General features: G+C 39.2%; 1 protein-coding gene across 3 annotated transcripts; it reads right to left on the reverse strand.

Moving 5' to 3' along the window:
• Nucleotides 1–2,917: 2,917 nt before the first annotated feature.
• ADGRL4 (adhesion G protein-coupled receptor L4) lies at nt 2,918–79,804 on the reverse strand. Of its 3 annotated transcripts, XM_056356097.1 has the most exons (17): nt 79,697–79,804; nt 79,175–79,235; nt 77,521–77,670; nt 39,760–39,912; nt 33,260–33,415; nt 32,665–32,735; nt 30,733–30,906; nt 30,458–30,641; nt 28,105–28,221; nt 26,811–27,004; nt 25,384–25,554; nt 23,658–23,861; nt 22,435–22,655; nt 22,281–22,347; nt 6,886–6,977; nt 5,102–5,270; nt 2,918–4,587 (listed from the first exon to the last, which is right to left on the reverse strand). In XM_056356097.1, exons 2-17 carry the CDS (start codon nt 79,194–79,196, stop codon nt 4,525–4,527), a joined length of 2,208 nt encoding a protein of 735 aa, XP_056212072.1. In that variant the 5' UTR covers nt 79,197–79,235; nt 79,697–79,804; the 3' UTR covers nt 2,918–4,524. The 3 variants fall into 3 exon arrangements, with proteins under 3 accessions (XP_056212072.1, XP_056212071.1, XP_056212073.1); XM_056356096.1 differs by lacking the exon at nt 79,697–79,804 and having other exon boundaries at nt 79,175–79,668; XM_056356098.1 differs by lacking the exons at nt 33,260–33,415; nt 79,697–79,804 and having other exon boundaries at nt 79,175–79,669.
• Between the last annotated feature and the right edge of the window lie 64,375 nt (nt 79,805–144,179).

Raw genomic sequence — 144,179 nt, forward strand, 5'->3', positions numbered from 1 at the left:
AATATGCTAGTTCCTTGGGAATTCAAAAGAGTAAATACAATAAAATTTGAGTACTTACCAGCAAGAGAAGAAAAAACAGCTGTAAAACAATGCCTGTAGAAGTAAAGCTTCTGCCAAATTTAAAGGGATAGCTCCAGGAAAAGAATTCTGGGAAAAGTGCAACCCTGCATTGGGAAGATGTAAAAATAAGGCCTCTAAAAATAAATAAATAAATAAATAAAAATAAATAAAAAGTCTTGTTATCCTAAATAGAATCGGGTAAAAGTCATGTTTCTCTTTCATGATCATTTCTGTATGCTTTTTAGGGTTTTTTTTGTTGTTGTTTTGTTCCAGTTTGAAACAAAATAGTACCTTCTCAGCAGTCAGTTTTATTGCTACTTTTTGTCATGTGGGTTTTTTTTCACACTTGCTGTTCTTTTCACCCAGCAGGATTGCTGCTGTCAATTGTGCTGTGTAACAGTAAAGTTGACGGAATTACGGTACTTTCTGTTAGTCACATCTTTGTGGCTTGTTTTGAAGCAGCAGTTTCAGGATCTCCAGGTCCCGCGTGTGGCCATGTATCTGACTCCTGGCAAAGTCTGGATATTGCACCTCTCTTGGTTCTCCGTAGGGCTTGTTGGGAAGGGTTGTCATGGAGATAGAGAGTCTGAAAAAGGCAGTACAGTCTTTCACGTGGCTGCAGTCTATATGGACAGGCTGCCCACAGCAATGGCCATGAAAGCTGGGCTGGCAGGGAGCCAGGCAACTTGTGAAAATGCTTTAGCACATTTGCACTTGACATTTTGGTTGTGTTTAAATGGAGTATCGGTGCATTGATGACCGGCTGTTTTCAAGTCTGCATTCATCTTAAAGGCTTAATTTTCTTTAAAAATAGCTATAGGGGATGACTTTGGTGAGGTAGCATCTTCAATTCTGTAATCTCACAGCACAGTAATGCTGCGTGTCCTGAATGTATGTGAACAAAGTGAAAAGAGTAACAGAGGCTGGAGCAGGTTGTTTGCCGGGAGGACTCCTCCCACTAGCTCTTTTCCCAAAGGAAAGGAAGCGTTAACTTTCTTCAGGGGTAAAGTTTTGGCTCTTTTATCTCATCTGTGCAGGTTTCAGAAAAGGAGGTAGGACTTCTGTGACTAACTGGCACCTGGCAAGAGTGTGATTCTGAACGGGGCTTTAAGAGATTATCATGACAAAGATATAAAAAAGTGGTATTAATTGTGAGAAAAGTGATGCTGGAGGTGTAAAAAGCTGGAGGAATCAGCCCTGCAAATATCTGTTTATTCTGCCTAACCTCACCATGTGTGACATTACTTTATACAGCTGATCAATAAGATGCACAAGTTTGCAAATTCCTACCTTTGGGGTACCACCATGTTCTGAGTTGAAGGACTGTGACAACTGGAGAGTGGAGGAAAGTCTGAAATAGGTTTGAACAGTATTCAATGCCTACCTGTCTCATTCCAGTAGGTGAAGAGCACAAACGATCTGTTCATCAGCCCAGCTCTGTCAGACTGAGCCTCCCAAAGGCTGTAATGATAATTAACTCCTAAATGTTGTGGTTTCTTTGAAATACACTTCCAATTCTTTGAGGAAATAATTATTTCAGAATAAACCAGTCTTTCTTAATCCAGACCTTGTTTATTATATTCTGAAGCACACCTTGAAATGCAACACTGAACACAAATTTCTCTTTGATTGGTTTAATGGAAACAATTTCTCTCTTCAGCAAGCACTTGCTTTCAGAGCGAAACCTTAACATTCTACTTTTTATCTGTCTTGTCAATCATTGCTTTATTATTTTTTTTCCTCTTGGCCCCACCTGGAGATGTCATATACCTCTCAAAAGCATGTAATCTGAATAGACGCCAAACAAAGTTTTTAGTTTTCAAACCAGTCAAGTAGTTACCAGTTGATCTGACAAATATGTCACACAAATTTATTTTTGGAGGAACAGTTTGTTCAGCTGATGCACGGCACTTGAGTGCAAGTTTGCTTAACAAAATCATAACTAATGGCCAACTGTTATATTTCTGATTTGATATTTTATTTCATAGACTTATAGAACAATTCAGGCTGGAAGGGACCTCAGAGGGTCATCTCATCTACCTTCCTACTCAAAGCAGAGTCATGTATGAGAGCAGGGTTCTGGGGGCTTTATTCAGTCTTAAAAATCAAAGATTTTATCACAACCGCAAAACCTTTCTGGGCAACCATTTCCAGTCCTTGACTATCCTCACGGTGAAAAGGTTTTTCCTCATATCTGGCTGAAACCTCTCTTTTTTTCAGTTTATGCCCATTGTCTCTAATCCTCCCTTTCTGCTGGGTTGGGGCTTGTGTTACTAAGGGCTGCGACAAATAAACCCTTTTATTTCTTGTCACTATTTCTGCATGAATTAGGGAGGACAATTACAATATCCTTCAGGCTCTAAGGCAAAGAATCTAAACAAAATTTTTCTGCTCCTTATGTGCTGTATTAAAAGATGAAAACTCATCCTTGCATGTAAGGAAAACAGAGTTTCAATGAAGATCTGACCCAGAGACTGGAGAGCACAGTTTTCCTATAAAAGATGTTCTTTCATTAAAGAGACTATTGTAACCTAAACACTTTATGATGTATTTTCTTTCCAAGGAACATTTTCAATCTCACTGAGCATGCTGAAGTCATTATATAGTTACTAGACATGCTGCTTTGTCCAGACAGACTTACTATAGGTTACATTTCTGCAGGAGATTAAAAATGATGAATTAGTAGATACCCTTCTAGAAATACTCTTTTAAGTAATATGTATCTGCATCTTCCCAAACCTGGAAGAACATATACAACAGCAAAGGAAATACAGCAAATAATTCAGGGAAAATAATATATAACCATGAGAACTTTGTTACCACTGTATTTATTTAAATGAAGGGAAACGTCCAAATGTGAATGCTAAGCACTTCAGTTTATTCACATATTTTACATTTAAAGGACCAACAGAAATAATTTTTTTTGCCCTCCGAAGAAATGACTCCTCTTGTGGTTTCAAAAATTTTGACAGAGGCATGGAATATACTTAATGAAGCATGTCACTGCAGTGCATACAATGAAAGCCTTGTGTATATGGAAAAAAGATAAAAACCAAACAAATTTGAGAATTACCAAAAAAGGTTTCCTTCAATATAAATAAAATTCAGACTAGTGCTTTATTTTAACAGACAACACAACAGTGGGATTTATTAACAACTACATATTTACAGTGCCTCACTGGTAAAAACACTGGGCTTCATCTGAGATCCTAGACACTTCCTGAGAAGGCAACGTGGACTGAGGATTGCTCAGCACTTCACATGTGCTAGGTGCTAAAAGAGTGAAATTAAAACATACTTTAAAAATAAGTAATATGGCAAAGGTGGAACTGCTGATGCATGCTGTTTGTGCCCTGGTCTAGCAAAACTTGGACCTCAAGTACTCCCTTTGATTTCAGTAGATCTCTGTATGCTCCTAAGGTTAAACACAGGATAAGTATTTCAAAACCAGGAGCCTCAGAGGAAGGCAGCTGCTTGACTCAAAGATCCTGAGTAGAGAAAGCTGCTGTAATTACAATTTTACATGGTATGGAGGCACATGACCTTGAATTTAAATCTGTATTCTTCTGCATGGGTGATTTCTACCACTTCACTTTTAGTTTGATCCTATGAAGTCTGGATTCCAAATATCTGTACCAAGTGACAAACTTGTGAAAGCATCTTCTTCCCACAGCCTCCAAAATCATAGTGCCAGTTTAGCAGATCTCAGTCTTTTTGGCAGTTAAATAAAGCAAGAACCAGGTCTTTTTCAAAGTACTCACAAAATAATCTTTCACTTATAAAATGTCTGTCCCACCATTCTTGTATCAGATCTGACCTCAGCTCTTCAGATCTAAACAGTTCTTTAAAAGTTATAAAAATAAAGAATTGATTAATATACAAATATATATTTCAGAATGATAAGAGAATAATATTAAACAAATTCCTCTTTTAATCTACTTTAAATTAAAAGAAATGTTTTCAAAAGTCTGGGCTGAAGCAGATCTTTATCTATTGACTCTTTAATGGAACCCATTCCCTGCAGATGGCCACATACAACTTAATGTAAGAAGCTCATTACTACAAAAAGACAGTGAACATGCTTCCACTAGCAAAGCAATTCATAAAATCTGCTGTGCCACTTGGTTTTTGGTATCTTGCTATCAAGAACTGCAGATATTTCTAATATTAGAAACAAAACTTAAGTCATGAAAAGTCTTGAGCTTCTTTCCCTGGTCTTCATTAATATTTGTTTTGCAAAAATCCAGTTTGTTTTGTATACTGTTTGTATACAGCATAATATAAATGCTCTGCATGAATGCACTCGTATGTACAAAACCAGTCAATAATTCAGTTAAGAGATATGCCTGCTCACTAGCTCATTTCATACTTTCACAATACCAGATTTTTCTGTAATATCCATAACAACATCATCTGGGTTGCTGCCTTCTTCCACTGAGATGCTCATGCATGTTTTCCTTCCATTTATCTCAAGCATCCGAAACAGCAAGGAACATTTTTGAACAACCTATAATACTCTTCCTGAATCTGAAACAAAAATAATTGAATGCAAATATGAAATAGATTTATTAATAGGTCTATATGTCTTCAAACTCATTTTGTACTGCTCCTGTCACTAGATGTTCTAAGGTGAGGCTTCTTTTGAGTTTAGGACAGACTACTGAATAAAATATCATTTCAGGATCATGTGTGTGAATCCTGCTGCTAACTGGAAAAACTGGAGGGGTTTTATTGCACACATGTTATTTCATGTGAAATAATAGTGATGCTGCAACCAGTTTTACAATTTTTTTTAAAAAAAATTCCAGGTTTCATACATTGGGTTTAGACCTGGGAGGACATACATGAGAAGGTAAAAATTGGACAGAGATTCTGACTCCACTGAAGGCAGCAGCAAAATTTCCCCTCTTCCTTCCTCTCCCCCATCAATGGCACAAGGTTTTCCTCCCTTGCCCTAATAAACGTTTGCACCACAACTCCACTTTAGGGCTGGGCAGACAAGACTGCCTGAGTTGATTCCCACAAGGAATGGGACACTTACCTTCCTAGACAACACACAAAGAAATATGAAAATGAACATCCCCTGGAATGCATTGAAGATTGTAAAAAGATATGCAGTAACCACGGATCCCTGGACGACATGGAGGACCCCAAAGATCCAGGTAGCCCCAAGGAGGAACAGGAGAGCAAGAGCACCTCGCGCACAGGATCTAGACAGGAAGGCAACAACGTGAACATGTGGGCATGTGCTATTCTCCTTCCCTCACCGCTTTGGATGACAGATGCTGCCTAGGCAATTTTTTCGCAGCTGCGAAGGCTGAGAAGTGCAAATGCATGGGCTGCTCTTTAGGGTGTGCTGTAGCACTGTGGCATGAATAAACTCACATAATCACTGCAGAAGAGCAAAGGAGTAAAACTGGAGGGCCTTAAAACACTGGCTTCAGATATGTTTTCTCTGGTGTACTGCAGCACCGTATGATTTGATTTAAATCTACTGTTAGTGTAATTCCCCAAGGAAAAACATATGTCTGTTATGAAGCATTCCCCCACTTTTCCTCCTCCCCCTTATCTTCCTCAAAAAATAACCCAGAAAAATGTACAGTATGCTCTTAGGTCAGTACATGTGCATGACATCAAAGGGTTCCCAGGCTGCCTCTCAGGTTCACTGCAGAAGACGGTGCCAGTTGTAAAACTGGGCTTTCTTTGTTTCATTCTTCCTCTTTTTTTTTTTTTTTTTTTTTTTTTTAATAAAAATTGTTTTTAGAACACAAATACTCTCAAATAATTCAAATAATTCCTGGGTCAGGATATTGATGCCTTAAAATTATAGGAACTGATTGGCTATGATTTTTTTCCCCTCAACGTGTAGAGCCCTGCTCACAGACTTGAGCAAATTACAGCATGTTGTCTTGGAAATAAAGCCACTGATTACTTTCTTATTCATTCTCAGCCCAGTCATTGCAGGACTTCTTTTGAACAACAGACATTTTTAGCACTGTTCCTCTGAAAATGAATAATTTTCAACTTCATTAAAACCAGGTCACCACATGAAGCTATGAAGGGTGAAGAATAAGAGAAAGTAATCAATCAAACAATTGCTAAATTCTAACTATAAATCTAGTGCATTGCATTGAAACTGCAGGAGTGTTCCTAAGCAACACAAACAGTAAGTTGTTTTCAATGTTCCCTGTAGTACACTTCAGCTTTTCCTGCACAAACGGTTTTCAAGGTCCCTATAAATCAGTTTTAAAGAGAGTGAGTTGATGGAAAAATCATAGCAGCATGCAAAGTAAAAATACTGGAGTGAATCCCCCCATGCCCCCCAACACCACAAAAGCACCATGTCCTACTGTAAACATTTTACAAATAACATGAATGTCTTGGTTCTCTTATCACTGAATTACCTGTTACCTCAAGGCAAGTATTTTGATCCCAGTTCAGGCATAAGTTATGAAATCTGGTTTGGCTTGCATAGAGGTTGTGGAAAGTACTTAAGAAAAAAGGACAATTCCTTCTTTAAGCTTGCCATCAGCCTTTACCCTCTGGTTGATATGGGCCACTTGTATTCCTCGTACACCTCTCACACAACCCCAGTGTTACTGTGCAAGATATTGCTCAATCGAAGTAAAGATTGCAAAATCTACCTCCAAATCTATGAGGGATTAACAGGAAACCCCCCCCCCAAAACAATTGAACTTTCTTTTTCTACAAATCTTCCAGAAGATTAAACTGTTATTTATGAATACTGAATTTCATCTCTGGCTGTATTTAAACTTAGTATTTAAACTTAGAGAAGGCAGAAGTTGTATTAAATGGCAAACTTACCTTATATTTTCATAACAACTCACTTCTGGTTTTAACATTGCAGTGTGTCTAAATACTTTATAAATAATCACTCCGAAAGCCAACAAATTAACCTGGGGGGAGCGAAGAAAGGAACTTTTAGTTCAGACCAGGATGATTTTGTATTTCAGTAACTCTTACACATTTAAATTAAACAGATCAGATAAAGTTGCTGTGTATTTGAAGCCTACAGAATCCAGTGCCGGGAGGAGAAAAACCCACCCTGTTCTGATCCACTTCTATTAAAAAAATGTGAGCCTTGTAATAAACATTGATCAAACAGGGCTGTAACTCTACCTTATCTCAACAGTATCACTGCCAACAGTCTGCAAATGTTTATTGATTTTATTGGTAAATCTCTTCAATTTCCTGCTGAGATTTTTTTTCCCTAAGTAGAGATATATAAGAAGAGAAGAAGAAAAAAAGAAAAGGAAAGAGAAAAGAAAATCAAATAAAAGCAAATAAAAGCAAAAGAGAGAAAAGAAAAGAAAAGAAAAGAAAAGAAAAGAAAAGAAAAGAAAAGAAAAGAAAAGAAAAGAAAAGAAAAGAAAAGAAAAGAAAAGAAAAGAAAAGAAAAGAAAAGAAAGGAAAAGAAAAGAAAAGAAAAAAGAAAAGGAAAGGAAAGAGAGAAGAAAAGAAAAGAAAAGAGAAAAAAGAAAAAAGAGGGAAGAAAATAGAAGAAAAGAAGGGAAAAAAAAGAAAAGAAAAGAAAAAAAATGGGAAAAACCAAAAAAGCCACCCCCCTCCCCTTTTCTATTTTACAGTATTGTGTAGATCTTGACAAAATGTATGTCTTTTGTTGTTGAATAACACTAATAACATCATATGTTCTGAGGTCTTTGGGCTGGGAAAACTTTCAAGTGGCACAAAAAACTTTGAGGCTTACTCAAAAATACTTTTACAAAAAATAGCTTTGGTTCAAATACTCCCTGCTTTGTATTCTTTCTTATATTTTATGTTTGTTTTATAAGTGAATAATTTCAGTATGTTTTTTTTTCCTGCCTTCTTTATAATGGCATTGTTTTATTTTAGTTTGAAACAGAAAAAAGCAACTAAAAGAAACAGTTTTGTAAATGATGCTCAATTATTGTTCTGAACCTCTGTTTGCTCAGCTAGGCTTTGCTGATCTTTCATTTAAATTTATACTGCATTCCTTTAACAATGTGGATGAGTTTGCTTTCTTGCTTTTTTAAAAAAAAGTATTTTGCTTTGCAGCATTTAACATCAGAATCTATTAAAAAGGTTGGTAAATGAACCACATTTTAGCTGGATGTCATCCAGATACTATTTGTAGATCCTTGGTTGTAATCCCTTGGTTAGTTCCTGTGGGCTTCCAGCTATAGACTGAATAGAATTAATGTCTTCCCCAACTTGTTTCTCCAGAAAGACTCTGGTGTTTTCCTCTCCCCTTCTTTTTCTTAAAAATAATAATAATAATAAAAAAAAAATCCTCTGAAATGGAAAATACTCCGAAATGGAAACAAAAGGCTGCTGGAGGAGCACAGCATCACTTTAAAACCAATCACTTTCATTTGTTAACACTTGTTATGTATGTCCTTAGAACATTTTTGTTGTGTCAAGGGGGGGGGAGTATCTGATATTAAATGCAGGCTTTGCTTTAATTAGCTGCACGCTCATACTTTAATACAGCATAATGTATGTACAATTTGATAAGACAGGAGATAGAGCTGATTAGCAGTTTAGGGAATTAATCCTTCACTGAATACCTTGTACTTGCGCTGATCGTGAGAGCTATTCTGAAGCTCCTTATATTTAAAATTGTAATCTATAATATCTCCTAAACCAGCAATTTTTTCAAAGTTAATTATAAGTCAGTCAGCAGTTGTGGGTAATTATATGCAGACTTACTTTTATCTTATATTTGTTGGTGAATAATATATCAAATAACTTAGTGCACACACTGTAATCTGCATAACCCACCTAATGTGTTTATTAGTCTGAAAAAGGTAGGGAAATGTGATCAAAGTACCATGAGCATGGAGAAAACACACTGCTACTTCTTCAGAAACTGCTATCAAGATTGCCACACAAACTGCGCCACCAACCTTCCTTTCTGCCAGCCCGTCACCAAGATCACTCATGTCAATGAGAGCCTTCCTGTTGCCATTAACAGGCTCTGTAAGAAGCTCTGTGGGCCACCCCCCCTTATCGTTTGGCCACAGAAAGCACCTGCAGAGCTGCAGAGGTTTTGCTGAGCAAGGGTGGGGTGGGTAATGGGCAGATGTGGGGCCTTGCAGCCCTGGACTCCATTTCTCTTTGTCCCAGGGGGGCTCCTTTACACAAATATTATTTACGCTGTCTGTTGCACAGGATAATAGGATTTGGCCCTCTGCATTAAAGTAATACCCATTAACCATGGTCTTTTCATTCATCAATCCATTCTAATGGGAATAATCTGTACATATCGGGGGAGCGGGAGAGGTTAACACCGGCTTCTCGGAGTCAGCTGCCAGAACACAATTATTGTACAATACGTCTCAGGTAGCCTTGCAGGAGGTAGTATTACAGGGTAATGAGGGTGAGCTTAACTTCTGAAATACCCGGTCATTTCCAAGATTTATTAAAGTCTTAAGTCAGTTTTTACCCCATTTTGAAGCATCCCATTAATAAAACATATATATAGTGAAGTCCATAGACTGCCTTTACACGGTGTTCAGTTCTCAAAATACTAGTTTTTGGGCAACATAGTGGGTCTTTTTGATTTTTTTTTTCTTTCCAACCTAAGTTAGAGGCCTTTGGAACTGCATTTAGTCCTTTGGGGGAAGAAATAGGTAACAAAAGTAGTTATAACTATCCTGGACACAGAAATGCAGCAAAACTTGAGGGAAAACCATAACATGAACTCACAGGTAAATCCAGGGGAAAAAAACTAGCTAATGTTAATAATGTGTCAAGTGTGGCCTTTAGAGAAAACAGGTAATCCAACGATATCCTAAATTTAACATAATCTGCTTTAACCCAATGCTCTGTATGTTCTTTGCTATGGACATACCAGTAGCCTCAGCTGTTTCTGGGAAATGTAAAGTATGTTCATGTCGGACAGTCGCACCGAGTGGGGATACTGAGTCGTTTGACTGAGTAGGACTAAAGAGGAAACAGCTGTTATATAACTGGTGTCCCCAAAGAGCCATGTGTATTTCAACAAATGGGATGGGAAGTCAAATCACCCACAATCCCTGGTCAAAGATACAGCCCTTAAGACATTTGAATTTGTATCAAAAACTGAGCTTCAAATGAGCAGAAGTGTGGTAGGCTGTAAAAGTAATCCAGACTGTAAAGAGGCACAAGGAATCCTGGATCCCCAAATCTTCCGGCTGGGACAAACTGAGGGAGTTTTGGATGAGGGACACCAAAACATCTAAAACCAGTTTCTACTATACAGCCAAATATTGTGTTTTATACTTACTTTGGTTATAAGCGTGTGTTTTCATTTTCCTAATTAAAGCCCAATCTTCAAATCTTGTTGAATAAACCTTTGATGACGTTATAATTAAGGCTGCCTTAAGGTGACAGGCAAGGTGGATGAGAACGGAAAGGCAAACATAAGGCACTGTCTCCGGAGAGGCGGCAGGCTGGAGGGGAGCGGGATGTGCAGGCGGCTGTGAAACCCGGCTCGGGATGGGCTGTGCACAGGCCTGGGGAGGGCCAGCCTGGGACCGCCGCTGCCGCGTGCCGGCTTTCGGGAGGGGTTACCTGGAGAGCGGGCAGAGCTACTCCGCAGCTTTGGGCAAACCCAAAGTGCGAAATGGTGCGGCGTGGCCACAGTTTTATCAAGTGAATAATGACATTACAGTGTGACACGGCAAGTTCTTCTGCCTTTGCTTTCAGTGTTATTACATGGCTGAGCAGTCAGAGAAACCGCTGCATGTCCTGAGAGGGGCTTCTCAGCAAGTCTAATGGGAGAAAGGGGAATTACATTGATTCCAAGCCCAGAACTGAATTATTTTCTTCTATTTTTTATTTTTTTTTTATTTTTAAATATATATAACAAACCACCCCAAACTGCCGTTGGGCAGACAGTGCACTTAGTCCTTACTATTTCACAAAGGAACCCCCTGACTTTCTCCCTGGAAGCCTAATTCTGTGAGGTGCTGAGCATCCTCAGCCCTCCCTCCCCCAGAGATTCAGTGGGGTTTCACTCAACATGCTCAGGTGCACTACAGGGGTAATTTTAATAATTAATCTATTCCCCCTTTTTTTTTTTTTTTCTTTTAAGTGGTTAATCAAAGACAAGGGCTGATATAGGAACAGCCTCCACTCATAGAATCTTCAGGGAATCATTTCTCCTTAAGGATATGTGTGAAAGTATTTTTTAGCTTTTTTAAATTCTAGAAATGTTGTGGTATATTTATGAACAAATAGTAGGAAACTTAAAATATATTTATGGGAAGTAGACATTAAATAAGGACAATTATTAGGATCCCATGAAATCAAGATTCTGTAGATATGGGCAACTACATTTATGTATCTGTATAACCCAGGATATCCTCCAAGGAGCCACAAATCTGAACAAGCTAGGTTTTATTGTACACCCATGACTGAGTTTAAAGGGAGGATGGTAAGTGTTTGGTACATCTCTCTTGCGGAGGTCACCTATGTGAAGGGTCACAAGGATTTAGGACTTTGGAGTGACTTCTAGCCCTGTTAAACCAATGGCAGAACTCCTGTTAAACGGTGAAACTCCCATTGCCTCCACTGTTGTCAGGGCTTTATCTCTACACATCACAGAGAGTGACAGTCTCAAGGGATTCACGGGCAACAGTGAACGCTGCTGTGGGTTTCACTCTGCAGATTAGCACTTGCGCGTATCTTGGATGCACACTGTGGTATAGAGCAGGATAGTGTCATTTTTTGGCAGCTGTGTTCTGGGGATCTCCATGGTACAGTTCCCATGTTCACAGCTGTGATGTGGGTGGGTCAGATACAACTGGCACACAAGGATGAGTTCAGAGCTGTCTGGAGTGGTACAAGTCCTAGGATCAGATCTGACCCACAACCACAGCACCGGACTTGATAATTTTCTCTTGTAAAGAAATTTGCAGGAGAGAAAAAGCAATTGCAAATTCAAAGAAATTCCCTGGTGCTTTCCTAATCATCTTGTCAACAATAAGGAGGTTTTGCTGAAGGAGTTAACCTGGGGAGCTCTGTTCAGTCAATCACATGTATTTTAGGACGGGATGGGGAAAATTGTCTGTGGTTTTAACCAACCTCCATCTAGAGGTAGGATGGCTCTGTAAATCTGTTTGCAGATTTGCATCCCTCCCTCTGTCTCAGTACTGCCACAGCTAACTGGATGGTGTACTTCTGCACAGGCTTCTGTAACGAAGGAAAGCCACCCAACGGTGGGCATGGCTAGAACTGCTTTGGCTTCTACTCCTCACAGTTCTGGGACCACGATGCAGAATTCCACCCATCCATAGTTTGTACAACGAAATAATAGAGTTGTATGTATATCAAGACTTAGTAACATTTATGCTGCTCTTTTTCCTGAGATAAGGATCCAGAAGAGCATTGAGAAACAATGTCATCTAGTGTCTAAGCAAATTACAATCTTCTCTGTTGATTACTAATTGTATTTTGCAAACTAAGAAATAATATAAAAATGAGCATGTAGGCCCCAAAATACTAAATGTTCCAAGCTGTTTGAATTCTGCTAATAGCACATTGCTTAGCAACTGCTATATTTAAAATAGGTCCTTAATTCCACTGTTTAATGTGCGTATTTTACATATTGGAAGAGTAACATAATATTCTGTCCTCAAGTAAATATGATGTTAGTGCTTCACACTGCATGAAACTCTCTCTGTGTAGGTACAGAATGGTAGTTATTTTTAGTTGAGCACTGAATGGTATGAAATACACAAAATTTAATAAAGCATGCAAAACATCTGCCTGCAAATAAAAATATTTGCACTCATGTTGAAGAGTTGTAGTTTCTTTTATAATTAATTACAATTAAATTGTAAGATACTGAGTGAAGTGATATATCATCATTTTGCCCCATCAAGGAAGCTGACAGCTGTCAAATTTGGCAGCTAAGAAATCTTTTTCTTCCTCCCTCCCTCCCTCCCTTTTTTAAGCAAGACAAAAGAGCACTTGAAAGCTCAGAGGGAAATGGCCCATCTTTCATGGCGGTAGCTCAGTTAGCACCTAGACATCTGGTAAAATGAAACAGATTAGGGCGAGAGGCATTCAAGAAAATTTTGTCCAACATGTTTTTTCTGAAAAACGTCAGTTCATTAGCACTAAAAGACATTCACTGTTTTAGACTATCCTTTCACCAGGAAAGGCTTTCTGACTAGGATAGCTTTTCTGATTAAAACCAGAAAGGACACTCCTGAACAATGAAAATCCCTGTGGACAGGGCATTCATCCAGGATGCTGGAGACACTGGCACAATTTTCTGTTGTACTTAATATTCAGACTAGGCTATGACCCCTAGTTTCTCCAGCCTCTGTACCAGCTATTCACTGCTATTGTTCCGTCAGCGCTGCTGGATCTATTCCATACCATATAAATAATTAAATATTCACCGGAGCAGGGAGACCTGGATCTCCCTCATCGCCCTGTTCCTCATCCTGGACTATCTAAAGACAGTTCTTTTTTTAACGGTGGAGTAATTGTTTAATACAAGACTGAGTTTTTGAGGCTATTTCCAATACACATGTATTTATAGAATGAAAAAGGAATTGGTGATTTCATATATGATATCCTTGTGTAAAAGCTACACTCCTGCCTTTCAAAAGTTATTAAAACACTTTAAATACCAGTCTTTTAAGGCTCTCTAGTGTTACAAAGAAGAGAAGCTATAAGAAAGAGGCAGCTAATTCTAAAGATTCAGACATACTAGTTCTGATTCAGTCTGAGCACTTTACATTCAAACTTCAAAAACGAAACCCCCAAATCATTCCCTTTTCCTTTCTTAGTCTCTGTCTCAATAATTGATGAAACCATCTATATGCTGATGTCAGATCTCACAAAAAAGAATGAGAAAATTTCTCCTGCTGCTCTCTTAGGCATATACTTGAATTTTTTACATATATCATGCTGAATTTGGCTCTTTCAAAAAATGTCTGAAGTTCAGAGCTGCTGTATCTGTATCAGTCTTTACAATGACCCTCATTATGAGTCTTTGAATTAATGAGCTTGTGATGGTCTGAATCCTGCCACAGAGAGCAATACATTTCTGTCTTTCTGGCTGTATGGCTAATGGCTGGGTAAAATGGCAACATTCAGTGGGTCATCGTTGCTTCAGTCAGGGGAGAGCAGAATTAAGCTATTAACAATACAACAGTTTAAGCTACAAAATGAAAATGTATGCCATATTAATTGCATAAATTGGACACAAGCTGGCAGTCAAACAGTCTGGGTTTGTCTCCTGACTGAATTATCTCATTATCATGTCCCCAGTGAATATACCTTCTCAAACACTTTAGGTATACAACAGCAGTCGTATCTAGGAATAGAAAATGTAATAAAAACATTTAATAAAAACCCCCTTTAGGCCATATTTAGGGGAAATATTTTCAATAATGTAGGATTAGAATTTTATGACTCTAAGATTTAAATAATTTCACTTGTTTTAAGAGTTAAAACATAGCTAAATGAGTTTATTTCAAACCCTGTCTCAGGAAATACATAATTTTCACAAAGGTTGCTCTTTATCTATGCATACTTCAAAGCTGTTCTTTTACATACCTCAAGCTGTAGATTTAGACTCAATTAAATGTTGCCTTTATATTTTTAGAACACTCATAGCAAGCTGTAAATAAATAAATAAATGGGGCTTCTATAATTTTCATCAAACACCTTCTGAGACTTCTGGATTCAGTGTTGTTTCTTATTGGATTGCAAAGCTAAACACATACTGACCTAAATATTTTTATTTAACCTCAGTTCTGCAGTCAAGAGCAGGAGGGATGAACCAGTAGAGCTGTATCTGACCTCAGCCATAAATGTTAGCCCAGCTAGAGCCAGTGGTAGGACTGGGGTCTATCTTGCTTGCAGTGTAATTAATTACTAGATTTACTCTTCTCCTTTTCCAAGAAGCTTTTGAGAAGGTGTATTTACTTGGTGCTAATGACATAAATCAGGCTGTTTAATGAACTGATTCCAGGTGCATCAAAGACTTCAGACTACACGTTACACCTCTGCCACAGTTTCTTTGCATAAATGCAAACCTGTCTTAGGCTATATCTGGAGCCTCATGCAGGAGCCTTGCAGAAGTATTTTTACCTGGCAAAGAGAAGTGAAGTAGTTGTATTTTATCTTTTAGCACAACTAGCTTCACTGAGATACCAGGAATGAGGCAGCATCAGGAGCACAATTGAGATGTCAAGTCTGACAACAGGCTATATTTGCCATTTCGGAGGTGTGAATAGTTGGCAGAAAAGCTGTCCATGCCTTCCACAGTTTGCCAAATCCTCTACATGATTTGGCCCTTTGATTTTTAGAAATATTCACGATTCTGCTGCGGCTGTAGTGACAAAATTCCATGCTGTCGTTTATGATCCTACCCAAATCCACAAAAAGCTCTTTCAATGACCAAGTGAGATTTCCAAACAGAGTATTCACATGCAATTACTACTGTGAATTTAAATTTGCTTCTCTAAATGCCTGCCAGCGATGAATCAAAGGGGCAGTGGAATAGTGGAAGAAATGTGATTTGAGTGAGAAAATATGTAGTGTGGATGTAGTCATTATGTAATTACTAAGAAAGTCCAAAAGACATCATTGGTTTATGTTAATTATCCAAAGCAAACCTACAGCGTCCTTTCAATGAACAATTTTGGGTAAGCACATGTGTTTATAGAAATTGTGCTTATAGCAAGGCAGTGTAAAGAATGACCAAGATAATATTAAGCAATTAGAAAAAAACCAAACCAACAACCAACCACAAACAAACCAAACGAGGACTGATTCAGTTGTGTGGCTTTCCTGAAAAAAATTCCATTGAAGCTTAGCATACATGGATCCATTTAACCAGTGGGCAGAGTTTATCTTGCTAGAAAAGGAGGAGGATGCCTGGGACATTAACTGCACTGAGTTATGGGTCATCTCAGGAAATCTGCACACCCAGCTGGCACCTGCGGGTGCTTTTCCCATTCCCCTTGGCATCTAGCTGTACTCCCTCACCTGCTGTTCCTTGTTGCCTCATGCTTGATGACAGAGAACACACCTGACTTTTCAAGTCTAATGTCCTATCAGTGAATCTGAGAGAGAACTTTTTCACGTGTTTTTTCTTATAACACTACTAGCTAAGTTGATATTTTTTAAAAACCAGTTTTATATGGAATATCCTTCAAGGATCTTTGAGCCTTATATGATTAATTTGTTCCCGTGCAAAAACTTTAAAGTAAGTAATTCTCATGTTGTAGACTAACAGCCGCAGCCTCTTTTTCCAAGTATTTCCAGGGGCTTTAGAACAGGCATTTTAAAGACAGAGGGAAGGAAGGAAAAAAACTGAATTTCACCTGAAAGCCCTGGTCTTGCTGAGAAACTGCATCCATTGGGTATGGCAGTATAGAAGCTGTGGCTTGGAAATTAAAGCCGGTCCTGTCTGCTGAACAGGGCATGTACTTTCCAACTCAGTGATTATTTAGCACAGCAGGTATTGTTGTCGCTGAACAACACTGCAGTTTGAACTAATCTGTTTCAACCAAAGTTGCAGACTCAGTCTTTAACGCCACTATATAATTAATTGTCTCCACTTTATCCACAATGGCATAAGAAATGCAACAGAGACACGTTTAACTGAAGCCACAGAGGGGCTAATGAAAAAGGGACTATTATTCTTCCATAAAGAATAATAAAGCCATTGCTAGTCCCTGTAGGAAATTTATTTCTACTAAAAAGGCAGACTGAGGAACAAGCATAGGTATAAGAAAAGTTTAAAACAGCTATTTTCTGAAAAACGTACAGTAAACTGTACAGAGTATATTTTTCTCATCTAAGAAACATAAGTAGGCATTTATCACAAATAACCTCTTAGAAAAACCCCACAGAGTTTACCAATGCATAAATATTCACTGAAAAATGTGAGATGGTGGTATAGTTTGTTGTGATGGAGGTTAGAGGTCAAACCACTTTTCAATAGAAATCCTTAGAATATCAAGAAATATCAAGAGTAACGAACATGAGCTGCTTCACTCATGTGAAGAACAGAAATAATAATGTGAAGAAGCCCGAAGAGGCAATGTACTTGATTACACCAGTGTGGGTTTTTTTTTAAGTGGGAGAAATGGACTATAAGATCATGCTCAATATTGAAGTCTGGGAAAATGTAAAAATTAAAACTCTTGATATATTTACTTTTCTACAAGAAAGATGTTCAGTTTGAATGGCCTAGATTAAATACATGAAATTTGTGAGTATATGGGAAAACAGCAGAGTAATGGATTTGCCAGGAAATTTTTCTGCATTGATTGCAGCAGTATTACTAATCCTGAATCAACCTAAATGTACAGAACTGAATAAGTATTAAAGCTGTCCAATAAGATTTGATGAATGCACTATTCCATTAATTTTACCTTTTTTGTTGAATAAATTATTTGACAAATAATGGTAAAATTCATCAAATAAATTATCTGATGAATGTATTTTTTAAGTAATCGACTGGCTCTAATGAATATGCAGGCAGTTCCTTAATGAAAAGCATTACTCTACTGTTAGCCTGCTTTCATCACTCATATGTCACTTTTTTTTTTGTATTTTGCAACTGCAATTTGTATATTTTATTCATTTACCCATTCATTTATACATGGGAAGTTCAAAACAGTATGGTTAATCAATCACTGCATTTCTTAGAATATTTTTACTTTACGGTTGATTATTCATTACATTTATTACATACAGGAATGCTTAATAAAAAGAACTTGGCTTTCCTGAGGACACCTCTCCCAAGTTCCAAGCCAAGTTTACAAGAATGCTCTGAAAATTGCAGGGTCCATTTATAAGCCATTTCTGCAGTTGCAAACACAATTGCGAATTGTTTCAAGAAACTGGAGCTTGAAACCAAGCCAGACACCTTCAAGGTCCCTGAAAACACACATTAGAGGAGTAAAACAAGGAAGAATGCACAGGAGCCACCTCCTCACTGCATAGCACAAGGATGTTTGGATAAAATCCACCGAGAGGATTAATTGGATGATGTTCAATTTTGGAATTGTTCCAGCCTCAAAGAGCAAGTCTGTATTTTGTTATTACAGAGGTGACCTCAACAAATGATACTAATAGGTTTATACTGTTAAATGGGAAATTGCACCTGTTAATGTTGCAACATGTCACACTTCTGAGTCTTGGTTCATCACAGAGGTATGCCAGTTTATTGTGACAGTGACAGCAGGTGCAAGAGTCAAGCCTGCATGACTGTCAATACTGCAGAAGTGCAAATCATGTTATCATGGGTGACTTTGAACTTGCTGCATGAAGCTCAGCTGAACAGATTTGATGGGAGAAAGCTGTGGGAGAGAGGTATATTAGAAGGGTTGCCTATAACTGCACTTGGAGTAGCAGTGATTCTTTTCCAAGTTTTCCTTTTAATGGCTAGTAGACTTTCATTAGTATGGTGTTAATAGTTTTTGCCCAACTTTTCCAAATGATGTAATTTCTGCTGCCAGCTGGACAACAAATATATGGCTGTCCCTCACAATAGCTACAAGTGGGGGGAATTACGCTGTGTCCAAAGAATTTAAAAGGTGATGTTCCCAAAAACTTCAGCAATGCAGTATAAAGTCCTTACATAGGTCTGCTTCCACTCAACACAGAGCAGGCTGTCATTCCAGAGGTTGGGAAAGCCATGCAGAAGTCCTCCACAATGGGAAGGAGCTTTTTATTGGCTGACATTACATGCTTATCAAAATTGCAGCCACATTAACCTGCAGACAAATGGTTATTTCCTTTCTACACACTTCTTCTTACAGTGAGATTGTTATTGTAAGAGTGTTTTACAAAAGAAAAGAAAATGTCCTAGGGATTATTTTTTTTTTTCATTTTCATACCTTTTATCTCTGGAGCTTATATTTGTATTTGCCTTAATCAGGAATGGATTGTGGTGTTTCGAAATATTTGTCCCTTAAAGCTTCTGATAAACTCACTTCTCTATTAAAAAGTTTAAATACTTGTTATAAATAATTTCTCCATACTTGTATGCTTTGATCTAATCTACTGCATAGTTTTAGCTAAAATGGTTGTGGTTCTAAAGATTACAAGTATTAGGAGAAAGAAATAAGTTGTAAAAATTATCTTCAGCTTGCAGCTTGCTTTACAAAGGTTTTAAATGCACTTTCTTTGCTAAATTTATCTAAAGAGTTTCTGACCCACTCTTTTTCATGTACAGTCACCAATCTAATAATAATAATATAATAACAATAACAACTTTTAGATGGGATCAATAAGGCCATTGCTTTGCACTTAAGAACTCTAATAGAACCTTAATAAGCAAACACTTTCAGAGGTAGTGTTTCTAGGCTTAGGCAATCAGAGGAGAACTTAGTTTGTACTCCAGATAAATGCTTGAGCTCCCTATGCTTCAATATTACTGCAGATTTAAAGTCCAAGGATGTGTTTGAAACAACGTACCCTGAGACAGAAAATCCATTGGTACAGAACCAATCCTGTTCTTCAGTGTTTACGTGGTTTCTCAAAGCCATATTACAGTATAATCCAAGGCACAAATCTCCTGGGTCCCCATTCACAGAAACTAGAAGCACTATTTGGTACATGACCGTTTGTGCTGACAAGGATTTTAAGGCTTTTGTGCAAGAATCAGATTTGTGGTGAGCAGCTCTGCAGCAGCTTGATATCCAAACTCTCCAGGCTATCATGAAAAACCTTCAAACTCAATGCCATTAGTAGATGAACCTTGGGATTAAAGGTAAACTTGAAGCTGCCAGATTTTGCAGCTTTCTATATGGCGGTTGCGCTGCCCTATCTAGTTATCCCAGAATAAAATTAACATTTCCTTTTCAGAGTCCTTAATTAGTAATATTTATTTTCTTTCATTAGGTGTAGGCAGAATGGAAATCTTGGAAAAAGATTGGCTTCTGTAATTAAAAGGACTTCCTAAGTGGCACTACTTTGGAAGGAGTTTAATCTTTGTTATGGTGGTGCCCATGCATATATGTGCCCAACAGGAAGACTGGGCAATGGAAACAGAATTACCACCACCAACATGCCTTCCACTGAGCAGACATCCAACATCAATGTCATCTTCCAGAATCAGTGCCTATTTTCATAAGGTTTTCCAAATTTTCCTTAGACAATAACCTGGGTAGAGTGCAAGCAAATTACCTAGCTCCCTGCACTCTTTGAAAACATCCCTCTTGCATTCCAGGCTTCAATTTGCTATCACCTCATCAAAACAAGCTGTCCAAACACCTTGAAAAACACACAGCAGACAAAGCAGCTTGCTGAAAGTGAGTTGCCTTTCCTCCCAGGTCCAGTAGTGCATGATTATGAAGAGAAAATAATATAAGACAATAAAGGCACGCTAATACTGTGAAAACATGTTATCACCAAATACTTCCATAACACACAAAAAATAACAAAACAATCACAGGGCTATTTGCTGTCCAGCTACAGCTCCTTTCTGTGGCTTCCTTAGGCAAGGAAGCGGGATTAAAAAAAGAAACTGGATGCTATTGCGTTGGTGCATAGGGCCCATATCAACTGCTATCAACTCCCCTATTTTCTTTTAATTTGCAGGGGTTGCTGGAAGATCTGGAGTGTCAAAAAACAGCTACAACCCTCAGAGCCCAGCTTGCAGGATTTGCCTCTGTGGCCCGCTAGACTTGTATCAAAGCCACTACAGACCTGCTCTGCCTCTGTACTTTGTACCTAAAATCCCGCATTAGGCACAGCTCAGCTGGAGCTGAAAACAAGGTTACAGATGCATAAATTTGGGGCATTTTGTATATTTTGATAATGCAGTTTTCCTGTGCTAACAGTGCAGTGATACATCACTGCTCATAAATCTTCACCTGAAGGCAGATGAGGAATAGGAATGAGAGCAGCAACAAAAAAATCCCAGCCCTGCTAACTTCATGGAAGAAAGAGATAAGGTCCAAAGAGGAAATAGGAAATTGTCAACATAAACCTAGAAGCTGTAAGAATTTCCTAGTAAAGGATGGTCTCACCCCATGATTTGGTTTCACTGTAGTAATCTTTTGGCTCTCAGGACCATCTGACCCCAGGCACATGGATCCAAGGAGTGTTACGGTGCCATGCCATTCTCAGAGTCTACTGTGCTCACCAGGAGGGTGAGATGGGGTGATCACTCTGCAGTTGCATCTAGCATGTTGTTCCCAGCCTATCCCCAATCTACAGTAGGAATTTGGGGTGGAATTTGACCAGAATGATACCTGATACCTTATTCAGCTTGGAAATGGCTAATGCATTGAAATAAAACTGTTTTACTATCATCCTGTGTGTGTTAGGCACTGCCACTTCTTTTTTACAAATCCTCATGTTTGTCACCAAATGGCTTAAAAAGCAACAAAGGGTTATAACTGACTCGACCGTAGATGTCACGAGGCCTCACCATTGCACCTTCTCCTCCTGTTAGCTCCAGCTATTGCCAGATCACTGTCAACCCACTCATACACAATAATACCCCATTACAGTTGGAATGGTTTGTTAAACTTTATAGCACTTAGAAATGCTCCCGAGGCACCAAAAATGTCTCGATTCAGAATTGAACATATAATACCTGCCAAATTTGCAGGTTTGAAACCACTTCCAATAAGAATTAAAAAGGCCCTCTTCACAGCTGAAATAGGGCTATCAATACTTGACTTGTCTGCCCATGTGAAATAGCGGGTTCTTTTCTCTGACGTCGCAATTTAGTTTAAAATAGCTATGATGATGACAGGGTACATGTGAGTGATAAAACCATAAAGATGACAGTCTAATCTTACAAAGATGACCGATCACTGATAAAAGATTAAGTCACACAACATTTGAAAAACCAGATTATCTGTCTGCTAGGATAGTGTCTGTGTACACCTCCTGCTGAGCCATGCTGAGATGCCAACGACGTAACAAAGATGCTACTTCTTAAAAACCAGAAATGCTTCACAGACTTTTTCAAACCATTGGGATAAAAGCAAGAAAGCAAGTAAGAAAAAAGGCTGTGATCTTATACTGAGCTTTTCTTGTCAAACATTCATTTTTCAGGCTAGCAAAGTATTTAGATGTACAGCATATAAATAATTTAGAGACACTATAAAAAGGTCTAAATTAGCCAATTCTGCCCTATAATTAGCACTCGCAGCAATGCTGGCAATGGGTGGGTGATTATTAAACACCTTTTATTATCGGTTTTATGTAGTACTATAAAAAATGAAAATTATACTTACAAGAATTATTAGACATGCTGGTCCTATAAAACTCCATATAAAGTTATTCTTTGTGCTGAGCCAACATCTGAAAAGTAAACAGCAGAAAACTCCTTGAAATGTGCAATTGTGACTATTGCAACCTTATGATTTGAACACAGAAACAGTGACTTACACTTCCGTGGTGCCATAGTACTTGTATCCCAGTGCAGCGGAGATTCCAACAACCACAGCTGGACTGACGTAGCCAAAGACATAGAAATTCTTGTGCAAGAAACCCTTGTTGTAGATGACGCCCACAACTATAAGGTAGAGGTGAATACCTTCAATGCACATCCATGCAAAAGCAGCTAGAAGGAAATAATGGAGTAATCCAGCAGTAATTGAACAGAAGAGCTAGAAATCCAATCAGAGAAAGCAAGAGTCATAATTTGATTAATATGTCTCTGTTAATATAACAACATATGCACAGCAACCTAGGAACTAAAGTGGTGGTCCAGCAGCCCAGTTGTAATGCTGAGTGACAAGAACTTGGCCTGCACCCACAAGCATACTTGTTCATTAGTGTTTTGTGTAGCCACTGGTAAAATAAAGAGACTACATTCAACTGTTAAAATTGGTGCACGGTCTCCCAGAAAAACTGTATGAACAAATTGACAAAGTTGGTGTCATAGTTACAGCTGAGTAGCCTATATGCTTTCCTGATCTAAACAAAGTTCGTTTTTATGATTTTGATAACAAGTTAATTAGGCATCACAAGGAATTATTTCTGAAATAAACTTTTGTTAATACAAAGCATTTGTAAAATGATGTTTCTCAATCAATCAATACTGGAGTGCTACTTCAGGGATAGCAGCTCATATTTTTTCAAGTAATTTTAAATCTGATTCAGCTACTTATAGTAGGGGTATTTTGATAATTTATGCATAACCTAATTTCCTAAAATTAATCTGAGATGCAAAAATCAACAGCCCAGCTTGTATGAGAAGCAACAGGGACAGGTCAAGACCTCACATGTAGAGCGGGAAGGGGTCCTCCAGCCAGCAGTGCAGTATCTTAAATGCCAGCTTGGGACTGCAGCCCAGCCTGGCTTTTAGGGGAGACTGTCACCCGGACAGCCACCAGCGTGGCTTTGTGCAGCACCCAAACACATGTGAAAAGTAAAAATGCTAACCACATTGGGACCAAAGTCTCAGCCAAGGTGACAAAGTTCAAATGAAACCCATGGAGCAAAGTCAATACACACCAGCTCAGATGAAGACCCTGCTTCTTTAAAATGACCATTTGGTATCTCCTGTCACTAGACTGGGAAGTCAACGTCACTAGAATATTCATGCTGATGCATCTTATACTGTATATTTACAACACAAAATCAAGGTACAAGTGACAGCTACCCACCTTATTGTTGTTCATGTTAATTCCAATCAGAAAAATCAGTTCTGCCAGGAAAAGGCTGCAGCAGAGGTTTTTGTGAATTGTCGTTCTAGTGCTCTGAATTTCACTGAAGAACCAGAATGTAAAAATGCACATGGAGAGGCAAATCAACGAAATAATTATTCCTAGCTGAGTGATTCTTGTAAGAATGTTATAATTTGTAACACCCTGGGGGAAAATTATAATATAATATTTAAAAGAATAGCTTTGCACCTTCTCAAGAAAGACTTTATTCTATAATACAGTTCTTTTCGTCTTTTCTACAAAATATTAATCAAAACGGTTTGTAGAGTTTCACTGCAAATGTACACTTTGGATAATCCAAAAAGTATTGTTTTTTTGTGAGACAGATGTAATTCTAGGGGAAATTAGTAATGAGCTGTATATATTCCTGCTCCGGCATTTTCTGATATTTCTTAACAAAACTTTTTTTATTAACATCAGTGTCTCCTAATATGATTTTAAAAATCAGATCATTTTAGTGAATGACAAATACACTGGCAGTAGGACATATATTAATATGACATGAACATTTTCTAATATAAAAGGACTTATCACAGCAGTGACTTAGATAAGCAAAATTGAATAACCGTCTGACTAAATTTGCAACATGATCAAAACTAGACTCTGAAATAACGATCACTTCAAACAGATGCTATTGCAGATATGTAACATGACCATTCTCCGAAAGAACACAGGCTATTTTAATATTGGATGAGAATATGTTCTGTATAGGAATACACTTTACATTTGCTGCTTGATATTTGCACAAAACATCTCTGAAATACATGACTGTGCATCAGCATAAAGATAGTATTCAGCTGACCATAAAATGCATCTAAGTATTATTTTTTGTAAATAAAGGACCAGAGATTATTCTCCTCCCAGCCTTCTTTTCAAAATAACTGTGTAAGTACCTGCAAAGGTTTTAAATTTGAACTGAAGACTTAGAATGCTATTTAGCAACCAGGAAACAGTCTCTATCAGCATGAAATTCACAGTGTGAGAGAAATCTCTCAATACAGTATATTCATGCTAATGTTCTGCTTGCTGTCAGTCCTGATACCTTATAAAGCTGCCTCCTGAGGCAGGACCTGAGCTCCTGCAGATCCCCACATAGACCCCAGAAATCTATGGGGCCTCTTAATATAAGAAGGACATAAATTGAGTGGTCATTCTCACTCACAATTTTGTGCTGGTCATGAGTGTCCATGGTTAATAGTCATAAACTTCAAATTGATTATGCTGTTTCAAACTCTCAGGAGAGAATTTAAAACAGATGTTTAGATGCCAAGGTTAGACAAATGGGTGGCAAATTTTTGTGAGAGAGAAATCCAGGGCCATATGGTTACTGACCACCAATGAATGCCAGTTAAATCTCACAGCAGTCTTAAAGTGGGATTTAAAATTAAAAGCAATGCACCAAAAATAAGCATAACAGACTGTGTATTTGGAACAAGATACTTTGCTGCATCACTGCTCTGTAATACTGCAGAAAGGACATAAGGAAATTCAGACACATATGGGAGGAATTTTGTTTGCTCTGTGCACAATAAATTGTGTGTTTGTTGAACAAAAACAAGAGGCAACCTAAAGGGGGAAAAGCACATAAGTTGCACTGGAATAAAAACATAAGACATGGAGAGAGGAGAAAGCGTCAGGTAAAACACTACATTAAAATAGCACTTACAACAGAGCCACCTGAGGACATCAAAACAGCAAAATGAGTCAGATGATTACATTTGCATGAGATATGAGTGGAGTTGGAATGTGTCAGCTCACAGCCTTCTGTAGCCCAGTTGCCATTCATTGTGTCTGCTGAGTAGTTCCAAAATGCACATTTAATATCTTTATCCGCAGTCTGGAACAGAAACAAGATGTTTTACCGATGGCAAAAGGCAGGATATTTCCCATCAAGAGACCTTTCTTATGTTAGCCAGCACAATTCATTAAAAATTGCTTGTTACCCTTGGAAGGTTGTGAAACTAAAAGCACATTCTGCAAGGCCTATTCCAAGCAATTAAAACATGACTGGGGATGGAAGCATTTTATCCACATAGCTTACACCCCACCAAACATGTAGTCTAATCAGATTACTGAACGCTTCTGGCACTTGCAAAGGTGTTGGAATTTTTACCTACTGAAAACATTGTTATATATATACCCCTGCACCTGCTGAACATGGACTAAACCCCAAGGTTACAGCCACATTGCTTGTCCTGCTCATTTTCCCTTCCAAATGAGTAGCTCAAAAACGGAGACGTACTCTGTGCATTTTACAAAGAAATCTGGGATAAAGCCAGGGTCGTATCACACCTGCTGTATCAGGTGTGACGACAGCGATCGTTAAGACCATTAGTATTATTTATTACACTTAATGCTTACTAACACTAGTCAAAGATAAGGTCCCCACTGTACTATAGGTTGTATAAAAATATGCAAATTTATGTAAAGGTGATCTCTAGCTCAAGTATTAGAAGGCAAATAACAAATTTAAAAGCTGCATAACAAAGGTTAACACCTTGTCCCACTGCCCACCTCCCTACAGAGTAACTCTCTTGTTATGTTTCTGATAATACTTTGTGCCATGTAAGGTGTTTCTTCACATACAAGTCAGCAAAACCTAGGTAATATTGGAAGTAAAACTTAGTTTTTAATAAATGTGTTTAGATTTCAGAAATAACAAAAATTGCAGGTTCTGCTATTACCTCCTAGCTCCAGGATAACTTTTTGTGTTAACTGTGAAGCATTTCTTCACTTCTTTTAGGGTGCATGCTTAACCATCTCATAAAATTTCAGAAAAAACCCGCCTACTAAAACAGAAGAGTCAAGATCTTGTAATAATCTCTGGTTCAGGCATCTACATTTTATCCATACTATAATCCAGCAAAGATGGTATTTTTGCTCTTGCTTTAGTCCCATAGCAATATTCAGCTGTATCATATTTAGTTAATTGCACTTAGGATGTCACATTTGAGATCAATCTTATTAGAGAAATAAATGACAAACATCAGCAAACAACAGAATTATGTCTCAGTATATCACTGCAGGTATGGTTACATCGCATAAAATGATTAGCTATTTTTATGTTTTATTTGATAATAAAAAACCCCTTACCTTGGCATACTTTAAGGTAAATGTTATTTTCTCGAGCTCATAGAGTGTAGGTGGATTTGAGCTAATTGCAACAGCTATAACTGATGAGCTTACTGTCTGTCTCTGCTCTGAAGTATCTTTCGAGGAGCGGTTTTTAGGCGATGAAAGCAAAGAACCAATATTGCTATACCGCAGAAAGACAACTGCAACAGTGCCTATCAATCAAACAGACCATGTTTAGTAGTTTGTGCGGTTTTTTATAGAAGAACAAAATTGAAGACATTAAGGAAACAATAAACAATAGACATTATTACGGCTATTGCATAAAATATGCAAAACAGATGGAATCTTTGTGGAATACTTATAAAAATGTTTTAGAGACAATGAAATATAGCTTTATTTAAAACAACATAACTGCCATTAGAAATAAAAATGTGTGTTCGCATTGGAAATTCTAATTAGGTACATGAATATATATTTTTTTCTAGAGTAATATATGCTTGCTGCTGCTCTGCAATTGGCTACACATGTGGTGTTAGGTCTCATAAACTCAAAAGGCTCAGACCTGAACTAAATCCTAGGCCTCTCTGAAGCATCTGGGGGGCTTTGACTTCCATTACAGTGGAGCCAGGATGGAAGACACGTAGGGAGAAAGAAAGCAAAAGGTATTTCTGGACACAGTGCTGATCTGAAGGAAACGTCATGATTTTTCTCCCTGAGATAAACCACATGTTTAGCTACTGATAGGTGGTGAGATCCAGACTAGCTGGAAGACTAACATTTAAAAAATCTTTTCTATATTTATTAGGTTAATTGATTTAATTCCAGACCTGTTTAAACACGTTTATTTATTTTTAGTGGTGACAGTAGTTGTAAGCCATTTCTGAAGCACTCTGAGGTCCAAGCCAAGATCTGGGACTCGCCGGTTTTAGAACTGAACAATACATGTCCTTGCTCCAGTGAGTTACTCCCTAAACAGAGAAGATGCACCCATTTTTGGAGGAGTAACATGGAGTTTAAGGGGCCGGTCCAAAGTCACACAGCAGGTCTATGGCTGAGAAAAGGATAAAGCTCTGGTCCCAACATCCAGTGTTAAAACTCATTGGATACTCACTGCACCACTGGAAAAGTTAGAAATATTAGTCTCGAGACTATAAAGGAGTAGGAGATATGGTGAAAAAATACCTTGACTCCTCTGTAGTCAGCAGGGCTGAAGCTCAGCCTTGGCAAACTGCGTATCTGGTTATTTACTAGTGGGTACAAGTCCATGCAACATGTTTATTAACCCACCTACTCTCTAACCTTTGCTTCTTACCATTATGGTGAGATTCCTCTCTCTTCTTTGGAGAGATCTTTATGTAATCTCCCCCCGTGTATACATGAGGGTGAATGTGTTTCATGTGGTGTGAATCAAAAGCGAAAACCTTGAGTGCTGCAAAAGAAGAAAAATACTGTACAAATCACAGCTCCATTACAGTCTACCATAATTTACAGTTGGTTTAATAAATGTGCTATTGGATTGCATAATTACCATGAATTTAAAGAATATATCATTGTGCCAAATATTTCAAGAAAAATGCCATTAATATAACACGTTTGCTTAAACCTCTATGTTTTGTTATTTTCATGCATACATTTTGCTCTCATACTTTTTACTCTTTCCATGAAAAATATGGTCTTTTATTTACCTCGCATTAAATTAGGCACTGGAAAGAACAATGTAGGTTTACTTTAGGAAGAGCTATTGCTTTATTAAAAATGTGTTTCTGAAAGGGACCACAAATCACAATTATAAAAAGCAAAGCATAAAGTTCTCTACTGAACAGTAACATTTGATAAAAGCCAATTTTTGAAAAGTATATATTTTATAGTTATCTATCCATGCTACAAAATGCACATTGCACCATGAAATAATGATGTGTCTTGTCAAAAAGCAAACAAACAAGCATCACCCCTCAGGACAAAAACTACATTAGAGGACATTGAGCTCTTTACTTGCTTCATTATAGTGCTGCGTTTCAATCACCCAGGATGGGAACAAAAAAAAATAAAAATCAATCAGGTCTTTTTTAAAAAACAAACCAAAACAACAACAACCAAATCTAAAACTTGACTGTTGGAGGAATATCACTAAGCTAGACCATCTGCATTGCTTATAGCACAGCACACAAAAATAATATGAGCTATTCAACAGACCAGCTGTCAGAAAATGTTTGTCAGGACGTAAGACATAGTTTTCTGTGGCTACAGCTTTGAAAAGCTTGCAGTTCAAGAGCTTGCACCATAAATAACAGTGAGGAGAGAGGGGTAATGCTGTAGGTCTTGTCCCAAAATAGATGTGTGGGGCACATATGAGCCCTGTGGAAGATATATTTATGCTGAAAAACCATAAAAAAAATACAGTGTTTGGGTCCGATTTGGAAAAGAGCTCATACAGTTTCACATTTCAGAACAAAAGCGAGCAAAAAAATCATTGACCTTTCACCATGGAAATTCCTCCCAGTTCTCTGTATCACCTTTTTTTGTCACCTTGGTCTGATTGACATCTACCCTGCCACTGGAGGCTGCACATGAATCCTCTCTTCTCGACTTTCATGGCCTCAGCTCTGCCGCCACGAGAGCCTCTGCTTTCAGTGCTAGTGATGGGCAAATGGGGGCTTTATAGCCAGCTCTGTATCTGCTGCAGAGCCAGAGGTGCTCTGCACTAACATAAACCTGCTTCTATAGAGTTCATGTCATGGAAAATATCTGTCCCTATTTTTTCATCACTCTGGATAATTTAGTTTCAGAAAAGTGAGGGAAGAACAGGTGGTTTGACCTGCCTTGGAACTAAAGGAGGAATCTTTCTTATCAAGTCATCTTTTAAAATGGTAAACCAGTAAAAGGCACTGAAGGACTGTACTGAATCTGAAATAAGAAATCAGGTCACATACAGGTTGGGTACATTCAGAAAAATAAAGATGAAAGAGTGGCCATTGCCAAAGGAATGAGCAATGCTGTATTAGGATTTTCAAAAGCAGCTCATATTAGCCTTATTCTAGTCCCATTGAAGGAGTGGTAAAGCTGTTATTACCACAGAAAGATCAGAAGAAGTTGGTGTGAAGACACCTGCATGAAGGGAGAAGGTAGGAGAGCAAAATGCTGCAGTTGAGACTGACCAATCAATTCTCCTCCTCTGAAATTCCTCTTAAAATGAGAAATTTCTTTGAAAAGAAAGCCACTTAAGATCAGACTCACTAGATATAACCCTTATTCCAAGTTCATTTACAACACCTTCACTGAACCAAAAAGAGTGAAAAATCCATATAGAGCAAATCCAAATTTCATTCCACTGTTTTTTTTTATGCATATAAGATGCATGGGATAATTTTGTGCATATAAGTTGAATCTGGATTCACTGTGACAATGTGACTATAAGGAGAGATTGAAAGAGAATCTGAAAGGACAACTTCCTACAGCCTCTTGTTTTTTCCGGGCTCTGGGCTCAAACATTCAATCTTTGAAAATTAGGATACCTACACCGAAAGTCAGATGCTAGTTATGAAACTCACAAGTTAACACCTGTGTTTTTCACATAACACCGTTTCTAATCTTCATAATTGTGCTGAAAAACTCCTCAGTGTAATCCATATCTAGAGTATACCTTAGATTAATTTTCTTTATCCTACCTATATCACTCGCATTAACATCTAGCTGTGTTGTCTTTTTGAAGTTCTGCGACATGAGAAGCGTCGCTTGTTCTGCAGTATGAAGCAGCTTAGTCAGGCTCGGTCTTTGGTTATCTACAGGAAGCTCTTCCCAGACTGTAATTTTGTCTTTTTGTAAAAAATTGTTCACAGTGTTAACCAAAACCTGTAAATAAAAAAGTATTTTTAAGTGGAAGAGTCATACGTATTTGTAAAATAAGAAATAACCCCCCAACTTTAAGGCTTGATTCACTCACGTTAATGGTTGTATTAAGAAGTTCTTCATTATCAGAAGTAGAGTAACGCATGGTATCCAACGATGAATAGGATAGTGCTTCAACATATGAAATCACATCTACAGGTAAAAGCGGTCCCAAAGTATTTTTATTAATTTCTTGCAGCATCTCCAAGGGTGTTTTTAAATGATTAATCTGAAAAATACAAGAACTCGCATCTTTATGAAAGTAAAGACACATTTCTGCAAGTGAAAGTATCTCCAATGCAAATGATTGATTTCTGTGAATTAACATAGGGGCTTTTAAGGTGTGTGTGTGCATAAAATGAGGCACTATTTAAATCAGCAGGTTGACCTATAAAGTAATGGTGTTAAGCATGTCTGGTATAACGCCAACAATCAACTATGATTAAAAAACCAGTGTCATGTGCTATCATTACACATTGGTGGTTTTTTGGGTTTGTTTGCTGTTTTTTTTTCTCACAACCGCAGCTCAGTTTTATTTATCCTAGTGCTCCAAAATGAGCTGGTAAATGTTCTGCAAAAATAATTAAATATCAGTCATATGGTTACTCCGTTGACTCTTGTTAAATTTTAGCTGAAGAGGTGGGAACAGATGGGCAGTATTTGTATATTTTGTGGTTGTTTTTTTACAAATGTAGATTATAAAGCATGTAGTTTAGTGGAACTGTACTGCCTGTTTCACCTTCACTGCTTCATCTTATGAACTGCTAAATACACTTAAAACCCACTTAGTTTAAAAAAATAATAAGCTAAAAATGGTGAGATGAAGATCAAGCTTGCATGTTTTGGTCTCATGGCTGAATAGGAAAAGAATTCTTACTTCACGATACTGATATCTAATGAGATTTTATCCATCGACCTCCCCTTGACAACTGATTCTGTAAGATCCATAGTCTCTGCTGCTGAACAGTTTTTATGCAGCTTGCTTCGTCTTTGCAGCTGAATAGAACTAGAAAACAGGCTAAAAACTAGGCTAAAATCTATACCACTTTTATTTACATAAAATTGAAGTATTTTGAATTATTAGTTTGATTTAAGTTTAGTATGACTTTATATTACCAAAAATTCTCACTCTAAGATCCTGCTGTGGCCTTTACCATGTTTTTGCATGTAAATGTGGTAAGCATGTATTATATTTAAAATAATGTATTACATTGCAGGTTAACATAGAAAGCATGTTAATACAATGTATATCTTACACTAGGTTAATAAAAACCTTTAAACTAATATATTTCTGAGTCTCATAAGTTTGGCAAACTGCTTAATATAAAATGCAAACATATACAATTTGTTTTAATTTATTTATGCTTATGTTTCATTTATCCTTTTAAATTAGACAGTACTATCGCTGTAGACTAATGAATAGTGAATTCATTAATATTTTTTCAATTTGCTTCAGGAATCTCTGCTTCTGGTGAAAAAAAATCTGGAGTCCGGAGTCTTTGAGTCTATAAATTCTGTACCACTTTACATACTATGCTTTGAGAAGTAAATACACTAGCGTACTAGGATGTTATTGCTCCATTTTCTATTTTGTCACTTGTTGACATTACTTTTGTAAGCTATCTTGCTGCCTTTCACTCTGAACAAGCAAATAATTGCACATCAGTAAATGCAGCAGTGTGTAACTTCAGAAATTACAGGAACAGCTGAGTGATTACCACACTTCTGAATTTTTCATGCATCATGACTCCCTTTGCTGGAAACAGAACACACTGATTCCCAGCAAGTTATTATCATGATTTGAACATACAATCCAGTTCAAATAATTTGAAATTATTAAAAAGACTTCTGTAAACATGCTTAAGTTCAATTGTATGCTCGAAGCATTCGTTAAAAGCTCCTTAAGAACCATTATAATCGAAATAACAGTTTCAAACAGAAACAATTACAGGATTTGGAAATTAATCTATAAACCAATGCTACTTACTCCAGCTAAAGTTCTATTAATATGTTCAGTTATACAGTCTTTGTATAACTCACACTTGGCCTTCAGATTTTCTGTAGAAATAAAAAAGAAACTAATTATATATTGCAGTTTAATCAATATTCAATATATACTCATTGTAAGAGCTCTTGTCAAAGTAATTCCCAAACCACCAGCATTCTGAATTTATGCACATAAGACACATGACTCCATTCTCAAACTTCCAACTACTAAGACTTTGTTTTGGCCAAAGTTACAGCACCGGATTGGACTCTGAGCTTTTGTTTTACTCAGGTAGTGACTTTGGCCCCTTTCCTTGGGACGTTTACAGGTGAGGTTAAGAGACAGCTCAAATTTACAGAGAGGAGTACACATCTGACAACTATGAGGCAGTAACCATTATTTTGAATGGATTTCATCACACTGATTTGCAAAATACATGTACAAAATGATTATATTCTCAGGAAATGTAGATGCCACTGCCTTGCCTCTCTTTCGTGTCGTGCTGATTAATCTAACCAAAGATAAAGAGGCACTGGTGAGTTTCTCAGAAGATGTAGCTCTATAATAACACATAAACCTTTATAATATCATGTACCTTGGCAGGAAGTGCCATCATTTGGCTTAAACTGCAATTTTCCTGTGGATGGTTGATAACCTTCCTTACAGGAGCAGTTAAACCCTCCATCCACGTTTTCACATTTTGCATGATCTCCACAGGCAACAGCTCCTTCATTGCTGCACTCATCTAAATCTGCAAATATCATGAGAAATTGAATTTTTTATTAAGTATTTACAGACTAACACCTTTCTGCTTTGTTGATAATGGCCCTGCACACTGCAAGCAGTTCCATAGTAAAATTCCATGGAATAACAAAAAGCAAAACCTAAAAAGGCAAAGTTAATGGCAAAGCACCTGCCAATTATAATACTTGGGGATTAGAAGGATAAATCTTAATTGATCATACTTTTATACCACCACTTTTATTACTACATAATACTGCATTGTTCATGTTTTAAAACCATGAGTGTAAATATTAATTCTATCATAACAAAATGCTTGGCATGATGCAAATCATCTGAAACCTATTTTCCAGAGATTAGACTAAATAGATTTTCTCAGCCTTATGATTCAGTTAGACAAGAGAAAGAAAACTGCAGCTGTTTCTTTTAAGTCACGGCTTTAAAAAGATGCTGCAAAAGATCACTCTATCCATCTCGTTATAAGATTTAAGCTCTGTGCCCTTTAAGGTGCTTGGCATGCCTTTTTTAAAACCCAGATTTAAATTGCCTTTGCCTAAAATGGCTTTTGTGCTTCTAAATAATTTGCCATTAGGCAGACAGGTTCAGTAACTGGGTGGGGCATGGTCTAATAGTAAAACTGTTGGATTCCGGTAAGGGAATCCATGAATCGATCAATTTAGTAGAGCTGGGTACTAACTCCCTGGCTGAAGTAGAGATTATTTTGCATTATTTGGTTGGCTGAGGATAAAGATCAAATAACTCAACAGAGAAAGTAAACTGGGAACAATACCAAATAATTCTGAAGAATGAAGTAATGGACTGTGAAGTGCTGCGCTGGAAAGGAGAAAAAAGTGAACAGCTTTGGGACAGGTATAGCTGATGAAAAGAGTTGAAAAATGAAGTATTGATACATGAGTAGATTTAAAGGAACAGCCTGAGAACTGAACTGAAGGAAAGTAAAGGTGGAGCAGGGAAGGGATGAACCAGAGAGGATGGCAAACCTAAGTTAAGAACTGGCACGACACTGAATTTGGGAAAGAAATTAAGATATTGGTGAAAGGAGAACTGATTAACTGGTTAGTGGAGGAGAACTACACCTGAGCTGATAGGAGACCTTTGTGCAGCCAGATGGGTGTTAAGAACAGGCGGACAGAAAGCAGCTGTAGGGGGCTGGAAATGACTATTGGTATATGGAAACTACTTTTGCACTTTTATTTTGATATGAGATTGTTAGTGAGTTTCAAAAAAAGAGTGGAACAAAAATGAGCAATAATATACATGAAATAAGGTTGCTAAAAAAATGGAAATTGTGGAAAATTGGAAAAATGTACTGCATACTGTGGATACATCTGGGGAATACAGAAAGATGTCTGAAGGATACCTAGGAGCCATCTGCCTATTTGGACAGCATTTTTGGTAACTTCATAGAACTTTCTTTACTAATGGCAAGAAAGCCTCCATAAATAATTAGCTGAATGGGTTTTTCTGTTGAGTTGGGTTTTTTTTGTTGTTGTTTTTTTTTTTTTTGTTGGCTTTTTTTCTTTAATACAGGGAAACTGTAAAATGCATTTAAACTTTTAATGGAGTACCCCAACAGTTTCTGCATTCACATGATCGTTGCTGTTCTGTGCATAATTCCCCAGCTTATAATCCTAGAGGTCTCCCTGGGTTTCAAGAAGATGGTTGAGGTCCCATCTCACCTTCTTCCCCCTATTTTCCTCGCTGAGCAGTGGATCTAATTTGCACCTGAAATGCTGTGTTTTAAGCCTGAGGTTCAGAAGCTGCCATTGAAAAGCCATTCAGAGTGGGCACAGTGCAGATGGGAAGGAGAGATGGGGCTGGAGGTGCGTTGCCCACCCCCCACCCCCCCAGCACAACCACCTCTGCTCTTCAGGGAGAACCGCCAAGGAGGTTGTATGTTTGAATGGGCTGGTACAAACACTGAAGTTTGAAGTACAAGGTTAAATTATAATCATCTGCGTTAGCGCAATAGTTTGTTCCCATATTTAATGCCCCAAACTGCAAATGTTTCTCTTTAATGAACCGAGTTTTGCATTATCTGTATTTGTGTTGCTTCTGTGACCTCAGTATTCATAGTCATGGAGCTAACCACGTTATACTTCAATGAATCTGGCAAAAGTGAAGAAAAGGGGGGGAAAAAGCAAGATATAGTGCTACTCATAATTAAATGCTGTCATTTAAAGACATAAGGCTAAAGTTCTTACTCTTGCCATTTAAATAACCTCTCACATCAGGACATTATAAAGCTTATTTTGAAACAAGTGGGTGCCTGCCAGTGCCCTGTTGTGTGACTCTGTGGAAGACAGAAAAACTTTGAATGAACTGAAGTGGCAAGAGTGAAAACCGTGATAATAACAGTTCGCATATGAGGAACACCCATCAACCTTATACCAAAGATTTCTTTGGCCTTGTCAGCTACATGGAGAAGGACACGTACATCTTAACAAGGTACTCGACATATAATGCAGTGCTAACACACCAGCAAATGACAACAAGCTTTGCTAAAACTTAGAATGACTTACAAATAAGTATTTGAATACTTTCCAGACGACCATTGCTAAGTATCAGGTTTCCATGTGATTTACTGATGCAAATATTTCAAAATTATGATATTTTGCTTTTCATGAACCTTTAGTTAGGTATATCAATTACTTGTCATTATTGGGCAGTCACACAAATTATGCTTCCCTTTGTAATTATGTCAGATATTAAGTGTAATGGAGATTTTAATGAGAACTCAGGATTATCAAAAACAACAGCAGAAACTCCAGCACCAAGGCACATCTCTGGCAAAAGGATGGCTATTTAAAGTCTGATAGAGACACCCTGTCGAGTATATGCAAATAGACTTTCTGCAGTTGAGTTGTCCATATGGAATGAATCCATATCACACTTATCTAATTTACTGTTTCCTGGAGAAAAAAAATCTCCTGGATGACAAAATTAAAAGGCAATATGCCTGATCTTGCAAGCTACTAATCAGTTTCGTATCCCTTTTAAATCAATGAGATTGTCAGGGGTAGCCAACAATTTGTGACAGTTACAAGAATACTGCTTTTAAGTTTCTGCTTTGAAATACTGTGTGCAGTAGCTGTAGGTTTTTGTTTCTTTATATTTTGTAGTTATGCCTTTTTAACCAAATATGCAATTGTTGGACCACACAAGGACAACAGCTTGTCAGTGCTTTCAGCAATCCAATTTTACTTTAGCTTTGGGGCGAGGATCTCAAACTGTCCTCCTTGATCTACTATGGGAGCGGGACTGGGCTGCCAAGGCTTGCGAGAGCAATCTTCACAGACAACATTCCTGAGCAAAGGTTGAAGAACAGCAGCTTTTTAAACAGAAAAGCATTTGGCGCAGCTCTGCAAAAAGCCCTAGCTTTTTAGTAAATATTCAAAACAAATCCCGGAGCTGAACTTTGAAGCTTTTATAATAGCTCCGATCAGAAAAATATCACCAATACCACTTAGGCTAGTGTGAAAATAGATTTATAACCTTTTATTTTATTTCTGTGCTTTGTCACTCCTCATTTACTGCAGCAGGCAAGGAAATTCCAATTAAATTAAAAGTACTGAGAACAGTTATTATGTTCATTCTTGCCAATTACTGGATTGTACCTACATCGCTTTGATTCTTCACCAGTCAGTCAAGACAGCTTGATGTCTACATTATACCTTCTGCTTATTAGTAGCTTGCAAGTGATTGAAAAGTCCAGTTGCAAAGGACTAGATGTTCCCTCCCCGTGTCTCCATACTGCGGAAGGCAGCAGCATACACAAAGTAGAAATGAAAAAGCCTACGAATGCCACAGGTAAAAGAGAAGTCAGCAATGTGGCATAATGCTGTATCCCATCCACTGTACAGCTCCTCTGTCACAGAAAAAGGTGTGATGAAGAATGGGTGCCATCCCAGTGCTCACAGAAATACCTGAAGAAAACTAACAGCATGTTCCTGGAAAAGGCAGAGTGGCACGGATGTCACTTTCATTTTACAGATGGCCATTTTCACATTTTTACTCTGTTGACTGGGATGAAAAAAAATAGGTTTATATTTCACCTTTTTATCTGCAGCCAAACATTCAATAAAATGTGAAGTCTAAGGAAAAAGCATGGCTTTTACACAGTAAATAGATTTTAATAACTCGTATTCAGGACAGCAGAAAAATATCATCTTCAGAAATATCACATCTCTGCATTCCTCTTTTTCTTCTCCATTTCCTTTCTCCTTCTCTTTCTCTCTCTCTCCCTTCCTATCCTCCAGTTCCTCCTCAAGCTGCATGTTTCATTGTCACCTCTTCACCAAATCTGCCTGATAACATGGGTGCAATAATGCTGACCTTCAACTTAAAACTCAACATTCTCGTTGGATTAAGGGTGAACTGACGGTTCCCGAAGCCATTGTCCGAAGTTTTGTTTTGATCCACTACTTTAAGAGTTATAATCACTTTGTATACAGAAGTTTAGTGTAGTGTCCGAAGAGGGGAGGTACACGCATGCACATGCACATGGACTTCACACACACATGCGGTGCTGTACCATGCTCGCACCATTGGGAACTCCAGACAGATTTGATGGCATAAACAAATAGGTTGCTTACTGCCATACTCTCCAAAATGCAATCATTATCATTATTATTAAAGTTACTGCCATATGAACTACACACCTACCTTAAAAAGAAAACTTAAGACTTTGCAGAATTTGAAAATATTTGGGGGCCCTATAAACTTGGGTAGGATGGATACTTGGTAGCTCTGTCCTCCGGTTTGTCCTGGGTAACTTGCACTGAATTAACGATAACTTTGGTGTTTGCTTCCGCTGTGTGTGGTATGCCCTGAATACAGTACTGTCAGCTGCTCGTGTGCAACTTGTATCTACTACTTGTAGCAGCAGATCCATTGGGTACAAAATATCCTATTATGGTTTCCCTAACAGATAAAGTAGAAAATTAATTGTGGATCAAAAGGTTGTCTTTAGGACTCTCTGCTTGGTAAAGTAATTGGTACACTTGTTTAATGAGAAAAGGTGCCCACAGGTAAATTTTTATTTCAGTGTGAGTTTTGGAAGCTCTCAGCTCCTCCCATATGGATTTGAAAAATGAAGGAAAGTGGTAAACTAACCCCCAATAGAGGATAAAAAAAGATCAGTTTGCCCAGTAAAGAAAAGAGGGCAAAAGGAAAAAAGAAAAAGAAAAGGAAATTAGCAAGCTAAGTGATACAAGAACAGTCAGAGAAATAACTTTGAAGACAAAACTTCTGAAGCTGAGGAAATGTCATAATGTAAAAATCAAAGCCTGGACCAGAAACCGTGAGAATATTTACAGCTCAATGTGCTAACAGTCTCAATCCCAGCTAATTTAAGAACGATTCATAGCAGCTGGATAAAGCAGAGCTCTTTTAGATGGATGTGAGCAATGGGCAAGAAATGTTGATTAGATCACTTTCTGGCTTAATATGCAGCCATTCTGTTGATATTAAGAGCAGTAAGAGGAGAGGTTGTCAGCACTCGCAAGCTCACAGGAGACATATCTGGAATGAGACACAGTCAGCATAAAGGTGTAAAGGGCAATAGATTTATTTCTCATTTTCCCATTCCCTGAGGACCGTTGCAACATACAGAGAAAATTACCAGGAGTTTGAAAAAAGAGGAACAGTTACAGTTCTTCCATTCAAGCGAAATCCTAAAGGATTGCATAGCTGTTCAGAAATAACATTTTTCCCTGTAACTTTTCCTCCACTCTAATCTTAAACATGTTCCATCCAGCTGCTACAGGAACAGAGGCTGATGGATGGCACAGGAGGTAGGATAACTACTGGTCTTCCTCATTGCTTTTGATCAGACTTGAAAAATTACCCAAAATATCCCAACTAAAGCCCCCAAACAAAAGGTATTTGGAGCATAGTAGGTCAAATGTATAGGGGATTTTGTTGTGCCAGAACGATGTGAATGCAGAATACTTTGTCAATCTCCTTTGTTTTAAGAATATGACCGCCTTGCTCACAGATCAGTGAAGCAATGTCATGAATAGGTGGATTGGGGATTTCTGCGTTATCTTAACTATATATTCATTGTCTAAAACTGTGACACATGGAATAAAAATATTGCAAGCAGAGTCAAGATTGAAGTGCTACCGAAAGCAATGGCAGCAGCTGTGTTATGAGTGAGAAGTGTGGGCCTGAACTGGAGTATTAAGTCTGTACCAGTCCAAATTGTGGGAATTTTATATCCGTACTCCAGACTTTAAATCTGTAAGCTTTTGGCTAGGCTTTCTGTAATTAACAGAAGCAATAAGAGAAGAGTGACAATGTAAAGCTAGTTGGCAGACATTAATAACTTACCCACGCAGGAGGTTCCATCATTAGGTACAAAAGTTTGTTGACCATTGCTGGATTTGAAGCCAGGCATACACATGCAGAAATAACTTCCCACCGTGTTTGTGCAATTGGCATGCTCTCCACAAGGCTGAGTAGCATTTTCACATTCATTATCGTCTGTCAAAACATAAATTACAGAGAAATATATTTGCATTTGCCGATTGAAGAAAACAGTAAAGTAAAAGCTTAGTTTGGCCTCTGCTATTTTATTTATATGTTTTGAATGCTGAGCTGGCACTCTTGGTGTTTGTCTATATAGTTTTCCCATTGCCAAGGATGTAATCAGGTGTTCAGCATCACTCTCCTGCCCTCATCCTGTGTGAGTCAACAAATGAGAAAACCAGCAGGATACTGAAGTGAATAGTTTAATTGGATATTCACTTGGAATAAAGGATTGAGACAAGTGCATGTTCTGCTATGGTAGTATTTGATAACATTTTTGCTACCCTCCAAAAAAAAAAAAAAAAAAATGCAGGCTGAGAGTCACCCTGAGGATGCATCTGGGAATTTTAGAATCAGAAAACAGCTCAAAAAGGATGTGAAGAAGTCAGCCACTTCATTTCCTAACACTAAAGCAGGATCAATATAGCTCAACTGACAGGTTTTTTTTCCTGTCCTGCTTTTGAAGACCTTCTGCGGTATTTCTTAGCAGTCCCAGACAACAAACTTATGGTTTGTTCTACTGACTGACTGAGTCTCCAAGTATATTGTTTTTTCTTAGTTATCCCGAAGATCTTACCAAACAGATGAGCAAGACACATGGCTTGTTCTTTACCTCTTAGCAATTGCTGTGCAAGTTACCATTTTTGTACCTGCAAATTCACATGATCAGTTTTACAGAGCTAATCCCATGCCTCCAATGATACATGAAAAAGGAACTATTCGTAGAGTTTTAAAACTACTTCACCTCTGCAGAGCCTCTGTGTGTGCTGTCGTTGTGAGCATGGGGATCCGGCTAGCTTGATCAAAGGTCAAATGAAATCATAAACTCATGCTTTGAACTGTACAGATGATCATCTGCAATGACTCAATAAAACTGTTTGCAGAATCTTCCGAGGTCCCTGTTGTCTATTAAATAATTTTCAGACCAAAACTTTCAAAAACTTCCTTATCCAGACATTCTGATTATCAAACTGAGAATGACACTCACAATACTGATAATTCCAACTTTGAAAATAGTCCATTTCTCCCAAAGCACCCCAAAAGTCTGAAATAAACAAATCAGTGAAACTCTCCCAAAGAAGACGACACTCTGAGTGGCGTTCTCTATTTTCTACATCGTGAGAAAGGAAAAGAATTAACAGCTTCCAGAGTCTACTGGGATTTTGTTCCTGTTCTCAGGCAAAAGGTACTCATAACATGATGAATGACAGGAAAGAATTCTAACTGGGAGAGAAATAACAATTTATTGCAGAAGATGAATGATTAAGGTGTGAGACAGGGAGAAGAAATATGATTTCAGAAAAGACGCACAAGGGTGAGTTTTAGAAAGGTGCTTCTGCTTCCTGAATGGTCAGTGTTCTCATAAGGTGTTTACAGAGATAGGTTACGGATAAGTAAAGTGTCATGTAAGCTAGGACAGTGGCAAGATTAAAGTACACCAAGAGCCGTACTGTTGTAGGAATCCATTTCTGCAATATAACTTAGTCACAACCCCCAGCGCAACACTGGATCAGGACACTTTTCAGATTTGAAGTCTGACGTGATTTTGAATCTTAGTTGACTCAGAGATGCAAATACCAAATCAGAACTGCAGCTTTGCTCAGGGGAATTGAGGTCAACAGTAGCAAATGGATTACACTCATTATAACTAAAATTGAATGTAATTTAATGAGGTATCTAAGTACAAAAGCACTTTTCCAACACACATCAACAATATTTATTCTACAGCTTTGGTATTCATGAGAATACAGCAGAGAAGGTGTACGGTTTGGATCTGAAAGAATGCTAAAGTAAAACCAAATTAGTTTAAGTGGCATTTTGATGGGAAGGAAAAAATGTGGTGTTGATCCAAGTTCAAAAGCAAGGCATGAGAATATGAAAAATCCTGTTTGGCATGCGGCATTGCAGAGACCAGGCCCCAGACACTTTACAAATCTTGGTAACAAGGTCCACTTTTTCAAATATCATTTGCGTGTGTCTGTCTGGCAATTTAGCAATCCCAGTTTGCTGTGGGACCGTGGCATCTCATGACACACACACACAAAAAAAAAAACCCAACCCCAAAAAAGTGGACTACCCTATTAAATGCCAACTAAGCTTGGTCTTGGGAAGGTATTATAGATCCTAGAAAACAAATATGTGCTGACTTCGGAAAGCTCATGGATAATAGACATGGAAGGTGAGCAGCAGAAGGACACTGATGACTGCAGGACTTCATTCAAAGTAGAGCAATAACAGAGCTAAGGAGAGCAAAGCTACAGGCTACATGCAAGAACATTTCTTTTAGATTTGTTTTCTAGGATTTCAACTATAGTCTTTCAAATCCAGAAATATTACCTTTTTCAGGTGATCCAAAGGGTTTATAAGCAATATTAAAATGACTTATGCAGTGGTCATCAAAAATTCTTCACAATTACGCCTAATTAACTTTACTGGATTATTGGTGTTTTTTCTCAGTACTTAGTATGTCTCCAAGAGTTTTAATGGGGGCTATGTTGCCTTAACAGCCTTGCCTATCGAGGGTGCCTTTTGGATAATTTCAGAAACGTTTAGAACATTAAAGAAGAATAGCAGTAACTTACACTGCAAACACAGGATTGAATATTTTGAAGAGTTAAATTCATAGGGAGCTTTCTTTTCACTGTTCCCTTGGTCTAATGTAATATTGAGCAGACCATGCTGGGGGATAATTTACTGGACCACATCCTGCTTCCATTGAAATTAATGGAATAAAAGTCACTGACGTAAGCAGGCCCAGGGTGGTGCTCGCTGTGGAAAACTATTAGGTTAATGGGAAAGGCAAGTGAGGAAGACGTTTTCTAGAAAAAAAAGAAGAGTTTCATATACAGTCTATGTAGATGTGTTTAATCTGCCTAATTTCAAACAAAATATTTACAAGATCAACAATGATGGCAAAAATAACTTTGAGTTCTTTGTATAAACATCTTGATTTTTTTCTTAAAACAGCAGTTCAATATGAAGCCCAGGGACTTAAAGTAATTTTCCAAATTTTATGTGATTTATAGTATTACTACATTTGTGATTTTAAGGACATCAGGACAAAACAACAGTATTTATAGATAGAAAAATATTTTGAGGGTTTGGGGGGTTTCTTTAAGAAAATTTTCTGTCTATACAGAGAGGAGACTTTAAATGACAGCAAGCATATAAACCACCTGCTTTGTTGCTACCTAATTTAATTACGGCATGTGCATTCACTGCTGGCACAGATCTCCATTGAACATGCAGGCAGTATTTCAGGAATGCGCATTCCTTTAAAGATTTTTTTTTTCTTTTTTTCCCAGTAACCTATGAAAAAATTGGAGACTTTCAGAGACAAGATTGGCCAAATGACAAGGTTAATTATTGTGAATAAGTAGTAATGCTGTATTCAAGTCAGTTTGATACACAAGGTATTTCCTCAGTAGCTGAACTGCCTTGGGAAACAACGGTGGAGGCAGGGAGGCAGGGTGTTAGGGTGTTGGTGGGCTTTTTTTTGGGAGGGGGGTGTTTATTTGGGATTTTTACATGGCAGTTCCATGATATTTGGACTGCTTTATAATCTTATCATTTAAAAACACAGTATAAGGAAGGTTATAGTTTCCTAGGAAATTTGTGTTAGATAACCCAAAGACGGGTGGGTACAGTAATGTGTATATATGTGTACCTGAATATTGGGAGGATGCTTACATGACACAGGTGCAAAATAAAACCAATTCGCCATTTTACCTTAAAAACGCAGCTCCTATGTATTTTACTGTACATCAATGTAATTATGGTTAGACGGAATCAGCTACTAGCTGTGTGTAATTGTATCTCTACTAGTCTCTTGAAAATGTATAAGAATCTTCAGAAGAAAAAAAATCTGAAAAGCTGATATACCTGTTTAAACTCAATTTTGAACTGAGGATGGTAATTCTGTGTTGAAACTGCTTGTGTTCATTAATAAGAGAATACCATTGCTTTAGGATTGAATAGCCTCACTAACAAGTTTGGGCATTGATGGAAATCTTCCGCTGTCAGAGGGCTATAGATTGCATCCAGTGTTTGAACAATATCTCTTTTACATCAGGTAATATTGTTCATTAATTAAATGTATAGGAATTTTGTTTAGCATTGATAAAATACATTTTTATAAAGAGCATTCATTTCATTTAGAAAACTTCAAACAGGAATACAAAATTGAACAATAATTTGGGGGTTTTAGGGCCATGATGCAGTTGGAACCTGGAGGAATCTGATAAGATTTTAGAAAAAAAGGATAGAGGAAATTTCTTCTATTATATTCCATATCCTTTCTAAAGTGCAAGTTTTACCCTGTCATATATCCTGTTTTAATACTGGGTGGTTATCAAGTTATAACCTGTGATAGGAAAACACTAGGGCAACTGCAGCTGCAAAATGACATAATTTGTTATTATTGTGACAAGCATGAGAAAACAACGCTTTGAATTATAAATTTTAGATATAAGATTTTGGTAATGCTTTTTATATATTTTACAAGAAAAATCCACTGTCGTAAGACTTTCCCTCATGACATTTATCAGAACAGCTTTGAGGTATTTCTGTTGCACTGGGCATATCTCCGTGATAGACTTTTTGATGATATGGTGACATACAATATGAAGAATTAGTTTTGAGGTGAAACATGTCATATTGATTCACAATCACACAGAAGCTTCTTTTCTTCTTTTTGTAAATTTTGAAGTAAACTGCTTCTCCCTTCACTTTGAGTAACAAACAAGCAAGGTTAAAATCACCCAAGTTAAACAGAATGTTTTGTGCGTTTGCAGTCCTCACCAATCCATGCAAAATGGGAGTGTTGTAGAAGTAAACCTTTGTATTATATAGTATATTCTGGGCTCTCTGGCATTGAATTACGTTTATATCAGTCAGGCTGATGGTCTTTATTAATTGGTAAGTAAACTGACTGGAAAACTAACCATGTTGAACTTTCAGTTTGGTCACTGGTGATGGCCACCTGTGGCGAGCTGGCCCATGGCTGCAGGAGTTTACCGCCTGGAAACCCACCACATGGAAAGCCTGCCCTGGAGCTGCATGGCCCTTGACTTCCATGCTCCTGGCTCTTCTGCTAAAAAGCTGGAATTCCCAAAGTCTTGGATCAAAATCTGCCAGTTAGACCTACACCTCCCAAGGCTTTCTGCTGGAGCCTTGCTACAGGCAGAGCACTCAAGGCTCTTGCTCCTCTGTTTCTTTGGCAGGGGCTGCAGTCCTGGCTCCCACACCGGGTAATCCATGCTGGGGCCAGGGTGCTTTGTGGGCTCTGACCTGGACAGCGAGCCAGGCTGGCCAGAGAGCCAAGGGGCTTCTCAGAGCAGCAGCAACCTGGCTGTTGGAGGTGAACTCTTTTGACACCTTGACATTCCAGAGAAGGATTTTAATAAATTAAGAACTCCTGACCAGAGCTTGAGTTGATAACTGTTCCCAAAAGCCATGCCTGAAGAGGCATAGGCATGATGGTGGGATTTTCATAAGTGTAACAAATACTTGATGTTACTAAGGTCCATGACCAGCTCATACTGAGGCCATCACTGGATACTACAATACATTCACATTGTAGTCCGTGCTCTCCACAGATGACACAAAAAGCAGCAATTAAAACATTCACAATTAATTTTACCCCAATCCAGGCCCTTTGAAGCCAAGGTCAGAGGCCTCTGGGGCATAGCTGTCTATCAAAACCAGCAGTGCAGGGCTGGGGACCAGGACTGGACACAGTAGTCTGAGGAGTGGACAGCACTGGCTGGGAAGGCAACGCAGCCGGAGCGGCTGGGGAATACGTTGATTCATTGCATCCGGCTGTTCTTTTTCGACAGCCGCCTCTGCTGCCAAAGCTGCTACAGAGCCCCCGGGGGAAACTAAAACTACCCTTCCCGAGTGTAACCCTCGTGGGAGAACACTACTTGAAGTGCCTCACTTAACCCCTCAAAAGCAAGGAAATGAAAGGCTTCCTGTAAAACAAATTCCAGCGCTACTCACCCCGCTGTGCTTAGCTTGTCTGGAGGTCTCAGAACAGTGGGTGATCTTACATACATTACTTCTGTGCTGCAGGACTGCGCATCTACACCATCAGAGCCCGAGCTAAGAGCAGCGATACCATTAACAACCTTGCCTTTCCTTCCGTGTGATGTGTTTCCATTAATGGTAATTTAACACAATTTGTTTATGATTCTCCAAAGATTCAGCATTCGAGTTTGGTCTAAATCAGCATGAAAGAGCAGATGCTTTGAAAAACCACTTGAGACTGTAGAACTGGGCTGGAAATCTCATTTAAATATGCATTGCTTTCGTAATGGGCCTGATTCATCTCTGTCCTGCACTGGGCAGGGGACTATACAGTTGCTGCATAGGAAACCTTGCCACTGCAAGCTCTGTCATGTTAAAATTTCATAACTCTGCCTCCAAGAGCTTTTCATAATGCTTTCTTGGGATGTTTTTGTAGCTTGGCAGGAATTTTTGAGCAGTTTGAACTTGATGGCTCTGCAGCTAGCTGGACTCTCAAAAGTCCTTAGTTCAGCAAGCAAATGTTTTCTCTCACATCATGGGCCAAGTGTATGTGCAGAAACAATTTCAGATCACCTTTTCATTCATGTCTGGCTGAACTAAAAGACCTCACAACAAAAAAATCCCTTAGTCTCAGTTTAAGGAACAGAGCAGAACAGTCTAAAAGAAGGAAAGGCATGTTCCTACATACTCAAAACACCGTCAGGTTGAGTTTCAGAGAATGGACAAGGTTCGGAGAGGTTAATATATTATCTAAACTGCTTCCCTCACCTCTTGCTGATATTTTCAGACATTACAAATTAAACATGAAAAGCATTTATTATTGGGTAAGTGACAGCGATGAAATTGTCTTTTGTTTAGCACACAGAACAACCTGCCTTTTCAACACTTGTGAAGTATCAAAAGAAGAAAATCTGTAATTTGTGATCACTTATATGTGAAGAATAAGAGAATAAGGGGGCAGAGGGTGGGGTAGGGGGGAAATCTTTAAAAGTGCTAGTCCTTGACTGGAAACAAACCATTTACCCAGACAAGCATCTGCAGGAATTTGAGATTAAAAAGGAACAGGGTAATTAAATTAGTGAAATAGAGGGAAAAGGGGTAATAAATAGCTGTTGAGTGGCCCTGTCCCACTTTTCCCCAGTACTACTTCCCCTCCTACTCTGGAGAGGAGGGGTCTACATGCATCTCAGAAAGCGGCAATGTGCCCCCACTTTTCCCCCAGTGGAGAACCCAGAGCTGCACTGACCAGTGGAGGCTCAAGCAAGAAACGAGAGCTCTGCAGCTGCAAGTGGGGAGCTTCAGTTTGGGTGTCCAAATCCCAAAGTAGTTATCTATTGTCTGGCTGACACCCCTTTCCTGACCAGGTCACAAGGGGCAGACCTGTGAATGCTATGAACATTCACCCCTTCTGTTACAAGCAAAACTCATAGCTGGCCAGGCATCCCCTGCTGATGTGGGGAGTGGGGTTTCAGGGTACTTGTCAGGGGTGCAGGTGAAGAGCGTAACCCACATCACAGCTCAGGCACCAGGGACCGGGAGCTGCCACTCACTGTTCAGGGAAGCAGACCGTGACCTCCTTGCACCTAGAGCATGCCACGGTTCCCTTTGTGCCTTCCTCCCAGGAACGTGGCATTAATTCACCAGCTGAGCACCTGGCCTGATGAGCTGTTAAAAAAGCAAAGCTGAAGGAGACAGACTGTAGCCAAGTAACTTCAGAGACAATAAAATGGAAAAAAAAATCCAGGTTGGAGGTTGTCTACTGGAGTTCTTGGACTGGCTTTGGAGGTGAGGAGTGACGACTGGATGAATTCTCTGGAAAACTGAACTACAGACACTGAATAGAAGGGAATAAAACAATAACCCCATTTTCAGTCCCAGTCACACAGAGCTCTGGTCAGCCATACCATGAACTCAAGCAACCCAAGTCTCCCATCTGACAGGATGCGAACGAGTGAGACGTCACCACTGAAATCTAAACATTTTGGTCCCAAGCAAGAGATAAGACAGAAGGAAAACAGCTTAGCAAAGCACTTGATTAAGGGGAAAGAAAAACTTCCAGGCAGCACTTTTCCAAATTTCAAAACAAAAAAAAGAAAGATATTTATTAAGAAAACACAGCCGGGAAATGCATCACCACTTTACAGCTTATATATGAAAACCACTGTGGCGCCAGCGTGGTATGGGTAAGCAAGATGTGAAGAAGGAGGTGAGAGACAGCACAGCCTGAATGAGCCAGAGGAACATTACGCATTATCTGATGAGATCTATTAAACTTGCTACAAGCATGCAGCAAAGGCTGTGATAAGATACAGTGCTGTTCTCTGTCAGGCTGCGGGTTTAACCTTTAATCTCAAAGGACTAAGTCCTGGGGCCTTGAACACCATGTGGCAGCAGCAGCGCTGCATTCCCACTGTGCCGGGGAGCTGGAAGCACCAAGATGCTCACGGAGGGTCCTCACTGTGCTGCTCTGGGAGCAATCCGCAGGGCACAGCTGGTGGTTTCAAACATTTCATGCCGGTGACACTGTGAGGCATGCGAGTTCATTGCACAGGTGGCACGTGGTGGTGGGCACAACTGAGAAAGTACATGGAGCTCTGTAATGATCTATAAAGTAACTCTCCAGGCACAGAGCTAGCGATATATTAAAGGCACTTGTAGTTGGCGTTGATTGGAATCGTTGATTGTCCTTGTGTTTAAGGTTGTTCACGTTATACATTGGGGAGCCAGAAGTTAAGATCCAGTTGCTGAATTCCTCCCTAGAGCGGGCAAACAGGTATGTTTGAACTAAAGGACAAGCTCAGGTTCATCTCTAACTCTGAAGAAGGTTTTCCCCCAGCTGACCTGCTCTGCCTGCTCTGTTACCCCTTCTTGTGGCAGGACTCTTTCTGTGTTTATTTCCAAGAGAACAGAACAACATGCTCATGTTTGCTTCAAGCGTGTGAAAAGTCTGTTTCCATAAAGAAGCCTGACCTCAAACTCACTAATATCCAAGGAATAGCTCCCATTAACCTACATCTTTGCTTTTATAGAAGCAAAGGGGCAAAACCTGCTGAGAGCAGAAGTGAGGAATGAAGGCCACGTCAGCCTTCCTTTGCTCACCCACGCAGATCTCATTACCGAGACACAACCTCAACATCCTGGCAGACACCCTGTGCCAAGCTTACCGCTCAAGGATTAGACAGAATGTAATTGAAACACATCATCAATTTCTTGGTTTGCCTTCTTCGAAAACATGGGATTCAAACAAGGTGAAATGCAGTTGAGTGGGAATACGCTGATTTCAAACTGCCAGCAGTGTGCAGGTGTCAAATGTTTTTCTGAATGCTACCAGCAAAAGGGTTATAGAAACTTCCTTGTTATTATATTACACCATTCCCAATCCAGCTTTCACTTTTCTTGCTAACTTGCTTGTTTTCACTGAAACTCATCCTCTAACCAAGACATAAAACAGGACAAGCACAATCAGAATATTTTTGCTTAAAGTAAAGCGCGCAGCACAGCAGTCCCTCACTGGGAGGGCTTTGCCAGTGGATAACTATGCCCCCTGCCGAACTGAATGGGCAACCAAAGTAGAAGTTCTGCTTCAGTACTGCAACTGGAATTGTATTTAAAAAACAAAAACCACACAAACCCCAAACAACCTATAGCCAGACAATATCTGCATTGTAATTTCTTGCAGACTCCCATTGCGTTTTCCATTTACTCTAACACTGGCATAGAATCAGGACCATGAAAGTAAATGTATCAGAATGTGAGGCTGAAATCTTGATTACATTGTTTAACCCTTTCTTCAGCTTGATTTATTTATGCTGCGTATGCATATCCCTCCAACACTCCAGTAGCCACTGTATAATAGCATTCAGGAAAGTAAGACTCAAAGTTATTGTTCAGTTCCCAATGCACCTGGTCCTTGTTATTTCCAACACTAATTTCTGAAAACTGTTTGCAGAACTTTCTGAACCAAAATACATAAACTCAGCATGGCACGTTCTGGTATTCATCTAAATCCAAACTTTCTTTTGCATATTACATCAGAATCTGTAAACTCTTCCTGTAGAGGAAACAGTTCTCTAGTAGCTGCAAAGAGATTGCATGCTACCGTGCACCAGATCTTGGGATCCATCTGAGCTGCATCCAACAGATGTTAAATGCACCTAAAGACAGGCAGTATAACCATAGAATCATTCTGTCTGTATCTAATCCCCAGCAGCTGCTAGATGGATGCCTCCTACAGCCAGTTACACAGGAGTCATTGCTCAGAGGTCGTGATCCCTCTGGCTTCTTCAGTGATGCCCCACCTGATGGCAAGTGAAACACAAGCCTGGAAGTCAGGATGAACACAAGTTCCTACATCTCACATTTCCAGACTACCTCCCTAGCCCTGGGGAGATAAACTCTGTCAGCTTACATTTACCACTTTAGCAGCATTTTTGGAAGGGAAAAAAACCCACCCTGGAACTCTATTGAAAAGGTTTTTGCTAAATAATGATATAACATGATTAAGGGCTTTAGTAAGAAGTCTTTATTTGGGCAACAAGGACAGATCTGTATGTAGAAGGGACAACAGGGCTCACCAGTGTTTAACTAGAAGTTGCTCCTCATGCTTTTGAATCTGCAACTTAAAAATAGTTGATACATTATGAAGTGCAGGTGTCACGGTACTACATTATCTTCAGTAAATTTTGTCCTTTGAAAAATAATTCCCTGTAACATATCTGAAATAGTATTAAAAACGTGTCCTGCTTTTGGCTTTGAGATCTGTAATATGTTCTATTTAGGATTTAAAAAGCAGAATACAATAAAAGATGCAATAAAATTGCTTTGAGAAGTGATAGCTCAAATAACATGGAAGGCCATAAAACAAAGGCTACAGAAGCTATTTTTTTTCCCATTGTGGAACAGTATTCATTGATTTCTGAAACCACAGGCCAATTATGCTTACAGTGGACAAAGTACTTTAGGGAGTCTAGTCTGGGCATCAGAGACATTGAGTTTATGATGTACTTCTGTCAAACTCCTGTTACAGTACTCCGGAGTAGCTTGATGAAATCTGATTGCCAGTACTACTCAGGAGATGACCTAATGCTAGGTCATTAGAAGAAAACAACACAAATAGAAAAAGAATTTTTCTTTAAATCTATTATTTGCTTATTTTTAAAGTCAATACTGTTTCATTCTTGTAAAAAATTACATGTGAACTCAAGCATCTTCTGCAGTGGCCCACGTAGCTTTCATGTGGCTTGGTGACTGTGTTTTTTATATTATCTCTGTTTGTAAGTTATCCCATTTAAATGCTCTGGAATTCAATATCTTCACTACTGGATAACAGAGTAATTCACAAAAGAAAATAATTTCAATCTATAAGTGAGAAAAGCCATTAATTACTGGAAAACATCCAGTCTCCAAACCTGAAGCTATCAAATATGGCCTGGCAAGGAGGAGGCAATTAGACTGAGGAATTCTACCCAGAGGGAAAAGATGCCAGCATTACTTCAGCTAGACTAATGACTTCAACAATAACCACTGAAGTATTTCAAGCTACTGTCAATGCTGTAAGTATTTAACTCCATGGTGAAAATATCTTAACTACTGACAGTGATATTTTCAGAGATTGACCCCAGCAGTTCATTTCTGATAACAAAAGTCACTATTAAAACATAGAGGGTTTGCTGTGTCACCCATCCCCTGCTCCTCTTTTTCCTCTGATGTGAATTAAAGCAAAATGTAATAATGCAAGTAGAATTAGAGGTTATAAAACTCAGGAGGAGTTAGGTCTACGATACTAGTCAGGCTCAGTTAAAGGGCTGCAAATTTTTTTTGTAATCGTAGTAATTTTCTCATATAATAGCCAAATATAATCGTTGTGGAATTTGCTCATTTGAAAAGCATATAGCTCTCCTCCTTTCTGAACCATCCTCCTCCAAACACCAGACTGCCCTAAAGGCTGGGCCAGATTTTCTTTTTCATCAGTCCCTCCCGAACCCTACAGCTTTGAAGCGATGAAGCCTATAGTCTCCTCACACCACATGGTCTTGATAACTTTTTCTGGACCTTTCTTTCTTAGGTATACAATCTGGAAAACTTGAGCTCCATGTCAAATGGCAGAATGAGTTAACCTTCTCAGGATCCTTAATGAAATTCAAATGTGAGGGAAGTATACAGCATGCTAATTCGATCTATAGCGACTTTTCCCTTGCACCAACAACTCTGCTCTTCAATAGTTATCACACACTAGGTTGCAATAGCCTGTGTATTCATAATCACTGCTGTCTACATAACTGTGTCATTTTCTAGTGAGGGTGTTTATTCTTAGATACAGGGGCTAGAGACTTTGTCTCCAAGATACAAAACACTTAGTAGACAAAAATATAAAAGTTCCATTAAAAACATATCTACAGTTTGGACAGATGTAATAGTTATAACAGGGAATAATGTTGAAACGTGGCACAAGTCAGAACTGAAAAGACTTTCAAGTTTGCCTACCATAATACAACCTGCCACAAAGTGTTATTATGTACATTTTATGCCTGGGAGTACTGACAGGCGAGAGGGTATAGATACGTTGTATGAATGCCGTGTATCTTTCGGCAACCACAGATATGCCTGTGTGCCACAACGGAGGGCTGCACGGAGCTCAGAGACTGGGCATATTGCAAGCAGCAATGCTATGTTAGTGCTGCTCTCTAGCCAGGCTAATTAGCTCTTTAAACACAGTCTCTATTAGCCTGGACATAGCACTGTGCTGTACAGCCACGCTGCTTGCTCCTGCTCAGTTTAGTTTATCCATAACTACGCTTTGTCAGCTCAGCAGACACTTGGAGACAAAGTCCCAATTACAGAACACAGAGAAAACACTGCTGCCACTGATTAAAGCGAGGGGTATAATTTACATACCAAGGCAGCAGAAGCGACAGAAAAGGAGGATTGTCATAAGGTACGGAATAAATACATGTAAAACATAACAGATTTCCACAGATTGCCATGCTGGGGATCTGTCAGAGAGGGAGGCACTGCGGAAACCTGCACTGGTATTTTTGTAAGTACTGCTCGGCTGCAAATGCTAAAAACTTGTTTCCCCAGTAAATCACTGGGAAAGCTTCCCTTCATTTGTTGAAATAAACTTCTCAACGTAAGTGCTTAAACCTAAGTTCAAGCAAACATAATCAAGATAAACATCTTGATTATCAAAGAGACTGAACTTGCAGAAGCATTGGGTAGATTTTTACAGCATGTTAAGTATCCCTGAAAATTGGGTCGTTTATGAGAGTGCTGCAAGCTTCTTTTCTGAGTGCTGGACAAGAAACTGGCTTAGCAAAAAGCAACAGTAATTATTTTAAATCCATGAACTATTACATCATGTATCAAGTGTATTGTTCATTTAAAAAAAAAAAGTCATTGCCTTTTGTCCTCTGCACGCATGTCTGGAGGTACCAGCACAGGCAGTTCTGTAGGGTATCTTTAGTTTTGCTTCAAAAGTTTCAACTCTGAAGATCCCAGAATAGTTTCCTGGGAAAGGTATTCTGTGCTTGGATTTGTTGCAAACCTTATGTTGCAGTAAACATTACACTTTTCTTTTGTTTATTCAGTCAAGTGGAGTAGGTTTACATCTGAAATCTAAACACAGACTATGCACAGAGAAAAGCAGTGTTTGAAAGACATTTATTTTCAAATAGTGAAGCTGTTAAATATGAAAATAGTGGATTAGAGCTTAAATTCCTACTCCAGCTGCCTTGGCTCCAAATTAAGCACCTTAAGCTCAACCTCCAGGATCTCCTCCAGAGACCCACTGAAAGATCTGGGATAAGGAACAGCTGGAGCCAAGGAAAAGGGCATGCTGGGGATGGGACAGCAGTATACACTGTTCAAAAAGGGTAACACTGTGCTTTGGAAAGGCTGACATTTTACAGAGGGCTGTCTATTATTCAGAGGAGGGCTTTACCAGCCCTCAAATCCACCCAGGAATTTGAGTAAGGAAAGGACATTCCCTTCCTCTTAACTGGCGACATTTGTGCTACCTCTTTTAGAAGCAAGTGGCAGACTCACCCTGTGAGTTAAGGCCCAGGAAAGAAGGAAAAAATGTTTTCTAAGCAGGTTCACTTTTAGGCCATTAAACTGCAGGATAATGATGGGTTTCTTGAGGAGCAACAGATTTCTTTAGAACTTCATTTGGTGCCTGTTTTAGCCAAAGGCTGCACTGTTGCATTATGTTTAAACATACCCTACTCTGACAAGCCACTGATGTCTTTCAAGTCTTCTCATCTTTATTGCAGTCAGTACTTTGATCTCAATGCCAGAAAAGGTCGACACAAGAACTTCAGAATTAGACTTGTTTACATCCAACATAAAATACAAATAAATGAATGTGGCAAGGACATCCCAGGCAGATTAAATAAGGCGACATTTTCCTAGTTCTACTTCAAATGTTTTTGCTTTTGCCAACCATTGTGCGAGCGATGGCATCATCAAATCCAATGAAATTCACTTATTGAAGCGCTTTCCCCCTCAAAATGTTTCATCAATCATAGCCCAGAAGGGCTCTGTCATAGGATAATTGCAACTTGGCATACCAACAAAGAGCATCCAAACGTCCTCAGCTTCCTTATCTGTACAATGGGCAGGGATGACAGCCATTTTATTAGCTGAGATATTGTTACCCCCATCAGATAAAATAGTGTGTTCTTTTGCTTTGATGTTTTCTGTCACCATAGCAGAGCTGTTGTTTTCAACTGCATGTTTAAAGAATGGCTGTGGGGGCAGCTTATGTTCCTTCACAGTAACGCTGCCTACAAACATCTCACAGAAAGAGGCAAGGAGCGTACTAATTGCACGTTATCAGAAAGAAATGGGAAAAGCAGATAGGTTGCTGCTGCAGTTACTTCTAGTCAAGACATAAATGTAGAGTCAACTCTTGTCTACATTTGTTTCCTTGAGGAAGAAAAGATGACTGGACAGTGAATTCCCTCTGAACAGATGTCCAATTGAGAAGCCACCCAAAAATTATTTCAGCCATCCCTGTTCTCCTGCCTCCACATATAGTATATTTAGCAGATTAAAATAACATTTGGGGTAACTGCTTATATTTAATGCTTCTCCACAATAGCTACCACTATTATAGCACTCGGAAATACATATCTTACTTCCACATGCTTGGTTAGATCATGCAGACTTTGAAGGCTTACAAAAAATCTGTCATGCAGAGCAATATGCAAACCCATTTAATTTTCTATTTAAATCCTTCCTGACAGAGTAGACTTTTCTTGAATTTCTAAACAGCAAGCCTGTTAACCAAACTCCGAAGGTGGAAAAGTCTGCTTGTCGACACCAGGCTTATCTCACTGTACTATCACTTGGGCAATAATTATATGAAGTGCTGTAGACACAATTTAATAATTCAACATTTGCCAGCTGCTGCTGAAGACTTCCCATCTATACTGAGCACGGAGAAGGGCTGTGGACTCTCCAATGGACTGCATGACAAATACTGTCCACATCTTTTATGTCAGCAGTGCTCTAGCACACAGATTTCTGCTGAGGGTTGTTGTTGGGATGGTAATAGCACAATTAGAAATCATCAGCCCAGCAGGAAATCTCGTCTCTGGTGGCTACTCAGCAAGAAGTTGCCCCTGATAACAAAGGGCAAAGTAGGCAAGTGTAAACTGTTCCAACAGATACAGGCATCTCTGTTGACCTTCATAGTTCTACACATACAATATGCCTCTAGAGAGTCAAAAGGCATTTTCATTGGTGCTGAATCCAAGATCCCTGACGTAACACGCACACACACACATTCCTGCCCAAGTAATTCCCAGATGCAAAAGGTGGGTTCTGCCACATTTTCCCAGCTCTATGTTGCTTTCTTCTCCTGCAAAGCAGATCCTGCTCCTTCCTTTACACAGTATTCTCCTTTCCTGATTTCTCACCTCCATCCACGTTCCTGAAGCCACCTCCACAGGTGGAGGTTGTGAACTGGATGCATCCTTGAAGATGTGACCTTGAGAGACTTACAGGTTTCATTTTCATTTATTGACTTTGCTGAAGAGTGTGAGTGGAAGCCTGGGGAATCATTTAACCTGCCTTTGTATCAGTTCCCCATCTACAAAATCCTTTCTTTTACCTTGTCTGTTTTGATTTAACCAAAACAGACTCAAACTCTTGAAGGTCACAAGTGCTTCAATAGCAATACGAACTCATTTGGCACCTTGATCTTGTTTGGGTAAGCTTAAGCCAGATAATGAATCCTAAGAAATGAAACAAACTGAAGCTTCCTTTCAAGCACTGCTCTCCAGAATGTTTTTATTTAGAGTGAAGGACGGCGCAAGAATAAGTTGCATACTTAGAAAGGTACCCTGTTTCCCCACTAGGAAGCAGACCCAAGAGGGAAATTCTGTCAAGGATTCAAGTGGTCGGGAAATTTAGCCTTGAATATCCTTCTGATACTGCAGAGAAGTTACGTGCTGCACATACTTTTTCCAAGCCCTGTGCAGTTGTTTCTGCTGCTGAGCACTGGAGGTGGTCTGGAGACACAGAGGGGAGGCACTGCAGCCCAGACAGCGATGCCCTCCTTGCACTAGCTGAGTAACACAACTCTGTCAAGCAGACCAAACCCTTCCCTAAACCAAAGTTTCTTCTCCTGGAGAAAAAAAAAAATAGCATGGAATTTAAGATAAAAATTGTGGCCAAAGAAAACTGTTGTGATAGCCTATTTTGAGCAGAATTGCTTGATATTTTAAAGCATCAATGGGCACCTCAAGGCTACAGTGCTCAGTGCTTTGGAAGTGCCTTCAATATACAAAATGAATACTTTTATAATATTCAGTATTGTTTTACTTCAACCTTTAACTCCTGAAGTCACATTAACAACTCCAATACTCAAAGGTTATACAACACAAAACCAAACCCAAGCATCAAACTTCTAGTAATAGAAAACGTCTATTTTACATAAAAGAAAATCACATATTTTCATGTTTTCAGTTCCCTGGTTTGCAGGGTACATGCATACATGATATCAGATTCACAGATATTTAACTTGGCAAGAAAGCTTCTGCAAATCCAGCGGTCCTACCATTTCTCTCATGAAATTCTTTGGTTTTCCAATTTTGCATATACACCCTGGGTATACCATATATCAGATTCCTTGAAAATTAATAAAATATTAAGAAATACATAACTGTGGTACCTCATTTTCTTGACACATTTTTAAAATCCTCCTTACAAAAATATGACAGATAAGGCAACAATAAAGAGAACAGAGACTAGCAAATAGTTACTGAGAAAGTCAAGGGCAGAGAATTACTCATTTCATTATCTGTACATATTCCTTCAAACAGCAGCTGCTGCCACACTTCAGACCTACAGCTCTGTCTAACACCTATTGAAAGACTTAACTCATGCCTGTCTACCTGCTTCACAGAGGGAGTAACTATGTAAGGGTCCCACTTTGCTGTCTTTACTTAAAAACATGGAAGCACTTACCCTTACCTGCATTTTTTTCTCTCTTTTTTTTTTTTTTCTTCTCTTTCTGCTGCTTATTGCCATGATGTCTGCCTAAATCCTGAAGCAGGCTGTCAGTGGAAATCTCAGTGCTGTTTCCACTTCCTTCCCTTTTAATAGCTAGTTCAAGAAAGAGGTAGTAAATTGGCATCTGGAGTATTGGGGCCCAGGAAACTACTCAGCTGCAATTGAAATCTGGTGTGTGTCAGGTGTGACGAGTTCTGGGAAAAAAAAATCATGAACTTCCATAAACAAACCGCAACTGCCAGAATTACAGCACTGTGATGAACGGGGCTCTTCAATGAACAGAGTGCTCCTTGGTCACTGATAAAGGATTATTCATTTATCTAATAATTAAACCCTTCGATAACGAAATATTTTTTTAAGAGGAGGAGGAGAAAAAACAGCAACAAGTACTTTGCTTGAGCAGATGTAAAACTGACACATCTGCCTCCCTCGATACTAGCAAATTGGCTCTTTCAATATGTTTCATTTGTTCTCCTGCCAATTGCTGATCTCTTGTCAATTTACTCTCAAACTTGGAAGAAAATTAAATGGTTTGATGACATACTGGTTTCTGTATTTTATCTTTGAAATGCAAAATATATATTTCAATGATCTTAGAAATGTCTCACATCTTTGAAATCTTTGCAATTGTAAGGTGTTGGGCTTGATCCCCATCTGGAACATAAGGGCATAACTCTATCTAACTAAATTAAGCTAGGCAGTTTATCACAGCTGGTGATCTTGTCCATAGTTTTTCTGCAGATTAACACAGAACATGTCATACACTTATTTAGAAATATGCAGTGTGAAAGGGGGTGACCCCCTATATGCTTTAGGCATGCTTGAAAATGCCTGTACTAGATGATTGCCTAAAAATGCTTCCTAATAGCCTTAAATACTTAAAATGAAATGACGGAACTGTCATCACAGCAAATCACACAAGGAAAGAAAAATGATAGCAGCATTAACTGCATCAGCCACCTGCTCTACAAAGGTGATTAAAATGATGGAAACAGTATGTTGGCTATGCCATACATGCAGGCTAAAACCCCCAGCAGGTCCAATATTCTATGCTACTAGTTGTAATTTATATGCCTATAATTTATACTATACTATAATTTATACAACATTTATCAAAATGCCAGCTGGAAAAGACGGGCTGCTGAATGGGGTACTCTTAATTCCTTGCTCTGTGGCTACTTACTCCTTTAGTCACAACTTGACAAAAGGATTTTGGCACCAAAACCAGGACCTTGACAAATGCCTGTGTTGTGCTCCTTGATATGCTCAGGACTGCCTTGACCCTGCCACTGAGAAGCAGCCTAGTCCCTATTTTTTAGCGATGCCTCAATTCCACTGGGAAATGTTTGCCAAGGGAATGAGGGTCTATAAACATAGTGTGCCTAATGCACCTGGGGGAACCTGTGCTGCACTCAGTGCAGCTGAAGTCACTTTTATTCAAACACGGGAAGAAGAAAAGCAGAAAGAGAAGGAGGTAGTGGCAATGTCCTTTTCATAGGCAGGGTTTTAGCACATGGGAGTTTAAAGGCAGCCCTAAACAAACCTGCTCTCTTCTGGTCCTGACAGCACCCTAATGATGGAGCCTCAGGCAGTGCCTGAGCAGGAACACCCCCCACCCCTCCCACTGAAGCTGCTCCCATTGGCAAAAGCAATTCAATGCCCCAAGCCCATGAGTGCATCGCTCCAGCCGGGAAGGTAATGCCTTCATGCTCGAGTCTTGATTTCAAGTTCCTGCCCTAGGGATGCCTAATGTATTTTATCCAAGAATTGTTTAAGTAAAATAATCTGTCATATAAATGAATGGAAAGAGGCTTATTTTCAGAGCCACTGCCGCTACGGATGGCCAATATAGATGATGGTGCTTACATTTGGGCATTCTTGACTGAAAACAATGGCTTCCCTCTCTTTATGCTAAGTTTACCCATCTGTAAAGCAGACACATTACAGTTTACCTAACTCAGAGAAATGGGATAATACAACTTTGGCAAAAGAAAGGCTCCATCACATTGCTTTACTAGACATAAAAAGGTAATATGAATATATGATTTTAAATCAACATTAAGATAGTGTAGACTCCGGGACATTTCTGATATTGCTTTGGCTGGATAATGTAATTCATTTTCTAACAGGCCTCTTGCTGTGCTTGATATTCCACAGAGCCAGCCTGTGTTACAAGATGTACATAGCTAATCTGCTGAGAAAAGAAATCATAAACAACACTTTATACTGCATTATTTTATTCATGAGAACATTATTCCAATCGGTACAATCTTGAAGTATGGGTTGGATCCTGGGATCATATAGCCATGCTGACATACCCCAAGTTAGTCCGCTTTAAGCATTCTTTAATTCCAGAGCAGGAAAGTAGTGCAAAATGCTTAAGGCTGTCATATCTGGTTTAAAACTTCCTTATACATTTTTTTTTCTTTCTTCTTTCGTTTTTGCATAGTTGTATAAGGAAAAATCTCATTCTGCTATTACCCATACCTTCCTAAGTGAGTAGTCTGAGCAGGGTATTAAGTGCATTAGCAGCTAGTTTCCAGGGTGGACGTGACAGCCTCTGCCTCTGCCCAGCGCAGCATGTTTGGCTTTGGGGAGCACCCAGAGCAGGCACTCAGCACTGCAAGGAACAGGGACCCCTTCAGCAAGTTTATGTTGTTTTTTTTTTCCAGGAGCTGGACTGAAATTTTTGTAGTATGTACAAAGTATCCACAGATTCCATACAAGTCAGCCATCACATATTTTCAGGAGCATTGTTTTCACAGGATAATCCATAGTGATATACAAAATGAAACCTGTTATCTCTTGGATGAATGCATTTTAATGTCCAAGGATAAGCATGGGTAAGCGACACAAAGAAGACTGAAGATTTGCAGAGCAGTGACAAGAACTGGCAGAAAAGAAAACTAGTTTCTTTAGAAGTGGCTTCTCAGGGGTCATGTCCCACTATAAGTTAACTGTACAAATCCCCACTTGTGCAGTATATAGAAATTAGTACTAAACCTTCATTAGACACTATAACTAGAAATTATTTGAGAGGTAGATCCCAAGGTCGTGCAGACATTGACCAGAAGATTGTTCCAGATCAGATGCTGAGAGCTGTCTCCCATGACAGTCCTGGATACTAAGCCACTGTTAAATGTCTGTCTTGTCACAGATTTATTCTGTATGTGCTTAAAACTGAACCATGTCACATATTTGGCAGGAAGTGTAATCCCTCCACAAAGAGGATTTGATCCTTGGTGTGATCCTGCTGTTCTCAGGCAGGAATAGCTCTTGGTAAAGCCCGTGCAAGGTCTGTCTGTGTATTTCCGTTTTGAGTAAGCAACAAGCCCCAAACATGCGGTTACGAGAGCAAAAGCTCCTTTCCCCAGTTATCCGCATGGCCCAGATGGCACGAGAAGAGATGGACTGCAGATACAAACCACACAGTGCACAGACATGATGCCTACATCTGAACCGGTACAGAGAAACCGCATTTTTTTTTTAAATTGCTTTCCAAAGTCCCAAGTGGCAGGTGATGCAAACAGCAGCACAAGAACCGCTGTGAAAGAGAGCAAGGCATGGCTCCTGGTTTGGAAAGCACCAGACAAAAGCACTGAATGAATGACCGCTCGAGGATCCTCCCCTAGAGCCCACAGCTTCAGAATTCCCCTGTCAAATTGACTCCCAGTTTTGAGACTCTCTCTGACTTCCCCTTCTCCTTTCTTCTCTTCAGACCATCGTGGCAGTCCTCCTCCCTCACCTAACAACCATGCCATGCCTTTCTGTCCTTTCTCTCTGACTACATCGCCTAGCTTTAGCCAGTCCTATCTCTCTGCCATTCCTTGTGCTCTGGTGGTACTCCTCCCATGTGACACCCCGTTGCTGAAAGGTACACATGGGGGATGCCCTGCTCCCTTTGCTTCAAAACCCCTGATGTGAATCTTGGCCATGGCTGAAAGTCTTCCAAGAAAAAAGGGAAGAGTGGCAGGGTGAGCCTGCAGTTATCTTCTGGTCTGATTGCTCTCAATCTCTTCTAAAATAATGGAATAAATAATATCAGCGTAAAAATCATCTGGAACAACAAGGGAACCATGACCAATAAATAGTTTGTATTTTCAAAGAACCGATCATGCCAGACAAATGTAATTTCTTCTTCCCCATTTTCTGGGTTAGCGTACAGAAGGAACAGAGTGGCTGCAATATATCTGGGCTGTAGTATAGCATTTGATACAGTGGCTCACAAAATCTTATTAGAAAAATAATTTATAATGTCTTGGATAAGAGTGCTGTCATGTGGATTGAAAACTGGCTGAAGGAATGTAAACAAAGGATAATGAGTCATGACAAACAGCACTGCACTGAACTGTGAAGAGGCATCCAGTTGGGTTGCCACAGGAGTTGGTGTTAAGCCCAGTTTTATTTTACATATTTATTAATGCTCCGGAAAAAGAGATGAGCAGCCTGAGAATTAAATTCACAGATGATACTAAATTACTAGATGTTGCTAATACCAATCAAGACAGAGATAATATATCGAGGGAAAGCAGAAAGAACGGGGGCGGGAAGAGGCAGTGACCAGCTTTACCTATACAAATATGGGAGGGAGGGTTTTCTGTCCCAACTGATAATAATGGGAGCCCACAGACAGACCAGCCAAAAGCAGTTTGCATCTGGGCTGTCAAAGGCTGGTGCAGAGAAATAAAACCAAAATCAGCTAGGAGATAATTATTAATTATAACATTTCTCCAAAAGATCCCAGAGAAGGTTTCATTCTCATTTCTTAGTCTCACTAAATTTCAACATTTGGGGTTTTCTAAGGTTTTGTCTAGTTGCATGCTATAGATTGGTATATAGCAATGTAATACACAGTCATTTGTCTTTACACCACTATGTTATGTCGCTTTTCTAAGGAGAAATCAGTGGTAAAAACCTTGCCATTTTCTTTGCATACCTTGTTTACTTATACTATTAACATGAAGAGAACTGATGTAGTAAAAACAGACACAGAGGTAATAAACTCTTTCAGGAATTTCACTCTCTACAAGCAACTCGACCCACCCAAATCGAATCTGCTTAGTGATGTAAAAGAAAAACAAAACAAAACTCTAGCTATTTGCAGCAGCTGCCTAATAGATCCCACATTACATAATGAAAAAAAAGAATTTTTTCCCCAAGCACTATGTTCTGTGTGCTGTGGAAAAACCTGTGAAATTATTCCGTTGTCCTAATCTATATCAGTTACACTATGTGCAGAATGCTTAAGTACAACATATTTTTATTTATTTCTAATTTGTTTACAAACCACATTTATTTGATGTATTTCTAAAACTTGTGAATTAAGGTTTTGGACATTTTGTATAGATAAAAGGAATTCAGATAGTTTCAGTACCTTTTAAATGTACATAGACAATGTAAGCTATATACATGTGTGTATTTATAAGGAATATTTCCCTACTACTCTATAGCTCAAAGAGTAGAAAAATGTAAATAGACTCTAGGTCTAACCAGACTCTCCAGCTCAAGTAAAATTTTGCCTCAATTCACTCAAAATGAAGTGACACAAAATAGTTAGGAACATTTAACATAAAAATGTTTCTGAATACTTGCAGCAAACAAGACATTCTACAAGACCTGTAACTGCTGAGAACTGGCTTCCTATGATTTTTCATCTTTTTTTTGGATTTGTGCTGGAAACAGTGTTGATAACACAGAGATGTTTTAGATACTGCTGAGCGGTGCTTACACAGCGTCAAGGGCTTTTCAGCTTCTCACCCCACCCCACCAGCGAGCAGGCTGGGGGGGCACAACAAGCTGGGAGGGGACACAGCTGGGACAGCTGACCCCAACTCACCAAAGGGATATTCCATACCATATGATGTCGTACTCAGCATATAAAGATGGGGGAGGAAGAAGGGGGGGATGTTTGAAGTGGTAGTGTTTGTCTTCCCAAGTAACTGTTGCGCATGACGGAGCCCAGCTTCCCTGGCGATGGCTGAGCACCTGCCTGCCCATGGGAAACAGTGAATGAATTCCTTGGTTTGCTTTGCTCGTGTGCATGGCTTTTGCTTTACCTCTTCAACTGTCTTTATCTCAACCCATGAGTTTTCTGAGTTTTACTTTTCTGATTCTCTCCTTCATCCCAACCTGGGGGGAGTGAGTGAGCAGCTGTGTGGGTTTCAGTTGCCATCTGGGGTTAAACTTTAACACATCAGCTAAAATAAAGCCACTTGTTAAAGAACTCATTATTCCCTGTTATCATTCCTGGCTGGTAAAGACTGATATGGAAAACTGGAGAAAAATCAACCTGAGAGTGGTGCGCAGAGAGGTGCCTTCAGGTTGCTTCAAGTTATGACAGGGGACGACCTCAGCAAAGGAGTGAAAACCACATCTGGCCCCAAGTACAAATCCTGAATGCCCGAGGATCTGATTTCAGGCACAGCATGGCACAGAGTGCAGTCCATCCATGACTGCCGTAAGAGATGAAATGAATCAGCCTCTTGAAATATCGGTCATTGTCAGTGGCCACTGTTTTTTTCATATAAGTATTGCCAAAGAGACTACTAAGGGAGCAAGGTTAAAAATTTCCAGGAGGAGTTTGGTTGTAGTAGTATCCAAGTAAATATAAATTTTGGGTTTGTACAGTGCTATTACTTGCATGACATAAACCAGTAGTGTGTGGATGCTTTACTTTTTAAGGGAATGCTACATCTCATAAAATTCTTAGGACTGGCCAGGGAAAGATGCCCAGGCCTGAATTTCATTTGATGAAAACTGGTGCAGTTACTTTAAATTTAGAGAATGCCTTTCAAAAAGATGATAAAAAGTCATTTCCATGGGTTCCATTATAATTTTCTCTTTCGTCTCAAGAATTGAACACATCTTTTCTGTGGAATATTTGCAGAGACTTCCTCCCACCGAAATTTGTGCAGAAGTTAAACCCAAATTTGCCTGGAAAAGTTATGTTGAGCTTGTTTCTGGCAGCAATCTGGCAGCAGCTTTATATCTGCACAGCATGGTGATTATCTCACAAATTCACAATACTTTATAATTCCGAACCATACTATTTTCCATAGAGGCAATATCCTCGGTGCTAGTCTGAATGCTCTGAATGTTAAGTGTCTGGCTCTGGCTAGATTCTCTACATTTTCTGTCCGTGAACACGTAGCACATGGCCCTTGATTACTACTTTTAAATTGATCTGTGTCTGCTATGAAAATATATTGCTTCATAAAAGTCTTTCAGAGTATCAGCTTCCAAATTAATGATTTTTCTCTCAAGCTCTGACTTTGAGAGCTTACAGTACGGAATCGTGCAGTCCAGCTACTTGAATCAAATTGAAATCCATCCATCTACAATTCAGATCCAAATTCTTTCAGTGCTGTTGGCTCATTGCTACGTAAAGAGCAGCTGTTGTCCCGTTAAAGTGACTGTAAATAATTCTAACTTCAAGCTTCAAAATTCACCCTGCTTCACCAGGGACCACTTAATCCCCAGGATGTTCCTGGGTTTGGTCTTCAGGTGGTGGGAGGTACATCAGTCTGCAGTAATGGATAGCCCTGTGCTGCTTTACACCCGGTGAGGAACTGGCCCAGGGTAGAGTCAGTGCACAGGAGCGCGGTGCTGCCTGCTCTGGCTGGGTATGGGGGCATGCGGGGTCATTACGCCTGGCCAGAAACCCTGACTGGTTGTGCTAATCGCGCAGGGCGCTTGCACCCATATACTACAGGCGAGGAGGTGAAAAACGCTAGGGTTTCTTTCTCACTCTGTGACCACCTCTCATTTTTTCATCCCCAATAAGCCTGTTAGTGTCCTTTTTGGGAGGTTGCAATCCATTCTGTAACACAAACAGTACCACACCAGGGAAAGACTTGTTTACAGCGGAGATTCAGTAAAGTGTCTAAAGGAAGAATTTTCCAATGAAAAGAGATGGGCCCTAACCAAGAAGGAAGGTACTTGTTGTTAAAGCAACTATATCAGAATAGCAGATGAATCATGATGTGATAGCACTATTTGAAAGGATGTTTTGAATGGAGCTGTCAGCAAGTATTTTAATAGCAAGTCTTCAATTTCTGCTTTATGGGGTTTTTAACCACCAAGAAGAAAACATAAGTAACAAGGAGGGATTCAGGAATTGTTTAGTGTTTGCCTGTTCAAAGAAAGAAAAAGAGCCCTCCACATGCATTGCAGCTAAATTACCGTTATGGTGGTTTTTTCCTCCATTTGCAGATGTTAAACACTCTAATAATGCAAAGTCCTTATGATTTTCTAAATCTTCTCAATAAGGAGGATATTATCTACTTATTTAATTACTGAATCTCCAACAGCAAGGAGCTGCTACCACCAGCAGCTCCAGCTCATTCACATAGCTCCCCTCCCTAATTAAAGGGTCTTTGCAGTTAAAAATAAAGTAATAAATCAATCAAAAGCCCAAACCGCCAACAGATGATGGGGGGGGAAAAAAAAAAAAAAGCACTTCAGGGACAGATTTTCAATTGCTCAGCACCCACAACTGGGATTATTCTTTTGAAACAACTCAGTCCTCCTTTAGGCACCTAGGATAGAGCCAGGCAGTTCAAAAGTGCTCAACATATATTTCTGTGGAAAATCCACCCCTAACTGTGGCTTTGTGTCCTACAGCCATTGTGGCTTGCAAAAGTCAATCATAAGTCACCTCCCTGTTGGAGGAAAGTCATCAGCATCACCCCTTCTGCAGGGAACTGTAATAAAATACATTACTGTACTCATCCGTGCTCTTGACATTGCTTAGTGCAACAAGAACAGAGCAGCAGGTATATCAAGAGACTATTTCTACCACGCTGCCAGTGAAAGCAGCAATAGCCCTGCACTTGGATTTCTGTTGCAGACTCAAACCCGTATGACCGTATTGCAGCACAGACCCCTTACTCGTTTGAATATCCAGCTCAGATTTGCATGCTGCTGTCTGCACGGCATTCCTTGAGCGTAATGTGCCATTGTCAGGTTAAAGGTTTTCTGAATGTTTGTCAGTCTAAGACCAAACCTTGAGTAAAAATTCAAAAGTGCTTTACAGCTAATAAAAGCTGCAATAGGTTTCTCTGGAAACAGAGAATACAGCCCAGAAGCCTTCTAGCACATCCCTTCCCTCCAACAAGAAGCATTTTGTGGTATTAGCATACTACCTGTTTATTCAAGAGGTTGTAGAAAAAGTTCAGTTAACAGTTCTCTTCTTTGCAGCCCACAGCTGTATAAATATTATCCCAGCCTCTCCTTTGACATCTGTCTAAGCCTCAGACCTCACGTGCGAAATGATACAAATAGAGCTGAACAATTCTGTAGCCCACCACTGTGTCCTGACACACCTAGGACTGAATATCTAGCCTCTCCTGTAAGAGCAGTGACGCTGTATGATGCACCCCTGAAGCGACCTCGTTTTCTAAAGACAGCTTTACTAGGAATTTCCTAAATTTTAACCATGGAGCTGAGTATGATGAAAGCTTTGTGGAATCAATGTACCAAGATTTGCATCACAAGCCTAAAAAAGCAGCCAGATCACAGCCCTGCATCATTTACAACTGCTACCCCACATAGTTTCTATTTTGATTGGCCCAGATGTAAAGTTGTGTTAAGTTTTAGAAACTTCTCATCTCTGCTTTCAAGTCAAATCACTTCTGAAGGCTATTTGCCTTTCCCATTTTCTCTGTGGTAGTTAAGGAGATGAAATTCTTTCTGTATGCACCAGATATCCCTTACACAATGGGACAGAAATATTGATGTTTTTATATTGCACAGTGGGTTGTATTTATGAATTGATGCATGCTTCATCATTGCTCTAAATAATGAAATGTTTTGGATAGGTACAAAGGGCCCAAACCTGTTTGTCTGAGTACCTCCAGCTTCCACTGATCTTCCTTCTGAACTTCTTACAGGCTGATTTTGAAATGGTAGAGCTTCCTCAGGCTCAGTGCTACCCAGCAAAATGATTTATTCAAGACAAAAAGTAAGGCAAAGCATCTGCTGTAACATGATTTTTGACCTATTCCTTTCCCACCACCACAAAGAGCTAACGCATGCAAGGCTCAGAGCTCCTATTTAGGCCCTCAGAGCTTAACTGAACTCCTCTTTCAGTTCATACCAACATCCTGTGGAGTTTCTCTGACATTTTTTTTCAGGGCCTCTGATGTTACCGAGATCAGTGATGAAGACCTTCATGTAATGCAGAGATCACTGCTGCAATAACTCCCTGCCTCCCTGACACTCCTGTCACCAGCTGTGATCCAGGGCTGTGCTGCTCAGCCCATTTGAACCTGGGGGATACCCAGAAACCATTACAACATTAGGAGGGCAGTAAGGGTCACTGTACCCACTCCCAGCCCGGGATCGAACATGAAAAGGTAGGACAACAGCCGTGGGAACGGACCTGCAGCTCCGCTGCATGGATGGGGCAGGAGAGGAGCAGCGGTCTCCTGGTGTGGGATGAATTCACCTAGTGTTCCTTCGGAAATTTCTGAGAATGAAAACTGCAATACCTCAGCCTAATTTCACATTCTTTAAAACTGAGATTCAGACACTTTGCCACAAATAAATATTAAATATATAAACATGCAAGTCACCATCTATGCTTATGTTCTCTCTCACTGTAACTTATGTAGATTGCTGCCTATGTGCATAGCTTTCATTACAAATAAAACATAAAAGCCAATGCATATCCTGAAGAGCTATTTTTCTTTATTGCAACATTATTACATGAAGCCTACTAACATAAACAGAGATTGGACTTGGCTGTTTTTGAACAAATAACCATTTATTGTCAAGGCTTTTCAGGAGCTTTCATTTTCCTTTTTGAAAAACATGATCCTATGCCAACCTAGTAAATGTGTAACATTAAGTAATAAGCAAAATAATAGGACACCCTGCCACACTGGTTTATAGACAACTTTAGGCTGTCACAGTTGTACAAGTCTAAGTTAAGACAGAAACCCGGTTAAGTAAAGCAGACGTATTAAATCAAAACCCCACCAGCGGAGTCCCTTGGGGCATAGCTGCTTTTCCTAAATGCTAGAGCCGGCCTTTCAAGAGCGAAGATGCACAGGAATAACAATCCCAAGGGGCACAGCAGCTCGTGCGCTGCTCTCGCCTCCCCGCCACTGGAACAGCAGGCAGGAGAGCACAGCCAGAGAGCCTTTTGCCTTTTCCCTGTATCATCTCCGGGCACAGAGACAAAGAGCAGAGGCCAGAGCTGTCTCAGCCCTCAACGAGCAGCCACACTTGCAGTGGGCAGATGAAAGGAGACTCCTTGTGCCACCACCACACAGACCTGCCTGCTCGCTCCCTCCACTGCCTGGCAGCAGGTGAAGCTCCGGGCCCTGGTACTCGGTGACTGTTAATTCCACCAGAAGTCTCCATTTTGGAGTTATTGCGAATCTCTTAAACTCTGCCTGAAGTAATCACACAACAGCCTATCCATTAGACAATGAACAGAGATTATTCAGCTTCCTTGTACCCCAGCAAAACAGCAGCTTCCTTCCTGCCAGCGATTGTGGTTGTGATTAACAGCGCAGTTCAAGGTGAAAGAAGAATGCGGTTCCAGGCGTGTAGGGCTTCCTTTAACCTCAGCAAAACACAGTGCCAGATATTTCAATTAGTGTGTACCAAGGTCACAAAATCAATTTCTTATCGCCAAAACCCACACATACTGTAAATTTCATTTTCAAGCCATAATCTCTAAATTAAATCTGTGTACCTAAAAAATATACAGTGCAAAACTGCAGTCCTTCAGCCCCCTCCTCCTGCAGCCCAGCAGCATTTTCACAAACATCACCTGGCTTTGTGCTCTATATTTAGAGCACAATGTTTGGTTAGATTCTAATCTTCTTGGAGGACGTCATTATCTCTTTCTTTGGCAAATAGAGGCCCAAAGTGTCAATTACCTTCTTAAACTCTTTCATACACACAGGGCTGAGCGGGGTTTGATATTCTGTCCGCCAACAGCTCAGTCGGCAATTTTTCACAGTCATACACAGAAAAAACTGTGCACCAGCATATCATCCTAGATAAATTACACATTTCAAATGAGGTTACAGACAACCTCACCACTCCTGGTCAGTTTATTCTGGAAGAGGAAAACAAACAAACACGCAAACAAACAAAAAGGAAAATTGCTGTTGTGCTTCGTCCTCTTTAGGACAAAGAGAACACTTCTACTATCAAACTCTATGAGTTACTAAACAAAGACAAAAGTAAAATGAGTATGCCAGATGGGTGGGATATTATATGTAAATCAATGTAGCTATGCAGAAAGTACATCGTTGTCTCTTATGTGTGTAATTCCTTATGATACATCCTTTGTTACGTGGGTAACGCTACCCTCACAGCCCCAAAGGCAGCTGCAGGATCTGATGGCTGCAGTGGACTCTGCCCCATGCAGGTAGATGGTGCACGTACAGAAGATGTCTCAAGGAAGCGGAATTTATGAAAGCAAATTCTTTCCAATAAATCCCGGTCTTTTCTTAACAAAAGCTAATTTCAACTGTACAACCACAGAATGAATATAACTGACAATTCTGAGATTGCTTTCCATTTTTTCATAGGAAAGGTTGCTTTTTAGTCACATGCCTACTTATAGGCATTTATAGGTGTGTGTATATATATATATATATATATATGGACTATATAGGTCCTGTGTACATTTAATATACATGTATGAGTATACATGTTCTGGAAGTATCTTCCACCCTTTTACTTCAAACCAGCAAGTGAGAAGGATGTATTGTTACTGTTGGACCTTTTGGGACCACTTCAGATGCTGGAGATACAGGAAGTGAATCATACCTCTGGTAAACACAAAGTAAGCAGGCTCTGAAATAATGTTTAAAGCTCCTTAAATGAATTTTCCCACATCCTCTGAACATGTACTATATTGATTGATTCTTAGTACCATAAAACCGGATGAAAAGAGTATTTTCTCAAGAAAGGAAATTAGCATTATTTGGCAAGGGTTAAAACACATTTTGAAGTAAACAAAAAAGAAACCATCCATGTGCAGCTGATCAGCTAGAAAGTTTGGGTACATTCTTGAGACAAATAACTCTTTTCTACCACATCATTTACACACGTTTTTAAAACTCTCTTTTAGATGCAAAAGGACTAATTTAAAAGAGAGACTGGATATGATTACAGATGTAACAAGAGGAAGTTTGTTTCTTCCTGGCCCATTAAAAAAAAAAAATGCATTACTATATTTTAGTCATGCTCAAAGTACCGTTTCAAGAAAATGTAAACAAAAACTGGAAAAAAAGGATAGAGTTGATTTTTTTTTTTTTTTTGGCTCAGATCTGTGACTATAACGAATCTATCATGAGCTTGGTCCAAGGCTTGATAAAGTCAGGGTCAGTCTTACAAACGGTTATAGTGGGGTGTATCTCTGTCCCAGATGAACTGTGTTTTCTGGCACTAGGAAGGAGAGCTAACGCTCTGAAGATTCCTCTTTATCTCATTCAAGTGAGAAACTGGCAGGGAGTTTTTCATATGAGTGAGAAAACTGGACGTGGCACTTTGAATGCATGAAACAATTTGAGTCTAAATTTTATGGACTCAGCCATTTCCAGAGGTAAGACAATTGGAGTAAGACAGCCTCCACCATGTCTTATTCAGCAGGATTGTACTGTTACTTCAAACATCCTGCACTGTTTTCCATCTGACTAATGTTCACATGCATCACCAGGCACTGTTGTAACACACCACTATCCCCTTTCACATTCCGGATTTGCTCTTAAAAGCCTCAACCAAATTATATTTTCAATAGTAGCTAGTTACAGTAAGCAATTTCAGTTATAAAAAGTAAAGTCAACTCTACAAAAACTGTCTTGTCTAACAGTGTTAGCCGAGGGTATGACTATTTTCAGGAACATAAACATAGCTCTGTCTTTCGCTACTGGAAGGCAACCATGCAACAGCTGGTTAGTCCCCAGCAGTCTACATGCATCACAGCCATCAAACCCTTCCCAAATTCACAGAAAAGTGTAACATCTTGCACATGAAAAGGCAAAAGCCATACATAAAGCCACAGGTCCCCAAATAGCCAGGAACATGCTATGTTAACGTGTACATTAACACCAACACTGTCCCAGGCAAGCGGACTGTCATGCACCAGAATATCAAATCCTCCCGGCTAATCTGTCCAGAAATTTCAATGTGGGATCAAGTGTGACCTCAGCTGGGTCACACTGCACAGCTCAGCAGTCAATTTCTGCACTTCAAAAAAGGTGAAAAACTCTCAACTACATTATGACTGATGAAGACATGGAAGGGAAGAAAACTTTCAATGTCCTGGAGAGGGACCCTGAAGGCATGGGCTTAATTAAATATGATGCCTATATATGCAACAAACAGGATGGTGCCTCCAAACTCTTCTTGGGATCACCAAAAAGCCAGACACTTAAACACTGAGTAGGAATTCTGAATTTGAAGATGGCTTCTGCCCTTTCACACAGATTGTGCTCTGGTTTTACCATGGTCCACCCTGAAACTGTGTAAAAGATCCAGCAGAATTTGGCGGCAAGGGAGGAGAGATTGGGAGACACAGGAAAAGGTGGAGAAAAGGGTACAGGAGAGTGAGAGATGAGCCCAGAGGCTATGAGGAGCATGTCAAAAGGGCTGGGAATCGGTGGTCTGCTTTGGCCTCCCTTGTAGCACATCCCAAGTTTTCCAAGCTGTCACCCACTGTGTTGAGCTCTGTTATTTGTGTTTGGCTAAGGCATATCTTTCTCCTGCTGTGCTATGCTAGAGCAGCTGCAATTTGCCTTTTTATAGCTTGTGGTAACTGATAGCAGTGAAATGAATTTAGGAAGTGTGTGGATTGGATCTTCCGTATCAGTGATTTCAGACTATTCAGTAAACACAGAAGTAACATCCAGTGATGTATGCCTGCTGGTAAACAAAACAAAAAAAAACCCACCCAAAAAACAAAACCCAAAACAAAAAAATCTCTTCTGGTGAACTGGCATTGGGATTAGGTAATTTTCTATTGAAGGACACTTCTGGATAGAATGAAATGATTATACACAGTGGTTTTACAGGATCATGCTAATTTGAAAGTTAAGAATTCCGTTGGAACTGTACAGCAATTGGGTGCTGCAGAATGGCAACGGTGACACCAGTGAATCAGAAGAAATTCAGTGACTGCAATAAAGGTTGATGGTGGGACACAGTGACATCACCTTAGAGCAAGGAGCTGATGTCCCACAGGAAAGCTCCTTTTTACAGCTGGCAAAAGCCAGAGAGTTCATCATATGACCCTTAGTAAAACAAGAAAATATGTTTGTGTTCAGATATTGAGTGGGTTTTCAATTTGATTCAGCTGAGTTTACACAAATTGATCTGTGTTCTAACAGGGATTCTGTATTTTGATATGAAATACCACTTTGCACTGATGTATTTCTTGCCTCTGGAAAATGGTAAATCCTCCTCTACTGGTCTTCAGAAAAAGATCCAGTGTCTTGTTTCAGTACAAAGTTTCCCTGATAGCATAAGTCCATGATCACTATTTCTGGAAGAGCTGTAACTATTTTACAAGTAAGACTGATTAATTTTGCAAAATAATTTGCAAGTGACATTTACAAGGGAATATTGTGCAGGGATATCTGGGAGGGATATTGTGTTCAGACTTTTCCTGCTTGCCTGCCTACCCTCCTGGAACAAACAGCACTGCTTCATTTTCCTTCCGTATTTTACAAAGTTAAAGTAAACACTGTGATCACACTGTTTACTTTAATTTCCTGCAGTGTGCCAGCAAAGCAGCAAATTGGCAGTCAGCAATCAAGAAGCAGCCAGTATTGAAACAGCAGAGCTGCTTAGGAAAGCATCGATGATGCCAACTCATTTTTCCCTCTGTTTTAAAAATAAAATATTGGCATCTATGAAGTTTTACTTCCACCCTAATCTTCTCTAAAGGATCCAAAATTTTGTTTGTTTCCTGTAATTTTCTTTTGGAAGAAAGCTGGGATTATGAGCAACACTTAATTTATATGGCTGACTTTCTATGCAAAGAAATGGATTTACAGAAGTGGCGAATGTATGCTATTTATCTGTAAAAACATGCATGGCATTTTTGCACAAGAGGAAGATAACTTGTCTATGAATCAGTCTTATCTGGACATATTTTTATTTTTATGCCAAGAGCTCTAGCTGTGCTACTTCAATTAGGTGTATGATAATGTGAAGCTAAAGCCTCGTGCATTACATTCAAAAGACACATCTGCCCAAGAACTGAGCCCTAAAAGGCACGTAGTTATATTTTCAGAGGCCATTCCCTCTCATCTAATACTACATAAAGCAAGGAATATAAATACAAAAGAAGAAGTAAGAAGAATGGGATAGTGTTTTGTACCTCAGAGGTGTAAAACTTGACAAGGTGACTCATTTATAGCTTTCTGGAAGATACCGTACAGAAGGAATTTATTGCTATGTAAGATATAATTCCAATATACAAAAGACGCCAGATCCTACAATCAGTTATTCTCCTGACTATGTGCATTTCTGCACATATTCTTCCTGAAGACAATGAGATTATGAAGAGGATTAGCTTTTTGTTAGACTGGCCAAAGTATGCCTTTGGAAAGTCCAAAACATGACCTAATTTAAAGTGGTTGAAATCTTGTGGGAAAAATCGTAAGGGGATAATTATTTTAAAAGCCATGACTTTGACACCAGGAAATTAAATTCATATATATATGTCTTTATCTATACACAGCAAATCCAATAATCTTGAGCTCTCTGCAGTCACTTAGCCAGCTGGCAAAGGGAGCAAAGTAAAAACTAACAAACCCCATTCCTAAGGTATGCTGACATCAGTGATTCATGATTCATCAATAATGGCGCTAGGAAATAAATGTAACAGGGCATTATTGCCTTTTGCAGCACAGTAAACTCAAGGGAAAATGTCTAAGTGTATCACACTGAAAACACAGCTTGCAAAGAAAGAACTTTTACTAGTATTTAAGGGGTATTACAAGCAAGTGAAAGACAAACAAATGTAAACTTTTTAAAAACAGTGAGAATGTACGTATAAATAAAAAGGGACAGTTTTCCAGCTATACAGCCTTAAGAGGACTAACGTAAAATCTGGTGGGTTTTGTTCAACATTTTTACAAGGAGAAAGAATCTGAATTGCTTGTTCCAGAATAAACCCTCAAAATGACAACTGTTCTGGTTTAATTGTCTACCAGGATAAGTGCAGTGAAGAAGTTGGTTCATTGCTATGCACAATTACTAATGTTGTTGACAGTAATTATGACTCTTGCAACCTACTTAACTAACTAAAAGGGCAAATCTGTAAATACAATGTACCATATATGCTCTTTAGAAAATGCCTGTATTAGCACATAAAATTCATGATCTCCTTTGAAGGTGACTGGACTATCTTTGTTAAAGCCTAAGATTATTAACTGAAGAAAAATGTGTAGCTGTCTCTAGAACAGCAGATACACTAGCTGCTTTCACCACGCAGAACAGCAAGATCTAATACATCATTAAAGAACTGAGGTTTTGGTTTACATTTTTGGAGCTTTAAACTATTCATGGTAGGGTTTAGCCTATATTTCTAATCCTCTTTAGAACCTACCCATTTAAAATTCAGGTTACTTGTTTACGCTGTTAGGGGACTCCTGCACAATATTAATAATACACCGTGTAACATGCTGCCCTAGAGAAACATCAACTCTCTTGCAGGGGCAACAGCCCCACAGTGCTGATACAAGCTTTGCTGCTTAGCTGGAGGGTAAGTGACTTTGGGGGCTATTGAGGTATTTTACTGGAGAAAACAGTGGTCTCCTGACATGAGCCTTGCTTCAAACCTTTTCCACTTAACTGCAAAGCATCACAAATACCTCTAGTAGCTGGTTTGCCTGGACTGACATCGGAAATATTATTTTAAAGGCCGAGTTTCCAAACACTTCATATAATTCCTAATAAACAATTAATTGTTTCACAAGATTTGTGAATATGTATTTCACTGTATTGAATTTTCTTTAAATGCTCAATAAATGTTTTTATGAATTTTGAATCTGGATTTCCCTAAGAAAATACAGGCAAAAGAGAAAGTAAGAAAAAGATACTGTATGAGAAAAAAGGACAAGGAAAGTAAGGTAAATCCATCCTCACACAAATGGACGTTATAACACCATCATTGATACATATAAAGTGGATGGATTTAAGAAGGACAGCAATGTCAGTAAAGAACAACAGTTGTCTTTACTGCAAGTTTAATTGATGATTCATAAGCACAACTTTCTAGAAAAGTACAGACAATGTAGTGGATACCAGTTCATGGAAGATAAGTAAATGCTGGTTTGATTTGTGTGAGGCATTATTGCTAAAAATTGACTTGTTTTGTTTCTTCCTCTGCATTGTTCACAAGCACAGGCCCTTGACTCTGTAAACATAATGTGCACTTAACTTTCAAATCAACCAGCTTGCTCATGGTAGTAAAATTGAATTAGTGCAAATACAATACTAGTGCGGTGAAGGCCATTCTGCCTTATTTTCTTTTGACCAGCTCAACAGACAAATAATGATTGACCTATATTCAGGGCAAGGTTGGCATTAAATTCAAGGAATATGTTTAGTGACGATGTGACACATGATGCAAAGAGGAGGCTGAGAGAACAGGATTTGTTCAGGCTTCAGAAGAGAAGTCAAAGGGGAGATCATATTGCTGTCTACAGCTACCTAATGTGGGTGGTGTGTGTGTCACAGAGCTTTACAGAGGAGAAGAAGCAAAACTGTTATTAAAAATGTACAGTGGTAAGTGCATGTGAGAGGCAAAAGTTAACATAACTCTGCAACTAGATATCAGAAAAAAAATTTTCAAAGTTACGGTAGTTAAACACTGCGACAGGGGCCCAGAAAGGTGTGTGGTCTTCATCTTTGGAGATAATCAAAACTTGGCTTGACAAGGCCCTGGGCAACCTTCTTTAAATTGCGCCTACTCTGAGAGGGGAGATGGACCAGATGACCACCAGAGGTCTCTTCCAATCTAAATTATTATATGATTTTTATGATTCCTTATTGTTCATTAGTTTAGCCAGCTGTATTTCTCTCTAAGCATTCCCACCTTTAAAAAGGTAGGCAGTTTTCTTAGGAAAAAAGTCTTTGCATTCTAAATTTTCCTAAAACAAGTGCACTTCCAAGTGCACCGTGGCAAATGAGCTATAAAAATCCAAACTAAACGTCGGTCGCTCATCTGTGCTCACACCAAACTGAAGCGCCTCTGTTGCTGCTAAATTTCCCAAGATGCATGAAACACAAAAGCTGACCAAACAGATGGTTAATATTTATAACTACTTCTCAGGACACTGAAAACTGACAAGATTCATAGCAATTTCAGCCTGCCTGCAGCTGGACATAGCTATATGTATCGAGAGAAATAAGTACCAGAGCTATTAACAGTGGAGGACAACTCAAAAATGAAGGTAGGGAATATATCCTTTTCTTTGGATGGAAGATAGAAGTATCCAGAGGCAGACCCATCTGTAGAATTTCTGGCATATTTCCCTTGCAAGCAGCTGTAGTGGAGAAATTAACATTGGCCTCACATGCAGGCACGTCTCTGTGGCACATACACCTCCTCAGTCTTCTAGAGTAGCCCAGGAGCTGTGTTTGATCATGATCAGCTGCTGAGAAGAGTGGCCTAGTGCTATGCATGTGTGTGTGAGATGTGGGGGCTGTAAAGCAGCAGCCATGCCAACTCCAAGCTTCAGAAGTCCTGAGTCACAAGGGAAATTGCTGAAGCTAAATCAGAGGAGATACATCAGCATGCCTCATGGAAAAGGAAAGCTGGAAAACAGGTCATACTCAACTGAGATGCACAGTATGTTATATTAAAATAGTAGGCTGAGAGTAGCTTGTAAGATTTCTCAGAAACTGAAATTTTTTTTGGCTTTGAAAGCATGCCAGTGTAAGGTGTTGTGATGTGAAGTTTAATCCTTGAGCTAATAGACTCTCGAGTAAGTTTTTCGAGTGAACACATAAAAGCAATGCATATAGGTAAAATCTGTTTACCGTAACAGAACGTTATGCCATTTCCCGTATATCCTTGGGAGCAATAGCAACCTGTTGTTCCACCCTGAACTTCACACCGGGCATCTTTGTGGCACGTCATGTTGCAGCTTGCAGAAGTGCATCCATAGTCCAGCAGACTGGAAATCAGAACTGACACAAAGGAAAACCAAACTTGTTTCTTTATCTGAAGAACTCCATTCCGAGCTCTAAAATCAGATCTGGGAACAAGGTATCCACAAAATTGGTGTATTCCAGTAAACTTAACATCATCACAGATTCAGTTATATTGCAGGGGCAGGACCAAAAACTACAGGTACTTCTTTGGTAAAACTACCCACATGCTAGAAATAGCAGACACTGTAGATTAAGAACTTGTATATGTGCTCAATCAGTATAAAATTGGTAACCAGCGCAGAAGTTACTCAGTGATCTGAGGAAAACATTTGAAAGGCTTTCAAGGCTCTCTAGTACTTTCCAGGAAAGCACAGACATTTATTTGCACTCTGAATTATATATTGAGTGTAATCCAAACTGCCCTACACAGATCAAGTGAAAATACCAAAGAGGGTTCCCCTGAAGAGAGGTTTTATTTTTACAAGCACTTCCACACTTGTGTAGCTAACACATATGCATGGTCTGCGAGAATAAAATGAAATGTCTCAATATTTACAGCATTATGACATTACGGTTTAAAAACTTAATAAAATTATTTAATCTCTTAAAATACTATTTCGGTATTATGGAAGCATTGTCTTCTTTTTTCCATCTACTGGATGATTCCTAAATGGTGTAACTACTTTCCCATTGTATGAATGCATATGCTTTTCAACACAAAGAAAAAAGAAATCACTCCCTTTGAGAAAACTCACAGCTCACTGAATAATTATACACACCCTCTAACCGGTTAGAAATGAGGCAGTTAACTCGGAAGGGAAAGTATGTTTTTTACTTTGTACTTTATTAATTGTTAGCAGGACATAGTGAGGGTTGCAGAAAGCAAAGAGCCTTTTAGCTGTTGTCTTCTCCTGCAGTTCTGCTTTTCCCTACCCAAATATTGTTTTGGATATTCACTATCCTAGTGTCATAAGTACAAATTTCATTGCTTCAGGAAATCTCACTGAAGCATTGTTTTCTTGGACAAATTAAAATTTCACAAAAAATTCAAAAGCTTGAAAATTCCACATAATTTTCTAACAATTATATATAATGCAAATCAGTTTGGATATCACCAAGTTTCATCTTTTCCCTCTGTTTTTGAGAGAGGAGACCATCTTCCAGAGTTTAAAACAGAAACCTGTGTGATTCTGTTACTGTTTTACTGTCCACAGCATGCGAAATCTAAAAACCTCCCAAGCAGATGGAGAGAGAGAAAAAACCCAAACCAAACCAAACCCATGGTAACCCGTGATGTTTCTGGTTTTTACAGAACAACACCCACAGTGAGATAAAGACTGGCATTTGTGGGATTTGGTTTTGGGATGATGTTAACCATGCAATTACCGAATCCAGTAGCAGCTCTGATCAAAGATACGGGGACTTTCAGACCCGTGTACCCACAGCTTTCCACCACCTCCAACACACTCATTTCTCCTTACCAGACCCCCACTCCCTTCCCACCTGTTACTCGCTCCCTGAGTGCGTAGCTTTCACCTACCTAGGAATGGAAGCAGTTTCATTGGTGATGCTCTTGCTGTGCAGTGCCTGGTGCAGAGTCCCTGTGTCACAGAAAAAACCTCCCTGCCTTAAAATGTAGGATCATGTGCAAAACGCGCACACATGCCTACCAGGAAAGCAACGTCCTGGTGCAGGCGCAGACCTGACACTGCCCTCAGTCCAAACTCCACGTTTCCAAAAGCTCCTGAGACTCACAGGCAGGACAGGAGGAGTCAGGAGAGGCTGAGGAACTCGTCTTCTGGCGAGTAGGGAATAAATGAGAAAGTAAAAGAGAAGCAGGAGCCTGGGTCTTGCAGAGTATATCAGAGGTGACGCAGGGGTGATTGGGTTAGAGAAGCACGGGTTAAAGGAGCTGCTTGGGACTGCAGCCTTCTGGCAGAAGGAGTAAAGGAGCAGCAGAATGGTGGAGCAGATCAGGGAGGGTGAGGAAGAGGCGGAGTGGATTAGTAACTAGCTCAGGGTTTAAAAGCTCGGAGGTAACGGTCTACATGCTTCCTTCCACCTTTTCCTGGTGAGCTGAGTATATGTGAGCTCCAAGACCTGTTGTTTGGGAGACAGTCTTGGATGACTGCAGTCCTTTCTACTGCTTTCTTCGATTTTGAGATATAGCCTTACTGCAGCCAAGCAGTGTTGCTTTAAAGATAAAGGCCTGTGAGGAGGTACAGGAAATCCACTGAACTCCACTTTGAGAGGAAAACAAAGATGTATAGGCAGGGAGGCAAAAGGCAGGAAGGCAATTGTATGGCCAGGAATCTCAAAAGCCAAAGGAGCTGAAGTTTCTATGAGGCTGTGGGACTAAAATAGTGGGTGTTGTGTAATAGGACATAATCAGTATAGCCAATTTGGTAAAGCATTTGGCATGTCTTTGTGTTACACATGAGAATGGTTCTATCCTTGTTATAGCATCCTAATTGATGAGAGTTCAGCATGTACTTATATTATGCATGGACATGGCAATAGTTTCTCTAATCTTGTTACGGATGTTGCGCATACCATCATTTCCCAGCTTCTTGGAAATGACGACTCACATATTGAAGCACTGTAAAACTGAAGCACAGATGTATGCCTGTCTTTATAGATGGAAGCCGAGGGACATGCAAAAGCAGCCGTGCTACTAGAAAAGTGGAGAATCTCTAAACTAAGTAAAATGGACATGAGGCTGTAGAATACCATCGTGATAAAGCAGCTTAAGTCTGACTAGAAAGTTTTGAGGTTCAGACATTGGTAAGGAACTGATCAGAAAGCATCAGCCTGCTTTTAGGAATTGTCTGTGGATGTGGCAACATTTTTTCTAAACTTCTTAGGAACTATTTGCTTACTGTCACTTTCCAGCTTCATGGTCACTGCTGGCTGCAGTTCAATGGGTTAAACTCTACTCAGGCCAGAGAGGTGTGAGGCATGTAGAAATAGCACGTAGATGTCTGGCTGGCACAAAGTACTTCTGTAGCACCTTGGCAGAGGGAGCGGAAGCTTCAGTAACCGGATGTTAATTTTCGATGAACTGCAGAATAATGAACAAAGGGTCCAGGTGTCGGAAGACTGTTTTTCTCCTGTTTGGTTTTGTGAGGGGGGGAGCACTTAAAGGGGAAGAGAGGAAGGGACTAAGAGTTAGTTTGTTTTGTTAAGTTTTCCCATAATCTAATGCTCGGAGACACAGGAACAGAAAGTAAGATGAACTGAGGGAAGCTTTGATCTGTATGTCCTGTCCTTCATGCTGACATGCACTGAATTGTAAGCTTGCCTTGTCTGAACTAACACAGATCCTGCTGCTAAATTTCAGTGCACTAATAAGGTCTGGGTTAGTAAAGCATATAATACAGAAGATATATCTTACTGTCTTGTGTCTTTTTAGTCCCCAAAATCAAGCTAAGAGATGTTTAATAGTAAGCAAGTGGAGAGAGCAAGAAGCTACAACCTAAAATTCAGGTCTTAAGAGCTGAAAATGTACTTTTGAAAAGTCAGAGATGTAAATTTGTATTTCATTTAGGCATCAGCTTTCTGCAAGGCATGTTCAGGTAGACTGGTTGAAGAGCAATTTCATGAATCATAGCGATGGTAAATTTGTAGTAAAATGTTAATTCCTTTTCTGATTCAAGGCTTAAGTACACAGGTGGAATTGTGAATGACTCAGAAAAAAACCCATAATCTCACTATAAGAAGACAAATGTCTCCTTTCCTTTTTGCTAGAAAAGTACATGATAACTTTCTTTTTAGTAGCCAATGGTTCAAACTTATCAAGGGGACTATGCCGATCACATCCTGGTACTTTCCATCTGGAATGGTATTGATGAACTGCAGGTATAGTGGACAACACCAAAAGCATAGGTGTAGTTGGTGAATGGTTTACATTGTGGCCAGAAATGGATGAGGAGAGCGCACATAAAAGAAGAAAGATGTGGAAGAACAGAGCAAGGACAGAAGAAGGAAGGTTAGGTCAAGAGGAACTCTGGGTGATAAAAGGAGCTTCGATCAGATTTAGAAGGCAATAGGGAGACAGTGAAGAAGAGGGATTTAGGAATATCTTAATGAGATCTCAATACTGGGAGCAGTGGATTACTTTTGCATTAGACTACTTTAAAAACTGGCTAATGTGAGTGTCATTTAGAGGCTGAAGACAGCAAGGTCGCAGTAGGCGTGGATGTGGAGAAGGATGGACTTGACAAAGATTTTATAGGGAGAATGAAGAGGAAAGGGGAAATTTCTGAGACATTTTGGAGATTAAACCAGGAGGATTTACTGATATCTATTGGCATGTAAGGATAAGGAGTTAAACAAGTGGAGATCAGCAGGTGAACACATGAGAAAGCAGACACTTTCAAATTTGTGCTGTCAAAATTTTCAAAATAGGCTGAGAAGAAAATATTGAGGTGTCACAAAACTGAAGTATTGATGGGTACCTGTCTTTTAGGCAGAGAGAAGGGACTTGTGCATACATGCATATTCCTGGAAGACTGGAGAGTATGTCTAAACTCAGTAAAAAGGGTACAAGAATGTGGAATATCAGTCCTACAGAATCCATCCCTGCTTGCCTCAAAATAAAGAAGCATTAAAAATAAATGGTTTGTGGAAACACTCCAAAAGACAGCCTTTCTGTTCTTACATATTGGAAGCAAAGCCCCAATCCTGTATTTAAACATGTTGTTCATTTTATAAATGGGCTCATTTATCTTTGCAAGACTGAGTTAGGAGGGCATAAGTAAATGAATATACACAGGTCAACGTGCTTGACTTCAAACCACACATTTTTGATTACTGATCACTGTGATTACAATATCTTATGTGTGACACTAGAATTCTCAAGTTGCTTTTTATGCTGGTGAACTGATAGGAAGACATCAGCCTGCTCTTAGAAATTACTGGATATTTTCCAAACTTTGCATCATGAAGAAATGTATTTATTCACAGTGGGTTTGAAGATAATTGGGATACTGATTGTGTAGACAATGCTATGAAACTAACACCCAAAGCTGATGAGGGAAGGAAGTCAACACTTCTTAGAGCTCAGTCTTGGGTAGCTTTCAAAAGATAAATATAGAGCAACCGTTTTCATTCCAGAAACTGCCTATAGTGCCAACAAAGGACCAAAACCTGAACAGAGTTAGTATTAGAAGTGTTTCTTTTAAATGAGCATAAGCAGGTTCTACTGTACTAAAGATATTTATGTCTTTGGTGTAATCAAATTTGGACTGCTAGCTGGGTATCTACCAAAGAGTCTCACCACATTTGCGATTTTATATTACAGTGGGAAAAACCAAGTGTAGTATATCGTGATATATATTTCTTTCTCAAATTACAGATTAAGCATGCCAGTAGATACTTAGGAAGAGCCAAAAGATGTTGCCTGATGTGCATCTTAACAAATGTATCTGCAAACCCCACTTTCAGACCAGCATGGATCATCCTGAGAGTGGGTGGTGAAAGTGTGTATCAGACTGAGAGATCTTAAACACTCCAGGTAGGGTTCATACATCTTCAGCCTCCTTGCTATTGAGTTCCATGTATATTCAGCACCCTCAGACACCAATATCTAGCCCATCATTAGCGTGCTCCAATATAATCCACTCTCTGTGTGCAGAACAGCCACATGCACATGCATGCACACAATCATACATTCATCTCTATCACATAAGCCCGTATATGTATCTGTTACTGAATTGGGCTGATAAATATTTAATGCCAATAATAAAAACATGATCGTGACCTTTCCTTTCAGCTTTTGCTTTTTTTGACAAATGACTGTTCGCTTGAATCACCAAGTTTGCTGACAAAAGGAAAATGGGATGTAGAACAGACTGAGGATGGACAAGTAAGGAGGGGACTGCATTCTGACACATCCTTGGATGAAGCTTTTTCACTGATGCTTGCTGCTTTTTTAAAAATATCAGATTAATTTATTGGTTTCAAACCAAATCCTATCACTTCAAAAGTTTAGATGGTCTTTATACTACAGAAATATATTGCCTTTATCCTAGTCACTACAGCAATTTTAGGGTTTTTTTCCTAGTCAATAAAATCTGGATACAATTGAAAATGTACTTAAATGCCAGGACAAAATAATGAATTTTCGTGGTTGGTCAAAATTAGTTTTAAAATAAAAATCCAGGGAAAACATTTTTCGAACACAGACTAGTCTATGATGGAGCAGCTTACCTCAGAGGACTCTAGCCCAAAAGTAGTGTTAGCATCTGCTTTATAACTTCCTCACCTCACTGTCCTGTCTGAGTGCCTCACAAATCCTTATCATTTTATGTGCAAACATCATATTCCATCTGAACATACACAGCTGAATGTACCTCTTGGGATGATGTAACTCCAGGCAATTCTGAAGCAATAAACACACAAACACACATAAACATATGCATGCACACATCCTACTAAATCTGCGTAGCTATGTCCATCTGAAAGAAATTGCACATTTCAGTGTTCAGAGCCAGTTTCTTTCTGCTCTTTGCTTTACCTTGGATGAAGTCATGAAATGAGGGTATTTAAAGTGAATGCAATGTTTCTGAAAGACAGATTAACTGCCCTGAAATCGGGCTCTGTTTCTGCATCTGCTATAATACAGAAGAGATGTATAGACTGAGTATAAAGATCCTCACAGCTAAAAGGGATAAAGTAATTCGGTTTCCATGTCTGTTTATGTTCTCCTGGGACTGCTCATACTATGGTAGTTGTAATGATAGTCACATCTCTGCAGGAGGAATAGAGTGAACCCCCTGAATAATTACACCAATGAAATGCCAGATTACCAGTTACTTCTAATCCACATTCATTTTGTACCAGAGCATTAGAAGCAAAGGGCTCTTACAGTGCAGTGCTGATATAGTAACCACAGGATAACCAGACTATCTCCTAGAAGACCACAAATTACCCCTTCTTTGTTTTACCCACATGGGAAAAGAGTTCTGACACTTCTCATTCATCTATCATACAGTCTTAGACTTGAAGTAGTGGCAGCCACTGTCCTAACCCATCCGTGTGTTTACCCTCGCAACAATCCAGTCAATATTCCAGCAGGCCAACACCCCACAAAGCCATCCTGGATTTTTTTCTCCTCAAGTAACAGGTCAAAAAATGGTTAAATTATGACATAGCTTTGGGTCCTTATCTAATTAACTTCCTTGTCTGTTGAGGAGTGACTAGATCCTAAGTGAGGATCTTAGGATTTGGTCCTACCCTTCCCAGAAACCTCCAGCTGCCTTGGGGTTGTATCTTGCAAAGATGAAAGGCCCAAAGGGAGCAGACGAGGAGGTGTCACCAGCTAGGTGTAGCCCCAGAGATGGAAAGGACTGTGGTCAGATGAGATATACACAATGCTGGAACAGAAGATGCTCATTTCCATCCTCTCGCTCCCTGCTACAAATGTCCTGGTTAACAGCCCCTAGAAGGGCCAGTTCTGCTTCTTTTGTGCTCTGCCCCCCTTCTCAGTGTCCTGCCATGGCCAAAGCCTTCTTCTCCCTGCCCTGTTCCTTCTTCACCACCTTCCCCCAGCCACATCCCTTTCTCCTTTCTCCCAGTGACTCCTCAGGAATTTGAGCATTTCCTATCTAAGAATTGTTACAGAAGGAAAAATGCTTGAGGACCATGGCAGGGAACAAAATAATACTCAGAACAGAAAAATACTGGATGATCATTTAGGTTTTAGAGTGGAAAGTTCATCCTATGAACTGCCAAAAGTACTGTAAGCCAAAACAAAACACCTGCATTAAAACAGCTATTTTATCATCGCTGACTTTTTGCATTATCCCTTCCTAGGCAGAAGGTTCTCTGAGAGGCATGGGCCAAGAAACCAATTATCCTGTAATATTCTTTCTCTGTGATATCACCTCCTTCATTCAAGGTTTCAGGAACATGTCGTCCACTAGGAAGTTGTAAAATTTGGGAAGTTGGCAGTGGCCCACAAAACGAAGTCCCTCCAACTCAGTAACAGCATGGACAGTGCTTTGACAGAGAGAAGAGCAGAAGAAACAGGAGGAACGGGTCCACGGGCATCCCCACTCTTATCTGATCACTTTTCTAGCATCTCAGTCACTCGGCAAACCATGTTGACCATGTGGACTGACTCCAGAAAGAGCTTCCCCTGGCCCCCAGTACTACACAGCAGAGAGTTCGTAGCAGCTACAGAGAAGTTCAGGCTTTGCTGCTGCCTGGGACAGTGACTTGGAGCCATATTCTCACTCACTTCTTCATGCTAGAGGCTCCTGTTCCTGTGGTGTTAGGGAACTGATGGCTGAGCTCTGGCAAGTCCTGTTGAAGCAGTTTGAAATTAAAGCCTGTAGTATGCTGGTTTGTCCCTCTGCTAGGGACCACCACTACGATTTATCTCAGTTGCCTCAATGAAAAGCTTAGCATCTTAATTTAAACCTAGTTACTCATCGCTAAACTTTTCTGTTTGTTCTCTAACACTAGCTGCTGGATTGTGGCATGTCTCAAAGAAACTCAAAATATGCCCATCAGAGAATTGCATGTTATTTTGTTATGTTGCTGATGCTCTTGTGACTCTGAAAGTAAACTAACTTGCATCCTTTGAACCACTTTTCACCTGTGTCTGCCCTTTCCTCTGGAGTTGTTTGACTATGGCCTTTCAGAGCTGCCTTTTAGCTTAAACTGGTGTAATTCCATCCCCGATATGAGAAATAAATGATAAATAAATCTGGTGACTTTTTCCCCAGCTTGGACTCCTGCACAGAGGTATTTGGGTCACTATTTCTGTCTTAGATTAACCCTGCTTATGGCTGAAGTAGGACTGAAGAGATCTTTCTGATCCACACTCACCCTTCCCATGGACTGCAGCCTTTATTCCTTCTTCACTGCTGCCGGACAGTATGTCCATCCTAACCCAGAGAGGTTAGAACTAATTCATGCCCCATCAATACGTACAAGTAGTTCAAATGATTTCTTCCAGTGTTCATTATCTTCTACTTGTCTGCATTGAACTTCATCTGGTATCTTGTTATTCAGTCACTCAGGTTTTATTAGCTCCTCCTGATATTCCTTACTTTGCTCCTTGGTTTATATTAACTTAAATAATTGTGTATTGTCAGCAAATTTCAGCACCTTGTTATTCATCCCATTTCCCATATCATTAAATATGAGTGGTGAGCAAATAGCGGAGGAAATTATTCATGAATATTCATTTGAAGTTAAAAGCAAGTTCTATTTTGACAGCATTCGTGACTAGTCCTTGTTCACTTTCTGCAAACAATTGGGTGCTAAAGATTTACTAGTGCAAATGCATGCAGGAAATTCACATTTTACTCCCATATACAAATAATCCCTCCAAGCAAAATTCGATTTGCATGTCTCCAGGCAAATCTCCCATTTCAGGGGTAGAGGGGATATCTCCAGAGAGGGAACAGAGTCCCAATAGCTGAGAGTACGTCTGGGAAGATGTTTCCCTTTCTCACGCAGAGTCAATCTGACACAAGACAAGTAAGGAGGGAACTGCATTCTGACACATCCCATTCACCATCTGTATCAGCACCCACCCAACGCCAAGCAAAAACCTGCAGTCCTGACCAGCGCTCCATTGCCATCTGCACTGGCTCCTGACCAATCCTATACTTCCAACTGTTTTGGCTAATGGATTGGCTGTTCCATGCATCCTGGCATTCTGGTTTGGTCCCATCTGGTAGGGGATTATAGACTCCCGGAAGATTTGGTCGTACAGGTGCTACCTGGTATTGGTCAGCTGAGCCATTCGCAGCTCCTGCTAACAGAGTGCCAGCCGGGACATCTCTGTTTTCAGCTGCGCACCCAGACAAAGCCCCAGGCAGGTAACCAGGCTTTGTGGGACCTTGTTGACCTTAGCCATTTCAAGAAGTAACAGTCTCCCTCACCCATACAGCAGAGATTGCACTGCTTACATAAGGCACAACTTCTTTTTAAACGTTACCCTGTGTGTTTCTAAAACAATGTCATGAGATATGTCATAAATCAAGATCATGAAAGAATGAGATATTTTATAATAGCGGTTAAGAACCCATCCAGTCTGTTACCACTTCTGTTATGCATTGCACAGCAGTGCTAGCTAACCTAGATCAAGGTTATCTTTGAAATCCGCATGGATGCTAGAAAGGAAAAACAGAGAAGCAAAGCCTGTGAATGGGGCAGGGAATTTGCAATACTGTGACACAGCGCATAAGGAACACTGCTGTAGCAGAGAGATTAAATTGATTTGACTTCCTTACACCAAGAAGAGGTTGAATGGAGGTAGCTGGTGAGCAGTTTAGTTTGACTCCCCCCATCCCTTATTCCTTACTATTTTTAAGTAGCATTGATACTTTATTGTGTATATAAGGACAAGAGTCTGTTCAATAAATTCAGATCTATGCTCCACTTTCAGCTCCACATGAACACAATGTCAAAGTTCTGACATGCACGCTCACAGAGGACCATTTGGTGTTTTGGGTGATTAGCCTAAATTGTTTTAAGGTCTGTTCTGCACATCAGTATAATGACAAAACCAGAATAGAATATAGTCCACAATGTTCAAAAAGCACCAAGAAATGTGTATTTGCCTCAGTCGTATATAGTTCAGTATGTGAACACCCAGGTATGGCAGTCAATTCCTGAATTAATTCCTGCCTGCAAGCTAAAGTTTGTGGAAATCGTGTTTATGCATGGCTATAGGACTTGTCCTTTAAAAGAAATGGAATAGAGTAAGTCTATTCATGTACTTCTTGAACTGCTACACTGAAGTCTTCCCTTACTAATAACTATTTTAAACATTTTCAAAATACACTGCTGCTATATGTATATGGCATAGTCAGTGCTGATTATACCATATGATACAGCTTTTTTTCATAAGGTTGCAGGAAAAGAGACGTGTGGATATTCATATGCAACTTCCTTCACAGAAATGCCTGTATTTAAAGGGAAAGGAAATTGAAATGAGATTCCATTGTTTAGATGAGAAAGTGCAAAGGTTTATGACTAAATTAATGTAATCCTGATTTTGACCTTTAGACAGAGCTTTCAAAAATGTAAATCATATTTACTTGGTGCCTATGCCTTGGTTTGCATTATTTTTTTTACTTAAAGAATAAAACAACTATAGAGTTATAATATATGTGTGATATACTGTATATGTTATAACCCTAACACTCATCACAGCTGCTTTAATTCAGATGGTGATATGCTGGACTTCAGCTCACAGATCCTGTCCCTACAGCCATGATCCTAGAAACATCTGGGAACACAAATGGATGTGTGTGAGAAGTTTCAGCGTGTTTCAGGGAACTGCCGAGATGTGGAAGATGCACATGTACATTTGCTATTCTATATTTCATGTTGTTTGCCAATCTCCATTCTTTAAAATTCTCCCCTAGGTATCTCAAATTATCTTTCATTTCAGTATTTTCAAAGCCTCCCTATCAAGAAGAGGGTTTCCTTGGAGATTTTGAGAAGATTTTGAGCTCAGTGAAGTCAAGGGAACTATGCTGTTTTATGCAAGCTGAGGATCTAGTTTGATAGTCTCATCTTTGTGAATACAGAGCAGAATGAATTTATTCAAACTTATGAAAGCCACATGAATAACTTTGTTTGAACAATTCTGTTGTATCCCCTCTGCATTTACGGTGTAATTTAGCAGACTGAAATTACTTTTTCTTCCCTGATTATGTTTTCTACAGACACTGGAAAGGTTGATGAGTACAATATAGTTTTAAATGATGTGCCTTGTTTATGCTTTTTTCTTTATGGTCCATTACTGTAGGATTTGAGTGGAACCATATGATTATAGTCTTAGGTTGTCATGCAAATGGACTCATTTTGTTCCATTTCCCATTCCCCTTACTGTCCTTGTCAATGCGATGGATAAATCTTGCTCTGTGTTCTGTTCCTCATACACTTGCAAGGCTGTCATCAGAGTGGATTAATCTTCTGCCTCTGTTATCACAAAATTCTCTGTCCTAACAATGACTTATCACTGAATTTAAAGCCTGATATACTTTATACTCAATCTGTAGACTTAGTCTTGCAACAAAAATTGTAATGAGAGCTAAAAATGGTACAAAACTAATCCATTCTTATCACAGTCTTTGATTTGTAATTTCATGGATTTCCTTGAATACAGCATTTTACTGAACAATACCCAAAAAGAGCATGGTAGAATAACATACCTGAAATTTCAGTCTCAAATGTCACCTAAAGTAAACTTCCAAATTGTTTAATTAAGTGGCCATAACTGTATTAGAGGTTATTGCCAGCACAAGGAGTTCCTTCGGTAAAATCCAGGATATGGACAAACTATTACTCAACATCACATAAAAACACCATTAAAAGTAATGATAATGGTGGGATTTAAACCTAGAATAATACAAATTTTAGAGTTACTGCTTCCACATATAATCCCTTAACTATCCCCTTCATGCTTGGCTATTGCACGGTTTTTGAACTGATGTGTGCTTGTTATTCATGCTTGTAATTTATTCTTTTCTCAGAGTTCTCACACTGGTCTACATTATAAGAAAAAGGTGTTTTAAGCATTTATCTAAAATGTATATTTACGTGTGTGCTCAAGATGCTAGGTGAAATACAAAATGTTTAATATTTCATGCTCTCTGATGTAAGACATAAAAGACTAAAAGAAGCTGATTTATGCTACTCTGGACAAAAATAAAGTCTTCTAAACTTTAAGCTATCATGATGTTTTATTAGCATATTAGGCTTGTCTACATGGGGATTTTAAAACAAGGAAAAGAAGTCAGTGCTAGACTACGATAAACGGAAGCAAGGGCTTCCACACTACTTCCTAAAGCTGATTTACAGGAATTCCCATGTTAACCATTTCATTTACAGGTTCTGTTTGTTTGACTTCATAGCTGGCAATTTTGGCAAGGAATCCAGTGCAAACTTTTGCATGTCAGCTCTGTGATTTTTCTCACCGCGCTTTATGAGATGCCTCCTAGAACTGGCAGGAGGCCTGAGACTTGCTGTGTTAAACTGCCACGATGCTTCTCCCATAACTCAGCTGTGTTTTGCCAGCTCCATTTCTAAACTGCCATGAGAGCAGCCTGGAAGACACACTGCTCACTTACAGCAGTCTTTAATATAAACAGGATAATGTCTTGTATTGGCACTCACACAGTCAGACGGATTTGGCTTTGTAGCTTTGGAGGAGTAGCATTATGGTTTCAGGAGAAGGAAATCTGGAGGATGAAGTAAAAAGCAGTATGTGGTTTGGAATTTTTTTTTTTTTCCCTTGGAGGCATTTCTCTGCAAATGCTTTCACAAAGTGCAACATTGCTGCTTTACTTGGCGAGCTGTGAATGCCTGGTAGGATGTGATCCTGGGAGGAAAGGCAGTGCTGAAGAAATTTATGCTGGAGAAGGTGATGATCCTACGAAACACTTTGGTGCTCATTTGAAGTGACAGAATATCATATTAAATCCCTTTTTCTCCCCCAAATTTAAAGCAGTGGGATACCCTTGTTGCCTACAATACCGAAGAAGGAAAAACTGTAAAGGCAGCAGCAACAAGCAGGGAATGTACTGGGCAGTTTGGATGTTTCCCACAGGCATTAAGCAAATTCAGCTAGGTCTGTAATATACGGTGCTGGCACTGGGCGAGAAATGACTGCCTCAGAAATGGGAGAAGACCTGGTTAGCAGGACAGTTCTAAGGATAAAACCTGTCTTGAAATGAGTGTGCTAAAATAAACCATCTGCTTTGCCATGAGCTGTCCTCTATGACACCCTCATCCACACGTCTCACTTTGCACCCACAGTACTAAGAATGTTTTAAAAAATATTTAAATTATTAAAATTTCTTAAGAAGTGTTCCTAGTTCAAACATTAGCCCATATATGCACACATCTATACATTCTGATTTGTGGGTGCTGCGCAGCATTTCAGCTCTGACGCTTTCTCCGCACTATAGCACTAACATACAGCTCAGCCTTGGGAGCCAGCTTCCATTCCTGGCTTCCACAAGCTCCACAGCACAGACTCGGATGTGACCGTCATGTAACTTGTGGTCAGTGCTAAAAGTCTCCTCCTGGTCAGACCCCAGGATGTATGTAGCAAGGGTGCGTTTTTTTACCTTTATGGTATCCTGGGAGCCCGTCACCTTTTCTTGGGTGCCTGTTGGGTTACAGCAGTTTAAGAGAAACTTTCCAGTGTGCTGGTAAACACGGTGTATGCGTGTGTTGGTTGAATGGCTTGTCAAAGCACTCCCCCTTTCCCAAGGGAACAGGCAGGTGCAGGGAGCACTGACAGAGGCGCGGTGCTGTCCTTTCTTCAGTCACTATCACAGAGCATTTTTCCTTTGACTTGGCACTGGGAGCAGGAACAGGAATTACCATCTCGGTTTTATTTACTCCAACATTTGTAGATGTTTGCTTTTGTGACACTTCTCCAGATGGACCTGAGCATGCAGCTCTTTGAGTCCCTGAGCTCTACAGATGTCCAGATGGACGACTAGGGAGCACAGCAATCAGTGTGTAATTGGGTAAGTGATAGACCTGCTGCAAAGCAGCATTACCTCAGCCTTAAGGAGGATTAATTACAAAAGACCTATGATGCCAATTAATTCTCTTTAAAAAGTTGTGTGTGGATTCAAGGCACTTTAAGTCAAAGAAACAGTAGTTAATTCAACATAATGTGCCTACATAAATAAGCAAGTGTTACAAGACATTAAGCGCTTTATATATCACACAAATGGAAGTATCTGAGTTATTTTTTTTGTAAACGTATTGCATAAAGAGTAAGAAACTGATCCCCTCCCCCCGCCACCAGAGATGGTCTTCCTAAAACAGACTGTAACCTCTAGTTTTGTCTCACATACAGCACCCAGTGCTGAATACTGAATGTGAAGTTTGATCCCAAAGTGCTGATAAAATACAGCTGATTTCTCAGCTTAGGCTGACAAGATTTGTTCATGCTTAAAAAAATAACACCTCAAGTGACAAGCCCTCAAGATTTCAAAGGAAGCCTAGGAGAGTTTTGTTCAATCAGAAGGTAACAGAGATGCTCTTCCTGACACATCGCTGCAGTCTCAATGGAATAAGATAGACACCGAGGAGGGGGAAATACTACTGATCAGGTTAACATGAAAACTTTCTTTGTGAGTGCTAATTGGAATGCAAATCTTTGTACCATAAAAACCCCGAGCTATGAATAGAGCATTGGAGTTTAATTGATTAAATCTGTCAGTTTTTAAAAAAGCAGGAGATACATGCTCTGATATACTTGACTCTCAACCATTTTGTTAATAGGTATATGGTGCTTCAGGTTCCTTAGAGATGCAGGTATAAGTCTGTATATTTTTACACTTAAGTGGATTTCCTATAAAAGGCACACAAGGAAAAGTCTGAGTCATAAGGTGAGCTGGAATGTGCCTGGCAATGGGCCCTGGCACTGCCATCACCAGCTGAACTGTTGAGGCAGCAGAGGTGTACCACAGCAAGAGGTGGGGTTAGCAGTGACTGAATATCATTGAAGTACAGAGGTTTGCCATTGTTCTATGAGAAAAATCACAATAAAATGTATTGTACATAAGCTTGTGAAATACCAGGAAATAAAGAAGAAAGAAAGAAAGAAAACCCCACTACCTTAGACTAGCTCTTACTTTAATTCAATTGCCAAATAAGTTTTAGGACTAATATGATGATATTTTTCCAGTTTTCTGCTCTAAATGGCCAGGAAATTTATGAACCACATGCTGAGTGATGCACTCACCTTTGTCTGAGTATGACAGAGTGTATGGGTGCATGTGTGCAAGGAGAACTTTGGCCCATCTGCACAATGCTTATGGGTATGCAACGGGACAACATCGCCCACAGCTGCTTTCTCGTTATAACTCACCTGGGTTAGTTTCAAAAATCATATATCCAGTAAGTCAGTCTGCAGACGTTCACTTTCAGCCTATGAATTCTTTCCCTATTTCCTCTAAGAGAATTATATTTTTCTCAAATTTTGGATCAACATTTATCAGAGCATGAATCGGAAATTTTCAGAATTACTGTAATTAATGGGAAGCCTGTAAAATACTTACTTATCCAAGGGCAAGTATGAAATCCTGCAATGAAGTGTCATTAAAAATTATGGTATAAATTAAAGCTAAACTGGAATGCATTTGTTAATCTTCCCTCCAACCCCAACTGAAAAAAAGAAAAAAAAAAACGACTTCATGAACTTGGGTATACAGCACGATGTATGGTATCATACTGTTTCATTAATATGACTGCTATATGGCTTGTGTTTTATTACTGGAATAATATTTAATAGAAATTGCTTGCATTTTGTGTTGCAAACCTGGTCTCACATTTAAGCTCAGAGATTTATTCTTTAAAGAAGATAATATGAAAAGAGGAAATAAAAAAGGTAAATCAATAGGCTTATATTTCTACTCTGTGTATAACCACATGAAGCTTTTCTGATTTTCTAGCAATTCCAAAAAGCTTGAAACAATTCCAAAAACCCTGAGTCAAAAGGAGAAAGAATGAACTGCCTGAAAACATAGCATAGAGTATTAAAAATTAAAATAGTAAAGAAAAAAAATCTTCAAATGGAGAAAATCCTTTGAATTTAAAATACTGAAATATCAAGATATTGAATCAGAGCAAAGCATTTTAAGTTCTGTTTCAGTTTTTATTTGAATTTCCATCCATCTCTTCTTGACTTAAACAATTCGGAGAAATTGAAATGGAACCAAGGAAAAATTCATTGCCATCCAATCAGTTTTCTCCAAAAAATTTGACCTACCTCTAGGTCAGCTTTCTCCTGATACTTGTCAAGGACATTAATTTATTTATGAATTTTTCAAGTTTATTTTTTATGTTTTCCTAGAAAAAAAAAAACCAACCACGATTGGAGAGGAAGTGCCAGCATAAATATATTTGACAGCTCATGGAGAGATAACTTGCTGCCATTAATCCTGCTGGGTAATAACAGCATAAATTTACCCTGCACAGAGTCCTCCTCCTGAGGGTACGAACAGTTAGGTTTGGAGAGGTTAAGCAGAAAGTGAATGACTTGTCCCTGTGCAGGTGCATTAGGCTCTGCGGGTGTGGGTAGGTGTGGGCAACGTCCTGGGGACCCAAGCCCTAAGCTGCGGTGGGGCTGTGGCACCCAGGGGTGGGTGGTGAGGTGCTGGCCCTAGCCAGCATTTTGTGGCCAAAGAACCTGCAACATGACGCTTCTGAAGAGCTACGTACCCAAAAGCCCATCACTGGCCTCACTCAAGCGAACCCTTCCTGGTTAGGGAAAATGAGTCCCCCGGGGAGGCTGTGGGCAGCAAACGTGGCTGCACACCCATCCACAGCCACAGTGCACGCTGGGCAGGGGCACACCAAGCAGAGATATGAAATGTGAACCATGACTCCTCGTTTAGGGGAATCCGGGCCTGAGACTTGCCTAGTGTAACGTTGTGCAAAATGTCAGAGCAGCCACACTTTCAGGGCTCGGAGCATTTCAGCAGAGGAGCAGAGAGCATAAATATTGCCATTTAATTAACATTATACAATATGTTTCCTGTACAAGCTGACATAACTATCTGTATTTCAAGGGGTAGGTTTATATAGCCATGGTTGGAAATGAGCAGATTTACTGCAAATACTACCATAAATAAACTTTCCCAAACCAACATCAGTAACACAAACAAACGATTATGTCTGTTGTCTGAAATGCAGCAAAAAGCAAAATTGTGGCAGGTGTGAAACCTGATAGCTAAATTGAAATTTATAGAATGCATATGGCAGAATTTCATTTTTCTTTTTCATTTAGTGATCAAAAACTAGATGACAGACAGTGTAAAATGAAAACAGATGAAATTAATTTCCACATGGATCCTGCCAAGTTTCATTTTCTCCACAAGTTCTTGGAAAGGCCAGAACCTATTCCCACGTGCATGGCCAGAATCTGCAGATTCTGCGCTTTACCTCTTCATCCTGCCATCTGACAGGTTGCCAAGCCCCGTGTGCTGCAAAGTGATTGTGAAGACAAGCCTGTATATTATGGTACCAAGATCTTTCTGTCAGACTTCATAGCCTAATTTTTATACGGAGTATAAACACAATATAATAATATTACAATATATATACGCACACGCTCACATTAGTTATAAAACTTTTCAAAGTCACAGTCATTATAATGCTTTCTCTGATGAAAGCAGAAAGACTGGATAATAAATGAAGTGGAATGGAAATTTGATAGGAGTTTTTAAATGTGTGCTGAGGTAAAAGGTGAACCTAGTTAACTAAGCAACAGATCCTTTTACTCGTCCGATATGAAACAAGATTCTCTGTGGAATAAGTTTCAGACAGGCATGGAGAATTTATTTTTAATCAGCTTTAAAATACAGTCTATAATAAGCGTGCCCTTAGGCAGTTATACTGTGCATGCCATCATAAAAAAGAAAAAAAAAAAAAGCTCACAATGAGGCTTAAGAAAACTGGTCAACTAGATGCTTTTTTTTTTTTAATCCAGGGTTGTCTTTGTCCCTGCTGAGGATTCCCATATCATCTTTTCATCAGGAGAGTTTGGCAAAGCCATCCACTGGGTGCTGTCTGTTGGTACCCACAGAAATCAATATAGGGAATATGAAGGCAGTTTTTAAAAGCAAATGTGTGAAACATTTACAATCCATGCAGTATAAACCATATATAATCTTACCAACTCCACAGCTCCAATGGATCAAACACAGCAGAAACTGTGGTATATTGCACACTAAAGTGAAATAACCTTTAAGGCTGAAGATTGATTCTTTTGGGAAAGTTTTTACAGTATGGCATACTGAGCGCTTCAGATAAAAATAACATGACTTCTCAGAACTGGGAAGTACAGTTTTGAACAAAAACAACTGGGCACTGATCTTATGGGCTGGATGAAGGGAATTAAGTTTACAGGGGAAAAGTTCAAATTGTATGCCCTTAGTAAAAAGTATAAAATATTATCAAATAGTTTTCTTTTCAGAGCATAATGTCATTCAATTCCAGCTTTGTAATTGGACACACTATTTAGAAAAATGTTTGGTGGTTTCTTGAGGACCACATAATTCATATAACATTGGTTAAAGCTCTATATACCTCTTAAACAGCTGGTGAGCTCTAGTGCTAGGAAAAAAAATGCATTTGAGAGTTTTCATGCGCTGAAGTTATCCCACTAAAATCAAGGTGGCTGTTCCAGGGAAAAAGCAAGCAAAGCACATGAACATACCACGATCTAGCCTAAAAAGATAAAAGACAGGGAGTGTTCCTGTCTTGGCTGGGTAGCTGGGAACCTGAAGGACAGAGAGGTGAGGGGACATGCCAAGGTTATGGAGGGAGTCTTTGTCAAGGCAGGATCTAAATCTACATCTGGGGAGTCCTAGAGGGTACAATATCGTCTCATTTTGAATCTAAGTGCTCTGTCTAATGCAGTGCAATCTTCCAAAACAATTATAGCCTACAGCATATGCACAATATCCTTGAAAAAAATTAACATGTATTTTGTATACAATTCCTAGCACAATTATCCTCCTAGTACACTAGCATGAAATCAATAATAAATAAAGAGGTAGGCAAAAGGAATGGGCAGTATGCAGGAAACATTAAAAAGGGAAAATCTTCACCAAACCCCAGCCAGAGGATTAAAGCAACCGTTCCTACACTTAACCCTGCCAACTTGCCCCTGTAGCGGTTGACTGAATTAACAGAGCAAAAGAATCAAAATATAAGCCTAATTGGGAATCATCTCGGTTCCTGTATAAATACATGCACAATGCCTCAACAGAGATGTGCTTTTTAAGTTTGCCATAGCAATTATGTGTTTCATGGTTCCTTTCTTGTTTCATTGAGACCTATGGAAGTCCCCAGTTAAAACTTTTGCTCTGATGTGAAGTCACACTTTTCATTATTTTACATTTTAATATTGTGGATTTTGTATTTGAAGAATTTCAGCTGAAACATTAAAACCCTTTTCCTTCAGAACAGAAGTGTATTAAGTACAGAACATGTTTGCTTAAGACTTCTTAAGTGAGAGAGTGCAATTAAAAATGCCCCTAACACACCTGAAATACATGCTAGCAGTCAAGAACTGAAGGAGGAAAATGAGATGCTTCAAAATACAATGAACTCTTGCGTGTTGCAGTAATAAAGAACAGAATTTTCAAGGATTTCCAGGGGAAAGAAAAACAAAAGACTAAGTAAGATTTCTGAATAACAGAGAAGGGGAAACAACCACCAAGGACTTAGGCATAGCAAAATTCCTGTGCAAATAGTTCTCTTCATACTTTTAACAGGAAAGAATCAGAAGCAGAGATGTATTGGGAACAAAACCCACAAAACCAAAGGGAAAATGTAAAACTGATCTTCAGTAAAGGGAATGTAAACATATCCTTAAGAAGAGTTAACCGAAGAAGATCTGAAGGGCTTTGCTCCTTGGGAACAAGGAACTAGCAGAGATGTTAGCAGGGGGCATCTGACAGGTTTTGTAGACCAGTCTGTACTATGCAGAAGTTGTACACAACGTAGTGCTTGAGTTTAAACAGAGAGGAACGGATGAGCGACCAGGACATGTAAACTTTTAACCTGCCTTTTGTTCCAGGTGAAGAACTTGGAAGGATCACAGAGGAATTAATTTATGAGAACTGATGGAGTGGAAAGCGTCTCAGCAGAGTTGGCCTGGGTTTGCTGAACTCAGGCTAACATAACTGATCGACTTTTTCCACATACTAAATTGGGGAAAAAAGGATGAAGCAAAATTAATCTGGACTTCAGCAAGATGTTTTGATCTAGTTGCAATCAGAAGAGCCACTGAGATAATGGAGATGAATTGCTGGCTCAAGATGATGATATGGTGGATGGTGATTAGTTTTCAGATAGAGTATTATTGGGCTGAGTGATGGTTCAGCTCAGCCAGCACTGTACGACATAATCTCCAATGATTTTTAAGGCAATGATTAATTTGGTCTTGATCAAATCTGTTGTTGGAATTGGGAGCAGCAATAAATAATTATTTCCTTAGAGCTGATATTATATACGTTAAATGCGTCTGATGAGGATTCTGAGTCTTGACAGAGCAGCAGTTATGAGCTCTTATGTCAAGGAATGGAAGAGGTGGTGAGTCACAATTTATAAATCCATTTTTTAAGTGTTATTTAGAAAGTGATTGCAGAGATAGTGATGGGGGGAAAGCAGTGGATAAAGTAGGGGAAGAATACATATAAAAAGGCCATTGAAAAGCCATTTTTCTCCCGGGATGAATACATGGGGACATAAGCGATGCTTATTGCATAGTAATATGTACCTGCATGAGCAGTGTACAAAATGCTACCAAGCAGGAACGCCTGCAGTTTCTCACCACTTTCAGGAGCATGACTGACTGCTTGTGATACTGAGTGGGAGAATTCAGGTCAACAACATTCCTGATCCAGCAAGAAGCTCCAAAGCAATTCTAAATTGCCTCAATTATATTTAGAATACCACAAACTATGCATTTTAGGTTCAAGTGGGTGAATGACATCACAAAGGGAGAAGCAGTTCATGAAATGGAAATTTAACATGAAATGCAGATTTCCCTAGTTGAGATGGAATTGAGCCTTTCTTCTCCACAACAGCCTTACAGAAGTTCTACTTTGCCTGCCAATAACACCATTCCACATAGCCCCATCCTTTATCCTCCACTATAATGCCCAGTCTGGGATTTAGGAAAGAACAAAGTGAATTGCTACTTGGAGAGTGAAACTATTATTTTCACACTTGTGTAAGGGGAAGGTTCAACAGTGCTTCTTGCAGCACCCTGGCTGTTCTTGCTGTGGTGGGTTTCAGATGCTTCTCCCCCAGGTAGAGAACAGCCTCCTGGACTGTTCATCTTACTGTTTGCTATGCTGGTCACCTTTCTGGTGTGGAGGGTACCCCCAGCACGGCAGGTAACAGCTTATAGGAGACTGATCACCATATGAATACTCTGAACCAGCCCTGCTTTCTTACAACTTGATCAGTTTGATGGGAAAACCCCTTCAAACCTTGAAATGCTCCTAGTAGCGAAGTTAGGCTGATTTGCCTTAATATCAGTGATTCTGGTTCCAATCCACATCTGCTGGAACTGGAATACTAATTTTTGTTGTGCAATGTTGTCTTGATTTTTCCTTTGTATATACAAAATCTTGTATTCCTGTCCCTCTAATAGGATGTGGTTTTACTTTTTCCGCGCTCCTCTGCCTGGCGGAAAACCACATCAACCTCTTTGTATTTACGGTAAAAAGAGATTAAAGAATAAAGACTGTGGCTTTGGCCAATATTTTGCCATGACTTATATTCTTAGAGGATGCAACTCAACAGTAGGTACCATTTCCAGAGTATTTCTCCCTGCTTTTTTATTGTCTTTTCTCCAGGAAAACAAAGAACATTTTCTTTTGGAGTGTCTGCCATCCTGACAACAAAAGGGAAGGAAACTAAGCTGGCTTTATTTTAACAAATTAACCATATGCCTGACATCAGTGTGAGATGTGCCCCGTTGCGAGAAAAGAATAGCCCCTGATTTTATGGAGAATTTTGTCGGGCTATGGACTTGGCTTCTGGTCTGCACACAGAACTTTTATTGATGCTTACAGGTTTGTCAGAACTTTTCCTTTATGCTTATGCTGATAAATACCAAAGCAGATGAGAAAAAGAAGAAACACTGCTTTAGCCTTACCTCCATAGAAGGGACCTATTACATAATATATTGTAGCCATAAAAATGGAATAACATAATATGAACAAAATAGCACAAGACCGTGATCCAAAACATGGTGACATTTCACACTTCTTGATATGGCTGAATGGCAGAAACATCTCTTTTCTTACCCATTAGAATAGACAATCAAAAGAATCTGACCCCAGAAACATTTGTGCACGTTTAACATCTACTACTAATAGTAAGGAATCTTTTCCACTGGCCTCATCACATATTTAAAGTTGGGTATAAGACCAAAGAATTCATAAGGCCAGAAATATGAGTCAGGGTTTACACAGAGAGAACTGGGGTCCAGAAGGATTAAGTGAGTTGCCAGGAAGTGACTATATATCAGAAGTAAGATTGAATTCAGACCCCTGAGACCCAGTCGTCCAACTAAATCACACGAGCACATTTCTTTTATTTAATCATTAGATAAAAACTGAGATTGAAGAAAAACTTAACTTTAGTTTGCTTGGAAACATTTTTGCTTCCATTTTGCGTTCAAATTTCAAAAGTAACATCTTTTTTCTATACCTAGACCTATCAAATTCAGAAGGGTAAATGCCCGTGGAAAGTGCCAACGGAAGGCTGATTTTCTGCTCGCTTGCTTGTTTGTTGCTTTTTTCTCTCCCCTAAAAATAATTCCTAAAGTAATCTAAAATGTCTGTTGTTTATATCTCAAGTAGACAACATTTTTTAAATATGCATACCTGTTTCTAGTGAGTTGGAATTGCAATGTAACTGTGATTTTATTACTATAGCTTTTGTTCTCTGGGTTTTTATTTCAAGGGGTTGCTCAAAATTAATGTGGTCTCTCTACCCAATGGCATTTATTTTGGTTATAAGATTAGAAATGTAAATTTGCAATAAAAGAAGAAAATAGGAAGCTGTTTTTAATGAATATTTTACACATGACTAATTAACAGAATCCCCTACAGGAATTTGGAAGTAATAAGGAATTGACTGAAAATAAATTAAAAATTAATAAAGGGGTCTCCAAACAACTTTGTTTATGAGCATTACCAGTTGCATTCTTAGTTATGAATATTTCAAGCTGCTTTGCTATGCAGGATGTTTTATTCTTGGAGTGTTCATAATTTTAGAGGTGATTAGACAAAAAAAAAGAAGAACAACACAAAACAAAATGTCTTGAAATGATAAAACCTACCTGGGGAAAACTTGCTAATGTACAAATAATGGCTTAATATCCATTGTTTTTGTCTAATAATACCTGCAGCATGATGTTCCTCTTAATCTTCAGCTTCTAAATGGAGTGAACAGATATTATCACTAATTCATTGAGACAAACAAAAAACTTTTCCAAGATACTATCTTAAGATCTGCAAACATGCAGATGAGCACATTCATTAATAATCATTATCTGAGCCTGGAGGGGGGCTTTGGTGTATGTGCGGACTGTGTCAGCAACCAGAGCTGGTCCAGCAGCAGTTTGTGGGTAGGGGTGTGGCATTGGGACTGGGATGCCAGGCAGCCATGGACAAAACCTGCACAAACGTACTTTGCTATATGGTAAAAAGCACGGCTACCTCCACCTAGCTATTCTGTACACATTTTCTCTACTAAATCTATACATCAAAGTGCACTGCAAGACAACAGGACAAAAAAAATCTTCCCTTGTTTACAGTATGTCTTCATTATATCAGCATAGAAGAAATGTTACAGAGAAGGAAAAAATACATGAATGCCAAGTGTTCTCATATGTCTGTAATATTTTAGCTTGCTAAAAGTCTTTGAAATAAAAGTGAAATGATTGCATTCTCTGGTATCGCTTCTGATACAAAAAAAATCCTCAGAGAACTTAAGCTAAACAATTCAGCACCTTTAGCTGTGGAAGGTCAGAATGTAAACCTCAAGGTTTGGAAAAGAAAAGGAAATAAATAACCACTACAAAATAAATAAATAATTCCACTTCACTGTTATATGATCTGAAATGATCTGATCAATCTAAGTATCCTAACACCACAGACAAATTAGAGAAAAACCAGAATAAAATAATAAGCATTGAGTGAGATTTTTCCTGGTTGGTTGTTTTTTTTTTTTAATTCAAAGAAAAATGAAACTATGGCAGATTTTACACAGCTGGTCAGCTCTGAATTTTAAGAACTGAAACCTCTTCTTGGGTCATATGTTATCACTGGGAATGTTGCCAAAAAACGTGATGTAGAAGATTTTTTTTTCTTTTTTTAAAATGCAATGATGCTTCCTGATGATATCAAACGTTCATAGAGAAAATACCTGGGGACCTATCTTAAGAAGTAAAGAACCAACACATTTAGTGTAATCTGTGAAGACTGCTGGAGATCCCTTAATGAGAGCTTGAAGATCATTGCCCATAGTAAAATGATTGGCATAGTATTTTTGTGAACTTATTCCCCCAGAGTAAGTGTTAGTAAAAGATGTTTTTGTTGTCTTTGTAATCGTAGTAATGATAATAATAAATAGATTCAGTCACATACAAAAAGAAGAGAGCCCCACACCTTAAGCAGGAAATTCTAACTTCTCATGTCAGTGGCACGGTTTCTCTGCAAAACAGAGCTAAATGTCTTTCCCAGCTAACTCCCAGTGAAATGTTTGGGCATGTATCAATCCCATTTTGCTTCGGATTCCAGGCGGCCACGTCTGCCAGAGGGTGCACATCACTAGTATTTGATGGCTCGCTTCAAAGGCTGTATCAGACAAGATGTATATGTTATCTCAGCTTCGCCCCCCCCCCCCAGTAGACAGCTGAATAGCAAGAGGATGCTGCTACCTCCCGTGACAAAATCACCTTGATAGAAAACAAGATTAAAAAAAAAAATTATGAAAAAACAATTCCACATTCTTCCAGTTCACTAATTGCTTTTACACTTTTGCTGTCACCTGAGAAGTTTAATCATGAATTAGAATATATGGTATGAGCTCCTTCCTTGAAAAAAATCTCCAGATCTCCTGAGAATAAAGAAAATGGTGAGTCCATCATGGTCAAACACAAAACTTCCCTTAAAGTCAGTGAGAACCCATTACCTAACAGGCTTGGCGGTTCTCATCATAGAATTACAAGTTTCTACCCCAGTGCATGGAGGCACTAGACCTTTGCCATCACACAGAGGAAGTCCATATATTTCCCTGATCAACAGCACAGACTATAATTAATTTTGTTTAAGCTTTCTAAAATAGAAGAACTTCCCTCTGTCTTTCAGGATGAAGCATACAAACATGGCGGATGTTTCACAATAACATTTGGCCTTAAGACACACCCTGGTGAAACCTGGGAGAGCTCCTAAGCCTCTGAATTCCTATCTGAGCATCACAATCTTCAGATATGTGTTAATAGCTTAAGATGACACTGTATTCTTGAAAAGCCAAAGAATTATTTCCAAGTGTGAAGACGCTGGTTAGTCTGATTTTTTCCAGTACCCTCATCTAACAAAGAACCAACTAAATAACAGTCTGAGCAGTTTTCACCAATCTGTAAGTGTGATGTGTTTCTTAAAAATAAGTAACTGATGATGACGATTTAACTATCACTAAAAGCTTTTAAATAAAACCTAAAATACATCCTCATTGTAAAAAGAAATTACAGTTCCTGAGGTTTATTGATAAAGCCATTTATTAAGGACTTCTGAGCTGATTTGCTCTTTTGAAGATAAGCTCTGAACAATATTTGTTGGATATTCATTATATTCTCCACAGCCTCTAGTTAATTTTCCCCCTTCCTAATGGAAATACTTTTTTTTCTTTTTTCTTTTTTTTTTTTTTTTTTTAGGTAGAAAAATCACCTTGAGTCTTTCTGACCGGTTTACAAAGACTAGACCAAAAAACCTGGTTGAAATGTCAGTATCAATAGCTCCCAGTAAACATTGGCAAGGAAGCCAACCATTGGCAAGAACTTTTTATTGAAAGAAATAACACTCGTCTCCTTGTTGGGAGTTAATGCCTGTGGCTGCAGCGTGAGCGGAGCCGTGTGGCAGGAGCTCCCCGGGAGGGTGGTGTAACCATCAGCAGTAATAGGGCTGCGGTGCTGGAGAAGTCGGCAGGTAGTGAATGAACAGCTGGGGAACAGTTTGATTCACAGATGCTTCAATATTGCTAGAAAGGCCTGTGGTGAAATTCATGGATGTTTTACAAATAACAAACCCATAGCTATTCCAGCTGTGAATAGTCAAGTTGCAAATAATAGTTTGAGGGTCCAGGCCAATTTTCCCCAGAGCTAGAACATATTGTAGTGGATCACTATGTGGCTCTGCAATACATTTTCCCCACAGGAGTGGTGAAAGGAAGGAGGTGCAGCCTCTCCTTCCCTCCCTTTAGCACCCTAAACCATGCACAGCTCCTGTCACATGGCAGGGAAGTGCCAGATTCAGCTGCACCTTTACACAGCCAGCTGCCAGATTGCAAAAATGTTGAATATCAAAACCTTTCAAACCATTCTACCAAACAAGTAAGCTTTTAGGTAAATGAAAAGATCAAGTACAGTTCCTGACTGACGCTTTGCAAAAGTCTCTTCCCCCCACCCCCCACCCCCCCCCAAAAAAAAGAAAAGAACAATTTGTATATATTTTCTAAGGTTTTGATGTATAAATCCCTGGGAAAACTCTGGCAAAACTTTCTCAGAAGGCACGTGTAACAGGGAAGTAAACAATAAACCAGACCTCACAGGTCATATTGTTTAGTGCTAGAAAACTGGAAACAAACAGAATAAACAGTGAAAAGTAAATGATATTTTGGAAGCCTCTTGGATATAACTTCCCTAAGGAGAACCTAAGTTCTCATCTTACGAGTCCGCATAGCAGATCTTACAGGGTCCAACTCCAGAATTTGTATTTATAAAACAGAACAAGTAGGTGATCAGTAAAGGTTGTAATATGTTGCACTAGCTGTTGTAGAAATACAAATTATAATTGCAATGTTCTCTGATTATTAAATGAGAGAAATTACTAAAAGCTGGAAAATGGCAGGCAAAACAGGCTTATAAGAACGTATGAACCATATATACACTGAGTCATGCTCCACGGAAGCAACGTAATTCCTTTCCTAAAAATATAAAAATAAGGACCAGTAATGATTTGAAAAACAGAAGTCTGTCTGTGTATGAAGAGCTAGAGATTATAAAAAACAGATTGAAAAATGTGTTTAATTGACATTTTCAGCATCTGTTTTATTTTCATCTTCAATTAGGAGCCAAACCCAAAGAAAAGAAGTGCTTTGGCTCTGAGTCAAGTTAGATTTTTCTGGCTTTAGTTCATTTTATCAAACACAATTTTACTGACTTCTTTTTATTTATTTATTTTTATGGCTCAGTGTTTTTGCAGCACATTTTTATTTTGTGTACGTGGGTGAGTTTTATAGAAGTCATATGCATTAATATTTTCACTAGAAGCTACAGAAATGCTGTGAGACTCTGACATGCCTTCCTCCCCTTCCCTGCCCACGCCCCAGCAACCAGCAGTAATTTATGGCAATTATTTGAATCCATTGTCTCTCCAATGCACAGAGACTCTTGAGTCCTGGCACAAGCAGATCAGAAATAATTTGGTCTTTTACTTCAGCCTCCCAGCAGAGCTCTGCTTAAAACAAAATGAACATGATTTCCTTCCCTATCATGAATCTAACCCTAATAAGTTCATCTCTCTGCACATACTAGTGTACCTTCTGTCCTTTCCCCAGATTTCCTAGTTGCATGTTGTCAACCAACAACCCAGGCTGCTTTTGACCCAGTGGGTTCTGGGCCTTGCACTGGTTTTCTGAAGCCTAGTCCACTTACAGCTGGCCCCTCTCAGAACATCTGGGGATGCAGGTGGTGAACTGCCACTGACCACAGTGACGGCTGTGGTGGATTGCACGTCCCCTTAGACATATCCTAAACTGTCTAGAGCTCTAGGTATCAACATTCACACTCTAAATCAATTCAGGGGCCCACAAGGAATAAGTACTTATTACCTACTTGCTACCTGGACACCTTGCAAAATGGGTAGCCTCCTGCATACAACAGTTTAAGTATGATTTAGCTAAGATACAGCTGTGTTTAGGTTCCTTGCCAAAACTAAGGTTGGGATCAGAGAAACAGGATCCTAATTTGAAAAGAAAAGGTCATAAGATGTGAGCAGGTGCCAAGAAATGTTTGTCTTTAATGACAGTACAGTGACAAGGACAGAACTTTTTAAAACAAAACCAACTATTCACTGTAGCAGTGAGTTCAAATAAGGTATATTTTATTGCTTATTTTCCTTGTTGCATTACCCAGGGACTGTAATGTAATTTGCTAGTGCCACCTGCCCTATTCAAATACATTAAAATAAGGATTCTTTGCTGTTTTCCAAAGAACATAGCTGCTTTGTCCTTTGATCTCAAACTTGTATTAAAAATCATGTTTGGATGTTTGATTTGTTTTTACAATGAGTAGGCAGGCAGTGTTTTGCAGTGGGTTTCCATAATCAGATATTCACTTCTATCATTCACTTTTAAATAAAGTATAAAGTGTTGGCATGGAGGGGAAGTACAAAGCTATTTTAAAATGAAGCACACTTATTAAAAATGAATAAATATGTTAAAATAATGAATCTGACTATAAAAGAAGCCAAAATCTACATTCCAGTGCAGGCAATGTATGAGGAACACAAACGGTTACCTTAAGTTTCTATTTAACTCTGCTGACAGCTATTCTCCCTAACACTGAATTAACAATAACCCCCTTTCATTTTTTCCCCCTTATATACATGCATAGATAGATAGATGTAGATAGATGTTTGTTATATGACAGATAGATACTAGTGCTGGTGTTTCTTCTGAAAACTGAACTCTGATTCAAATCTCAACCCAATAGCCTTAGAGGCTGAATTACCTCCTGTTTTCAATGAATGGTATTTCTTACTCATAAAGAGCTGGATCCCAGGACTTAAACTGAGTGAGATTTACACCTGTCTTGCCTGGGACCATCCCACTTTGACACCCTATTTAGCTCCTTATAAGAGATATTTAAACCCTAAAAGCACTTTCATGGAAGACCTTTGAGCATTCATGTACATCAGATAAGGGCTGGAATGGGTAGCTTGCTGATCAAGTCCCTTTCTCATAAAATTAAAGTATTTCTCTTTTATTTCATGAACAGTCCTTGCAACTGCTCCTCTAGCCACTAAAAATTATAGCGGAGTCCATTAGACCGTCATGTGAAGTTGATTGTACATTAAACTGAAAAATTTATGTTTAAAGTCTTGCCTTCGTGCAGGCTGGCTTTACAACTGGACTGACCTATAGCGAATAGTCAAGACCCTCAGAAATGTTATGATGGACCATTGTATAAATGGAAAGTTGCAATCAGTCAGAAAAGTTTGCACTTCAATGATCAGCTAAGATGAGAAAAATGATCTGTAAGTGCAATTCCAAAAGTCAGGGGAATTTTTACACACCTTGTTTACCTGGAGCAGAAAACTAAAATGCATGTATTCCTCAGCACTGTGGAGCTGAATTTAAATATTCAGCAAACTATTGAAATATTGCCCTAAAACAATCAGTACCCAATATCTCAGACAAAAGGTATAGCTAAACATCTGTCGTGCACACTTCTGAACTCTTAACATGTTGCAGCAAAAGCAGCTTGCATTTCACACAAAGAAGTGTATTGCTTTTTGCATAAAGATTGGCAATTCTGAAGGTACACAGTAGGTATAAATGCTACATACTTGCCAGCATGAATTATACTATCAGGCAAATGCAGCGGTTAAAAAGATATCTATCAGAAGAAACAGGAGAAATTCACCTAAAACCTTTATAAAAGATGGGATTGGATTTTGGCCAGTAGAATCTTTTACCCAGTGCCTTATCAAGTAGAAAGCTCTCCTTCCTGGCAAATGGTACGCTGAGGGAAAAGGACAGCAGGAAAACAGAGCACTGTAAATACACTGAATGGTTTCTTTTATAATGGTGTGTCGCTAATGGCTCCCGATTAAGATTGGCTTGAGATTCGCATTTAAATCAAGGCTGAAATCCCCTTGTTTCACACTTTAATGGTTGAGTAGTCTCTAAATTTGGCATAGTAAACTTCAGAGGGGAATTTTCCTCATTATTTTCTTTAGTAAATATTTACTACAGAGTTATTAAATATTTGCAAAGGAAAGCTGCAAAGGAAACAGCTTTTCTTTTGTGTCTCATTTTCTTGGGGTTTACAGTTATCAAGCCCAGCAAACTTCACAAATACCTAAGTGCACATGTATGCGTGTACTCACATCCCTTCATGTATCTTTTATCTGGTAGCTTACTGTTAACATAGACCATTCTAGATATTCTGAGAATTAAGCACAAACTGCTGTTTTGCTAAACCAGACAATCTGCTGGAGCTGTATGTAGAGAAAAACCTTCATCCAGGCTCTTGGTCTGATGAAGATAAGTCCCTTGTCCCTTGGGTTCACCAGTCCTTTTATTTGTGTGTGGAGCCAGGCAGCCGATCACATATATATTATTATTTTTGCACTAAAGTTTGTTGTTACAATAATGGATTTTTACGATTGCATACTTTGATCCATAAAAATGGCACAATTGTAACAGTTATGGGAAAATATCACTCTGATTCGTTGTAGAGAGGAATAGCAAGGTGTTTTGTTGTAGAGAGGAACAGCAAGGTGTTTTGTTGTAGAGAGGAATAGCAAGGTGACAGAATTAGAGAACTGACCCACAGCTAATCATAAGGACTGGAAAAGCAGCTTGTGAAATCAGATAAAATCTGAATCAATTAAGTAGTTCATCATTCCTGCTCTGAAGCTTTTCTTTGCAGACCTGCTGTTAGGCTCATAACTCCTCCATTTATTCTCCTTTTTTATGCCAATGGCCAAACTCCCAGCTGCAGGACAGCCCCCATCCAACAGGCTTCAGCACTCTGATGCAAATTATTTCCTTTGTGCTAAGCCAGAAGAGATTCACCAGACTCAAGCCAAGCAAGAGGTGAGGATTTGAGTTAGACTAGGTTAAGAAATCTAAGGTTTAAGGTGGGAAGGGTTAAGGATGAGGGCAAGGAGAGAAATAATAAATCAAATGCCAGCTGAATATTAGGTAACTTCAGGGCTTATTTGCCTTTCACAGCTTGCATTACTGGGATGTACAATCTAATAACCACATCCATGGAAAAGAAAGCAAACAACAAACCAGTATGGACTTCATACAGTATAGCAAATATTTAGCTTAATGTATAATATTACAATTGGATTATGAGTGAAGGGTGGAATTTCTCTTTGATTAAGTAGAGCTGGATTAGTAAAGGAGTAGAGTCAGATCAAACAGTTTGTGGAAAGAATTAACACAGTTCTTGAGAAGTGTAGCAGCTAGCAAAAAATGAAAGAACGTTTAAAGAGCACAGCAAATAGCTCCCGACTTCAGAGGGAGACAGCTAGCCTCTGCAGCACAGTGAACCTAGGGTGCAAGTGAGAGGTTGCTGCATCCCGCCCCATGAGAAGCAGCACTGAAAAGCCGTGTGCTGGAGGGATTTTCTCCTGTGTCCATCATGTTTCCTCCAGTTCCTCTGCTGATCTTCTGTGTGAAAGACCCCTTTTTTCAATTACATAAAAGGACAAGAAGAGATAAAAGCTGGGTTCAGGAAGTTATGCTGCCCAGATAATGACCCTTTCTTTGTTAAAATTCCTAAATGTGAAATCCCAAAGAGAACAAATTCAGCCTCTCATCTTCTATTTCCCTTCCTCCTTTTGTTCATGTTGCTGTCAGTCTCTTTGACACATTCTTCTTCAAACACTCCCTATCAACTCTAATATTTCCCAAAAAGGAGACTCTTTTATGTTCTTCATCATCATGAAGACACCATACATTTCTTCAGGTCAACGAACAACTTTCTCTCTGACCATTCAACCTGACAAATAAATTACACTCAGACTTCAGAAGAAAATAATACATCTATGACCAAGATCAAACAAAACCCATACTAACAGTGCGTGATTCACCACGGGCCCTTTACTCGTTTCAGTGTTACTGGAAATGTAGCTTATCAATGTTAACTAACCTAAATATTTTTGTGCTTTTAAAATCAAACAGAAATTTTAAGATATTGATTATCTGTAATCTAGAAAGCCTTTGATTATTCATTATAGCTTCCACTGATACAATAGCATTTAAAGAGAAAAGCTACCAGGCCAAACACAGACCAAAAGAGTAACACATGTAAATGATCCATCCGGGAGCCCTAATGGCTGCAAAAGAGGCGCTGCTGGTGCACTTCATGTGAGCCTAAGTGACAATGAAGCCCTGCGGGTTGTGGAAGGGAAAGCAAGCGACTATCAGAAAAAAGCCTGATGATATAGTATAGCTAAAGTAGTAGACAACTGAAGCAATGAATATTTACACCCAGGACTGTAAAATATTTCCATGGTAACAATTTAATTTTTTTGGATGGAAACATTTGAAAATTATTATGGCTCAAATAAAAACTGCACTATAGATTTGTCTTGATGCCTTTACTTAGGTAAAGGTTCACAATTAAATTCTGTTCCTGCATCACGTACCAGAGAGATGGCTAAAATGAATAGATGTTGCATGGTTGTGTTAATATTTGAAGGATTAGGGCCATTAAGGGTGTGGCATATACAAGCAGGTAAACAATATGAATTTAAGAGATCAAGGTGAGTTATACGTGGGATTTTAGAGCCTGAAGAGCATTTCACTAAGATGTGCGTAGCTTACCCAGCTATTGCACAGTATGTACAGCAAAGACGTAGAAGCTAGGAGACAGGAAATTACCTATGAAAAACAGGATGGTCAGTGTCTCTTCTAAAGTACCTAAAAACTCAACAAGATTTTAGATATCTTTTTAGATCTTATACAATATTACTATTAAACATTTTGTTTGTTTTACAAGAACTGTGTTAACCTGTAACATGGAAAAATGACTATTAGATATTCAATATTATACAATTCCTGAGCTGAACCAGAAAAACTATCCATTAAAAATAGGCATTTCACACAGCTGAAAACAGGTAAGTGGAAATCCCAAAATACGAGAAAGGACTTAACATCAGATATTGCATCTTCCCTCAATAAGAATAATAAAATACCAGTGGCTTAAAGTCGTGCAGAGATGTTGAGCTGCTGAAACATTTACTGTTGGGTTTTTTTCTTCCCACGAGTATTTTGAAGATGTACATGTTCATGAAACTTTTTAACTCACAGACAATTTGGAGTAATTAATACTTTAAGGAGATTTTATATTTTTCTAATGTTTTCCAAATTCTGGAACTTCTGTTTTTCTTCTGTGCACAGAAGCATTATCATGCTGTAGAATCTGTGGGGCAGAAATAGCATACAGAATATATGTATCTTTTGTGGGCAGTTTTTGAACTACTGAGAGACAGAAATCCAAACTTGTCAAAGAGTTAGTTGTTTGGCAGCATATATAAGATGGTTTCTCATACTTTAATAATCAAGTAATTTCATTAGCCCATCTCACCTATTTTCTTCCGCAGACCAAGCTTCCTACCGTGTGACAGTGATAAGTAAAATATTTTCCACCCCCCCACCCCCCACCCCCCCCCGAATGAAATCTGGAGTTGAAAAAAACCCACAAGTGCTGAATAATAAATTTGCTAAAAAAACAACCAAAGAAACAAAAAAAACCTTTCTCAATGGGAGGAGAGATCGTATTGGCAAATTCAGGCTGATTTATGCAAATAGTTTCAGCCAAAAAATGAAACATTTTGTTTTGACATCTTTTGAAACTGAAATGTTCAGTTTTGGAAATACCAAAAGCTTTCACTTTGACATTTCCTAGGTGAAGCTTTCTGAGGTTTTATTTTTAAATTAATTTTTCATTTGAAGCAGACCCAAATGAAAATGGGTTAAATAAACTGGAAGGGAGGGCAGAATATTTTGCTTGGGGTAAAAGAAAAGAATTTTTTTGCTTATCTTAAAGAAAACATAAAAGGAATAATTTTCAACTTTCACTCTTCCTGGAGCTACACTTTTTCTGTAATTTTTAGTTTGCTGTTAAGTCTGGGGCATACTCAGTTATAGTCAGATCCTAAAATAAATGCTACAGTCCATTCAGTTTCACTGGGCTCTGTCAGTTTACTTCAGCTGGACCAGAGTGCGTACTGAATGAGCAAAACTCAGGGACCTCTATATTCTGTGTTTAAAAAGGGGAAGACTGTAGGTAGAGAAAGGCAATGCTGTCATCAGCAGTGTGCGTGTGTGTCCCTGGCTGTCCATCTTTCCCTCCCTCATAGCTGATTTCCCATTTTCCATCTGTTTAATTTGCTTAAGCAGTTAATTAATTTATAGGCAGCTTCTGTCAATATGTTTAGTTAGCAAGTAGCTGTCACAGGAGTATCCCATCTTACTAAAGAAGCCAAGGCAGCCAGGGAGTAGTGGGAAGATGATTTTTAGTTTAGATGGGACGAGAATTTGATGATGTAGATGTTGGTATTTTGTCAGAAATCCTGCTCTATATCATGGGAATAGACATAGGACAGTGTTCCTACCTTTTACTTATAGAGAAAGGATAGTCACGTCTTAATGGGATCTGCCCACCAGAGAGGGAAGGACAATTTACTCCAGCGTTTGCAAGGCCTGCTCAAAAAAGGGTTACCTGGGCAGGCTTTTTTTACACTTTGTACTTTTTAGAGAAAAGTTCTAGAAACTGTTCCTATGAAATATGTGTTGGTTTTGTTATGTTTTTACAGCAAAAGAGAAATTCTCTCATTGATTCCCTTAAGACCTTTCCTCCCACTGATCTCTGGTCCCATTTGATATTCCATAGTTTTGTATTTCGTAGGTGCTTTTGGTTCTCTCACTAGACTGGGCCATTCATGCATGGAGACATTTATTGCCAAATCAGGCTTGAAATGCCACTGGGCTTTTGCTTTTATTAAGCACCTTTACCTGATGATCATCAGCTCGGTCACTGTGACTCAGCACCGAGCATTAGCGATCTGTGTGCAGCAGATCACTGCAGTTGGTGAAAAATGTGGGCTTTGTCCTTTCCTCTCCAATAACTGAGGCTTCACAGAGAGACAGAGAAAATATTAACACCTGGAAACGAGGGGAAAACAAACAGAGCATTGTTGAGCTTCATTATAACTAAGAGCTTTAGTAAAGGGAACATCAGTGCAATTAGGGTGTAATCCAAAGCCCATTAAAGTCATTGGGAATCAGTCCACTGACTTAAATAGGCTTTGGATCAGGCCCATATTGCATATCAGAAGGCAGTGCTATCCGAGGGAGATTGCACTTCGAAGTGTGAATAACACTGCTGCACACAGCTTTGCCGTTAGAAATTCCAGCTCTGTCACATTTTCTGTTGCTGGCATCCTCTTTTCATCAACATTTGTCTTGTAGCAGATTGTGGTTATTATTCTAAATCCAAAGTGCTTTTTGAAAAAGCATCATCATCATCTGGGCAGATCTGTTGAACAGTTCTATAACACAGTGGGCATGGCCATGGCCGACACAGTGCAGTAATAAAAAGACACCCTGGAAACATGTCATTTTAATGTCCTATCAATTTTATAGACTTTTTAAATGTTTTGTAGTTCTGACCAAAACAGGCCCTGTAAGCAGAAAAAAGAGGCAATTTGGGTCAGTTGCTCAGAATGCCTGAGTGGTTTGTAGACGCCCAGTGACAAGAGGCCTTGGAATAACTGTACATCCCTCCCCAAGATGCTGCCAAGACAGGGGAGGCGGCAGAAAGTATTCTAATCAATAGATTATTGTCCCTAAATTCATTACTGGTATCAGTTGCTGGCCCAGCTAATTATGTGAAGTCAGGACAGGACACAACATTTTGTTGGCAGAATTTGGGATGAAAGCAAAGGAAGCATGCTAAGGGAGCTGGTGGCAAACACAATCCCTTCACCAACTTCTAGCACACATCAGGGTGATGGCTTTCTTCTGTTTCCAGGTGGATAAACTTTCCTGTAGGAACTATGCCCTCTATCTGCCAGCTATATTTGTCACCCATGGCTGGGGACCCGTGCAGAACCATCATGCCCAGGAGATGCTCAAGGCACCCCTGTGCCATTGCGCTGGGAGCTTTGTTTTCTGCTGTATACCTCTACAGCTAATCCTACTTTGAAGTCAGGAGACATTGTGGGAAAGAAAATACAAGTCCAGATGGACCAGAAGGAAGGGTTTTTTTGAGTTCTATGTTCCCACCCGAATTGCTGGACAGTTGTTTCCTGATTACCTCTCGCTAGGCACATTTCCAGGATGTTTCCAGAAGTTTTGTTTGTAGGAGACGTGACGTAAAGGTAGGAGAGTGATGCTTATTGTGTGCCTAACCAAGGACTAGGTGGTGAATAAAAAAAAAAATTGATGAAAGAGAAGCAAAAAAGGTAGCTACTTAACTTGACACAGGAGGCTGAGTATATGCACTCTGCTCTATATGACTCAATCTAACCAGCCAGCAGACGTGGTGGCTCCCTGGGGCTGAGGGCAGCAGTGAGTGGAAGATGCTGTCAGACTAACCCAAAGCAAACTGATGGAGCTCACAAGTAGAAAATATTCTGTGGTGGAGGGGGTTGTACAAAGCCTTGAACAAATTAGCCTTGATATTTCAGGCCCAATGAGGTGATACTGATATTGCCAACTAATATTCATTATTGTCTTTTTTCATTACTAGCTTTCAAAGAGATTTACAAAGGAGGTCTGTATCAATACCTGACATACAGACAAAGCAAAGAAACAGCACAGGAACTACACTTGAAGAGCCCAGACATGCTTTGAACGAGAGAAGAAGAGCAGAGAGAAATAATGGGGAACAAAAGATGCATTTCTTTTTCACCCATTTATGACACAATTCAAGATAACAATTAAACTAATTTATAAAATCAGGAGAATATTCCCTTATCAAATTCTTTGACTGGACTATTACCTCTTGGATATGAGAGTATATATAAAAGAACCCAACCAAACAACAAACCACAACCTCTAGAAATGCTGTTAATGAGAGCATGAAGTTTTGCTACTGGTAGCAAGTAATAAAATATGGGAAGCCAGAATAGAAAGAGTTTGCTATCCGTGTTATAAATATGCATCCCTCCTTCACCCAGCAGAGAAGATAAATTTAAATTCTCAGTTCTTCAATCCGGCTGCATCATTTGGAATTAATTTCCCCAAAGAAAAAGCAAGGGATCAAACAAGGTTGATCTCTGTTACAGTCACCGAATAAAATTGAACTTGATGCCAAATATTAATAATCCTTGGGCATAACCAACAGTAGCAACAGCAAATTTCTGACTCAAGGCAAAATGTGTTAGTTCTTATAAAAAGGTTTGGATTAAGTTTATGATCTGATTTGCAGATGAAGCATCTAACACAATTCTATTCTGATGAACTCACATGTCAGAAACAGGCCATCTTTTCTTTTACCAGATTGTTTTGTCATGACACCCAGTGTCCGTCTTAGAATCACAGAATCCTTTAGGTTGGAAAAGACCTTTGAGATCATCAGGTCCATCCATTAACCCAGCACTACCAAGTCCACCACTACACCATGTCCCTAAGCACTGCATCTCATGTTTTTCAAACACTAACACTTCCAGGGCAGCCTGTTCCAATGCCTGACTGCCCTTTAAATGAAGATTTTTCCCTAGTATCCACTCTAAACCTCCCCAGCATAGCTTGAGGCCATTTCCTCTTGTCCTGTCGCTTGTTATCTGGGAGAAGAGCCCAACCCCCACCTGCCTGCAGCCTCCTTTCAGGGAGCTGTAGAGAGCAGCAGGGTTCCCCTGAGTCTCTTTTCCAGACTAAGCAACCTCAGCTCCCTCACAAGACCTGTGCTCCAGACCCTTCACCAGCTTCGCTGCCCTTCTCTGGACATGCTCCAGCACCTCAACATCCCTCTCAAAGTGAGGGGCCCAAAACTGAACACAGTGTTTGAGGTGCAGCCTCACCAGTGCCAAGTACAGGGGGACAATCACTGCCCTGGTCCTGCTGGCCATGCTGTTTCAGATACAAGCCAGGGTGCTTGCCTTGGAAGAAGGTAAGAATTTTCACTTCTGTAGCTGCTTTCTTCTGAAGACACCAGAATGACTTACAAACATTGCTTCACTTGTTCAAACAAGTGAAGAATGGATAATTGCAAACAGAAATAAAAATGTCCCTGGTGTGAAACTCAGAAACTACCCACTGAAAAGTAACCAGGAGGGAAGATTATTTTCCAATGGAAACAGTGATAGTAGTTAGGATATATAGCCTGGACATACTTACTTTTACATAAGGTGGCCAAGACCTCAATTTTACACTGTGCATTAAGATTCATATTCAATAGCTTATTACCCCAAATACTTTCCTGCATCTTTAATTTAATGACAACAAATATTGAAATGATACTCTTTGAATAACCAGTACCACTTCCTACAGTATATTTCTTTGCCGATTTGGAAGGTCTGATAAGATTACAGTAGAAAATGGTATAACAAAGTGTTACCATGTTGTGAAGCGAAGGAAATAAAATCACATTAACACCGATTTAATTTTGAATACAAGTGCCCACAATAAGTTCTTAAAGTGATTTAACTCCACTGTTTTAATGGCAATTCAGATTAATTTTCTGGTAATCACGTAGATAAGCTGTTATCCAACAGCAGTTGATTGACAGTCTTCTCACTTCTGGGAAATGGTTTCAATGACAATTTACAAACACAGAAAGGAGTTCATTACAAATGTGACAAGTGAAGAAAGTTTGGTTATGTTTATGGTAAAGCTTTGGAAGGAACTGCCTTTTCTTACTCATTAAAAAAGCCCAACAAACCAACAAGAAAAATCTTATTTTATTCGCCAAGCCCATATATTTACTAGCAAAAAGTCAAATCACTACAGAGTGAACAAAAGATTTTGTTTTTGTTCAAATAGCATTTCTTATTCTGATTTTTTTTTTTAATAAAGACTTTTTCCCCTACAGAACAGTAACATATTTTGTTTTAAAAGTCAAAGCCAAATGATGCAGCTTTCTTAGAATTATCCACTTCTCCGAACAAAGAAAAACATGTTACCAAATATTTGGGTTGAACCTGCAACTTTGGAAGAAAAATGTTTTAGGCAAAAAATAAAAGTGTGCACCTCCAAGTTGCGAAAAAAGTGTCCATAAGAACGCGCTAGGCTAGCACCAGTTACCTGCTTTATGTATTAACTGGATAATTTAACTAGGAAGTGGCAACAAGAGGATTATATCCAGATTACTTTAAATCAATATGAAGTTCAACAGTCATGGGCCATGTAGAAGAAAGTAGGTGAATTATCACAAGCTTTTTGAACTTTACATAAAAATAAAGGCAGGAACTATATGTATCAACATGCAAAGCTTTGAAGTATGGTCAAGTCAGAGAGCAATAATTTTGCAATTTTGAACAATTTTGATCTCCATTAAGAACAACTTTCATCTTCTATTTTATCCATTCTGAAACAAGCTGTTCGTATCACGGTGTCAGGCATTGCCCTTTTAGAAATGAAATTGTATCTGTCAGATTTTAGTGGAATATTAGTATGTACCCACAGTCTCAGACCACATGCATACTAGTATCTTCAAAATGATTTTGTAAGGAAAATATTTTAAGCCATGCTTAAACAGAGCAAAATAAAACCAGCTTGTTTCTATTCCATGTATAACAGAAATTGATTTTAACTTTACTTCGAAGCATATGCATCACTTCCACACACTGCTTCCCTTGGATTTTCTGCAAAGTCCATCCCCTCTGCCAAAACTAACAAATACAAAACATTGCTACCCAAAAGCACATGGATCATAACATGCTGTGTCTGATGGACATAGGTGTTGTGTTGAACGGCTGAATTGACATACTACCATAAGCTGGTTTGGGTAAATCTTTTTATTCAATGTGCTTTGCTGTTAGCATCTTTACATTTTCTGTCCTCCCAGCATTTTGTTTTTAACCTTAAAAGACCTGAAGTAATTTAGCTACACTTATCTCCAAGAAGACATAGTAAAGGGACTAAGATGGAGGTGAGGAAAAAATAAGCCATGCACCTTTAATTTGCTATTCACCAGCATCTCTATTTAAGAGTTCTTCGCTGTATTTCAAAAAGGCAGTACTCTTGCAAGAATGTGTAAAAAGACAACTTCACCTTCCTGCTTTCTTAAAATGTTTTCCCAAGGCAGCTAAAGGAAACCAGTAAAGATAGAAATATAATTGTTTTGATTTCAGTAAAAGTAACCAATTTCACCTCTCAGGTCAGGTGTTATGGTGTGATAATGCCATTTAGATGCAGAGTCATTTGTAAAGCAACAAGCATTTTTATAGCCTAAGGAGCAGTGGTCCAGCTCTTTAGCTGGCATAAATCAGCACAGTTTCACTGAAGCAAATGGAGCAACTCTGATTTACATAAGCCGAAGACATGGCCCTTTATTTCTCAGAACCACATTTTGTAATATCCCGAGGATACATATTGAAATAAATAAATAATTCAGGGCTGTGTTATTCACCTTACAAACTCTGCTTGCTTTGTTGAGCTAACACTTCAGCATACCCCTTATGGTAGCAGGCGCTGCTCGTTCACAATTTCACAGCAATACTGACAAATCTTCAGTTTGACTTGAGAATATTATGGAAACCATTTTCCCACCCTGCATCTCTATCATGAAAGAAAATCAAATTGATACTTAACACTAGTTTCTTCTGAAGAAATTGCCCATTAGACTGACATCTCATGCTTGTACAGAACATGAGACACAAAATCCTACTGTAATTAGTGTTTGATGAAGATGGAACACCCAAAGCAGGGCAAAAGCAAAGGAAACTAGAAGAGCAGTGTTATAAATAAAACTGGTTTATGCTGGTTATCAAGTGCTGTAATTTAACAATATGATAATTTTCTATACTAAACATTGGGAAGTATTTGGGAGCCCTTGGTAATTCCCCTCAGGCCCACCTGTATCCCATACTTTAAATTAAGGAGAGAGAAAAATACATTGGTTTAAATTTTACAACAATTTTGGCCTGAAGCAAACCACGCATTTTCCCCAACACAAATCAGCTGCATTTAATTCCCCAGACAGCTGGCATGAACACAGCCTCTCCACAGGACACCTGAATTACAAAATTAGCACATTCAGAACTCTAAATCACATTCCATTACATTAAGCCCTAAGGTCCAACATTACTGAGAACGAGAATAAATTGCAGAACTTCTCCTGAATTAACCCTCTTAGATCACTCTCAAAGTTAAATTGCCCTTTCCTCCCCTTTAAAGAGACATGGAAACTTAAATACTCCCTCCTGCCCTTTCTCATCTATTTCTATTCTTGCCAAGTGGCACAGTTTCTGGGACATAAATGGAATGTCTTGTCAGAAACTCACATTTGTAAATTAGCCCATCACAAGCTGTTTTGACTCACTTAGGGAATTTGCAGGTTAATGTTTACACCTGGTCCTTTACACAACACTGACCCATCTACTTCTCCTTACCTCTGTATTACAGTGCCACGGCAAGCCTGGCCAAAACAAAGGTGTACCGATCGGCTTTTCTTGTGTGCAAGCTGCTGCCAAAAAATAGTCATTCCTGGGAGAAGCGATGCGAGTTTGTGAGACAGTTTTGCTTACAGCTATATAGCACTGACCTGATCTGATTAATGCAAATTTGCCTTTTCTTGCTATGTTATGATTATGCTATTGTTCTGTTGCAATTAGTGTGAATTTTGATGTTAGATATTGTATGCTTAAAGACCGACGCTCTACAAGCTCAGCTTTTAAGCCGATAGATGCAGACGACTGAAAAGATAACGAAACAGTAACAGCAGGCCTTCAGGGAGGAAAAATAGGATCAGAAAAAAATAATTTGTGTTTTTGAACAAGTATTACATCTGAAAAAGAACACTTCCCAAATTTTAGAGATTCTTCTTAACATCAGTTACTGGATATGAATGCAATGCTAAAATATTTCAAACAGGTATCAAAACGTGTATCTTTACACATGCATTAACATAATGCTGATGTGTGGAATATGATGCTTTCCCCTGCACACCTCACAGCAGCTGCTGGGCAGTTCTGCGCACGCCTGCGGCAATTGCGCTGCCTGCAAGGGCTCGGCCCATCCACAAGTTTGGATGTGCCTTCAGCTGAAAGTATATTCAAGATTCACTGGCACTTACAGAGAAATTTTGTCATTTGTCCGTTCCTTGCTTCCAATAACCTTATTTTGCAGCGTGATAGGAAAAGGACCGAGTTAAATCATTATTGGCACACCCAGTACTTGTTGCTTGAAATTACCTCACATCAAAACATTAGCAATATCGGCACAGAAATGCCTCTCTGCCCTCTTCCATTTTTATTACACTGAATTTTCATTCATACTTTGTTGACTGTCACACAGAAGATAATTTTTTAATGGGGACATTCATTATTTATCTACCTGAGATGGCTTGTGCTGTGCTAACCCTAGCCAATGCTGTGTCTGCTCCGAAGCAAGATAAAGCTATGCAGTGCTATTACGCTCTTTCAACTTCTTTAATCACTTAAACCAATTATTTCTGAGCAGTTTTTGACTAGGTGTACATACAGTGCACCTTTTCCTCTTATTTCTTGTTACAGATACAAAATTACTATTATATGGGATGCCAGATATCCATGACAGCTATGGCAGCGCATGTCATACCTCACAGAAAGTTTCCACGCGCAGACAATGGGAATAAGCAATGACCCAGTATTTAGCACCAAAGTATTCCCGGATCCGTCTTTGCAAAACTTATTTTATAAGCAAATAACCCGTGTCCTTTAAGTTCTGTTTTAAACAGTAGATGTGAACTTGTGATAAACAGACTGAAAGAAATCAGTTGTGCTAAGAAAAAAACCCTGGCAGCTAAACCGGGAATTTTGATCTTTTATAAGATTGGCAAGGGAGCTGCAATAGTGAGTGGGGTAACTTGTTTATAGAAGTCTGATGTGAGCAGCCAGCTCTCACATGAGTGCAGCCTGGTCTGGGGAGACTCCTGCTTGGGCTGTGAGCTATGGCTATGTTTTGCTATGCAGGGAGACTGCCAGGACTCTCGTCTTGCACTCCTTCAAGAAGGCAAGACATCAAGCTCTAGAACTCAGTTTGCCAGCAGAGGCTGTTACAGGTAGGCATAGAGTAGGTAGGTGCATAGAGGTCCGCTGTACCTCCAGAGCAGATGGAACAGGCTGTATAGACACCGCCATTTAGCTACCAACACTCAGAAAACAGTCATACTAAGGGAGGAGGACAGCCACGGACAGCCACAAAGGTTTAAGTATCTTGCATACCTACTCAGGGAAGCAGACGAATTTCTTCTCACTGCATCATAAGCAAGAGGTAGGAAACATGTACAGAAACTTTGCATGAGGAGGTTAAAAAGAGGCAGCAGCATCTCCAATATTAAGAAATCATACTGTAGCAGAGGAGAAGGAAAAACTATTATGTTGGAACAGTTTGCATGGGGAAGGTAGGCAGCTCCCTCCCCTCCAGGGAGGTTTAGGGAAAATACCTGCTGCATTTTTGTTTTGAGAACAGAGGAATTAAATTACGTTGCCATGTGGGTTGTGGGTTTTTTTTCAATGAAGACTGAAGGCATAGAAAACTAGTGAAAACAGACTTTGTTTAAACATGTGCATTGCTGGGTATTCCAAGAAAGGATTCATAGAATTCAAATAACTTAATGGAAAATAATAACAACCGGAGAGAACAATTTGCAATAAGTGGACCAAATAGAAAACAATGAAAGCAAACTGGATTCAGTCTAATCTACAGAAACTAAACTCTTAGTTGAGTACATGATAATGGAAATAATTAAAATTACTGATTGCATGGGGGGCAAGAAAGCAACAATGAAGAATACTGAGCTGAAGGATGGGAGAAACATTGTTTTTGCAAATATTGTGTATGGTAGGCTCAGTGAGAGTACAAAAGTGGCACCATATTTGAATATAAATAAAACATCTATTGTAAGCAGTGTTTCCAGTTTTTTTTCCATGGCTTTTGCTGTCCTCTTAGTCAATTTAGTGAGAAATTTATCCTCAGGCGTACTTTTTGCCTTTTCTGTCACAGTGCATCAATTATACTTCACACTGTACAGTGACACTGGCTTGTGACATTGGTTTATGCTGTTTTCTGTTATTATTTAGAAACAAAATCCTATAAAACACATTTTAGAGAAAAAAGAACTCTAAGACATTTCACCATGAGTTTTCATTCATGGTGAATTTTAATGTCCTCGATTAGTCACTGCTAAGGACAATGTTAGGTTATAGAATTCCAATGTCTTTTCCCTCCACTCTGCACAGATTCAATCATTGTATCTTCAAAGTCCATAGTGTGTGTCAGCTCATGCTCAAGAAGCCAGCAGTGACAGAGAATTGAGATGTGCTGCCTTTTTGCATTCTTTATCAGCCTTGCCTGGGAGAAAGAGTATTCTTTAATGCAGTCCAGCAGCTCTGAAAACACAATTGAGTATTCAGTAAGCATCTAACCAACATTATTTACAAAAAAATAATTCAAAGATTGCCTGCAAGAGGACAGTGTTCAGCAGTAAGACTAAGGGTCAGAAAGCTTGGGTTGTGTAAGTGATTCTGCTATCTACTGTTCTACTCATACGTTCCCTTTCTGTGTTAGGTTCCTGACATTTGTATTGAGTATGGGGGGAAATGACTCTGAAGATACATGTTGTGACAGATCATTATTGCCATCAGTATATGACTTAGATAGGAACACTGTAAACTAACTCTTTTGTCAGCTGAAGCATATTTTACCCCTGCAAGCTGACTGCGATCCATCTCTTATTCTTTTACTGTTTGGAGGGAAAAGTACTTTCTCACTTCTAAGATACAATCAAATAAGGTATTGGTAAAAATATTACCTAATCTGTGCCTCTTTACCCTGGGGGAAGCATGGGTGAATTCACTCATCAGAGTATAGATCATGGTTTTCTGAGAACAGCATTTACATCGAAATTGGTAGCAGAAAAAGCTTCTCCATTCCAATGTAGAAAATCCATCCTCTACAATCTGGAAAGCTCCAGCGATATCCCTTTCTCTCCACAAAAAGACCTAAAACTTGCCTGGTATGTGATCTTAAGTGGTCTCTAATTTGGTAACACGTAGGTCCCTAACATTAGTAAATATCAACAAAGAGCCATGGAGCTGACCAATGCACTGGGGTATCTGCTGTACGAAGAAACACTGAGATCTGGGGCTGTTCAGCACGGAGGAGAGGTGGCTCAAGGGGATCTAACCATTGTGCATAAATACCTGATGGGAGGGAGTAAAGATGATGTATCCAGACTCTTCTCAGTGGTGATCAATGACAGGACAAGAGGGGATGGGCCTGAACTGAAATACTGGAAATAGCATTCCAACATAAGAAAACCCCTTTTTTCACCTGCACAGGTGATCAAATGTAGAAACAAGTTGCCCTGAAAAGGTTAGGTATCTCCGTCCCTGCAGATATGAAAAATCCAACGACCATGGCCTGAACAACCTGCTTTCGCGGATTTTGCATTGGGCAGGCATTTCCACTTAATGATCTCCAGAGGTCCCTGCCCACCTCAACCATCGTATGATCCAGAGGCAAGAGCTTACCGTTCAATTTGTAAAACTTCCCCAGAAATTTCCTAGGTGAAAAAAAATAAATTAGATTACAGCTGTAAACTTTTCTGATGCTTGATGGTCTTTACTCTGATCAGGTCCTCAAATTCAGAATCAGAAAGAAAGCACGTTAATATCCTTTTCTAAGAGAGTATAGCATCTCTCGAAAGAACAGCGTTATCAAATATTGTTTGGGGATACCACCTGTGTTCAGTGAAAAGACACACAAAATCTGGATGAAGATGATGAATTTTGCTGATTATACATAAATAGATGCATTGCCTTTTTAAAGGCAATTGCTGTATTAAATGAGGAAAAAAAAAATCTATGTTAATTCACTTTTGACAGAGAACTCACAAGCTGTCTTGAGGGAATGACTCAGAATCTGCTTAGAGACACAGGATGGAAAGTTTCTTCTTCGTTCCCACAAGGCAAGAAAGGGTGAGAGTGAGAGAGACAGTGAAAGACAAGGTGTCAAAATCCCACAAAATTTGCTATCACCAGAACAGGAGAGAACTGAACAGCCTGAATCCTGACAACCTGATGCCTCAGCTTCTGTGGGACCTGTTACAGGCTCAGCTTGCAGAAAGCTGTATATTCCATTATTTTAAATACTATCCTATTATTTTTAAATACTGCAAAGTAGCAGCAAGACTAATTCATCATATTTGCATAAGGCACCAAAAGAGAGCAATGGTGCTGAGGAAATGATTATATTAGCCTAGAGTATTCAGAAAACAACTGGTTGCTGGTGCAGCAGCCATGCTGTGTGCAAGACCATACAGAATCCCTGGCCAGAACAGACTTGAGAAATCCGTTTGGGAACTTGACCTTGGGCAGCACCTAACTGCATCAGGTGGAGTGAAGATCTGCAAATAAAACCATTTGTTTTGCTCTGTTTTTGCAAAACAACCTTGGATAAGTCTGCTGCACTTGCACAAACTGAGCATCAGTGCGAGAATATTCTTCAGCGCAGTATTGAAGTTTGACCTGGCTGTCTCCTTTGTACTGTGCCATCAGTGGTGAAAGAATGAAGAGCTATTTTAACAGGACAGCTGGAGATTTCTTTGATGTAGACAGTGCTATGCCACCCACAGTCATTGGGAACAGTGCAGGGTGGGCCTGAAAGAAAGGCTTTGGGTAGGTGTGGCGTGAACTGTGCTGGTGCAGCACTGCGGGCTTGGAAGGATCTCTCCCATGCAGCATGCTTTAAAAGATCCCTTAACTTCCCTATGTGTTTTAGGGATTGTCTTCCTTTGAAGCAAGGATCTCAGGGAAAGCCAGCATGCAGCCCACTCTTTTTCTCCTTTGACCATGCATTTAACATGTTATGGCCAGATAGTTGTCATCCATTCACATGAGCTTTCTATGCAGACACTGTACAGATAATTAATGGACAATACTAATTCTACTGTTAGAAAACATGGAGTACTCCAGATGTTTGAAGAGGTTGTATACAACATTGATAACATGTTCAGATGAAGTAATTTTTTTTTTGTTATTTTATAAAGGTGAAACAGAACAAATCCTTCACAACTGTTTAACAAAATGTATGGTTGTACCTTAGCCGCAGGAAACACTGGAAACAGCTAGTTGTAAAAATCTCCTCCTCCAAGCTTTTTTATTTCTGCTAAACTTTAAGACACCAGCCCTGCTCTTTCTTTTTCAACAATTGAGTCCTATAAGACTATTGGGTAAAGCAGTTCAACCAGAATGGTGTAATATGCAGGATGTGTGCAGGCATAGGTTCAATATGACTACATTGTTCCTTATTTATAAACATGTCACTTTCTACTGGCAGAGCTTCACACATTTTTGATGATGAGAGCTGCTCTTTCCTTGGCAAAGCAATGCACATTCATTACACCAACATCACAAGGTTTCAATGAATAGAACCATCTTTGCATGGCTCAAAGCTCTTACTCAGGAATAGGGTAGGTCAAAGAGATAAAGCAAGGAAAAACTTTCCTGAAATACAGAAAACTAACTGTGAAAGGCATGGATTTAGGAGGAAATGAGAAATGTATATTTTCTGTGGTGTATCATCTTATTTTGGAAAAAATCAGAATTTTCTTGGGGTTTGTCTCTGATCCTTTCAAATTATTTTGATGTATACTTGTATGCTTAAAGTTATTTCTCCTCCCTTTTATTGTGCTGTCATGTTAATGGATTCACGTGTCACTTTCTATTTGCATTACAATTTCTGTCAGGAACATGAAAAACCCAAATGTCTTCATCGTAATTTGTAAACTACCACAATGTACTCTTTTTGGTCTGACCTTGTCATTATCGTATAACTTAATTGGCCAACTAGTCCACTTCTTTTCCTTTTCATAGCCTTATTATAGTAGAAAATGAGAAGAGACTTGTCATTGACCAGTCAATCAAAAATACACACCATTTAGAGATGAAAATAACAACCTCTCAATTAATTTCATAGAATTAACACTCATTATGATAAAAGTCTCCTGAGATAAAGATTGAGATCAGGACTAATAAGCAGACATTCAGCCATTCCTCTGACAAAGCCTCTAATAAAATTAGGAAATGGAATAGTTTAATTCAATCACAAAATTGCAGTTCCATAGTTTCCCCCTCAGACTAGAAGATATTTAAGAGACCTCCATTTGTCTCCGCACAAAGAGTCAGAGTACATCTCATTCTGCCAGTTCTGTTCACTGAAGTGCGGATCTGGCTGTAATTTCAAAAGATGTCTTTCCCAAGATACTTGATAAGTTTTCAGATTTTTGGACTACCTCTCTGATGGGAAGCATAATCATTTCACCATTACATTGTTATTTCTTGCAATGGTTTTATTTTTTCTCACACTTTCTTTCTTCGGATGGAGTAATTTTAAACTTGCTAAGGACGGTCTTTTTTTTTAACTGATGCCCATAGGTTCGCAACAAGATATTCCATGCTCTATCACAACAGTAACAATAATACAAAGGAATAAAATAAGTAATAGACATGACAGAAACCTGTGCTCCAGAATTGGCCATAAATCAGTGAGATTGGGGGAGGAAGAAGCCACTGGGGAAGGCTGCTTTATTATTACTATGGGAAAATCAGACACTAGTCATTTAGTACCTGATTTAAGGTAACACAGGCTTCAAAATGTAAAAGTGTTCAAGACAGAAGCTTTTTATTTCTATAAAAAGGAGCACTGTTATCACAGAATCAGGGGTTATCACAAAAAGTATAGTCAGATACAGTTATGAGTATTTGTTGGTCCTCTATTCTGGACAAATATTTAAGATGAAATATTCTGGCTCATCATATAAAGATCACATCTCTGATTTGGAACCAATAGCTAATGTCAATTAAACACTACTATAATTCAATTAACTTTTTCCCTAGTAACTTTATTGGAAGCAGCTTCCTCTCCTGCCCTATAAAAAAGTCCATCCAGAGATCCTTTCCAAGATATCCACTGTCACTTCTCCTGCCTTTCTCTGGTCTTCACAGGCTACCTCTGCAGAAAGCCACAGGCAAGAAAGAAAATGGAAGTGGCTTTGAAAGAAGTCTGATGACTCTGCTGATTGCCTGATGAACACAAGAGTAGAGGACGCAGGATAGGGAAACAGTGGTCATGTAGAAATTACCTTTCTTTCCTCCTTCTATTTTTTTGGTTTTTTTAAATTTTTTTTTTAACTTCAGGTCAAAGAGCACAGATTTGACATGAGAGTGTGGCCTTCGGAAAATAAGCACCTAAACCGTTTTGTCATACGCTACAGTAGTTCAAGATTATTAGGTTGTACATTATTCACTTTCTTAGTCGAACAAATCAATTTACTGCTTGACAAATAAGCACATAATGCAAAATGCCAACTTACAGATTGGTATCATTAGAGAACATGGTCTTATTGGTGAGGGACCATATTTCGCCTACATTGCAGATCTCGAGGCAGAAAGCTTTGTTTATAGAGGATATGTGACCCCTTACATCTGGTACACTACAAAGAAACAACAAATATGGTCAAATAGGACTGAAATGAAAGTACAAGTATTCAGATTGTCATGCCCATATCACAAACAAAACTGCCTGGTTCTTCACAGGCATGTCAGAATTGGGAATTGATTCGTTATAATAGACGCATAGCAGAAAAGTTGAAAAAAATTTTACATAGAAAGGGGTTTTAATATCTTAAAATGCAAAAGACTTCAGTGCTCTGCATCTAGAAGTTTTAAATAATTAGTCAACGTTCGTTATGGTGCTGAGGTCACATACAAAAATTAAAATCTCATTGATTAAACTTATTAAGGTTGCATTCCAGAAATCTAACAATAATTTAATAGGAAGATAGGGAAAACCTGCCTTCAATACAGAGGTTCTACAGCTATTTTAAAGATTGTAATCAAAGTATGGAAGGAAAAGGATTAAGTTAAGCTGTGTCTTGAGTGTTGTCTCTTCTGTTGTATTGGCATAGTCTGGTTCTAATAAGAAAATGCGGTCTACATTTAAATTATTCATGTTCTTTTTCATTAGAAAACCAAAAAGTCAATTTAAAGACTTGGTAAAATTTTTATGAAAGCCAGAGCCCTACAATAACTTTGATTCTGCGTTCCAAGGTAACAACTTTTCCCTCATCATTCTTTTCCTCAATAAAAGCAAATTTTAAAATTTACATCTTTCAGCAGTGAAGAGGCCCTGTAAACAAACATAAGTATGCATAGCACTGTTCCAGGTTGGACGCCTGTCACTTAAATCACTGTCATGCCGCAAGCTACCCTGATACAATCAGAAGGGAAAATGGAGTTAGTTAGATGGGTTTACAGGATGATGTCTGCGTGAGTGACAGATGTTTGTGCTCTAGCAACATTATGTTTTATTATAGAACAATTGCTTCTAATAGCTTTTACGTTTATGTTCAATGTGTTGCAAATTCACCTCCGCACCTTAAAAAAAAAAAAAGAAAAGAAAAGAAAAGAAAAGAAAAAAGAAAGAAAGAAAAGCACAAAACAGAAATATTACGAATTGTTTCCTCCCATCCCCCAAATAAAAGCATTTTCTTCCAATACAAAGTAATTTGGGCAGCTGGTGAACTGTGGAGCTCACCAATCTATGAGTTCTCAAACACACACAAACTGTGTCTTCATGGTTCAAGGAAGAACCGACATTACGCCCGAAAGGATTATCAATCACCGACTGCACAATATCATCTGTTGTAAATTGGGAGCCTGATTAATAACAGTGATTCAAGCATGGTCCTTGAAAATTGTGATCTTTATTGACTAACTGGACTGGTGACTTTCTCTTTTCATGTTGTTTGCACTCAATTTGGTCTGCTTTCAGTTACTGATACTGTGTATTAGTATTTCTGTTACGATTGTTTTCCACATTATATAAAGTCAATAGTGAAGTGTCATGTGAAGCAGGTAAATTTTTCATCAATTGTGTATAAGATTTGTGGCCCTACTTCGGATTTTCTTTCTCATTCATCAGCGATTGTACTGCACCTCTGTTTTCTTCTCTTGTCATTGTGAGAATATCCAGAAAACAAGGGAATATCTAACCCTGCTGGTTAAAACAGCCTTTGAAGTTGTTTACCTTTTTAGAATTCCGTATTTTTTCCTAACGTATTGCATCGGTATTTTTGGAGGAGTTTTGGGTTTTTTGAAAATAATAGGTTCAGAAAGTTTGATTTCCATACTAGCATACATATATCAAACATCTCTTACTTGACTGTAATTACATTGAAATTTATATATTTTTCAAGTGATAAAAAAAAAAAAAAAGTCAACCTATGGCTGAAGAAAGGGGCTTTGGTTTTCTATTCCTTAATCACCCATTACATTTTAGTAGCTCTTTGAAAAAGAATAGGTCCAATTTAACCTGTTTGGGGCTTTTGTTGTTTTCAACTTGGTAAGTTCTGTTTCTAACTCCTTCATCTTCATCCTGTTTCCTTAGACTGGTCTTGGGAGAGCACCACCAAATTTCTTTCTTGGCTGGCATGGGTGAACTACAACTTGTGTCCACAGGATTCCCAGCAGCTGCCTTTCACAAAACTGGCAGAGCTGACCCTTTGCTCCTGAAGCAATATATATTCAAATTGTTTAACCTGTGAAAGACATCATATACTCTGCAGAACCTCCTGTAATTGTACAAAATGCATGTCCATTTGTTAGATAGTGAGCAACAGCAACTCCATCCTGTAGGTACTTTACTTTCTAGATCAGCTTCATAATAGCCCAGCTGTGGAAGATTCATTTTTTGATGTGCTTCTTATCTTTAAAAGACGATAGTGGCTAAGACTGTTACCTGTCACTATATTCACCACCACAGTTTTTAAATCGGTAAATATAAAAATATCAGCAAACCCTTGCAGTGCAAAAACCACCCCAAACCAACCACTCAACCAAAACCAACCAAACAAAACCAAAACCCCACAAAAACCCAACCCATACCTCATCTATTTTAGCATCATAATAATTAAATTAATATTGACACATTCAGGACATTTTTGCAACCAGATCCCATGAATGATGATCAGCACCAGTCCCTTGAAAATCTTTAAAAATCATGACCCTGAGGCAAGGTGTGTATCCCATAAGAAAAAAAAGAATAGTGGAAGAGAGGCCAAAAATCCATGTCATTTTTTGCTGGAAGGTTAATGTTAAGTGTTTATGAATGGCTTTTGTAAATATAAAATTGATTTAGCATAGACCACCTCTGTTATGTTCAATTGCTAGATATTTTCTTGAAAATCTCAAACTTCATTACAATTATTTACAAATGAGATTTGCCTTTTTCTAGTTAGGCAAGTTATTTTATTGCTTAGGTGGTCTGAAAATGAAGACTTCTGGGAATCACTGTCCTCATAATTGAGAGTACAACATAATAACCTCAATCTTGCATGTGTTTTTGCTTTCTGCATGGCCTGTGGTGCTTCAGGGTGGGAGAAGCTGGGGTCTGTGCAAGGCAGCATCATCACAAAACTGCTCTACCCCACCTATCTGGCTGGATAGCCCCCAGCACACGTGTTCTGAGGCTCCATCCTGGCATTGTATTTCTGTCCTCCTCCAGCCTTGACAGGACACATCCCAAAAGCTCCAGGGCTGGAGTTATAATGGATTAACTTTGGTCATATATTCTTTTCTTTCTTGAAACAGAAAACGAATACCTAAATGTGTATGATGCCTCTATTACTGTCCTCCTCTAATCTAATCACAGAAAATTTATTATACCAAAGTTTTAGAAATATGGTTCTAGACTAATACGCCTGTCATTTTTCATATGATGTTTTATAGCTTAGCGTTAAACCTCTTCTAGAGCCATAATTAAAAGACAAATGTTGAAACTCCACTAATTAAAGCAGAAAGGATTTCACAAGAAGGCCACTACAGAAGGCAGACATGATACAAGACTGTGTAACAGAACTCTGTAATTATTTAATGAACACTGTTAAGGGACTTCTGCCCACTGGGGACTCAGTTGTGGGCAGACTCTCCCAATATCTCAAGCTCCTCTGTGAGGCAGTGAAATAAAGAGACTAAAAACCACGGGAGTGCCTCATTGGTTTGTGGAATCTACTGGGAGGACAGAAAGGAGTCCCAGGGATGCCTGGAAATTCCAGTGACTCTTAAAAGGTCCAAAAGAAAAGTTTGCTCTTTCAAAAATTCAGATCCATTCCCAGGAGACTAAAGGGAGGATGTCTTCCTTGGCAGGGTACTTTCTTCAGCAGCGGGGAAGTGTTTGCACTGGAAAAAACAGCAAAGTGGAATGCAGGCAGAGACACTTTATGAGCAGGAACATATGTCAGGCTGAAATTGTTAAAGACACATTCTCAAGAGTGGTGTTTAAAAGAAAAGGAGGCGAGGCCTAGAAGCAGAAATATTAAGAAACCTCAATAGTTTCTTTCTAGAAGAAGAGATACTTCTAGAAAAATATATTTACTGGAAATATTCCTAGATGTGCAGTATTTTGAGCAAAGATATAAACTCTATGGTAAGCCCTATGGCATTCATGATTTAGGATATGATTCGGTGTCCCATTGAAGTCAGCAGGAGATTTCTGCTGTGTTCAACAGGCTTTGCTTTGAACCCTTGTGGAATGGAAAATTCAGAGTGTAATTTGTAGCCTAAGGTATGCATGCAACAAATCAACCCACAACCAGGCCAGCTGCCACAGAAGAAAGAAAAGATACAGCCAGAGTGACAGCAGGCAAAATATCAGCCATCCATGGACAGACAGGCAGGTGGGCAACATCCAGGCAGAATTACTGCCAACGGCTGCCCACGGAGAACCAGCCAACATCACAGACCTCCAGAAGCAGAGCAGCAGAGGCATGGAAAAATGAACAAACTAATGCACTTTAATGCAAACAGCCACACACTAGCTAGTGTGACAAACCAAGGGAGTCGGGGTCTATTCTGGCAAGACAAAGTTTGAGGATGCTCAAACTATTCTATCCTGTTCCAGGTGGCATGCTCAAGGTCAGGGTATTTGAAGTCCATAGCAAAGTGGCTTACCAAAACCACCTCTTCTACCCCTTTTTGAGAAGTTAGTGGTTAGGTTGGCCCTGCACAAAGTTCCCAATCCCATATTGCCATTTGGGTGCTCACTTTTAACTCAAGGCAACTGCTTGTATCTGCTGCTCCAGGGAAAGCAGAGTCCCTGTCACAACCTGGGTAAGGATGACTGGAGGCTGCAGGTGGACTTGACCGGACATGCTGTGGTGGGGGCTCAGCACAGCACTCCCACTCTCTAGTTTAACCGGGGACATCTCTCCCTCCCCACCGCTCCTTCAGGAAGCCCTGACCTTCCTGTTAGACTCTCATCTCCTACCAGCCCCACACTACCACCACACACCACCAGTGCTGGCTTTAGAGAGGAATATAAAGCAGACAGAGCTGTATTTGTCACAGTGAAAGAAATACAACACTACATAGACAATATCAGCAATATCATGAAAAAATACTGATGGGGACATTCACATCTATCCACAGGCCTAACTTACAGCGACAGGTTTAAATAGGAGTAAAGTGATGCCCCACCTGAACGTTCAGAGCTTTACCAGAGCACACATGGGCAGCTTTCATTTCCATTGCTATTCGAGCCATGTGGGGAGCTATCATTGCCCATATTTCTGTGCAGGTCTAATTTATTTAGGAAATATTCAGCTTGGCAATTCTAATATGCAGTCCCCTACGGTCCATGCAATTCCTTTTTTTTCTAACTGGCTGGTGTTGCCCTCCTGCTGTATTAGCCTGATACTGCCCTCCTGCTGCTCTGTCCACCTGCTTCAAATTTATTTCCAAAATGCATCACTAGTGTAGGATCTTCTCCCTGAAGGGGAACAAGTTAATAGGTTTACTCTTCTTGATGTACTGTTAGATTCCTTCTGCACTAAGATTTGAACTACTGACTATGCATTTTTTTCATCTTCGATTTCTAAGCTGAAGATAAAAATCCCCTAGCCAAAGAAGATACCTTAATGGAAGACACTTTAATCCAAACCCTGAAACAGGCACATATGAATGTGAGTCACATGCTATTACAAGTGCTGCTGTAGTACTTGTTTCTTTTCCAAACAAGAAGCAATTGAAAAATATACCATGTCATTTTTTTGAAGTAAATCCCAAAGCAGACTAACATTCACAACACATAAAATGACTTCCCCTTCTCCCCTTCTGGAGAACACCTGTAAATTTAGCAGAGAACGATAACCTTCCTATAAAATATTTAAACCATCCCATAGAATACAAGAAAGAATAATGTCCCTGTTACAGAATTCCACTGAATTGTTTAAAAAATTTGTAGACAGGAATTACATCTTTATTACACCTTACACAGGAATTTCTATACAATCTTATTCCTTTCAGTCTTGCTAAATTTTATGCCACTCTTCAATATGAGACTAACAGCTCCAACTGTGCAGCTATGTTTTCATAGAAAACAGAAGTAATTTTTTTTACCTTCTCTTTTCTTCTTCTAACCTAAATTATTATATAGCATTTTGCAAACTCTTATGGATTTGCTGAGAAAACAATTCCTCACTGTGTCAAAATGACCATTTTCCCTTGTAATGCATGTCTGTGAGTACACAGATGATGGAGGGAAAGTTTCTTATTTTCAAATGTAATTGAATAAGCTCTTACTGGAAAATTAAGGATTTCTGGAGAGAATTTGGCAGAACAGATGTATGCTTTCCCCAAATGAAAAACATGCATCTGTTTCCTAGAAATCTAAACAACAGCAGCAAAACAGTCACACAAACAAGTTGAGGGCTGCTTGTTTTTTATTTTTTTTTCTTTTTCCTACAGATGGTTCTTATTTTTATACAAATGGGGGAAAAAAGCCATAGTGGAAGTTTCTAAATGAAGCAATGAAGTGCATTCTTATCAATGAAATTTAAATGGTCTCTGGGATGAAATTATGTTTTATACAAATCTGCTCAATTGTACCTGAAAACCGTACAAAAGCCTTTCTTATTAAAATGCTGCCTTTCAGTCTCCCTGCTTCCATTTAGTCACAGTCTGATCTCCCTATCAATTCATTTTTTCCATTTCTGTTACCTGTAGATCATTTTGCCTTGCTCCTGTAATGTGGATTTAGAGTCTGCAGTCAGGAACTGATATGATCCAGAGCAAACCCTTTTGATTAGATATTCCTGTTCCATGCTCAGAGCTGACAGGAAGGATATGCTTTTTAATGTCATGAACAGCATTTTCCCCCCCATCCCCCTAATCATGCTTTGCAGCCACTAAAGAGTGAATTGATAGAAAAGGCTTGCCCAGAGTATCCAAAATCCCCCATCCAGAATAGCAAAATATCTTAATGTAATTAAGTATTAGGATTAATTTCCTAATCCCTGTATTTTTCACTTGTCCATTTGAGAGATGGGCCTCTAATTAAATTTTTCTTTGGTCACTGTAATGAAAACAATATCATCTAGAAGTCCAGCCACAGTCAGCCTGTGTGGATAGCAGTGATAAGGCCGGGTAATTGCAGGATTAATAACTGGCATTTTATTGTGTCTGAAAGCAATGTAACAGTATATAGAATTTCCAAGTAACTTGAAAACATAGCCACATTGTACAATATTGCTACCCTGATCACTTTGTTTTTTTTTTTTTCCCAGGCATGAGAACAATTGGAGTACAAAGGTATGATTGTTCCTAGGTCATATTCTCCTCCGGGGTTTCCAAAAGGCAAGCAATGCTGCTCAGGCAGCTCTAGTAGCTCTGTGATAAAGTAGAACATGTTTCAATAACCGCTGTTATTCCTCTTCATTTACAGTGCAGGCCACAGGGTAACTGTTTAATGTGGTAGCCAGTTCCCTGAAACTCTTGTACATTTGCTGAAACATGAAGCATTTTCCTAATACTTTGAGCTTCTTGAATAAGTGCAGGATTTCAAAGTTTGGTTTTTTGGTGTTTTGTTTTTTTTTTTTTAAAGAAATAATTATCTAGGGACCAATGCTCTGCTGAATAATCTAGCTCTGGAGACAGAGCCTCTGCACAGTTGCATCCTTCCTTTGTGGCTGGGACACTTCACCCTCAATTAGGGAAAGGTACCTTTCAATAGAGCTGTTCCCCTTTATGGCTAGATAGTAAAGCTGAGAAAGGGCTGGGAACTAGAAGCCAGGCAAGCAGCATGCTCAGCTAAGCTGCTATGGATCTTAATTAATGTGCAGAACAGGATGTAGGCTTGGAGAGTTTATCATGCCATCTGGATACGGTATGGATGCAAGTGAAACCTGAACCTAATCTAATAGGTAAGTAAGTTGATGAAAGGAGCTGGTAAAAATCTCTACATAAAATAATCTTGCATTAAGGAGAAAAGGTTGCAAAAGTTGCTCAGGCTGTTGTGGAATCCCCTTGCACCTCCATGGGACCTCCAGGGAATTTGGCACTAACTGCAGGACATCCTGCCTCTCTGCAACTCCGCTCCCTACCCCACCTCCTCCTGGGCACCACTCCCCTAAAAGATTTGTTCTCACACCTCCTTCTGCAGAAAACAATACTTTCATCCCCACCTTCTTCATGAAATCGGAGCTCTTTTTCTCTCTATTGCATGGGCTTTTCTGTGACTATGCCACGTATGTTGCCCAGCCCAAAAAATTTCATCACACTGTATGCTCAAACACACAGGCCCCAATGCAGCTGTTCTGTCAGTCCACACAGAAATACACTGGATGGGATAATGTCAGGATTCGGCTTAATCATCCTGATGATTTATTTATTTATTTTTACCTAAATAGTATTATTTTGGTAGAACAGACCCAATTTGCATCAACGTAGGAAATCTATTAATCCACAGGGATTCTAAAAAAACCCATGTTCTGTCAAACTATAAATATGCTTCAAATTGTTGTCTTTCTTTTGGATGATGTTTAGCTCATTCACCCTTCCATATCACCTTTAATTTCCTTCTCCTAATCTCCCTGTGCAACCATTCCCTGCATTAGGAGGCTTTATATAGCCTTCTCACACACCTTTAAGGTCAGTCTGAGAGAAATTAACACCATTGCTTTTCATTTAACCTTCAAGCCATGTATTCACTTTTTTCTTTTTAAGAGTACTTTAGTGTACGTATTTCCAACATGAGCCTATACCTAACTCTGGCCAGATCAAAAAATTATGCCTCCCATTCAGTATCTTGAGTTCAACCAAGTGCAAAGACTCAGATCTCTTTAGGACATGATTTCTGTGACGGTTTTGATTGGCAACTGATATTTCAAAATATTGGCCAACATAAAAGCTACTGAGACTTTGTATATTATACCATTTTAGATATGAAGAAGCACAGCCATTTCTCCCATATGCATCAGCCCTGTACACTTACTGTAGATTAAATTGAGTTCAAACAGACTGATACCTTTGAAGGTGGATGTTTGTTAAATCCTGAAAAGATTTAATATTAGCGTTCAGAGACACAAACTGAGTACTAGTATTACGCCTTTTCAATGTGGCTTTTCATATTTATTTAATAAAAGTGAACCTCAAATACAAGACTCTGAAAGACATGCCATGAGGGATGGTTTGAGGCAATATTTAAAATATTTTTTCCATTTTACAAATTTTGTATTTTCATGAAAGAACATCAAAAGCACATCTGAATTTTAGCAAGTAGTTCCCTAATTCAAAACAGAAAATCATAAATGTCAACCCGTTGGGTTTTGACAGTTCTAAGGCATTATTGCTCTTCTGAATGAAAACAGAGATGTGCTGGAAGACTGTTGAAGTGACATCCAGTAATTTAAGAGTGAAACATTTTAATTGTAGACTACATGATGGGTCGGCAAGCGTAGGAGACAGTGTTTGTGTGTCTGTGCAAGCCCATACATACAACTGATAGAGGGAAAGAGTCTTTTCTCAGATAACACAATATCACAATGCTTTAGTGAGAGGTATGACTCTGAACACACTGCTTACCCCAAAACCTCCTTGGGGGATGTGGGGTGGTAAGTGGTATTTTTCAGCTAGAGTTTGTATATCTCCATCACTCAGAACAGCACAGCTGGAATTACTCATCATTGTGCCATGGAAATAACAGCAAAGAACTCTTCTGTTGAAGCACGGGTATGATTACCTTGTGAGAACACAGAAAGTTTGACTAATTTCTACTGATAATCTCTGTCCTAACATCATACACTGTTGTTCCACCCCACACCCATCTGCAGTGAAATAAGATTACTGAAAAAAAAAAAAAAAAAAAAAAGCAGAAGAGACATGTGAGCACCAAGGCCTGAAACTGTTGCCTAGTTATGGAAGATTTTGCCATGCTTATTAATCTTTAAACCCTTAAGCAACCTCTTTTTTATTTTTCCCCTCTAAATACTCTGAAGTCAGTCAAGCTGCACAACAGCTAGGTTGTGCTGGCAGAAAGTACACATCTAAAATTCTTTTGTAATCCAAGTACAAACACACATACACTGCAGCACACTACATTTTTGTGGTTTTATTTTAAGCTGAAACTCACAAATACCATATATGACATGCATGGATTAGAAAAAGTACTGCAGCATCTCAGCTTCTCTATGCAAGGAGAAAAGCATCTTTTCTCCATTCCTATAAGCGACATGATAGCTTGCTTATGTATCCTACCTTAGCGGTCCAGCTGTGAGATCCATAAAGCAACCATTGAATCTCTCACCTCTTTTTCTTTAGGAGCACCACAATGTGCAGCTTTCTTTGTGCTGCTCACACGCCAGCAGTCTTTTTAAAAGCCACTCTTGCTCTGCTGCTGATCATCTTTGCAACAGACAGTAAGTTGATTTCAGGAGAACTGCTCCGATTTCCACTACTCTCACTGAAAGCAGAAACAGGTTTCTCTCCCCCCTGTAAAAAGTACTTGGCAGAAGCAGCAGACAAGTTTTTAAACTCCCATCAACAGTTCTTGGAACTAATACTAATGCTGATCAATTTTTCCCAATTAAAATCTGACAGTGTGAAACAGCACAACATTTTGCTGCAAAGTGATTTGGTAAAAAGGATAGAACACAAGGAAACGTTATACAGTGAGTGCAACATCATCTCCAGCATGTCTATCAGTATTGCTTCATTTGCATTAGCTGGTACAGGATATTTTTCTTTGCCCTGTGTTCAGCATTGTGCACAACAAAGGATGCGAGTTCCCTAGATCCTTATATTCTTTCCATAACCACTATGCAGAGTGGGAGCTGTGCATCTGTCCTTGACAAGTCTTGAAACTTGGAATAGTTTCAACAGTTTCTCAAGTTATTTTATGGACACTAATTCATATTCCAGCTACCTAAGAAGACCTGGTCCATCCCACTACAAGGAAGTCTGCCTCAAAAATAACCAGATGAACTGAATATCCTGTTCTTCCTGTTCGGCATCATTGCAAAATACCATGGAATACTATTCTCAGGATAAAGTGTTACTAAGTGCCCCTGTAGCCCTGTCCTCTCAGCCGTTGTGTGCAGAAGAACCAAAATACTTCTGTTAAGTTCTTTTGTGCTCAAAGATGGAAGGAGTAGAATTTCAAGATACACCAATACCTCCACAAGAAAAATGCATTACATACTTGGCCTCAGTCCAACAGAGGAGCACTTAGTGAGCAGTAGTTACTAGAGCTACGTAGGTGACCCAAGCAAAAGGGACTGAAACTGTCACACTTGAGTCAGGTGGATCTATTCATGTCCAGGTGCCTCCATGACAACAGCCAGTAAAAGTTCACTGCAGGCAAGGGCTGGAGTATCCATGTCTGAAAGGTCTTTTTGACTGCAATAACAAGTAGCTGGCAGAAAGCACTGTAGACTGAAGAACTAAACACAGGAGAAAGAAGAAAAGCTCGCTGAGTATCCCAGATATTCAGGGCAGTATGAGTTTCCAGGGCGGGACAGGACAGCAAGTGAGAGGGGAGGCTGTGACCACCTTGTGTGAGTCAGGCGTTTGTGAGAAGGGGCAGGGTGCAGAGCAGCGGTGCCTCATCAGCTTCTCGCGCCGTTAGCGGGGAAGCCCAGTGCCACAAAGACAAGCACCGTCCTCCCTCCTGTAGCGGATCAGATAACAGTTCAGAAGCCAAAGCTCTTCACACCGCATCCCTTCTTGGAGGTGCATGAAGCTACAAGCCCAGCCCAAAGAAATGAACACAGTTTTGAAATGTGCAGGGCCCAGAGACAATGAATAATAAATGAAGTATATCTCAGAGGAAAAACTTCAAGTTTCACCTCCAAGTTACACGCAGCTATTTGAAGTCAGTAGGAGTAGTCTGTTTATGGCTGTGAGCAGAAAGCTGCCCTGCGTGCCCGGGAAATTATCAGCCCTTTATTCAAGAACACAATATCTGCTCGATAATGCGTACACGGTTTTGTCATTAGTTGTCAGCGCACCTCCCAAAACAAGTTGTCCCCCTGTGGTTTTATAATCATGGGAATATTCTCGATGGCCCTATCAGATGGGTTTTATTCTGGCTCCAGACGTCTCTGGAAAATAGCCTATTGAATCGCGTCGGAAACCAGGGCAGAGTTGACTTCCTGGTGAACTCCAGACAATCCAAAGGCTCTCCTTGGAAAGCACAGCTTGTGCTCTGCTATTTGTGCAATGCCACGCTGCCCTGCAGCTGGGGTAATCTGCTCCATCTCAGCCACTCCACCCCCACCCAAAACCCATGAGGAAATAGCAATCTATTGTTCCAGGAGTTTATGCAAGAAGTTTTGGTGTTTTTTTTTCACTTTAATTTAGCCACTACATGTAAGAGATAGCAGTGACCTGGTTGCTGAAATGCCTCCTCATTTCCCTATTTACCTCCTGTTAGCTAGAACAACAAATCACTGCTGTGTTTACCTGGCAAGCGAAAGTAGAAAAAGTGTCATATGGAATAGTTTCTTACCACTGTGAGGTGTCTCCTTGACATGAAACTCAAACCAAAAATAGAAAACAGAAAGAAAAAACCAAACCATCAAAAGCCAAGCACCCCCCAAAAATCTCCCCTTTTCCTGTTATCATATGAGGAAGAAAAAACATTTCCAGCTCTGAGGCAGTGCCAAATGGTTCAGCAGATTTCAGACTTCAAGACACTGACAGACTGCAACTTCTGCTGTATACCAGAGGGATTTCAGAGGTTCTCTCTCTTAAAATAGCCATATTTTTGTCTTCCTGAGGGTCAAAACTTGCCACTTTCCCACTGCTTTCAGTAGACATTTTAACCGTGCCATACTCAGCCATGTCAAAGGAATCTGAAGAGGCTCTTGAGATTCTTCTGTCTGAGGCTAAATGGGAAGGATTGGTTGCACTGCTGCAAACATTCCCACTAGAAACACTAAAATGCAGGGAGAAAACCACTTCACATGGGGTATTTCACTGCACACAAAAAAAAACTCTTCAGCATATTCTGTTGGCAATGTATCAAACTGGATTACATGAGTCATATTTACCCTATGTGATGTGACACTGTGACACATGACAGAGTACCTAAAAGATCATTATGCCCCAAGAGCTTACAACCCAAATGGAATTTAAAGGCATATTAGTCAGCCATGCCCACCCCCACTCCGCTGTTATCCGCAACAGCAGGGGACTTGATACGATGAATCAGAGCTTAGCAATTCTTTCCGCGTGCACAGGAAACACCAATTAATTGGAACAGGGCCAAAAAAAAAAAAAGTTTCTTTACCTGGTAAACAGAAATCAGCAATGGGATTTTACTTGATGAATAGTATACAGCTAAGTACTTCGATCAGTGGAGGTGAGAGGTGCAGAAAGCTGATTAGGTAGCTCGTACCCAATTGCTTTTTCATCTGCTGGAAGCCTGATATTTTTAGCCGTCTCCTCACACAGTAGTCACCACAACTGCCAAATTTTGTGTCATAATACAGAGAGAGACTCCCCCAAAGAGAGAAGCAAGACAGGAACAGAGACCCTTTCCACCTGGTTCCTCCACAAACATTTCGTTTCCTTATACTGGACACCTGCCACCTTCTAGTCCCTTGTCGGTTCCCTCTGTCCCACCCCAGCAAGCTCTGTGCTCAGCCCCTCTCCCCATTTTAGGGGATCCTCCTGGGGCGGGCATGTTTGGCAGTAAATCAGCAAAGGCCCTGACTACAATTGCATTAAGCATGCTCTGGGTCTTCCTACACAGTGCACTCTGGGGCACAGTTCTACTACAAAGCATACTGGATTTAAATTGTTTATCTATCTAAGCCTTAATTTATGATCTCTACAAATTCCTCTAAAATGAAAGAGCCTTTTATTTGTACCATCTTTGTTTAAGAAATACGGGGAGATTGTCAAGGGCATAAAACACTTCTAGCACCGACCATTCCCACTGAAAGCCAGTGGGGTTTGGACATAAGTCTTGTTTATGCCTTTAAAAAATCTCTTCCATAATGTCATCAAGACTAAAAAAAAAAAAAATACAGAATAAACTCTGAATTCAAATGTTCTCACTGATGATAAAAAGGGTTTATAGGATATGTGGCGGCAGAAGGCTAGATTCAAATGCAGCAACAGCTGGCAGCCCCGGCAGATACTGACTGGCCTGTTTGACCTCATAATGACGTTTAAAACAACAACAACAAAAATTTATAGGCTTGCAAAAGGTTTGATGAAAGAGACCCGAGGGAGGATGGCTACCCCAGAGGGCACTGGTGGGATTCAGAGAGAAAAATTCATTGTTAGGATTTACTCTGTGCTTTAAGGAAACAAGGACACTTCATGTTGTCCCAGGTGGTGATGCAGGAAGATACAGGAGTCAGAGGCAGATCAATGACTGAGGGCAAGAAAACAAGCAAGAAGCTGCTCAGCAAATTCTCTTTAACTTTTAAGGGTTAAGGGAATATCAAAATATAAAACTTATTCAGGAAAATATCCAAAGGCAGCTGAGGACAGCGACAGGAAACATATGACTGTTTATGGGGAAGGGGACTGGTCAATTACTAAATAAAGCTAAAGCAACTTCCCTGGGATTTCATTCAAAATAAAGAAAAATAACATTTTAATCAAGAAATTGCTGGAATCAGAATTGAAAAAAAAACCAACCCACAAACAAAACCCCACCCAAACACAAAACAACCTCATCCTTATTCTTTAGAACTTACATTTTCATTCTTTCTACAAGAGAACAGTATGTGTGGGTGACTAATAACAATCCAGCCATCTGGACTGCTCTTGGACAAACTCATGTTAATTTAAACTAAAAAGGAAAAAAAAAAAAAAAGAAAAAATATATATAGCCTGCCACAAACCATTTGTGAAAGTGTTATGGTCTGCAGAACTGTCATGCACAGTCAGCAAACAGCAAACTTTAGAGCACCTTTAATGTTACACCACAGTGCTGTTGTACTTGACAATTAAAATAGTTAATGTGCAAGCTGGCCTTTAAGTGTTACACTAATCAAAATAATGGATTGCTTTTGTATGATGACCCCAAGCTGCATCTTAGTGCTCACCGGGCAAAAAGAGATTTTTTTTAATACTGCTTGTAGCACTTGTAATCGTGTGTTTCTGTGGTGGTAATGAAGAAGGACGTGACTTACTACCAAGCCTGTTGAGGACCTGAGCAAATTGGTGATCTACGCAGATATTATCTGAGTAAGTGTGGCTCCCACAGTATCATATTCAACCTCATGGTCTTCCAAACCCAGAGGCAGCATGAGGGATTCAGTCCTTTAGCATTTCTTCATTGTTCCCATAGGCGCACAGTGTTTTCAAGCCCTCTTGCTAGTAATATTTCTCAGCTATTTAGAGAAGCTGCCCTCCCCTGTGCCTACCTTTGTGTGGATTTATGAGGCATAATGAATCGTAGGGCTGATGTGCTTGGCCAATTGTTCAAGGACAAGCGGGAATTAGTGTTTTTCCCCCACTTACCTGTGCTCTGTGCTACACATTCAGCAGCACATACAAATTCAATGTATTCAGCTTGCCAAGAAATATTAGTACCTAAGAGTTGAAACCAGAGCAGATTGTATTTCAAGCCATTTTCCCATTCCCCCATTCTCCCCCCTGTCTCCAGCTTTTTTTTTTTTTTTAATTATTCAGGTTAGACATGAAATGCAGTAGTTATGTTAATGAGTTTGATATTAGCTTTAGACAGAAAAAATGTGGGAGGTAGCCTGCCAAAAGCTAAGCCTTTGCTTTTGCATTCATCCAGTAGAGTTCATTGAAATGGGGATACATCCCTTTACTCTGGATTAGAATTAAACTCCTGGCATATTTGAAGAGCTGTGTAAGGGATACTGTCTCAGAAGTTGCTCCTAGAAAAGTATTGTTTGATATTACTGCTTTATTACAATTTTAGTTCTGTGACCTTATGCAGAAAATGCCTCATTCTAGCTCAGAGAAGAGCTGACCAGCAGCTTTGTCATGCGTATCAACAGCCAGGTAAGTGTGCTCCAGCTGACAACGTTTGGCACTACAGACCTTAAACTTGTTAAGAAATATGCTGTTACCATTAAATACAATTATGTTAGAAGTAAAAAAGCATTGATTTATTCCTCATTTCAAATTCCCTTTCCATGACAAATCCCATGGTTTCCCTTGCCTGCATCCAGAATTTTCTTTGAAAATACAGCTCACCCCATTCTAAACCAGAGAAAAGGAGCCCCCTTTCTCTTTTTTTCAGACAGAAAATACAATAACCTTCTAAAGGTACTTTTTTTCATGCAGGTTTCTGCTTCTCGAGTTTAGGACTAATTTTTGCAGACTTAAAACAACTAGGCAGGATGTGGCTCTCAGTTCCAGTATTTAATTACAGGGATAAACACTTCCATAAATTATTAATTCTTTTCTGGGAACAATTTTTGACCCTATGGACGATAGTACCATCATTCCAGTTATTTCATTATATCTATATTATTGCCACATATTATTTCCCTTCCAAAGTGTTTATATAAAATT

The sequence above is a fragment of the Falco biarmicus genome, chromosome 11 (genome assembly GCF_023638135.1).
Source record: "Falco biarmicus isolate bFalBia1 chromosome 11, bFalBia1.pri, whole genome shotgun sequence".
Classification (NCBI taxonomy): Eukaryota; Metazoa; Chordata; class Aves; order Falconiformes; family Falconidae; genus Falco; species Falco biarmicus.

Coding starts and splice junctions, on each gene's coding strand:
- ADGRL4 (XM_056356097.1), bottom strand. CDS start 79,196: ATGAAACTGCTTCCATTCCTAG. Junction 28,222..30,457: donor TGTTAATGCGAGTGATATAG/GTAGGATAAAGA, acceptor CTTCTTTTGCAG/CACTCAAGGTTTTCGCTTTT. Junction 25,555..26,810: donor TTACCTTAAAGTATGCCAAG/GTAAGGGGTTTT, acceptor TTTCTGTTCCAG/ACTGCGGATAAAGATATTAA.